This window comes from Myotis yumanensis, unplaced genomic scaffold (assembly GCF_028538775.1).
Source record: "Myotis yumanensis isolate MYYU_CA2020_CCGP unplaced genomic scaffold, mMyoYum1.0.hap1 SCAF_2, whole genome shotgun sequence".
Taxonomy (NCBI): Eukaryota; Metazoa; Chordata; class Mammalia; order Chiroptera; family Vespertilionidae; genus Myotis; species Myotis yumanensis.
This window is the reverse complement of record NW_027223753.1, coordinates 16,762,213-16,889,468: the sequence shown is the minus strand read 5'-3', so window position 1 is coordinate 16,889,468 and position 127,256 is coordinate 16,762,213. Positions and strand designations below refer to the sequence as shown.

General features: G+C 48.0%; 8 protein-coding genes, 1 non-coding gene and 1 pseudogene across 14 annotated transcripts; 6 read left to right on the top strand and 4 right to left on the bottom strand.

Annotated features, from left to right (window-relative positions):
* The first annotated feature begins 10,200 nt into the window (after positions 1 to 10,200).
* LOC139004737 (small nucleolar RNA SNORA48) lies at positions 10,201 to 10,345 on the top strand (annotated as a pseudogene).
* Positions 10,346 to 11,214: 869 nt separating this feature from the next.
* Positions 11,215 to 21,276, top strand: KDF1 (keratinocyte differentiation factor 1). Of its 2 annotated transcripts, none has more exons than XM_070403190.1 (4): positions 11,215 to 11,381; positions 18,274 to 19,344; positions 20,017 to 20,091; positions 20,664 to 21,276. In XM_070403190.1, the coding sequence occupies exons 2-4, from the start codon at positions 18,306 to 18,308 to the stop codon at positions 20,744 to 20,746; spliced, it is 1,197 nt and encodes a 398-aa protein (XP_070259291.1). In that variant the 5' UTR covers positions 11,215 to 11,381; positions 18,274 to 18,305; the 3' UTR covers positions 20,747 to 21,276. The 2 variants fall into 2 exon arrangements, with proteins under 2 accessions (XP_070259291.1, XP_070259290.1); XM_070403189.1 differs by lacking the exon at positions 11,215 to 11,381 and adding an exon at positions 11,407 to 11,454.
* Positions 21,277 to 23,290: 2,014 nt separating this feature from the next.
* On the bottom strand, positions 23,291 to 37,974 carry NUDC (nuclear distribution C, dynein complex regulator). Its single transcript, XM_070404464.1, has 9 exons — positions 37,770 to 37,974; positions 34,114 to 34,191; positions 27,439 to 27,642; positions 27,287 to 27,352; positions 26,120 to 26,236; positions 25,852 to 26,046; positions 24,207 to 24,290; positions 23,994 to 24,112; positions 23,291 to 23,557 (listed from the first exon to the last, which is right to left on the bottom strand). The coding sequence occupies exons 1-9, from the start codon at positions 37,848 to 37,850 to the stop codon at positions 23,506 to 23,508; spliced, it is 996 nt and encodes a 331-aa protein (XP_070260565.1). The 5' UTR covers positions 37,851 to 37,974; the 3' UTR covers positions 23,291 to 23,505.
* Positions 37,975 to 38,255: 281 nt separating this feature from the next.
* Positions 38,256 to 38,364, top strand: LOC139004540 (U6 spliceosomal RNA). Its single transcript, XR_011470418.1, has one exon. It is a non-coding gene; the product is annotated as a U6 spliceosomal RNA (small nuclear RNA).
* Positions 38,365 to 44,966: 6,602 nt separating this feature from the next.
* On the top strand, positions 44,967 to 51,308 carry NR0B2 (nuclear receptor subfamily 0 group B member 2). 2 transcript variants are annotated; one of them, XM_070404463.1, is made up of 2 exons: positions 44,967 to 45,531; positions 50,951 to 51,308. In XM_070404463.1, exons 1-2 carry the CDS (start codon positions 44,991 to 44,993, stop codon positions 51,097 to 51,099), a joined length of 690 nt encoding a protein of 229 aa, XP_070260564.1. In that variant the 5' UTR covers positions 44,967 to 44,990; the 3' UTR covers positions 51,100 to 51,308. The 2 variants fall into 2 exon arrangements, with proteins under 2 accessions (XP_070260564.1, XP_070260563.1); XM_070404462.1 differs by lacking the exon at positions 50,951 to 51,308 and adding an exon at positions 46,928 to 47,540.
* A 10,680-nt stretch (positions 51,309 to 61,988) lies between these two features.
* GPATCH3 (G-patch domain containing 3) lies at positions 61,989 to 69,241 on the top strand. Its single transcript, XM_070404459.1, has 7 exons — positions 61,989 to 62,694; positions 64,278 to 64,702; positions 66,546 to 66,720; positions 67,057 to 67,116; positions 67,677 to 67,798; positions 67,919 to 68,046; positions 68,492 to 69,241. The coding sequence occupies exons 1-7, from the start codon at positions 62,286 to 62,288 to the stop codon at positions 68,706 to 68,708; spliced, it is 1,536 nt and encodes a 511-aa protein (XP_070260560.1). The 5' UTR covers positions 61,989 to 62,285; the 3' UTR covers positions 68,709 to 69,241.
* A 191-nt stretch (positions 69,242 to 69,432) lies between these two features.
* GPN2 (GPN-loop GTPase 2) lies at positions 69,433 to 82,629 on the top strand. Its single transcript, XM_070404460.1, has 5 exons — positions 69,433 to 70,034; positions 70,599 to 70,755; positions 73,952 to 74,112; positions 75,857 to 75,987; positions 79,975 to 82,629. Exons 1-5 carry the CDS (start codon positions 69,624 to 69,626, stop codon positions 80,045 to 80,047), a joined length of 933 nt encoding a protein of 310 aa, XP_070260561.1. The 5' UTR covers positions 69,433 to 69,623; the 3' UTR covers positions 80,048 to 82,629.
* Positions 82,630 to 90,868: 8,239 nt separating this feature from the next.
* On the bottom strand, positions 90,869 to 92,244 carry SFN (stratifin). Its single transcript, XM_070404458.1, has one exon. The coding sequence runs from the start codon at positions 92,138 to 92,140 to the stop codon at positions 91,394 to 91,396; it is 747 nt and encodes a 248-aa protein (XP_070260559.1). The 5' UTR covers positions 92,141 to 92,244; the 3' UTR covers positions 90,869 to 91,393.
* Positions 92,245 to 96,542: 4,298 nt separating this feature from the next.
* ZDHHC18 (zinc finger DHHC-type palmitoyltransferase 18) lies at positions 96,543 to 126,592 on the bottom strand. Of its 4 annotated transcripts, XM_070404455.1 has the most exons (10): positions 126,267 to 126,592; positions 119,468 to 119,628; positions 105,489 to 105,638; positions 103,786 to 103,923; positions 103,619 to 103,667; positions 103,003 to 103,105; positions 101,393 to 101,505; positions 100,304 to 100,403; positions 97,843 to 97,920; positions 97,190 to 97,275 (listed from the first exon to the last, which is right to left on the bottom strand). In XM_070404455.1, exons 1-9 carry the CDS (start codon positions 126,575 to 126,577, stop codon positions 97,879 to 97,881), a joined length of 1,167 nt encoding a protein of 388 aa, XP_070260556.1. In that variant the 5' UTR covers positions 126,578 to 126,592; the 3' UTR covers positions 97,190 to 97,275; positions 97,843 to 97,878. The 4 variants fall into 4 exon arrangements, with proteins under 4 accessions (XP_070260555.1, XP_070260558.1, XP_070260556.1 ...); XM_070404454.1 differs by lacking the exon at positions 97,843 to 97,920 and having other exon boundaries at positions 96,543 to 97,275; XM_070404457.1 differs by lacking the exon at positions 97,843 to 97,920 and having other exon boundaries at positions 96,543 to 97,222.
* On the bottom strand, positions 114,064 to 115,021 carry LOC139001675 (large ribosomal subunit protein eL33-like). The gene is made up of 2 exons (XM_070403188.1): positions 114,904 to 115,021; positions 114,064 to 114,677 (listed from the first exon to the last, which is right to left on the bottom strand). The coding sequence occupies exons 1-2, from the start codon at positions 114,995 to 114,997 to the stop codon at positions 114,439 to 114,441; spliced, it is 333 nt and encodes a 110-aa protein (XP_070259289.1). The 5' UTR covers positions 114,998 to 115,021; the 3' UTR covers positions 114,064 to 114,438.
* Positions 126,593 to 127,256: the final 664 nt, after the last annotated feature.

The following is a 127,256-nucleotide window of genomic DNA, read 5'->3' as shown; positions in this document are numbered from 1 at the left end:
ATTACGCCCTCTGGGGGCTCAGATACCTGGGTTTCCTCCTGCCACTGGGGAGGAACACTGTCATCCTGCCCATTTCCCCCACAACAGAAATGACCCTGCCATACCCTCTCCAAACACTGGCCCAGAAGCCAGGGCCCTGCCTCCGTTTCCATCCCTTTAAAGGTGCCATCAGAGATGGGAAGTCCCTGTAATGGGTGGGGCGGAGGCTGGAGGGCTAGAAACCTGTTCATAGGGATTGGGAACTGCAGCTAACCCTGGGCTCAGGGGGACCCGCCAAAAGTGTGGCCAGTGTGATTATTGCCCAGGCTGAAGAGGAGGCAGATGGGGGAGCTGCACGGGCTTGATGTGGAAGAAAACAGGGAGCTGCCCCCTCCATGCTTTCAGGTGACTTAGGTGGACTGATTAGGACTGGTGGGCGAGACAGCCCGGCTCCTGAGAGGCAGCTCAGAAGGGGCTCAGAGAGGAGAGAGAGATCCATGAGGGGACCAGGCTCTGTGAAGGAAGAAAGACTTAGTAGGAGTGAGGGAGAAGGTGTTCAGTGTCTAGGAGTGGTGGAGACTCAGTGGAGGACAAGTAGAGGGGATCAGTGAGGGCAAGAAGAGGGGTTCAATGACTGATGGCCCAGGGAGGGGGGAGGAGTTTAGTGGGTGCATTGGTTCTAGAGGAGGGTCACAGAGGGAGGAGAAGGGAAGTTCAGTGAAGGAGATAGGGCCTCTGGGACTCACAGGGGTTCAATGCGGATAATGGAGGCTCAGGAGTTACCAGGTTGCCCCCAGTAAGACGAAATGTCCTGCTTAATGGTGTCATCCCTTTGAATGAGCTCCTTTGTGTCATCAAACCTTGTGTCTTTCTCTGTGCAGCACACACACATCATCATCATCATCACTCTGGGGAGATTGACAGGTGTTTTGTCTGAAGCAAGCAGATCACTGCTCCCAACTTCTGGGGGATGAATAAGGGGAACAAGACTAGGAATTACCCCATCACCAGCCAGATCCAGAGAACCAACCAGTTAAAATCCCACACAGGGCCCATCTGGGTGACCTTGGGAAAGTCCTTTCTCTAAGTAGGAAGAAATACTCAACCTATTTTTATTTAGTGGATGAATGTTCTCTATCTCATTAAGAAAGGAGCATCATACATAAGAAAGGAGCATAGGCCCTGACTGGTTTGGCTCAGTGGATAGAGCGTCGGCCTGTAGACTGAAGGGTCCCAGGTTCGATTCCGGTCAAGGGCATGTACCTTGGTTGCGGGCACATCCCCAGTAGGGAATGTGCAGGAAGCAGCTGAATCAATGTTTCTTTCTCATCGAAGTTTCTAACTCTCTATCTCTCTCCTTCTCCCTTCCTCTCTGTAAAAAAAAAAATCAATAAAATATATTTTTTTAAAAAAGAAAGAAAGAAAGGAGCATAGCCTGGCTGGCGTGGCTCAGTGGTTGAGTGTTGACCTATGAATCAGGAGGTCACAGTTTGATTCCGGTCAGGGCACATGGCCAGGTGTGGGCTCGATCCCCAGTGTGCGCCTTCAGGAGGCAGCTGATCAATAATTCTCTCTCATCATTGATGTTTCTGTATCTCTCTCCTTCTCTGAAATCAATATAAATATTTTTTTAAAAAAGAAAGCGAGCAAGAAAGGAGCATGAGCAACCTTTTCTTTCTGATGAGAAACCAAAGCCCCATGAAGTAGAGACTTGTTCAGGATCACACAGCAGATAAGTGGTCAAGCAAGAATTCAAACACAGATCTGACCCAACCCGAAGTCATAGCTCATCTCCCTGCTATTCTCTGATATGTCCTCTCTTCCTATCCTCTATGGCATTTCCCACAAGTTATAGATATATATGTACTTGTTTATTATTTACTTATTTAATAGTCTCTCACCCTAGACTGGTTTTGCTTATCAGTAGACTCTGCTGAAGTTAAGTAGGATGTTTGGCCCCAGAAAGCATCCAATAAACATTTGTTTGAATTGAAAAATAATACAAGGGTAGATAAAGCTTGTTGAGAATAGAAAAGTCCCCTTCGTCGTGCATTCATTTATTCATTCATTTGACACATTTGATCATTACCTCCTCTGTTTGGCTGGCTGCTGGAGTTTATAGCAATGATCAGATGGGGCGCTGCCCTTAGGGAGCAAACAGGCGAAGTGGCATACAGACATGTGATGGCAGTTCAGCGAGGTATCTACTGGGATGGGGAAACGCAGAGGCTCTGGGAACACAGAGCAGACATTAAGTCCAGTTGGGTGGGGAGGGAATCAAGGAGAGTTCTCTGCAGATAATATTTAAACCGAGACCTGAAGGATGAATCAAAGCCAGTGATGCAAACATGGTTGGGGGGTGGGGAGAAGGAGACAGATTGACAATGAGAATACTGCTTGCACAGGACACAAGATGAGAGCTTTGGCATTTGCCTGCTTTGTTCTTGGCTTCCTCAAGCCCTGGGCTCTGCACGCTCAGAGTGGACAGGAGCCGCAGCCAACCCCCTCTCAGTGCACAGCCAGCCTGACAAACACAACACTGGGAATTAGGAAGTACATTTTTAGACTGTACTAATCATTGCTTTATTCTGATCTTTTAAAAATGTTTTCATTGCTTTTAGAGAGAGGGAAAGGGAAATGGAGAGAGAGAAAAACATCGATCTGAGAGAGTAACATCGATTGGCTGCCTCCTGTATATCCCCCATTGGGGATCAAGCCCAACATCCAGGCATGTGCCCTGACTGAGAATCCAACCAGTGACCCTTTGGTACATGGGATGATGCTCAACCAACTGAGCCAGACTGGTTCAGGGCTGTTGTTGCTGTTTTTATCTTTATAAGTTACACAGTCCTCTTGTAGAAAAGATGGGAAATAGAGAAAACATTAAAAACTTAAGAATAGAGAAGAAAGGAATCTAGAATTAGAGAGACTTAAGTTTGAACTGCAGTTCAGTCCTAGCTGTGCAATCCTGAGAAAGGCATGTTTTCTCTGTGATCTTCAGGATCTGAGAAATGGAACTGCTAACACCTACGGCCTAAACAAAAGCATTGATAGATGCAAGGATTTGTCCAAAGTATCAGAAGCTGGACATATCTGTCCTTGGTCTGAGCAAGAGACCGTGATAAAGAAGGGGCATCTGTTGTAAATGTTTCCCTCCATGTCCCGTATGGTTCAGGCTTCAGGATCTGGAAGAGGAGCCGCACACAAATGAAAGAGAGGGGACAAGAGATAATTTGGAAATATTGGGGGGCCAGGCAGGTAAGTCCAACTCAAGAGGAAGGACTTCCACTGGTACTCAGGCCTCACCAAGTTTTTATTGATCTGAGATACACTCATAGCATAGCCCTTAGGCGGGCAATTTCCAGTAACAGGCAGACTAGCCCATCAGCAGGCAATTTCCAGTAATAGACAGACTATCTTATCAATAAGGATTTATGTGATTGTCTGGTGGAGAAGTTGCTTCAGCTACCATTGTCTGGATTAACAGTGGGTGCAGGGCTCTGACCTTTGCTAGGGCTTCAAGGGTCACCAGCCTGATGTAGTTCCTAGTCCACACCTCTCTGCTAGTGAAGACAAGAGGTGGTTTCCCACAGGCAGCCCTAGCTGGTTTGGCTCAGTAGATAGAGCATCAGCCTGCAGACCAAAGGGTCCAGGGTTCGATTCCAGTCAAGGGCATGTACCTTGGTTGCAGGCTCCTCTCTGGCCCAGACCCTGTCAGGGCCCCTGCAGGAGGCAACCAATCGATGTGTTTCTCTCACATCTAAGTTTCTCTCTGTCTCTCCGTCTTTCTTCCATTCTTTCTAAAAATCAATGGAAAAATATCCTCGGGTGAGGATATTAACAAAAACAAACAAATAAATAAAGACAATTAAGTGTTTAAAAAAAGAGAGAGAGAGAGAAAGGGCAGCTGAGAAGGACTTGAATCCAGAATCCTGTCCATTATATCCACACCTCTCCCAGGGCAACAGCCAGCAGAGACAGAGCTTTATGGTGGGAGAGTGTGCCTGTGGCCCAAATCAGGATCCCTTCCATCAGCTGAGAGTGGTGGGTGGGGCAGGCGGTCAAGGCCTAAGAAGTCTACTTCTATCCCAGCCTAGAAGATTCAAGACCTCTGCTAAGAGATCCAACCTCTCTCTTTCATTCTCTTCCCTGCAACCTGACCTGGCACCCTCTAGGATGTGATATCAGTTTAATAATTTAGCAGATGCAGATAAAGATAGCAACTCTGAAAATAAACCAGCTGGGCTCAGCCTCCATCTCCTCTTTCCCCAGCAGACTTCCTGCCCTCCCCCCAAGGTTTCTGGTTGCCCCCATACCTGTCAGTGCCCCTGCCCACTAATGGGCACCTGACTTGACGCCTCCTCCTTTGCCTTCTCCTAGCCCTTCTCCTTCTCCACCCTCCTCCTCACCTCTCCTTTCTCTCAATTCTCATATTTAAAGCTTTTATTTTAATTAGAGCTTAAAAGAATCTTGTGCTGGAAGTCAGAAGCTTCGATTTAATTCATTATGTGCACTGAGCAAGTATGTCCCTTCTCTCAAGTCTCTGTTCCCACATTTGTAAAATGAGGCCTCTGAATTCCTACGTGTAGCAGGAACAAAATGTCTGGGCAGTGGCAATTACCTGGACAGGGGACTAGATGTCTTTCCCATGAAGACACAGCTGCAACATCAGTGCCATCTCAGCCAGCAGCACTACAATCCATCTGCTGCTCCATCCAGAGAGCTCACAGGTTCTCTTTGTTTTTAACTTCTCTTGTGATGGAAATTTTGCCCTGGTTATTATTCCAAAAATAAAAGGCTGTACGTGACTTGTGTTCACAATGGATGTAGCAGGTTTCACGTGTTTTTGGTGCTTCATCATGTTTCTGACAACATGAGGGAAATTTTATTTCCCTCTGGGAAGTTGGGAAGAGCAATATCCCTTCCCCCTTGATGGGTCTTTGCTCAAATCACCCCACCTTTACAGGTCTCAGCTTTCCCATCTCTAAAGTGGCCAAGTGTTGAACAGTAAGCAGAACAAGGTAAGGAGGACTCCACCATCTTTAGATTGTAAGCTCTAAAAGGGATGAGATCACTTCTGTTTTCATGAATTCATTCAACAAGATAATTAGCACTTACTCTGAACCAGCCACTATGGAAGGTGCTAGGGGCACAGAAAATAAAAGAAGCATAGACCCGTCCTAGCAAGTTAGGCTCAGTGGATAGAGTGTTGGCCTGCGGACTGAAGGATCCCGGGTTCAATTCCAATCAAGGGCACATGCCCAGGTTTTGGGCTTGATCCCCAGTAGGGGGCATGCAGGAGGCAGCGGATCAGTGGTTTTCTCTTATCATTGATGTTTCTATTTCTCTCTCCCTCTCCCTTCCTCTCTGAAATCAATAAAAATATATTTTTAAAAAGCAGAGTCCCTGTTCCCTCAAAGCTTATATTTCAGAAATCAAAATAATTAAATCCCAAGGCATGTGCAATGAAGGAATAATAAAATGCCTGCTAATATTTACTGAGTGCTTACTCTATGCCAGGTTCTGATCCTATAAGGTGCTATGATTAACATACTTCACTTTATATATTAGGAAACTGAAGGACAGAGTGATCAGGTAAATGTGGCCAAGGTCACATGGTCAAGGAGTGGCCAAGCCCCATAGTATTCAACAGGCAGGCAGTCTGCTTCCAGAGCCTGTTTTCAACCACATAGCCATAGGGCTTCCTTAGAAATTATGAACAAGGAATACACTGGTGACACAATGGAAAGTGGAGTTACATGGTGATATTAAGCTGAGACCTGAAAGATGAGTAGGAGACAGTTATGTGGAATTGGGGAAACAGCTTTCCCAGCAGAAAAAAAAAATGGTATGTGCAAAGGTCCTGAGACCAAGGGATTGGCATGTTCAGTGTCTGGTAAGCTAACAGGAAAATGGCAAGAGCTGAGGTTAGAGGAGCAGGCTAGGCCAGGGTGAAGGTTTTGGATTTTACTATAAGAGCAGGGGAAATCTTTGAAAGGTTGAAGTGGGGTTCAACATGATCTGATTTTTAAAAAGATTGTGCTGTTGAAAAACACACACACAACATTGTGCTGTTTGCTGTGTTGATAATGAACTTAAAGGGAATAATGAGACCAGTTAGGAGATTACTGCAGTAATCCAGCAGACATAGGACAGTGCCGGGCCAGGAGTAATTTATTCTTCTGCTGATTCTCAGAGGCAGTGGTCTTGCCTCAGAGAGTCCTACCCCGAATGGCTGGGGAAGCTGGGATGGGGCAGGAAGAAGAGATCAAAATAAAACAGCTATCTATTTAGTATTTACCATGAGCCAGCCCCTGTTGTAATCACCATATGAAACTATTACTACATTCACTTTATAGACCAGGTACAGAGAAGTTCTGTAACTTGGCCAAAGTCACCCAGCTAATAAGTGGCAAATCTGGGGCACATATTTAGGCTTTCTGACTACAGAGTTCACACTCTGAACCACTGTACATCCTACTTCACATTAAGGGGTAGGATGAGAAATGCTGAGGTTCAGAGAGGTTAAGCTCACACTGCCGCTCAACAGGGAGGGGTGTACCTAGGACTTCAACTCTGATCTTGTGACTCTGAAGTTCTGGCATTTATGCTGTTGGGTGCTGCCCCCTAGTGTCCCCTATAGGAGAAGGGCACCAAAGGCAAGCAGCAGATAAGCAGAAACAAACTGGAACCAAAGCTGTAGGTTTTATCGATACCAAGTGTCACTCTAAATGTCTCCATATCTACAATCATGATATTTCTTGGCTATCTTACAAATCCTGCAATTCATCAGGTCTAACACCAACTTTGTACTTTTTCACCTCAAATTTTCCCTCCTCAGTCATTTCTTCTTTATTATTATTATCACTAGAGGCCCGGTGCATGAAATTCGTGCACTGGGGGGTGGGGGGTCCCTCAGCCCAGCCTGCCCCCTCTCACAGTCCAGGAGCCCTCAGTGGGTGTCCCACAGTCTGGCAGCAGAGGCTCAGAGCAGGTGCCCCGTGTGTGTGTGTGTGTGTGTGTGTGTGTGCGCGCGCGTGTGTGTGTCCATCCGCTGGGACCTGCCCCCAGCCACACCACGTAGGCTCGGAGCAGTTGCCCTGTGTGTGTGTGTGTGTGTGTGTGTGTGTATGTGTCCACTGGTGGCTGCCCCAAGCCACGCCATAGAGGCTCGGAGCAGGTGCCGTGTGTGTGTGTGTGTGTGTGTGTGTGTGTGTGTGTGTCCACTGGGGGCCTGCCCCCAGCCACACCTCAAAGGCTTGGAGCAGGCGCCCCTCTGTGTTGAACTCTCAGGCTCCTGGCCGCACCTGCATGTTGTTCTCTCCCTTGAGCGGCGGTCAGGGCGGCCTGAAAGCTTGGCTTCCTCCATCGCTGGGGACAACCCAAGCCTCCAGTTCCGTGGCCGAGCCAGCTTTGTTGGGTTAATTTGCATACTTGCCCTGATTGGCTGGTAGGTGTAGCGGAGTTACACCAATTTCCATGTTTCTCTTTTATTAGTGTAGCTTTTTTTTTTTTTTTTTAGATTTTCTTTGGGCTTATGAAATAGCTCTGTATCTTTTTTTAAAAAAATGATTTCAGAGAGGAAGAGAGAGGGAGAGAGAGATAAAAACATCAATGATGAGAGAGAATCACTGATAGGCTGCCTCCTGCATACCCCCTACTGAGGATCTAGCAACCTGGGCATGTGCCCTTGACTGGAATCGAATCTGGGACCCTTCAGTCTGCAGGCCGATGCTCCATCCACTGAGCCAAACTGGCTAGGGCTGTATCTTTTTAAAAAAATTTTTTTTATTGATTTCAGAAAGGAAGGGAGAGGAAGAGAGAGAGAAAGATCAATGATAAGAGAGAATCTTCAATCGGCTGCCTCCTGCACTCCCCACACTAGGGATCGAGCCTACAACCCTAGCATATGCCTTGACAGGGAATTGAACCGTGACTCTGATTCATAGGTTGACACTCAACCACTGAGCCATGCCAGCCAGGCCTCCTCAGTCATTTCCGTTCATCCAGTAGCACAAGCCAGAATCCTAGCCACCCGTGACACCTCCATCTCCCCACCATCATCTGTCTCCAGCTCAGGAGTCTGCATGGTAGCCAAGGAAGAAGACCAGAAAAGTAAACAGTGAAAACAGCAGAGTAACAGTGGTAGAAGCAGAGGATCAAGACAATGTCCCCCAATCATGGCACGAAGCAAAACTGAGCTTGGGTGGCTCCAGTTATAAAGGCAGGTCTTTCTGCTTAGAAAGAAGCCCAAATGCAGCTGAGACCGGTTTGGCTCAGTGGATAGAGTGTCGGCCTGCGGACTGAAGGGTCCCGGGTTCGATTCCGGTCAAGGGCATGTACCTGGGTTGCAGGCACATCCCCAGTGGGAGATGTGCAGGAGGCAGCTGATCGATGTTTCTCTCTCATTGATGTTTCTAACTCTCTATCCCTCTACCTTCCTCTCTGTGAAAAACCAATAAAATATATTTAAAAAAAAAAAAAAAAAAAAAAAAAAAGAAGCCCAAATGCAGCTTTATGGCTGGGAGGAGGATACTATGCTAGGAGCCAGAAGGGCTGGGTTCCCACCCAGCTCCACTACTCAGTCATAGTAGGGCCTCTGGACCTTGATGAGCCTCAGTTTTCACATCTGTAAAATGAATATGACAATGCCAATCTAGGGTTATTGAAAAGATCAAATTAAAAAGAGTCTGCTTTGCTCTGGCCCTGTGGATCAGTTGATTGGAGTGTCATCCTATACATCAAAAGGTTGTGGCTTAGATTCCCAGTCATGGCACGTACTTAGGTTGTAGGTTCGACCCCTGGTCGGGGCGCATACAGAAGGCAAGGAAGGCAACTGATTGATGTTTCTCTCTGACATCAATACTTCTTTGTCTCTCTTTCTCTTTCTCTCTCTCTCTCCCCGCCCCCCACCTCCCTCTTTTCCATTCTGTCTTAAAAATCAATGGAAAAAATATCCTCCATTGAGGATTAACAAAACAACAACAAAAAAATGAAGTCCTTGAATCTACCATCCAACCCAAGAACCAGAACATCACTAAAAATTAAATCTGCTAATGGGCTCTTTGCCATCTCTGACCCCTCCCCCACCTGACCCCAGGTAATCACTACTCTTAATTTTGTATTCCTCATTCTCTTGCTTTTTTATAAAAATATATTTTTTAATTGATTTCAGAGAGAAGGGGAGGAGAGAGAGATAGAAATATCAATCATGAGAGTGAATCATTGATGGGCTGCCTCCTGCAGACCCCATACTGGGGATCAAGGCTGCAACCCGGGCATGTGCCCTGACTGGGTATTGAACCTGGGACCTCCTGGTTCATAGGTTGATGCTCAACCACTGAGCTACGCCAGCAAGGCTCATTCTCTGGCTTAAAAAAAAAAATGTTTTTATTGATTTCTAAATTTTTATTCTGTTCCTTTTTGTTTTCTTTTTTTTAAAATTGAGTTTTTATACAGAGCAGGAAGGAGGGAAGCAGGGAGGGAGATGGAGAGGGAGGGAGGGAGGGGGAAAGAGAGAGAGAGAGAAACATCGATGTGAGAGAAACATCAATTAGCTGACTCCCATACACAGCCTGACCAGGGATCAAACCCAAAACTTGGGCATGTGCCCTGACCGGGAATCAAACTGGCAACCTTTCAGTGCATGAGACAACACTCAATCAACTGAGCCACACTGGTGGCCAGGCCTCTCTTGTTTTTCTTTAATAGTTTTTTTCATATATAAGTTACGCTTACCACCCTTATGAATTTGTCTTTTTTTTTTTAGGTCAAAACATATCAAAAACAGTAATTTCATATGATTCAACCCAAAATTATATCTAAACATAATAGTTTAGTTGTATTTGAACTTTATAAAAAGAATACCATTCTGGCCCTGACCGGTTTGGCTCAGTGGATAGAGCATCGGCCTGCGGACTGAAGGGTCCCAGGTTCGATTCCAGTCAAGGGCATGTACCTTGGTTGTGGGCACATCCCCAGTAGGGGGTGTGCAGGAGGCAGCTGATCGATGTTTCTCTCTCATTGATGTTTCTAGCTCTCTCTATCCCTCTCCCTTCCTCTCTGTAAAAAATCAATAAAATATATTAAAAAAAAAAAAAGAATACCATTCTGTATGCACTCTTTTGGGACTTGCATTTTTTTCACTCAATATTATATCACCATGATCCAGCCATATAGTTTTTTCATCATTTTTAGATCTTTTTAAAAAATATATTTTTTACCCCCTGGCAATGGGCAAGGAGACACCTGATTGGTGGTGTTGCTCTTATATCAGTCAGGGGCAAAGCAGGTGTACAGTCCTTAGTTCATCCTAGCTTGATGCCTGTGTCAGTGGCCAGAGCTGTTTCATGCCTGAGGCACATAAAATGATAATTGCTAGGTCTTGGAGGGGAAAAGATCAGAAACACTGGTCTCATAAGTAGATTATTAATATTAACAGGCTTAGGAGGGGTGTAGTTTTAAAGTTTGTGGAGCTGTGATTGCTCTAGTAACTTGTAGATTAACAGTAAGCAGGTAGTTCTAGCACAACTCCATTAAGAGTGAACATGCCACCTAACAGTTCTAGTGGCATAGATATATGTTATTCTGCACATAAAACTGGGTGCTATGAGAATAAGTGGGTCACTATTTGCTTCCAGAAAATTGGGTGGGGATCTAGTATGGTAATATTGGAATTATTTCAGAGGGCAGTTACTGTGAATCATGTATTCTCAGGAGCCAGAATGTTCAAATCCTGAGTCTCTGCCATTTAACTGTCAGTGTGATCTTAGATGCATTTAACCTGCCTGTTTCTCACCTGAAAAGTGAGTTTTAATAATAGTGCATATAAGTTGGAAAAAAATAAAACATGAGAAGCACTTAAAATGGAGCCTGGCACAGTTGTAGCTAATAATATATGAGCATCTGTCTTTTTCTGGGTTCAGGAAAAAAAGTATAAATATATATATATATGATTGGCTGTCTCCTGCACGTCCCCCACTCGGGGTCGAGCCTGCAACCCAGACATGTGCCCTGACCAGGAATCAACCCTGATCTCCTGGCTCATAGGTTCACACTCAACCACAGAGCCACTGGGCTGGACTGGGCTGGGCTGGGCTGAGCTTGTAAGGCCGGCAGGCCCTGCTGGGACTCAGAGATGCTAGGACCGCCTCCCACAGCAGAGGAGAATGGGCCCCAGCGTCTGTCCACTCTGCCCCTAGGCCTCACTTACCGGACTAGGCGGAGCACAGCTCTCAGAGTCCGCAGGCTCAGCGCCCAAGCCAGGCCTCGGTGCCAGCCTAGTGCCCGGGGCGGGGCCTTGGCCCAGGTGAGCAGCAGCGGCGGCGCTTCGCGGAGGCAGGAAGTGTGTCCCCAGCGGCGGCCCGTGCAGCGCTCCCGCGAGACGCTTACCTGCACCCCAGGTGAGCGGCAGGTGGGGGGGTGGAAGGGGGCGGGGGAAGGGGCCGAGCCGGAGGCGCTCACCTGGCGGGACAGGTAAGCCCCGCGCGGGCCCGAGGGGGCGCGAACCCGGGAGGCACCAGTGTGTAGGGACCTCGGAGGCTGCGCGCGGGCCGGGGAGGGTCCCGGGACAGGTTCTCGGGGACCACCCTCCCACTTCCGGGGTGCGCAGGCCGGGCCGGGGAGCGGCCTGAGCAAAACCCTGGGCCCGGATGGCTGAGTGGGGCCCGGGGGGCGTACTCGCCCTTAGGGCTGCGCTGGCTTGGGGCCGGGGCGTGCACACCCTGAGGAAGTGTCAGGGCGGAGGGAGGCTGGATCCGCCAGGTGGAGGCCTCTGCAGCTGGAGCGGGTGGTGCTCGCCCCCAGGGCACTGCTGATGTAGGGGCTGCGATAGTTCGATAGTTCCATAGTCGAGGGGCAGCCTCGGGGTCTGGTTCTCCCTCGCCCGGGACCAGGTGCTCGCGGATGCGGGAGTCGCCGGCTGAGCCTTTGGGGCGGGAGACCGAAGGTGCAGGGACGCCGGACGCGAGAACAGACGGCTGTTTCCTGAGTAGGACTGGGTGTCCCTCCCGGACTGGTGTGCAAGACTTGGCTGCACACGGGTCAGGGCAGAGGCCGGTGCAGTGGAGCCTGTCCTGGGACCTTGGGAGGAGGGAGTCGGTAGGGAGACAGACCCCGGAGTGTGTATGTTCCCAGGACTAAGGAGGTGGGGAAGCGCATCAATAAGAAGTGTGGGGAGGGTGGGTCTGGGAGCCTCTGACCCTGAGGAAATCTCTGCAGTGCCCTGGGGCTCCCAGGGACCCAGTCCCTCCCAGGTGCTAAAGCCCCTACATGCAGTATCTCATTTAAACCTCACCTGGTGCTTGAAGATACTCATCTTGCCCGTTAAAGATGAGGAAACTGCTGGCCAGTTGGTTAGAGTGTCCTCCGGATATGCCAAGGTTGCTGGGTTCGATCCCCAGTCATGGCACATACAAGCAACCAATGAATGCATAAGTAAATGCAACAACATCGATGTTTCTCAAATCGATTTTCCTCTCTCTCTCTACCCCCTTCCTCTCTCTAAAATCAATCAATAGCCCTGGCCGGTTTGGCTCAGTGGATAGAACGTGGGCCTGTGGACTGAAGGGTCGCGGGTTTGATTCCCGTCAAGGGCATGTAACTTGGTTGCGAGCACATCCCCAGTAGGGGGTGTGCAGGAGGCAGCTGATCGATGTTTCTCTCTCATGGATGTTTCTTTTTTTCTTTTTATTGATTTTAGAGAGGAAGAGAGAGAGATAGAGAGATAGAAACATCTATGATGAGAGAGAATCACTGATCAGCTGCCTCCTGCAGGCCCCCCACTGGGGATCGAGCCCGCAACCCAGGCATGTGCCCTTGGCCGGAATCGAACCTGGGACCCGTCAGTCCGCAGGCCGACACTCTATCCACTGAGCCAAACCAGCCACCAAACCAGCCAGGGCTCTCATCAATGTTTCTAATTCTCTATCCCTTTCCATCTCCCTTCCTCTCTGTAAAAAAATCAATAAAATACATTTAAATAAAATAAATAAAAATAAAATCAATCAATAAATAATCATAAAAAGATGAGGAAACAGCCTAGAGTCTTGTGCTAGACCTCAATAGAAGCAGGGGCTCTCCCCGCACAAAATCAAATGACAGGTGTTCCTAGGGTTTTGGAGGTGGGGGCAGCAGCATTGAGGGGAAGATAGAGCCTAGATGAAATGGGCTGAACTTGACTTCAGAAGGGTTCAGGGCCTAGAGTGGGAGGGGGGACCAGCCATTGTCCTTACCTCAGATTTAGCTCCCCTTCCCTCCATCCCACTCCCATCCAAGATGTGTGGCACAGAGCAAAGTGCAGGGGCTCTGGAGTCTGGCAGACCACAGTACAAATCCAGCTCTATCTTTCCCAGCTAGGTATCTCTCTGGACAAGTCACCTCAGCTCTCTGGGCTTCAGACTCCTCATCTGTAAAGTGGAAATACAATATTTACAGGGCAGTTGTGAATGTTAAATAAGGCTCATTTGTGATGTAATCCTCTTGGGCTGGAGCCTGTTTCTGGCCCATTCCCTGCTGTTTCCCCAGCATTTAGCACAGCGCTGGGCACATAGTAAGTGCTCAGTAAAAATTTGTTAGATGAATTTAATGATTAGTGGCAAATCCTAAAGCCTCGGAGGTGGAAGAGATAGTGACCCAGACTGTCATCAGTCACCTCTTGTTCTTATAAACCCCAGGTACCCCAGAGTTCAATGTGGTTGAAACAGTGCTCGTACATTCACCCTCTCCTCATCCAAGGTCTGAGCCTGAAAGAGTCAGGCTCCCTCTGTGGACCCTCCTCAGGCACAGGCTTGTCTATGGAGCTGGCAGCTGGACACTTGACTGCCCCCTTTCTCCCAAGTAATAGATGGGATGCGGTGGTGGATAAGAGTATGGATCAGGCAGGTTGTATACAAATAAATGGGTGGCTTTGGACAACTTATTTAGCCTCTCTGTGCCTCAGTATAGTAATAACAACAACAATACTATCTACAAGTAGGGTTGTGATACTTAATTGGTTTAATATAGTTAAACACTTAGAACAGTGGTTCTCAACCTTCCTAATGCCATGAACCTTTAATACAGTTCCTCATGTTGTGGTGACCCCCAACCATAAAATTATTTTTGTTGCTACTTCATAACTGTAATTTTGCTACTGTTATGAATCATAATGTAAATATCTGATATGCAGGATGTATTTTCATTGTTACAAATTGAATTAATTAAAGCATAGTGATTAATCACAAAAACAATATGTAATTATGTATGTGTTTTCCGATGGTCTTAGGCGACCCCTGTGAAAGGGTCGTTCAACCCCCAAAGGGGTCGTGACCCACAGGTTGAGAACCGCTGACTTAGAACAATGTAAGCCATCAATAATTAAATCACTAGAATGCAAACTCCTGAGGTAGGAAATTTTGTCTGTTTTATCACTGTGTCCACAGAATTTAGAACAGTGTCTGACACAGAGTAGGACCTCAGTTAATATTTGTTAATTGAGTGAATGAATTAATCCATTCCCACCCCCACATTGTTCAAACCAAGGCAAAGGTTTTAACCATTTGCCTTGCCTCTCTGGGCTGTGAGGGACTATTACAATTTCAGTTTGTACATTTTGGAGAGGGGATTTCACACACACACCCATCCAGACACTGCCACCTCCACTCTGATCAGTCTAGAGCCCAAGTCCTTTCGATTTGCACCCAGTGGTCCTTATTCTACCCTGAGGTCACACAAAATACACTTACTGTGCCCAAACCTGTTTCAGACACTGAGGCAGAAAGGAATTAGACATGGTCCCTGTCCCTCAGGTTCTTATAGGCTTATCTTCAAACAATGGGTTCAAGGCCAACTCAGCTGACAGCCCAGCAGAAGGCTGTGGGGAGAGAGACTTGGGGTTCTGGAGAGTTCTTGGAGGAGTGCTGAGTAGGGAAAGCAGAGTAGGTTGAAGAGTTGTAGGAATAGTTAAGGAACTCCTGTATCCTCCTCCCCAGTCACCATGGCTAACAATCCCTCCCTCCTTTTCTTTCTCTGTTTTTAGGGGAAACCTTTTGAGATGTTCCAGACATCATGCTCCTTTATCCCTAAATGCTTCCGTATATCTTTCCTAAGAATAAGAACATTATCTTCTATAACTATAGATTCAGGGAACCTGTTTAACACTGACATATCTTTTAACATTGACACAATACTATTAAATAATATACAGCCAAGTTTTAAATTTCACCAGTTACCCACATTATCCAAGTTCCAATTTTTCCTCTGGATCCAGGTTCCGATCCAGGATCACACATTGTGCTTAACTGTCATGTCCTTCAACTTGGGCTTGTCTGATGTTTCCTCATGATTATTTTTGGCAGGAATACTTCATAACTGATTCTGTACCCTTTTTAAAATATATATATATATATTATTGATTTTTTACAGAGAGGAAGGGAGAGGTATAGAGAGTTAGAAACATCGATGAGAGAGAAACATCGACCAACTGCCTCCTGCACACCCTCCACTGGAGATGTGCCCGCAACCAAGGTACATGCCCTTGACCGGAATCGAACCTGGGACCCTTGAGTCCGCAGGCCAACGCTCTATCCACTGAGCCAAACCGGTTAGGGCTGATTCTGTATCCTTAGTGTGTAATATCAAGAAGCACATGATATCAGTACATCCCATTATTGGTGATATTAACTTTGATCCTTTGATTAAAGTGATATTTGCCAAGTTTCTCCAGATTTGTGGGTTTTTAAGTTCTCACTAGCTGCAGTAAGTAGAAAGGAATGGAGGTGGCCAGAATGGGGGGTCTTGAAAGTATCTGGGTGAAAGATGATGGTAGTTTTGTTTAGGGAGATGGTATTGATTTGCCCAAAGCACATTGTTTATTAGAGTCAAAACTAGGACTAGAACACAGGTATCCAGATACCTAGTTCTTCTCCCACATCACCAGTTATAGAATCCCCAGTGCCATTAAATCAGGGTTAAAAAGATAAGGGACCAATATTTTAGAAAATCCAGGCTAAGGGAAATTACTGTCCTTCAAACCCCTACATGTGATCAAGGACTCTCCCAAATATATCAGTACATAATGTTTCCATGAATCCCTCCAGCAGAGTTATTTACTACCATAATGCCTCATCTAAACTACATACTCCACCCCCCCAAAAAAACAACAACCACACAATAATATGTTACAAAACCATGTGTAAATTACAAGAACAGGGTCTAAAGTTCATTCATCTTTGGTTCTACAGTTCCTAAAAGGGCCAGGCTCAGTATTTATGAAATGAGTGAATCAGCTCTGAGCTTGTCATAGCAACCAAGTCATAAAGGGAAAGATGTATTTTGTGGCTCAGCTTCCTTGTCTAATCAAAGGAAGCAAAACTGCTTGGTGTTAAATGTTTCTAGAAGAGCAAATCTGAGCCAGACTAAAATATTGATGGGGTACTTGTTATATTCCCACCTCTGATTTGAAGGAAGAGAGTAAGATTGAGAAGATGGTAATGTTCAGGTTCTGTAGCAAGTCACATGGAGAGGCATTTGTTGAGCAGCCTCAGAGGCTGTGCTGGGTGGGCTTACCAACAGTGGGAATAAACTGAGGAGATCATTCCCCAGACAGCAAGATCCCAGGAAATTTTTCTTTTTATCTGGTAAAATATCCATAACATAAAATTTACCTTTTTTTTTTATTGTGTGTGTGTGTTTTGTTTGTTTTCTTCTTTTTGTTTATGTTTTCCTTTTTGTTGTTGTTGTTCTGCATTTTAACATTTTAAAAAATCTTTATCATATACTAGAGGCCTGGTGCACAAAATTCATGCACTGGGGTAGAGAGGGGGGGTTCCCCTCAGCCCGGTCTGCACCCTCTCATAGTCCAGGAGCCCTTGGGGGATGTCCGGGACCCCTCGCTCCTCACTGCCCACCTGCTCGCTGCTCCTTAGTGCTGCCTCGGAGGTGGGAGAGGCTCCCGCCACCACCACTGCGCTCGCCAACTGTGAGCCTGGCTTCTGACTGAGCAGCACTCCCTTTGTGGGAGTGCACTGACCACCAGGGGGCAACTCCTGTGTTGAGCGTCTGCCCCCTGGTGGTCAGTGCACATCAACCTGTTGTTCTGGTCATTCTGCCATAACAGTCGCTTAGGCTTTTATTATATAGACTAGGGACCTGGTGCACAAAATTTGTGCATGGGCAAGGTCCCTAGGCCTGGCTGGCGATCAGGGCCGATCGGGACCTTTTGGCTGCGGGCCGGGGCCTCGCTTCCCTGGCTGCTGGCTGCCGGCTGCCGGCCAGGGCCTTCCTTCGTTCTGCGCCACTCCCTGGTGGTCAGCGCATGTCATAGCGAGCGATTGAACTATCGGTCTCCCGATCAAACTCCCAAGGGGACACTTTGCATATTAGCCTTTTATATATATAGATTCCTGTGGCATTAAACACAGTCATAATGTTGTGTAACCATCACCACCATCCATCTCCAGAACTTTTTCATCTTCCCAAACTGAAATGCTACCCATTAAACACTAACTCCCCATTTCCCATGCCCCCAGTCCCTGGCAGCCACCATTCTCCTTTCTGTCTCTATGTTACTATTCTAGGTATTTCATATTTGTTCTGTTATGTCAGGTTTATTTCACTTAGCACAATGTCTCAAGGTTCATTTGTATTGTAGCATGTATCAAAATTTCATTCCTTTTCAGAGCTGAACAATATTTCAGTGTGTGTACATCACGTTTTATTTTATTCATTCGTCCATCAAGGGACCTTTGGGTTGTTTCAACTTTTTGCTTATTGTGAACAATGCTGCTGTGAACATTTGTGTATACATATATGTTTAAGTCCCTGTTTTCAGTCCTTTTGTATATACCCAGAAGTGGAATTGCTGGATCATATCATAATTCTATGTTTACTTTTTTTAGGGACCACCAGACTTTTCCACAGCAGCTGCGTCATTCTGCATTCCCACCAGCAATGCACAGTATTTGTTAATTGAGTGAATGAATGAATCTAATTTCTCTACATTCTCTCCAATGCTTGTCACTTTCTGTTTTATTGTGTTTTGTGTGTGTGTGTGTGTGTGTGTGTGTGTGTGTGTTTTTCCCCCCAGTTGTAGTCATTCTAATGGATGTGAAGTCCCAGGAGATTTGGACATTTAGGTTAGACCATAGAGAGAACTTGCTCCTTGGGGAGGAAGGGAACACTAGAAGGTCTGTAGGCACACTTGGGTCTGTCCACATCACAGGCCTCTCAGAAACCAGGAATCTAAAGCTCCTCACGTCAGCGCAGGAGCTTGCCCCTCATCTCTGATCCTGACTCCTTCCTGGTCTCTCCCCATAGGTGTCTGGCTACAGCAAACCATGTAATGAGCCATGCCCCGCCCTGGACACCCCCGCCCATCATCTGGGCCCCCACGCTTGGGACCCTGGGAGCGGCCAACAGAGCTATGTTTGGAGACCTATGATGAGCCATCTCAGCCCCCACCAAGCCGCCGCACTCGGAGGCCAGACCCCAAGGATCCTGGCCACCATGGGCCCGAGAGCCTTACCTTCATCTCCGGCTCTGCTGAGCCTGCTGCCGAACCCCCAGCATGCTGCCTGCTTTGGCGACCTTGGGTGTGGGACTGGTGCCTGGCTGCCTTCTGCTTCCGCCGCTGCCGGGATTGCCTCCAGCGCTGTGGAGCCTGTGTACGGGGCTGCAGCCCTTGTTTGTCCACCGGAGACTCCCCTGATGGGGCTGCCGAAGCCAACTGGGCCAAGGAGCACAATGGAGTGCCCCCCAGTCCCGATCGTGCACCCCCCAGCCGGCGGGATGGCCAGCGGCTCAAGTCAACCATGGGTAGCAGCTTCAGCTACCCTGATGTCAAGCTCAAAGGCATCCCTGTATACCCCTATCGCAGTAACACTGCCCCGGCCCCTGATGCGGACTCCTGCTGCAAGGAGCCACTGACTGAGCCCCCACCCATGCGGCACAGCCTGCCGAGCACCCTTGCCAGCAGCCCCCGAGGCTCTGAGGAGTACTACTCTTTCCATGAGTCGGACCTGGACCTACCTGAGATAGGCAGTGGCTCCCTGTCGAGCCGAGAGATCGATGTGCTTATCTTCAAGAAGCTGACAGAGTTGTTCAGTGTACACCAGATCGACGAGCTGGCCAAGTGCACGTCAGACACTGTGTTCCTGGAGAAGACCAGTAAGATCTCAGACCTTATCAACAGCATCACCCAGGATTACCACCTGGATGAGCAGGATGCTGAGGGTCGCCTGGTACGCGGCATCATTCGCATCAGTACCCGAAAGAGCCGTACCCGCCCGCAGACCACAGAGGGGCGCTCAACCCGGGCTGCTGCCCCTGCTGCCATGGCCCCTGACAGTGGCCATGAGACCATGGTGGGCTCTGGGCTCAGCCAGGATGGTATGTGGGGCCCCCCAGGGCTGAAGGGCAGAATAGAGGAGGTTCTGGCCAAGGGAGGGCAACGCTGGGGTCTTTGGCCACTATGGGTCCACCCTTCAACCAATCCCTGCTCTTCCTCCTCCTCTTCCTCCTTTTTCTCAACTCGTCTGCATCCCCTAACAGGCTCCTTCTATCTCTTGCTACAAGCTGTCAGAGTAGCTTCCAGGTCTTGCGGGGTTAACAGGACTCAGGAACCCTTATGAATTTGGACCTCTGACCTGTCCAGGCCTAACCAATACACCCACCACTGTGCGTACCCATGAGCACATGCACAAATACACATTTTCTGTCTTTGTTTTAAACAGTTTCTCTAGTCTGGCTAGAGTAGCTCAGTGGTTGAGCATCAGCTTATGAACCAAGACATGGTTCGATTCCCGGTCAAAGCACATGCCCAGGTTGTGGGCTAGATCCCCATTGTGGGGCGTGCAGGAGGCAGCTGATCAAATATTCTCTCTCATCATTGATGTTTCTATCTCTTCCTCTCCCTTCCTCTCTGAAATCAATTTTTAAAAATTACACACACACACACACACACACGGGGTGAATTGGCCCCATTGTGCTGGGGGCAAAAGTGGGAACTGGAGTTGAAAAGTTGTGATAATGACCACTGCCCCCCTCATGTTCCCTTTCTAGAACTCACAGTGCAGATCTCCCAGGAGACGACTGCAGATGCCATCGCCAGGAAGCTGAGGCCTTTTGGAGCCCCAGGTTTGGTCCTGACCTGATGAGGAGTGTGTTGAGGAGAGGGGAGTGCTTTAGGAGCCCCCACATGCCCCTCTCCCAGCTTCCTCCTGGGGTGGGTGAGGATGGGATCAGAAAGGGACGAGAAGCCTGAGAAGCCACAGATGCCATCCCAGTCCTACAAGCTAGCTTAAAGGGTTCAGTTGGGAGAGATTCAGGAGCCTGCCCCTGAAGCAGCAGGAGGATGGTTCCCAGAACAGGCAAGCCGGAAGTGATGGGACCCCAGCCTCTAAGCCCCAGGCACTGGGGAAGAAAGTGGAGATCAGGAGGCCATCCAGCCTGGTGCTGAGGGCACTCGGTGTGATTTCTGCTGCTGTCTTCTAGGCCTTCACAAGCTCTTGGGAGCGGGGTGGTTACCCTTTTGCAGAGAGGAAGGTTGGGGCTCAAAGTTTAAGGAGCTGAGTGGGTCGCCCAGCCAGGATCAGACTAACCCAGGCTTAAGTCCCATTCTGCTGCTTCTCAGGGGGCTTCTCCCTGCCCCTGGGACCTGGATGAGCTTCCTCCCCTCTCAACCTGTTTCCTCCTCTCTTCATCCTCAGGATACCCAGCCAGCCACGACTCATCCTTCCAGGGCACCGACACAGACTCCTCAGGGGCACCCCTGCTCCAGGTGTACTGCTAACCCCCGCTGGGCCCAGTGGCCGCAACCCCTTCGGAGAGAAGCACAGCCTGCAGAATGAAGAGGGGGACCAGGACCCCCTTTGGGACAGGCAGAGTCCACTCTGGCTCCTCCAACCTTGGCTGACTGGTTCCTGGACCACGTGCATTTCACTGGGCCATGGTGCCCACATTCCCCTGGACCCCCAGCTGGCCTGACCTGTCCCTTTCTTCAGGGGGTCTAGGGGCCATGGAAAGCAGACTTAGGAATTACCTTCTGGGATTGAATCTCTGCTCTACCCCTATAACCTGCCATCCAAACCAATCATGCAGACTTCCCCCTCCCTGTGAGTGGGGAGAGGATGACAGCTAAAAGCAGTTTATCTTAAATGGATTGGGTTAGGGGGCAAGAGGGCCTCTGTTGAATTCTGTGGGCAGTGCCTACTCCATGTTTCATTCTGTTGAGCAGTTTGTTTCTTCATTGATGTTCTACATGCTAACATGACCAATAGTTACAAGGACCTAGAAAATAAACCTGTCTACCTTACTACCTTATCTTGGCTGTGATATTGCCCTTTCTGTGGTTCAGTTACCTTCTTGACATTCCCAACAATACTGGAGTGGGATCCTTTCAGAGAGAGGTCAAGAAATTTAATGGGTCACAGAGCTAGTAACTGGACCTGGACCTGGATTTCTGCCCTCAAGTTGGCAAACTGACCTGCTTGGGGCAGAAGCAGGGTCCTGGAGACCAGCTGGGTACAGAAGGATCCTACTTACCTACTCATACAGAATCTTTCAGCAGTGAGGCCAGAGCAGATCCACCAGGTCAGTTGACTGATGAACAAACTAGGTGTCTGTCCAGGACCTCTGCCCCCATCTCACCTACAGTCCACATAGCCCTTTTTATTGTCCTCATGGGCATCCATTGGAAAGTGACAACTAGACAAACTGTACTTATCTATCCAATTTCCTGTTGGACACACAGGATGGTCCCTTGGGGTTATCATCACTGGGCCCAGTATGTGATAAAACTGGCCCCGTAAGTTGTCTCATCCAGATCAAGGCCTCTCCAAGACTGAAAATGACCACAGGACACTGGAGCCCAGGGATATCACAGAACATAGGATTCAACAGTCCTTCCACCCTACCCTTCATTCTAGAGCACAATTTTCCAAACACAGCCTTGGGAACCACTACTGGCTTTCTCAAAAAAAAAGAAGGGGGTGGGGAGGGGCTAGCTGGTTTGGCTCAGTGGATAGAGCATCAGTCTACAGACTGAAGGGTTCCAGGTTCAATTCCAGTCAAGGGCACATGCCTAGCTAGGTTGTGAGCTCGAGCTCCAGTAGGGGACGTGCAGGAGGCAGCTGATCAACGATTCTCATCATTGATGTTTCTCTCCCCCTTCCTCTCTGAAATCAATTTCTAAAAAGGAGGGGATTGGCATGTTTGGGAAACAGACAAAGCTAGGTACTGCACAGCCTCTTGAAGTCTTCAACAAGCTATGCTGAAATGTCGAAAGGATATACTGTGTTCCAGAAATTCAGGGGTCCCCTTCACCCACAGAGCAAAGTACTCTGGGCGAGTCAACCCAGACATTCCTGCTGGAACCATAACCTCTGTGGCTACTATACTCAGTGACCTCCATTCTCTGGCCAAAGTCAGGTAGGGTGAACTCCAGGGACTGGATTTGGGCAGAGGCGAGCACCTCTCCAGCCCTGGCACTGCCCTGGAAGGTGACTGCGAAGTCCTGAAATCTGTAGAGGTCTGGGTCAGAGGCACAAACAGGGCCCCACTGGACTTTGCTCTGCCCTCCAGGTCAGGTGTCTGTACCACACTTAGAGCAGACTTGAGCCTGGCCGTGCCCCCAGCCTTTTGTGGCTCTCGGCCCCTGGGAAACAACAGTGTGTAGTTTCAGAAACACCTGATCCAGGCTGGAGGACCCACTGCAATCGGAAGTTGTCTTAAAAATGAAAATGGAATCAAGTCCCTGGTCTTAAACTCTGCTGAATCATGGGCCACTATGAGATCAGACATATGTTCTGGTCCTGTAGCCAGAAAAACTCACCTTTGCCCAGAATTATACACAAACTAAGTCTTATTTTATTCCTCCCTTTAAGCAATGAGAAACAGCCCCAAAGAGGGGCAAGGACTTGCCCTAGGTCAGTGGTCGGCAGACTGTGACTCACGAGCCACATGCGGCTCTTTGGCCCCTTGAGCGTGGCTCTTCCACAAAACACCACATGCGGGCGCGCACATATAGTGCGACTGAAACTTTGTGGCCCATGCGCAGAATTCGGTATTTTGTGGAAGAGCCACACTCAAGGGGCCAAAGAGCCGCATGTGGCTCGCAAGCCGCAGTTTGCCGACCACTGCTCTAGGTCACATGGCAGAATCACCTAGAAGACAAGCCCCCAGCTCCCTGCAGCAGCCATAGGCCTGACCCCCAGTAAAGACTACAGCAAGCATGTCAAACTCAAAGGCTAACACAGGCCAAATAAATGAGGCATGTGATCCCCAGGCCGTGAGTTTGACATGCTTGGACTAGAGGGAAGAGAGAACACAGGTGAAATTGGGTAAACAGTTTTAATGTGTAACAGTGTGTCAATAAGTGAAGACAAGACCCCCCAAAAGCCCCAGCCCTTCTCCCATGGTGCCTTGGAACATCTGTGCCTGGACCAGTCCCATGCCTGTCCCAGCTCTGAGGCCCTCAACTCCCAGGGAAGGGTGGAAAAGGAAGGTAGATGGCTGAAGGCTCAGCTCCAAGAGTTCAGGGAGACAAACAGGCTAGTTGAATTTGGCCTTTGAAAAATCCATCTCTGGATGCTGATCCATGAACCTGGGAAGGGAAATAGGAAGATAGTAAAACAGACTGTCCCTCTCCCCTAAAGTTAGTCCCTTACTCCTAGCCTCCCATGTGAGGTCTAATCTCTTTAGAACCCTGAGCAACCTGGAGCCAGGCCAGGCAGGGTCTCTGAGGCTCATTTGAGCCCGAGGCTGGAAGCTGAGGTGCCAATATTGGTACTTTCACCTGTAGATGGCAATGACCACCTATGTCCACCACTATTACCTTCCTTCTTTCCTATCTTCAGGTGGCTTTGGCCTCAAAATTACCTCAGCAAGTGATTAGGGTTGGCAAGCTAAGGCTATAAAGCCATAAACTTGGCAGCTCATTCTGGAAGGGGCAGGGCAGCTCCTGTGTCCTACTCAGTGACCCACTTGCAGTTGTCACCCAGATCCAAGCCCCCCCAAACTCCCATCTTTAAAGTGCTCACTTTTTCAGAATTTCCTGTTTCTTCTGCTCATCTGAGGTGGGCAGCCCCATGGACTTCTGTCTCTGGTCATACATCATCTTTTCCACCATGCTGCGCGTCTCACTGTCCAGGTCTGACAGCTGGGGGCAGGCAGCAGCAGGGACAGGTGAAGCTCTTGGGCCACCTGGGCCTCTCATCTCCCAGTTGAAGCTCCCCCAACCAACCAGGGCTCACCTTGGAGTTCTCGGGGTTGATCTTCTTGGTATTGATCTCAGGATCACTGGACACCAATCGGCTCCACCACTCCATCTTGTTGATCTGTGAGGAGACCCACCGGTCGCTCATTCTATAGTCTAGGAACCCCCCAGCAACCCTCTCCCACCCACATCCTACACTTAGGCCCAAAGCAGGGCTATGCTGGGACCTGAGGTATAGAGGAGCAAGACCTCTCCCCTCCACAGCGGCTGGCGTGGCTGGGAAGACTGACCCGAATACAGTCACAAATCAGAAGCAAAATAAAGCACAGAGGAGGATACCACCCAGGGTGAAGGGAGAGAAGTTACAGAGTGACACCTAGCTGGGACAGGCAGTTTACCAGACTAAAAATTCAGAGAAGAACATTCCAGTTGAAAGGAAGAGCAAGTGCAAGGGCATGGAGGGGTGACTGAGAGGCAGCCATGGTCCATCAGGTAGGCTGGGACAGGCCTTATGTGCCATGGGGAGCTCTCCTCGGATGTGAGGCAGCCATGGTCCGTCAGGTAGGCTGGGACAGGCCTTATGTGCCATGGGGAGCTCTCCTCGGATGTGAGGCAGCCATGGTCCATCAGGTAGGCTGGGACAGGCCTTATGTGCCATGGGGAGCTCTCCTCGGATGTTTGGCACTTTACAGAGACCATCTTCATTTACTGGTGTTTGTGTCCCATATCGCTTTTTGAGGGAAGGGGAGAACATAGGTGGCCCTGAGGGTTGTTTTCTACGTTTTGTTCATTGTTCTCTCTCCAGTATATAGAACAGTGCCTGGCACATAGTAGGTGTTCAAGTGTTTGTTAAATTGCGTGTCGACCTATGAACCAGGAGGTCGTGGTTCGATTCCCAGTTAGAGCACATGCCCAGGTTGTGGGCTCATTCCCTAGTATGGAGCATGCAGGAGGCAGCCAAACAATGATTCTCTCTCATCATTCATGTTTCTCTCTCTCCCTCTTCCTTCCTCTCTGAAATCAACAAAAAAAAAATATTTTTTTAAAATGGGACAGCCCTAGCCAATTTGGCTCAGTGGATAGAGCATCGGTCTGCAGACCAAAGGGTCCTGGGTTCAGTTCGGGTCAAGGACAAGTACCTTGGTTGCAGGCTCCTCCCCGGCCCAGGCTGGTGCAAGAGGCAACCAATCGATGTTTCTCTCACATCGATGTTTCTCTCACATCGATGTTTCTCTCTGTTTTTCCCTCTCTCTTCTACTCTCCCTAAAAAAATCAATGGAAAAATATCCTCAAGTAAGGATTAACAAAATAAAGAAATTTTTAAAAAGGGGGTTGGGGGGACGGGACAGACATACTTTAAGTCAGAGGTCCTCAAACTTTTTAAACAGGGGGCCAGCTCACTGTCCCTCAGACATTTCACACATGCGCACTGCGGGCCCGGGACGAGTCGGCTGCTAAGCAGGACAGGCAGCGGCAGCAAAAACACCCGGCAGACCGGATAAATGTTTTTGGCGGGCCACATGTGGCCTGCGGGCCGTAGTTTGAGGACCCCTGCTTTAAGTATTATGGGATTAAATAAAAAATGTCCACCAGGTCTTTAGCATGGTCCCCGACTGAATGAGCAGAAACCCTTCCCTCTTTCTTCATTAAGACGCAGGCCAGGAGCCTGGGTCTCTTCGCACCTTCTCTAGATGCACCGTCACCACCTTGCCATCCTCAATGAGCCAGGAACTCTCCTCCACCTTCACCTCGTTGTAGAGCTCCCCATCAATGATCGCAGGCTGCCCCTTGAGCCCCACCCGGAGGTGCTTCCGCTGGATGTCCACCACTACATCCTTCCCCTTCAGCCGGAAGTTCACACGGAAGGGCACTGCCAGCTGCATGGGACAGAGACAGTCAGGAGGGGCCCTCGGCTGGCTCCCTCACCTCTGCCCTGGCCCTGTCACTCACATCCAGCTCCGACAGGGTCTGGGTCCAGCGATAATTGGACAGGTCTGCCCCATTGCCGAGGTTGGGCTTCAGTTTCCCTTTGTCCTTCTCGTCCTCCTCCTCGTCTTCCTCAGTCTCCTGCTCACAGTCGGAGTGCACAGCTACTTACTTGACAGACACAGACTGAAACCTCTGGGCCAGGCCCAGGACTGGCACTGGACATACAACCACAAAATGAAACAGACCTGTTCCTGCCTACTCCATGGCCCACTGGGAGCCATAGGTGAAACGTGCTTCTGATCTCTGAGAGGAGCTCAGACTGTTATAAGCATGTGATAAAGGACACAGCTGGGGGGCCGTGACAGAGATAATAAACCCATAGGACCCAGCTAGGGTGTCAAGCCAAAGGACTTGGAAAGAAAGCCAAGCACAGGAAAACAAAAGGTCACAAAGTGACCATGAGCAGGATTTGTCCTAAAATAAAACCAGGCACGCCCAGCTGGTGTGGCTCTGTGGTCGTGCGTCGACCTATGAACCAGGAAGTCACAGTTCCATGCCTGATGAGGGCACATGCCCGGGTTGCAGGCTCCATCCCCAGTGGGGCATGGCGTGCAGGAGGCAGCCGATCAATGATTCTCATCATTGATGTTTCTCTCTCTCTCCCTTCCTCTCTGAAATCAATAAAAACATTTAAAACAAATTAAAAAAATAAAATGAAACCAGGATGCCTAATGATCAACATCCTTTTTCTGTGTCTGTAGGATTAAGACCCCTAGTCTCACCTCAGAACCTCTGAAAAGCCAAATGAATGTCCCCAAAATCGTTTGCGAATCTGGACCTGAGTAAGTGGGAGAAGCTCTGAGGGGCTTGTTCTGCAGATGTGTCAGAGTGGCCGACCACAAAGGCCCAGGCTGGACCCCAGGCCACCCGAATGGCACCTGCACAGGCACTGACTGCCCTCTCTTGCTTTGGGGCTTTCTTGCAAAGGCTTAAAGCCAGTGTGTTTGGGGTGTTTTAAACACAAACCCTTTGGTCCAATATCTCTGAGTGAGATCCTGAAGTATGGGGAGGGTCACAAAGCTGAGGGAAGGAGGGGAGGGGAGGGCATCCTGGAGACAAGGTAAGGCTGTAGAGTCCCTGGAAGTTCCCAATCCCTGGCTAGTCCCAAGCATCCCCAGTCCATCTCACCTGCTTCTCTGGTGAGCCAAGGCTGCCATTCTTGAGCTGGGCCTCATGATTCTCTGCATCCTTTTTCTATGGCAAAGGGCAAATCAGTTGGCAAGAGGGTCCCCTCTTCCAGTGCCAATGGCTGAGGGCAGGGGAGGGAAGCCTACTCTTACCTGGTCAATCTCCAGCTGCAGCCTCTCTGCCTCCTCATCAGTCAGCTCCTTGATCTGAGGCCCAGAGCTCTCTGACTTGGCCTCCTTGGCCAGCCTAGCTGCCCGCTCCGCCTTCTCCCGCCGCTCAGTCTCCTGCCGACTTCTCTTTTCCCGCCGGGCCTTCTGTGCCAGCTGGTTGTGGTGGTTGAAGGTCTGTGTGATGAGCTGGGGACAGAAGTGAAAGCAATGAGCTATCAAGATAGAGATAGTATCCCAAAAGCACAGTCCCATCTCTATCTGCTGGGTGCCTAAGCACGGCACTGCACTTAGAACCCGTTTCCTCATCTAGAAAATGGGAAAATACATATCTGATAGTTATAACAACAATATCTGCAAATGCCTGGCTCAATAGACAGTGGCTACTTTAAGAAAACAAAACAGACTTGGCCTGGCTGGTGTGGCTCAATTGGCTAAGCATTGTCCTGTGCACCAAAAGATCGCAGGTTTGATTCCTGATCAGGGCACATACCCAGGTTGTGGGTTCAATCACCGGTAGGGGTGCATATGGAAGGCAACCGATTGATGTTTCTCTCTCTCTCTCTCAAATCAATAAAAATGTATTTTTAAAAAACAACATTCTAACAACTAAGAGTATGGACACTAAAGTTGGACAACCTGGGTTCTAATCCTGGCTTTGACACACACTAACTATTGTATTTTTAGCAAATTATTTAACCTCTAAGAGCTTCAAAACCTTCATCAGTGAGGATGACTCCCACCTCACAGGGTTGTTGTGCAAACGAAATGATCAGTGCTCTGAAAGTCCTTCACTAGACAGTGAAGCTATTAGAACTCCAGACTCAACCCCTCTAAGAAGCCTTTCCTGAGCTCAGGCCCACTGACCCACTTGCTCTGACTGATCTCTCTTCCTCCTGCGTACCTGTCTCCAGGACTGCAGCCCCAGCTGTGCAGCACTCAGCACGATACCCAGGACTGCCACATTAGCAGAAGTCAGAGAGAGCTTTCTTTCTTTTTATACTTTTATTGACTTCAGAAAGGGAGAGGGAAACACCAATGATGAGAGAGAATCATTAATTGACTGCCTCTTGCACGCCCCCTACTAGGGATGGAGCCTGCAACCTGGCATGTGCCCTGTCTGGAATTGAACCTGGGACCCTTTAGTCCGAAGGCCGGTGCTCTATCCACTGAGCAAAACCAGCTAGGGCGAGAGAGCTTTCTTGAGGGAAAAGAAGCCTCTTCCTCTCCTCAGCCTGCAAGCTATCCATTTCAAATCCCTTCTCCCACTATTCCTTCCTAGGATGTTTCCAACCCATAGCCTGCTAGCTGGCCTCCCTGCTGCCCAAGAGCTACCCCAATACTACTGCCACCTGTCACTGCCTGTCAGTGTGGCCTTGGACAAGCGAACAACTTTGACATTTTCTAAGCCTGTTTCCTCACCTGTCATGAGGATCAAATATGACCGACATTTTCTAGAGCCTGGCACAGTCCTTGCCTGGATGAGGCTAACCCAATGTCAGCTTTGAGGGCCTGGGAAAAGTACTTTCTCTGCAATAAAAATACAATGGCTCCACCTCACTGTTATACTAGTAGCCCTCAAAGTATGGTTTCCTCAACCTGCAGCATCAGTATCACCCAGAATTTGTTAGAAAAGCTAAATCTTAGCCCCCCACTCCCCAAAAAATAATAATTTAAAAATAAATAAATCTTAGGCCCCACTCCAGACTTAATGAATCAGAAATTTTGGGAGGTTGGCCCAGCAGCCTATATTTTTAACCAGCCTTCCTGGCTAATTCTCATATACACTGGAGAGTCACATCTAGATTTGAGTTCCTGGTCTACTTCTTTTACCTGTGTGACCCTGGGGAGCATCTTTCTCTGTGCTTCTATTTTAGTCTAAAATTGGTTTTTAGGCTCTGGCCAGGTAGCTCAGCTGGTTACAGCATCGTCCCGATATGCCAAGGTTGTGGGTTTGATCTCTGGTCAGCACACATATAGGAATCAACCAACAAATACATAAATAAGTGGAACAACAAATTCATTCTCTCTCTCTCTCTCTCTCTCCCCCTTCCTCCCTCTCTAAAAATCAATAAATAAAAATTAAAAATAAACAAAATAAAAGTAGTCTTGCTCAGCTGTTCCTTGCCTAGAATGTCCTTGTTCCTACTCCCAGGTCACCTGGCAAACTCCTACTCATCCTCCAGGACCAGTTCAAATGTTTCCTGAGTTTCACCTCTTCATCTTCGGCAGGCCCAGAAACATACTCGACTCTATGTTGACCCACACACCTGGAGGCCTCACAGGCCACCCACCACATGATCAGTGGTCAATAAACTATCTTTCAAGAATCTCTGGGCCCGAGATGGAAGGATGAAGGGGTCTGCAAAAGCTGAGAGGACCTTGAAGTACTCCAGGTCACCAAAGTCACCCATGAGCTCCTGACCGAAGGCTCTGCCAAATGCTCTGTGACTCCTCATTCATTTGATGCCAATTCCTCTGGCCACCCCCAAATTCCCAGCCCCATGCCGTACTATAGTAGCTCTGTACTCTACAAAGTTAAAAGGGCACTGGACCCCCCAAACCAACTGGGTTAATAAAATGGGGTGTGTGAGAGAGAGAAATGAGCCACCTGAAGGCCATTTAATATAATTAGTCATGAGACAATTACACCAGCAGAGGCTGTTCCACCACAGGGCCTTGATCCCAAGTCCCTAATCGGGGAGACCTTGAACTCAAGCCATTTGCTAACCAGTAGCCAAGGGTAGGCGGGAACAGGGTCCTGCCCTCTCCCAGCCCCAGTGAATCATGTTACATCCCATCCGTCCTCTTCATTCCTAGCTGTGAGGTTAGGTGAGGGCAGAGCTGAACCACAGGGCAGAGTCAAGACCAATCACAGCAGCCTCTGAAGCTGCCTCCCGGTCTCCTCCCACCATCTTTACCAGTCCCAGCCCCAAGCAGAGACCCTAGGGGTGTGTAGCCAACTGACAGGCTGTCACTGTGTGTGTGTGGGGGGGGGGGGGGGGGGGGGGGTGTTCAGGGAGTGGGGTCAACACATCTGAAGATGACACACTCCTATTCTAGAACTTCATATAAATGGAATCTTACAATATGTGTTTCTTTTGTATGCTCATCTTCCTTTAAAAGGCTAATAATATTCCATTATACGTATATATGATGTTTTGTTTATCCATTCATCTATCAATGGATGGTTGGGTTGCTTCCACCTGGTGGCTATTATGAACAGTTCTGCTATAAACAAAACCTTCTCCAAAACCTTGCTTTCAATTCTTCTGGATATATTCCCAGAAGACTGCTGGATCATATAGTATAGTTCTAGTCTAATTTTTTGAGGAACTGACACACTGTTTTCCACAGCCGCACCATTTTACACTCCCACCTATAGTGCACAGGCTTCCATTTCTCCACATCCTCACCAACACTTGTTAGTTTGTGGTTTTTTTGACGTAAGACATCCAAATGGGTATGAGGTGGTGTCTTTTGGTTTTGATTTGCATTTCTCTGATAATTAGGAAAGTTGAGCATCTTTTATAAAAGTTTTTAAAGAGCTACAACAATTCACTTTTACCAGCAATGTCCAAAGAGCAGCCTTTTCCCACATCCTTACAAGCAATTTTTTAGGAAATTTTTGATAGGAAGAAAAGAGCATCTGTTTCTTTAACTTACATTTCCTTGACTACTGTGAATTTGAACATCTGTTCAAATGCTCTTTAGATTTGTTCTTCTTGTAATTGCCCATTTTTTGTTTATCCTTTTCTTGGCAATTTACAAGAGTTCCTGCATACTAAATCAGCTATTAAATTTTATCTGTCCTCTGCATTGCATTTTCCCAAATCTATTGTTTTCCAGTTGACTTTATATGTCAACATCTCCTTTGCCATACAAGTTTTCAATCTTTGAAGAGACAGACAGATACCTTTTCTTTCATAGCTTCTAGGTTTCTACTTGCAAGGCTTCCCCATACAAGATTATACATAGTTTCCCAGATTTCTTTACAAGACTCTGCTTGATCTGCACTTTATTATTACAGTTAAACAGATGGAAAATTTTGGTTTTTTACAAATAGCCACTTGTAGCAGTATGATCATCCTTTGCCTACAGAAATGAATTGCCCTATTAGACACATATTAAGCCCTCATATATGCTAGACTTTTCTAGGTTCTCTTTTCTGCTTCACTGGTATAGTTCTCTTTCTGTGCCCATACCATATTGATTTGATCATTATGGCTTTACTCAAATCTACAATCTCTTCTCCATAATTCCTAGCCCCCAAAGCTACAAAAACTAAAAGTGTTTCTGTACTTTTTGTAAGTTTGTGGCATGAAGGTATTTATAGTCTCTTATCTCCCACTTGGTATAAATATTGATAGACATTTCTCTGCAGAAATGTGAATGTGCCCTGGCTGGTGTGGCTCAGTTGGTTGAGTGTCATCCCATGCACCAAGAGGTCACAGGTTCAATTCCTGGTCAGGGCACATACCCTGGTTTCAGGCTCAATTCCCAGAAGGGGGCATGCAGGAGGCAGCTAATTAATGTTACTCTCTCCCTCTCCCTCCCTCTCTCTCTAAAATCAATAAAAACTTAAAAAAAAAAAAGAAGAAGAAATTTCAATGTGCTTGATTACAGGATGCTGCCCCTGACCTCTGGATTGGGGTATTGTAGAAAATGTAGAGTATACACTGTATTGCCTCCTAAAGTCCAAAGAATTCTAAATCCCCAAAGCATCTGGCCCCATACTTATTGAACAAATGAACGACTGCTGGTATTATAAGGTAGTTTGGCCCACAGAAAAAATGGGAGGTGCTAGTGCTAATACAAAAGAATATTTGAGATAGAACAGGTCCTATAGATCAGAGTCCACCTTTTCCCATTTTACAGATATGAAAATTTGACAAGACCAGAAAATTGGCGGGAAATCAACAAAACCACACAAGTAGGCCAAGAACCTGGGACTCCTAGCCCCAGGTCTGCAAGATACATTATAGTGCATTCTAGCCCCTGAGAGCCCTAAAGCTACAGAAAAGGGTTTGCAAAATGTCTTCTTCTTGTTACTATGTCTCTTAAGTGAAAACAAGTATGGTTATAAAAATCATGCCGAAACCGGTTTGGCTCAGTGGATAGAGCGTCGGCCTGCGGACTGAAAGGTCCCAGGTTCGATTCCGGTCGGGGGCATGTACCTGGGTTGCGGGCACATCCCCAGTGGGAGATGTGCAGGAGGCAGCTGATCAATGTTTCTCTCTCATCAATGTTTCTAACTCTCTATCTCTCTCCCTTCCTCTCTGTACAAAATCAATAAAATATATTTTAAAAAAAAAATCATAGTTCATTGAGGTGATACCATGATTTACCAATCTTCAAAAATGTAATTACAGTGTGGGCTCTCTCTGGAGCATGCCCACCTTTCCCCCTCTCCACCCCCCAGGCATGATCCTCTTACCTTTCTTTTTAAAAAATCCAACTGGAAAAAAAAACACAAAAAAGCCCTCACCTGAGAATATGTTTCTATTGGCTTTCTAGAGAGGAAGGGAAACGGAGAGAGAAACATCAATTGGTTGCCTCCTGCACATGCCCCAACTGGGGATCAAACCTGCAACTAGGTATGTGCCCTGATCAAGAATCGAAACTGCGCCCTAGCCAGTCTAGCTCAGTAGATAGAGCGTCAACCTACGAACTGAAAGGTCCCAGGTTCGATTCCGGTCAAGTGCAAATGCCAGGGTTGTAGGCTCGATCCCCAGTGGGGGACTTGCAGGAGGCAGCCAATCGATGATTCTCTCTCATCATTGTTGTTTCTATCTCTCTCTCCCTCCCTCTTCCTTCCTCTCTGAAATCAGTAAAAATATATTTTTTTAAAAAAAAGAAAGAAACTGCGACGTTCCGGTGCATGGGACGATGCTCCAATCTACTGAGCCACACCAGCCAGAGCTGCCTTTCTTTTCCCTAAACTATAAGGGCCCTTCTTTTGCCTCTGTAACTATTTCCTGAGCCCACGTAGCCTGGTTGGCTCACATCTTCCACAGCTCACTTCCTTTACCTCTGTGACTTTATAAACAAACTTTTGCTTGTAAAAAATAAATATAATTACAACCTAAGGAATCAGAAGGAAGTTCAAGGTCTTCGAACCTGTTACCACAAAAATACAATTACCAAATCCTTGAACTTTGTGTCACAATCACTAGGAAGACTGGGATTGGTTGGCTTTGAGTTTTCCTATATTTCTGTCTTCTAAGCTCAGTTTCTAACATTTGCCCACTCTCATCTCCCACCAAGGTAATTAGATAAAACCTACACAGTGGAAAAGGAATCAGGAGGCATGGTGTCAGGGGCAGAAGGCAGTTTTACAACTGTTTTGGTTCTCCCGCAACTCCGCTCAAGGCTTTGGATACCAAAGTGCCAAACACCCCAGAGCCAATTTCCTCATTTGTCAAGTGAGGATAGTAACACCTACCCCTTTGGAACTGCTAAAGGATCATGAGAAATAGGGGAGATTAAGCATCTGGCAGGAAGAAGGGCTTCAATAAATGAAGCTTGCTTCCCTTCCCTGACTCTTTGCTCTTGGCATTTTACTTCTGCTCAAGTTGTTATTATGCTGAAGAAAGGCCAGGTAAGCTTTTCTTCTGAATAAACAGAACTACCAAAGAAACAGCAGCGCCCAATACTCACCTTCTCTGCCATCCCCTCTTCTCCTCCAACGAAAAAGTCTGTTTTGCGTCGAAGGAAGCTGAAGAAAGTATTCACAAGCTGAAAGACAGAAGACTGGAGCTATGGAGATGTCCAACTGGGAGCGCGGCAACTGCACAGAAATCAACTTCCTTAGTCTACGAGGGAACTTAGAGCTTGACTATTTCATCCTTGAGCCTCTCAACTGAGAAATCCTCCCAAACAGGCCTAACCTTAGTCACTTCTGCCAGAAAGCCCAACTTAACCTTACCTATATCACGTGAAAGGCAGATTCTCACTTCTCGTGTGTATGTGTGTGCCTGTTTCACATTCCTATGGCCATAGAGGCAGCCTAAGGATAGGGAGGACTCCTCCTGCATACAGGGCTTAAAAAGCCTGGACACTTGACTTTGGGTGGTGAACACACAATACAATATACAGATGATGTATGATAGAACTGTACACTTGAAACCTATATAATTTTATTAACCAATGTCACCCCAATAATTTCAATAAGATGTAAAAATAAAAAATACAACTTAAAAAAAAGAAAAAATATCAGGAAGACAGACAATAAACAGGAATCAGACAAGGAAGCAAGGTAAATTCAGATGGGTATAAGTTTTAAGCAAGAAATAAAGTGGTCTTGCCCTAGCCAGTTTGGCTCAGAGGATAGAGTGTCGACCTGTGGACTGAAGGGTCTTAGGTTTGATTCCGGTCAAGGGCACATGTCCGGGTTGCAGGCTTGATCCCCAGTGTGGGGCGTGCAGAAGGCAGCCAATCAATGATTCTCTCTCATCATTGAAGTTTCTCTCTCTCCCTCTCTCTCTTCCTGATATCAATAATTTTTTTTTAAAGAAAGAAACTGGTCTTGTTATAGAGCAGTAATCCTCAAGATGTGGTCCAGAGATCTCAGGACCCAGAGAGACATTAATTTGTCTTTTTCATCTCATTTCCTCACAAGTGTATATACTGTGGAGTTTTCCAGAGGCTACATGACATGTGATATTGCAAGACTGAATGAAGAAGCAGACATGAGAATCCAGCAAAATCTGTTTTCAATTAAACTAAACATTAGAGCCCTAACCGGCTTGGCTCACTGGATAGAGCGTCGGCCTGCAGCCTGAAGGGTCCCAGGTTCGATTCCGGTCAAGGGCATGTACCTTGGTTGCGGGCACATCCTCAGTGGGGGGTGTGCAGGAGGCAGCTGATCAATGTTTCTAACTCTCTGTCCCTCTCCCTTCCTCTCTGTAAAAAATCAATAAAATATATTAAAAAAAAAAAAAAAAAAAAAAAAAACTAAACATTAGAGATTTAGCCCCCAAAAAGTAAAATAATGCTTCTCACTAAATTTGTTTTAGAAACAGTTGTTTTTCATAAATAATATGTTATTAACATTAGCATGCAATGAGTTTACTAGTATTGGTGTTATTGTTTTTTTTCCAATGAATTAATAAACAAGTTAAAAAAAAAGTCTGGGGCTAGCTTTTCTCTCCCAAGAGTAAAAAGCCCAAGTACAGTGGCAACAGCTGAGTTATTAGGGCAGAGCCAGAAGGAGGGGAGCAAATGAAGTCACTTCAAAGAAGGTTAAGACCAACAAACTCTGGTTGGGGCACCAGTGTAGCAAGTGAATAAGAGCATGGGTTTGAGTAGCAGATTGGCATACATTAGGTCTGTGACCTTGGGGAAGTTTCTTAAGTCTGAAACAGAAATAGCAGCAGGACCTATTTCTAGGTACCTTGTAAGGATCAAATGAGATGTTGGAGGTAAGGGCTTTAACAGTGCCTGGCCTGGAGCAAGAGCCCTGCTGCTACAGTAACTCACAAATAGGCACCACAAACCATGGCTTATTCTGTCTACATCCCCAATGCCAGGCACCAAATCTGGCTGAGTACATGCTTAGTAAAACTTCTGCTGAGTGAAAAATCGAGTGGTGACCTAGGGTAAGCACATATAAGCCCTTTTATTTGCCCAAATGAATGATTCCAAATCTGATGCTACAACTTATTTTAATGGTTTCAACTCCTGCTTCTAGACCAGGGGTCCTCAAACTGCGGCCCCCCGAAAACATTTACCCGGCCCACCGGGTGTTTTTGCCGCCGCTGCCTGTCCTGCTTAGCAGCCGACTCGTCCCAGGCCCGCAGTGCACATGTGTGGAATGTCTGAGGGACAGTGAACTGGCCCCCTGTTTAAAAAGTTTGAGGACCTCTGTTAGACACTTTAAATTCATTCAAAAATGAGTTCAGACCCGAATTCAGTTTTGTGTCAACAGCTTAGTGGGGAGGAGGGAGAGGATCTTTTCATACTTGCAAATTGGTAACTCTCTTCCCACCTCAGAGGGCTTAGGAGTCTTTGGTCACCATAGGCACCTGGGTGAAAGATGGGAATGGAAAGCTCAGTGAAAACTTGTCCCAGTGAGACAGAGAATCAGCAACGAACTGTAGAAAGCACATGGGCCTAAGGAGTCTGGTCCCTTTAGGTCAGGAATCTGTTGGATAATCTTGAGCAAGTTCTCTAGGTCTCTCTCTTTTTAAAAAAATATATTTTAATGATTTTTTTTACAGAGAGCAATGGAGAGGGATAGAGAATTAGAAACACCGATCAACTGCCTCCTGCACACTCCCTACTGGGTATGTGCCCGCAACCAAGGTACATGCTCTTGACCGGAATCGAACCTGGGACCCTTGAGTCCACAGGCCAATGCTCTATCCACTGAGCCAAACCGGTTAGGGCTCTTGGTCTCTTCAGAGAATGAGAGTTCTGGACTGATCTTAATGGGCTTTTCTACCGCTAACTTTCCATGTTTCTGGTCTAAAATATCCAACTCCAGAAGCAATACTAATTGGTCCATATTGTTCATACACTAAACAAAATAACTGTGTGCTATTTTGTGTGGTCACGAGGTATTGAATTATGCTTTTGAAAAGCTCTAGTAAGCTCCATCAGGCCAAGGAGAAGTTTTTGCTCGGGTCTGAATCCCCAGGTCCCAATCCAATGAGTGTCTGACACACATCCATCATTCAACAAATTTCACTTCAAGACACCACTCTCCTACAAAGATTCAGAAAATAGGGATTCACAACTCTTTTTACGAACACAAAGAAACTGAGGCTTGGAGATGTGTAAGGGTCCCAAGTAGCAGTGATGGAAATCAATTGTGAATCCAGGCCTTTAATTCCCCATTCAAGGCCTAAAAAAAAAACGTGTTAACATCACCCCGCCCCCCTAACCCTACCCCACACACACTCCTCGGCTCGCTCCAAGTCGGTAGCTACAAATCTCAATGTCTGGAATGGTTCTTGGGGTGTTCTTTGCAGGCAGCCATCAGAGAGGAAACGTGGCCCTAAGAATGTGTGAGACTTAGCGGAGGGGAATCGCCCGGCTCTGGGGGTTTTCCAGCGCCGCCGGAGTTGCTAAGATAGAAACTACTGAGCAGGGCCCGGGACTGATGCGAAGGGGACTACACATTAGGCGGGGAGACCAGACCGGAAGCTGGGGCGCGGGGAGAATGTGGGGAGGGGGGAGCCCTGAAGCCCGGAAGGCCACAGCGTGAATCTCGGCCCCTGAAGACGGAGAAAGGCTGAGGGAGCCTGGCTAGGGCCGCCGGGGTGGGCGGGCGCCGATAAAGCAGGCCCGGCCGATGCCGCGCGGGCCGTTACCTCCTGCACGCCGCCCTCGTGCTGCTGCGCCATGGCCAGCAACATGCCGTCGAACCGCTCTTCCTCCTGCTCTCCGCCCATCGTGCCGGCCGCTAGCCACGCTCCGAGATACGAGCTCCGCACTGGCGTCTAGCGTCCTCCCAGCTCCTACGTTTCGCGTCCGACCCAACGACTCCAGTCCTCCGCCTTCCGCAGCGGAGCCGGAAACACGCACGCGTCCCGCCGCTCCGGCCCGCCGGCTCGCCCTCTCTTCCCGCCTTCCTCTGGGCTAGCGACCATTGAGCGCGCGGCCAACAGCCCGCTTCGCCGACCATTGGCCGATTTGCTGAGCCAATCAACGAGAGCGTCCAGGAAGCGGAGGGCGGGACCGAGGGCCCGGGAGTTTGGAGTGCGTTGCTATGGTCACCAGACGCTTTGGAGCCTTCGAGAAATCCAAGAGCTAAAAGGGGGTGAGGGGAGTGTTGGAAGTTAAAAAGGGACTAACTTGTGCTCGCTTCGGCAGCACATATACTAAAAAATTGGAACAATACAGAGAAGATTAGCATAGCCCCTGCGCAAGGATGACACGCAAATTCGTGAAGCGTTCCATAAAAAATAAATAAATAAATAAATAAATAAATAGGACTAACTTTACTCGCCTATCTTGAGAGTGACCTCCCAGTTTGTAGAATGGTTCAGCTGAAAGTGTCAGTCACCTCTTCAGTCCTCCCTAGGAGAAGGGACCTGCCCGAAGAACCTACCTACCTCCGTCATTACAAACTCCACCAAAGGCATACACAAGGTTCAGAAGCACTGGCCCCTGGCTTAACAGGGCTCTGCTTAGTTTAATGTTCTTCTGTTGCAGTCCTGAAATTCTTAATACTTTTTAAACAAGAAACCTCACATTTTCATTTTGCACTAGGCCCTGCAAATTGAGTGTTGTATTCCACCTTCACTCCTGTCTTTCAGGAACTCTACCCTTATTATTATCCTTTCTTTAACTCCTGTCTCACAAATTTGTTTCTTCTGGATCATTCCCTTCAACTTACTAACATGCTTTAATGTCACTTAACTTTTTACTATTATGTGACCCACTTTCTACCACCCCAATTCACAGAAAAACTTGAAAAGATTGCTATATTTGTTTCTCTACTTCCTTACTTTCCATCTCACCTTAGTTTAATCAGTCTTTTCTTAAAAGCCACTGAACAATGTTATAATGATCTCCATCCATGCCAAGTCAATGGACCACTATAATTTTTCTCAGCTGCATTTGACACAGTTGACCCCTTCCTCCTTCCTTAAGAAAACACTTTTTTAATTTTTTAAAATGTATTTTTATTTATTTCAGAGAGGAAGGGAGAGGGAAAGAGAGATAGAAACATCAATGATGAGAATCACCTATTGACTGCCTCCTGCACACCCCGTACTGGGGATTAAGCCCGAAACCCTGGCATGTGCTCTGACCAGGAATGTGACCTCCTGGTTCATAGGTTGATGCTCAACCACTGAACCACATCGGCTGGGCAACACTTTTTTCCTTAGGCTTCTGTTATGGACAGAATTTTGTTGCCCCCAATTCATATGAAGCCCCAATGTGACTGTTTTTGGAGATAGGGCCCTTGAAAGAGGTAATTAAAGTTAAATGAGTTAATAAGGGTGGGGCCCTCATTCGATAAAACTAGTGTCCTTACAAAAGAGAAAGTGATCACAGAGGAAAGATCACATGAGGCAGTTGTCTGCAGGCAGAAGAGAGTGGACTCAGGAGAAAGCAAACACCTTGATCTTGGACTTCTAGCCTCTAGAACTGTGAGAAAATAAATTTCTGTTGTTTAAGTCACTCAGTCTGTGGTATTTTGTTATGGCAGCCCTAGCAAAGTAATAGAGTCTGTGTCACCACACTTACCTGGCTTCCTTCCAGCTCACTAACACTCTTTCTCAGTGCCCTGTCTTAACCAGACTTGTAAATGTTGGAGGCTCTGTCCTTTGCTGTCTCCTCTTTTTCTCTCCATACTTTCTCCATTGGTGATCTCACGATATCTCTGGCCTAGACCTCTCCTGCGCTCCAGATTCATCTGACTACCTCCTGGACAACTCCATTTGAATAATTAACAGGTATCACAAAACTCACCTGGCTCTGGCTGGTGTGGCTCAGTTGGTTGGAGTGTCGTCCCATGCATTGAAAGGTTGCCAATTCGATTCTCCGTCAGGGCACATACCCAGGTTTCGGGTTCAACCCCTAGTGGGGGTGCACAAGGGAGGCAACCTATATATGATGTTTCTCTCATATTTCCATGTTTCCCTCCCTCCCTACCCCTCTCTTTAAAATCAGTAAAACATATCCTCGGGTGAGGATTAAAAAAATATCACATGGCTTTGAGAAGATGAAAAAGTTCCAGTGATCTATGGTGGTGATGGTTGAACAATGTGAATGTTCTTAATACCAATGAACTGTACACTCAAAAAATGCTTAAAATAGTAATATAATGGTATGTATATTTTGCTGCAATAAAAATATAACTTTATGAAACAATTTGTAATTTTAACTCTGACAAGATATTTGATTTTATTCAAGAATTTTTTAAAATTAACATGGCCAACATCTTTACACCCGTACACACAAATTAATTCCTCCCAAAGTCTTTCCTAATGCCCCCTTCAAGCACACATTGGCCAAAGCCCAAATGTTCACTCATCCACTTATTTGCACAAGCCAAAAATCTAGTCTCATGTAATCCATTAGTAAGTCCTGTCAGCTCTTCTTCTAAAATATCATCTGATTCCACCCCCTCTCACCTGGCTGTCTAAATCATCATCATCTCTCGCTTAAATAATACTCCTACCGCTGCCTAACTGGTCTTACCTCCTTTCTTATCCCTTTATAGTCCATCCATTCCTCCCCCATCCCACCCCACCCCCTACTCCCCAGTGTCAGAGCAATCTTTTTAAAGGATAAGCCAGATCTGTCGCTTCCTTGCTTAAAATTAGCCCTTCATGGATTGCCATTGCATTCAGGATAAATTCCAAAGTACTGACCATTGCTTCCAAGGAGTAACATCATTAGGGCCTTGTCCCCCTCTTGATTCCCTGTCAAGGCATATGCCCGGGTTGCGGGCTCGATCCCCAGTCGGGATGTGCAGGAGGCAGTTGATCAATGATTCTGTCTCATCATTGATGTTTCTATCTCTCTTTCCCTCTCCCTTCCTCTCTGAAATCAAGAAAAATATATTTTTATAAAAGAAAGGCACTATTAGAGGCAGACTTTCTGTAAAGCTAGTGAAACTCGAACTTTAGGGCCTTGCACTTACCTGGGCCCATTCAAGGCACTAGGAGAGGCCCCAGCACTGTCTTCTTAAGAGTCATGTGTATATTTTTCTTTTTTCTTTTTAAATATATTTTTACTGATTTCAGAGAGGAAGGGAGAGAAAGATAGAAATATCAATGACAAGAGAGAATCATCGATCAGCTGCTTCCTGCATGCCACACACTAGGAATCAAACCATGACCTCCTGGTTCATAGGTCGACATTCAACCACTGAACCATACCAGCCAGGCTATGTTTTTCTTTTTAATTTGAAAAAATAAAATTGTAAAACTACAATTGGTTCAGACCACTGTGTCTTCCCACTCTAATCCTGCTTCCCAATATGAATGATTCTCAAGACACCTGGAAGTATGTGGGTAGTAGAGGAGCAACAAGGATATGTGTGGAACAAAAGCAAAGCTGTAAAAAATCCTATCAATTATCACATTTCATATTGAGATCAACTAAAAAAAATCTCTCCTAAAAGGAATATGCAGCATATACAATTATAACTGCAGCATGCTCTGTTTTTCTTTTTCTTTTCTTTTTTTGTAGGAATTACACAAAGTAGAATTTATCAAAATTCCTGCTACAAACCTATAAGCAGTATTACAAGTGGCATATTCATCTATGTGTGAAGTGGCATGTTTATGTATCCTGACTATTAAGAATGAAATATTTTTATCAAGCATGCAAGAGAAAAGAGAGATTCATCTATTCTCACTGGAGAAATTTATTTTTAAAAATCATTGACAGTTTGCCCTAACCAGTTTGGCTCAGTGGATGGAGCGTCGGCCTTCGGACTCAAGGGTCCCAAGTTCGATTCCGGTCAAGGGCATGTACCTTGGTTGTGGGCACATACCCAGTGGGGAGTGTGCAGGAGGCAACTGATCGATGTTTCTGACTCTCTCTATTCCTCTCCCTTCCTCTCTGTAAAAAATCAATAAAATATATTTAAAAAATTAAGATGAAATTGACAAAGCTAATCATTAAAAAAAAAAAATCATTGACAGTTTTACCTCCTCTTCTTAATTTCTCTTCCTGAAAATTTTAGTCCTAAAACTATTAGGTAGGGCAGAATAGGGTAGAGGTATGTGCCAGAGGCGGAGGGAGCCACAGTGGCCCCAAGTGGAAGTCAGAGCCCCAGCAGGGTGAGGAGGGCATCCACGAGGAGTGGTGACCTGGCATGGGGTGACAGAGACTCAGCAGGGTGAAGAAGGGGACCCTGAGTGGGAGGGGGCAGCCTGACCCAAGATATCAGAGCCCAAGTGGGGTAAGGTATTTCTCATGGGATGGGGTGGGGCAGAGATGAGAGATTGCTTACAAAGAGGGGCTTGATCCAACAAGTTAATAAATTAAAAATAATGGAGGCCGGATTTCTCAGTGTCAGAGAAGGGAGATGTAAATACAGAAAGGTGAAAACTGGAATAAATCCCATTATGGTGAATTAGCATTGCAGATAATAGTCTGACCTCATGTGTTTTTTTATTTTTTATTATTATTTTTTTATTTTTCTGATTAATCCTCACCCGAGGATATTTTTCCATTGATTTCTAGGGAGAGTGGAAGAGAAAGGGAAAGACAGAGAGAAACATCAATGTGAGAGAGAAACACATCAATTGGTTGCCTCTTGCATATGAGGAGCCTGCAACCAAAGTATGTGCCCTTGATCAGAATCGAACCCGGGACCCTTTGGGTTCGATTTTGTAGGAATTATACAAAGTAGAATTTATCATAATTCCTGCTACAAACCTATAAGCAGTATTACAAGTGGTCCGCAACCGACCACTATCCACTGAACCAACCCGACTAGGGCTCATGTTTTTTATTATATACATATAGGTATAGAACTAAATAGAAATGTGTGTGTGTGTGTGTGTGTGTGAGTGTGTGTGTGTGCGCGCGCGCACGCGAGCACATGCACCTACATTCCTTAGTTCTGGGAGGGTCTGGGAGCAGTGACACCATAATAGCAATGAGCAGATCTTGGTTTCTAAATATGACTCTAGTGCCCAGATCATGGTTTTTAAATACTATTCTCCACTAAAAGATTAAATTAGAGCTTCTTGGAATAGTGGTTGACTTCAGGGGCTGGAAAAACGACATCTTGTTATACCAGAAAATAAAGGGTGTTCAGAGAATGATGGGGAATGTCAAAAGGATATAGACTCCAGCTTGAATGGGACTCCCATTGGCCAAATCTGTGACAACCTGGCATCAAAATAAATAAGGATAATAACAGATTACAAGCCACTGAATAAAATAGGAGACCATGAGTTCATACCGAAATACATGCACTCATATGTCCATCTACCTGGGCCAGGGTCTACACAGGAGCATTGGGTCACCCCTGGGGACAACCTGGCCAAATCATTGCAGCCAGCTTCTGCCCAGGCTACAGCTGATCTCTGCTTGGGCTGGAGCAGGTCGGCTCAGCAAAAGCATGTCTTCGAGGAGTCCAGCGATGTCAACATCTCCAATGATAGGGCGAAAGAAGAGGTCCCCAAGCAAGCTGGGTGGAATGGACTTGAGGGTGGAGGCCATGAGGAGGACACGGGCCAAACGGCCTTGGCCTGCTGGGCGCCAGGGCTCCAGGACCTCACATAGTGCTCGATGAGCCTCCTGCTGCAGATGCCAGATGTGGGAGGAGGCATGGAGGCCTGGCATGTCTGTAGGCAGAGGGTAAAGAGGGGTGATGAGCTCCCCACTCTCTGCCACCACAGTGAGACTGGCCCCAGACCTGAGGCCACAGCTCAGCCTTTGAGGCCCATTACTACCTCCTCTATTTACTTAATTATCATTTTATTCATCCATCCATTTATGGAGAGGCAGTATAGAGTAATGGTGAAGAGCCAGGCTGCCTGTGGCTAGTGGCAGAACAACATTTCTGCCTAGATCATAGGTGGGCAACATCTTCAGACAAGGCAGTATCAAGGTGGGAGCCCAGGTAGCCACCAACTCTGAGGAACTCAGGCCACACAGCTCTGGCTGCACAATTGGGCCAATGGGTCCAGAAGATCAAGCAAGGACTTTGAAATCAGACAGATCTGGGCTCTCCCTCTTCTTAGTGGCATGACCTTGGGGAATTCACTTCACCTCTTTGAGTCTCAAAAAGTAAAAATCTTACTCGTAGGGAAGCCCTGAATATTCGAGTAGAAAGTTCCTGGCACATAGTAGGTATACAATAAACAGCAGCCATATTTTATTATCATTCTGCAAGGGCTTCTCAGCAAATACAGCCTCTCAGGAGCTCTAGGAATCCAGACTGGGGAAAGAGAGTTCTTAAGGATCTCATTTCTGCAGGGCCCCCAGAACTGGAGTCAGAGGAAGGGGCCTCCTAAACTGCACAGCAGGCAAAGTCCTCCCAGCCCCCCAGGGTCCTGGCTCCCTTCCCTGTAGCCTGTTCCTTACCAAAAAACAGGAGCTGAGCCCCAAGGTTAGGCAAACAAGCTAGTGATAAGGCACTTCCAGGTTGGGCCTTGTGTTCAAGGCTTGTCTAGCTCGGGAGCTGACATCACAGCTTAGCAAGGGTCCTGCAGGCACCAGCAGGGACACCTGCCATGGCCACCTGCTGAATGTGCACCTGAGGCCTTGGTGCCCTGGTACAGCTTGGGTTAATGACCCTGTTTATCCGCTTGAGTCATCCGATAAGGGACAGCCGGGACAGCGAACGGGCGGCCCTGTGCCCTGAACCATCCACTTCATTGACTAAAGTGATATCAGGGCCACGTGGAGCTTCCAAGTCCCCTCCCCCAGCACTTCCCCACCAGTCCTGCCAGGGTCAGTGTGTGGTTGTTTTTTTTTTTCAATGAACATGACTTTCTAGAGTCAAGGTTGTTGAACCATTCCCCCCTCCTACCGGTGGGGATATAAATAGCACCCACAGCACAGATCAGAGGGCGGGAGAGCTGGGAGGAAGGAGGAACAGATTCTCAGCCATGAACTCCAGCCAGCCGGGGACCTGTCCATGCCAGCATGCTGCAGGGCGCCCAGCCATTCTGTATGCACTTTTGAGCCCCAGCTTCGGGGCCAGGCCTGCTGTGCCCCCAGCCCGTAGGCATTGCCTCTGCAAGCAGCACCGGCCTGTCCAGCTGTGTGCTCCTCATCGCACCTGCCGGGAGGCCTTGGACGTTCTGGCCAAGACAGTGGTCTTCCTCAGGAACCTGCCATCCTTCTGCCAGCTGCCCTCCCAGGATCAGCAGCAGCTGTTGCGGGACTGCTGGAGCTCCCTCTTCCTGATTGGGTTGGCCCAAGACACTGTGACCTTCGAGGTGGTAGAGGCCCCGGTTCCCAGCATACTCAAGAAGATCTTGCTGGAGGAGCCCAGCAGCAGTGCAGGCAGTGGCCAGCAGCCGGATCTGCCTCGGCCCTCACTGGCTGCGGTGCAGTGGCTTCAGTGCTGCCTGGAGTCCTTCTGGAGCCTGGAGCTGAGCCCTAAGGAGTATGCCTACCTGAAAGGGACTATCCTCTTCAACCCTGGTGAGCTCCCGGACACTCCAAGATGAGGGCCAAGGCTGGAGGGGGGCAGGGCCCAGCCAGGGAAGGCACCTTCTAAGGGTTTGACATTCGTTATCGCTTTGTGTCCTTATTACAGCAGTCATCTCATGAAAGAGGCTCAGAGAGGCTAAGTGACTTGCTGAAGGTCACAGCCAGGTAGGGGCAGAAATCAGGTCTGTTCACACCAGAGACTGGCCCTTGCCATTCTGCCCCCCAAAATTTGCCCTGACCCACAAGGAGGGTAGGAGTAGGAGAGGGGGAGGGGGCAGATTCAGCTGTGCTTCAATCACAGGTAATCTGTGGGTTCAGAAAGATCATATAGAGTAGAGGAATGAAAGTGAGTGGATGTGGGGGAGGAGAGGTAGGAGCCTTTATAAAATTCGGCTAGGAGAGCAATGGATAGAGGTAGTGTCCTTTGTAATCTGGAGAGCATCTAGATGATAAGTCCTCACCACGTGCCACGAGGCCCTTAAGAAATGTGTAAATTATAGTAATTAATTACAATAATAGTAGGGAAATACTCATACTACACTTACCATATGTTAGACCCAATTCTATGGTTTTACATATACAGCTCATAACAAGCCTAAGAGACAGGTATTTATATCCATTTTATTTTATTTTATTTTATTTATTTATTTGTTTATTTATTTATTTATTATATATTTTATTGATTTTTTACAGAGAGGAAGGGAGAGGTATAGAGAGTTAGAAACATCGATGAGAGAGAAACATCGATCAGCTGCCACCTGCACACCCCCCACTGGGGATGTGCCCGCAACCAAGGTACATGCCCTTGACTGGAATCGAACCCGGGATCCTTCAGTCCGCAGGCTAACGCTCTATCCACTGAGCCAAACTGGTCAGGGCTTATTTTATTTTTAAAATATATTTTTTATTGATTTCAGAGAGGAAGGGAGAAGAGATAGAAACATCAATGATGAGAATCATTGATCGGCTGCCTCCTGCATGCCCCTTACAGGAGATTGAGCCGCAACCCCAGCATGTGCCCTTGACTGAGATCAATAACCCGGAGCCTTCAGTCTGCAGGCTGATGCTCTATCCACTGAGCCAAAACGGCTAGGCTATGCCCATTTTACAGATGAGGAAACCAAGTTACAGAGATGACATAATTTGCCCAAGGTCACACAGCTAATAAATGATAGCCTGGGATTCAAACTCAGGCAGCCTGGCTCTTCACCATTATTCTATACTGCCTCTCCATAAATGGATGGATGAATAAAATGATAATTAAGTAAATAGAGGAGGTAGTAATGGGCCTCAAAGGCTGAGCTGTGGCCTCAGGTCTGGGGCCAGTCTCACGCTGTGGTGGCAGGGAGTGGGGAGCTCATCACCCCTCTTTACCCTCTGCCTACAGACATGCCAGGCCTCCATGCCTCCTCCCACATCTGGCATCTGCAGCAGGAGGCTCATCGAGCACTATGTGAGGTCCTGGAGCCCTGGCGCCCAGCAGGCCAAGGCCGTTTGGCCCGTGTCCTCCTCATGGCCTCCACCCTCAAGTCCATTCCACCCAGCTTGCTTGGGGACCTCTTCTTTCGCCCTATCATTGGAGATGTTGACATCGCTGGACTCCTCGAAGACATGCTTTTGCTGAGCCGACCTGCTCCAGCCCAAGCAGAGATCAGCTGTAGCCTGGGCAGAAGCTGGCTGCAATGATTTGGCCAGGTTGTCCCCAGGGGTGACCCAATGCTCCCAGAGGAGGCAAGCCTGTACAGACCCTGGCCCAGCTATATGGACTGTATGAATCCTCACTCAGCCACACCCCATCTTGGCCTTCTTTGGTTTGGACATAGTGCTCCAGCTGTCTGGCTGGCCCTTGGTAGTCCCCAGATGCTCTGGACCAAGACTCCTATCCTCTCCTGGAATGGCAATGGAAGCTTAGACTGCCCATTGGGCAGACATCCTACTGACTTTGTACAAAACTGACTTAAGTTATTGGTTTTTGTAATAAAAGGTTTTACATCCATGGAGCTGACACTGTGGAAGGGACCTTTGTGCATGTGGAAGGGACCTTCTCATCTCAGCCCCCAACTCCCAGCCCCTATCAGAGGGAGCCCAAGAGGAAGGAACCATGAGGGATGCAGGAGCCAGGCCTCAGAGAACTGGGATATTAATTTCAGAGTAGATGATTTCATTTCTGGGGATATTTATTTTGCATGGGTCTGAATCCAGAGGATAGGATCAGTTTAGGACCCCATCACCTTCTTGTCTTTATCTTTGGGGGGAAGGGGTTTCTCTTTGTCCACAAACCCCTCACTGATCCCTCCCCTCCGTCAGCTCCTGCCTCCTACAGGCTCCCTCTCACCTCAGCAAGTGTCAGATCATAGCCAATAAAGAAAACTGAAACAGACAAGGTCACTGGAATTTCTGTAGTTTGGCATCATTCACTTCCCCCATGCCTGCAGACAACAGAAGAGGATGGTCTTTTGTTCTCCCAATGGGAGGGGTCAAGGACACTCAGGGCTGGCCTGGCAGCTGCTCAAAGGTCAAGGCAAGCAGAGATTTAGCTGCCACATTAGCTGTTAAAGTCTGAAACACTTCCATGACAGCTGGTTCACAGACACTGCCCAAGCTCCCCCAGCTCCCTTGCACTGCCCCTGTAACCCTCCCAGTCCTTCTCCTGGAATCCATTCCCATTGTCCAGCAACTAGAGAGACAATGGTTGGCATAGCATGGCATAGCATATGCTCCATAGCATGGGAGCATTGGGTCACCCCTGGGGACAACCTGGCCAAATCATTGCAGCCAGCTTCTGCCCAGGCTACAGCTGATCTCTGCTGACCTCCATTCAGGGCATGGCTTGTATCTGGACTGGTCAATCTCTATTCCTCACTGGTTGCTAAATATTTTGAATAGCATCCAGGAGAGGGTGACTGACCTGCAGGGTGGACAGGAGGGAATGATAACAACACACATGCTTATAGGACCCCCTTTCAGACCTCCTCCTTTCTCTGGCAATAAGGCCTGTCTCAAACAGGTCCCACCCCCTTCACCAACACAGTTTGAATTCTTCTCACGGGGGACAAGTTAATTATTGCCCAATGAGAGGTCATTCACTCAGGGACAACAGTCTAGGAGCCGAGCGGCTGAATTGGCCCTGTATGCATTATGGACAGCCAGTGGCAACAGCAAGGCCCCCCTGTCCCTTACCCTATCACCCACTCACGACTCAGAAACCCAGAATGAGACAGAAACACACAGTTCAGATCCCACACACAACTCAGACACACACGAAGACACATGCAACTCAGATCCATAGCTCTCTCTCTCTCACACACACACATGCACTAAGATGTACAACTCAGACACACCTACACAGATCCATAAAATAGACCCTCCATCTACCCACACACAGCATGGAAATACAGACACACTTACTCAGTGACATACAACAGACCCAACCAAACACATTCACACCACAGAGAAATGCACCCAGGCCAGACGATCACACATACACCCCTGTACCCAAGGGTGGGACACACAACATAGAGACACCCTCACACCAGGACGTGGTCTCCATCTTTTTTGTGTCACAGTAAAAGGAAAAGTGACCCCCAAAATAGGCAGACCTGCATCTGCACATCTACCAGGTCTGCTCAGAGGCTGCAAATCCAGGCCAAACTGCTCTGCCTGGCATGTGGGGCCTCCACTGACCAATCACCCCCTTTCCCTATGGTGACCCCAATATCCACTCTCCTCTCAACCAGATCATGCCCTGTTCAACAGCTCCTCCTAGCCCTGACTGGTTTGGCTCGGTGGATAGAGCGTCAGCCTACGGACACAAGGGTCCCAGGTTCGATTCCGGTCAAGGGCATGTACCCTGGTTGCAGGCACATCCCCAGTAGGAGGTGTGCAGAAGGCAGCTGACCGGTGTTTCTCTCTCATCGATGTTTCTAACTTTCTATCCCTCTCCCTTCCTCTCTGTAAAAAATCAATAAAATATCTTTAAAAAAACAAAACAAAACAAAAAAACAGCTCCTCCTAGCCAGGACCTAATCAAATCCCCAAATGGAAGCCTCCTTTAGAGCCCAGAACGAGTCCTGCATCTCCCCAACCCCTTATCCCCATCCAGACACCCCAGACCCAGACCTCAGGCCCTTCAAGCACTCCTCTCTGCCCTGCCCTTACCAACCTTTTGGCACACACCACCCCCTCTCACCTTGCAGATGCAGGAGGCCATTCTTTCCAGAGCAGATGCCTTGTCTCCCCATAGGAGGTTTAGGGATTTGGGGCCATTTTATTGTTTATGTCCCTTCACTAACTGATCCCATGAATTTACTGTTGCACCTCTTTGAACCCTCAGGCTGAGTCTTCGGCCTCTTCCTCTCCTCCAACCTTGAACAGCCATTAATTAGAAGGCACTCCTTTCCACTTCCCACCCCAGCCTTTCCCCCTCAACTTATGTTTCCATCATCCAAATAACTTCCCTTATTAACCCTACCTTGCCCCTTTTCAAATTTCTTCCCTACCCCTCCCTGTGATTTGGGAGCTACACTTAAGTCTGTTTCTTGTCTGTATCTCCAGTCACTTCTGACACCCTTCCCAAGCTACCTGGGAGAAACACAAAGACAAATATAGCAAAACTAAAGAGAGAATTGTAGGACAAGGCAGTAAGGAAAATAATGCTTCCTCTGTGAAACTGCAGGCTTTCCAAAGGTGGGGGACTGTCTCTCCACTATCAGCATCTTAGGAGTGGGACCTGTGTCTCATCAACCAGGGAGAGTAAGAAGGAAACAGGCTCAGACTGTTGAAAACTTATTCAAGCCCGGCTGATATGTCTCTGTGGTTGAGCAGTGATGGCGAACCTATTGAGCTCGGAGTGTCAAAATTTTGAAAAACCCTAACTTAACTCTGGTGCCATGTCACATATAGAAATATTCATAATTTTTTTTATATTTGCAACAATAGTAAAAAAAAGATTTATATTTTTGATATTTATTTTATATATTTAAATGCCATTTAACAAAGAAAAATCAACCAAAAAATATGTATAAAATGAACAAAAACAGAAAAACAATGTACATTTAGGAAAAAAAATAATAATAATAACAATGATAATCAAATAGTACTAAAACTAGAAATTAGTGACTTTTTTGGTGCTGAAGTTTGTCTAATCTTCGATTGCAGGTTCGTACTTGGTGCACTTCAAGGCCAAGCAAGCGCCACTAACTTCATCTGTTAGCCAGTTTCTTTTGTTCTTTTCAATATTATTTAATGCTGAGAACAAAGTCTCACAAAAATATGTTGATGAAAAAATTGTTAGCAAAGCCATCGCTAGATTTTTTATGTCTCTAAAAGTGTCAGGTACTCTGCTCCAAGCACTCAAAATTTCTTGTTCGTAGTTGCACTCTTCTTCATTATTCAAACGATTTCATTCCAGATTTTCAAGTTTCGAACTTAAGTCGACAAACACATGAGTCCAAATGCTACCTTGAAAATCTGCAAGTTGCATCTCTAAATCATCAATTTGCATCCATTGGAAATCCTTTAATTACAAAGTACTGTAAACAACTACATCCGGATACTTAATTATTTTAATGATCTGTTCTAGGCTTCTAAATTGGTCGAATCTTTCGCTGAACTGTTCAAATAACAAGTTTACTGTATTCTGGTACATAAGTATGGACTCCATTACACCTGTCGTAGTAGCCTTCTCGAAATACGTTTTTATATGAAGAAAATACTTATAAGTTTTAGTTTTAATATCTCACTTCAAAATTTTAAGTTTACTTTCAAAAGATTTGATGTATCCAAACATAACGTCAATACTTTTGCCAAAACCTTGTAATTTTAAGTTAAGTTCATTCATATGAACAGAGAGATCTGTAAAAAACATTAAATTTCTGACCCACTTATGATCATTGATCTGAGGAAAGTTTGCCAGATCCTTATTCTCAACAAATACCGTAATTTCTTCAAAGCACTCCACAAATCGCTCAAGTACTTTACCTCGACTCAGCCATCTCACATTATTGAACATCAGTAGTCCACTGTAGGTTGAATCAACTTCCTGTAAAAGTGCAGAAAATTCTCGCTTGTGAAGGGGTTGAGAAGCTATAAAATTCACAATTTTTGTTACAACTGACATTAAATCATTCAATTCTGAGAATCCCGATTTGGCACACAACACCTCCTGATGGATAATGCAATGAAAAGGTACAAGTGGATGTCTAATAGCTTCCATAAACAATTTCAAGAATCCCACATTTTTTTCCCACCATATTTGGTGCCCCATCTGTTGTGACTGACACAATTTTAGAGATATCAATGTTTAGGTCACTGAATGTTTTTATAACAACCTTACATATTTCATTTCCTGATGTACTTATTGGCACTGATTCTAACTTTATCAACTCTTCTCTTATTGTGAGACCATCAGAATATCTAGCAATAATGGCCAACCGAGCATTTGATGTGACATCAATTGTTTCATCAAGAGAAATCGAAAAATATTTACAACTATTTAAGTCTTTTTTTTAATTGATGTACGTTTTTGTTAAGATCTATTATTCTGTCTTTGATAGTATTTCTACTGAGTGGTAACTCAGAAATTCTTTTAATAATATCATCTTTATTTTTCATATCGTGAAATAGAGCTGGTGCACATCTTAGAAATGTTTCCTTAATAAATTCTCCGTCACTGAGGGCTTTTCCATGCTGAGTTATGGAGTGAGCAATACAGTAACTTGCTGATGTTAAATTTGTAGAGCATCTTACAAATTTAATGATGGAATTTGATTGACTTTTATAGAGGTGTAGCTGCCTAGAAATGTATTCCTTCCTTTCATCGATACTTTTTTTCAAGAGCTGACAATGATTAGTTTCAAAATGTCTCTTTACATTCCACGTTCTGCTTACTACCATTTCATTACACAGTATGCACAATGATCTGTTGTTTCTGTCGACAATCCCGTACATCTCGGTCCATATGTCTTGAAAGGGTCGGCTATTGCTACTTCCACTTCCTTTATCATTCAATCTTGCTTTTTTATTTTTTTGATTCTCCATTACAAGGCTGCAAAAATAAATAAATAAACATAAATCATGGCATTTGTTATAAAAGGTTGATAGGTTTCTTATCTATTAACTTTTTGCAGTGTTGTTGCACTGACTCCTGGTGCAAAACAATTCAAAGATAGTATGTATAACCAACAAATATATGGTGCTGTAATCAATTATCCGACACGCAGAATGTCTCGTCGAGCACTGTTGTACTGTATATCTTTTTCTTCTAACCCTCCCACTCCTGTCTCCTAACAAACATGGCGATCAAGTGCGTCCATTTGCCGAATGCACCCGAACGCATGGGAAGCTTACCCAAGGCACATGTTGACAATAACGAGGCCGTTTCCAGAATTGGGCATTTTGTCACTCGAGTAGAAATAAAATGTCATGAGTAAAGATTAATCTCTTTATAGTGCAATTCTTAACCTTTTTATATTAACGTCAATATTGGAACAATGTATCTTGGATGTTTTCACTATGTATCTTTGCTACGCAACACCGATGTACATGTTTACATCCGGTTTTAGAATTGCATTATTGATCATGAGTAACGTGAGTAATAATATTACTCGAGTGATGCCCAACTCTGGCCATTGCGAGCGAGAGACAAATATTTGAATTATGCAATTTTTTGTCTCTGTCGATGCATGTCACCCAAAATGAGTTTGCGTGTCACCTCTGACACGCGTGTCATAGGTTCGCCATCACTGTACTAGGAGGTCATGGTTCAATTTCCAGTTAGAGCACACGCCTGGGTTGCAGACTTGATCCCCAGTAGGGGGGATACAGGAGGCAGCTGATCAATGATTCTCTCTCATCATTGATGTTTCTATCTCTCTCCCCCTCTCACTTCCTCTCTCTGAAATCAATAAAAACATATTTTAAAAATTAAATTTAAAAAATGTTCTCAAGGTCTGGGTAGATCACTGTGCTGGGATTTGAACACAAGCCTGTGGAACTCTGGAGATCATGCTCTTGGAGTGAGTCATGGCCAGGGTCAGGCTGTCTGGAGCCAGCTCAGCCACTGTTCACTGACCATCTACCTTTCAGCCTTGATCTCTGTCCTCAAGTCCAGACAGAGATGACTCACTAGGAAGCAGGGTCAGCCTCAGGTACTATTTTATTATTATTATCACTACCTTCATTAGCCAAATCATTGACTGCTTATTAAGCAGTTAGCCAGTGACGTGAGCTGTGCCCTGCACTGACACACCCTGGCCTTGGAACAGTCACATATCCTAGAATCGATAATGCCACAAAAAGCCAACACGCACACACCATCCATCCATCATTCCATCATTCCACATTTCTCTTGACAACCACTTGTGCCAGACCCTGTGCTGGATGCCAAGTGACACAGAATAAATAAGATACAGTCCCTAATTTCATTGAACATCCTATCTATGGCAAAGAGACACACATAAGTAGTAATTGTAACACAGAATGATCTGAAGTGTAATAGAAGGAATACAACAGGCAGCAGGAGATAAGAAGAGGAAGTGATTAAATCTGCCTGGGGCGAGGGGGTGGGGGAGAAATCTGCCTGGAGGTGGGGAAAATGTTTCAGCCCAGTGGCGACTGCTCTGACCTAAAGCGAATGAATAGAAGTTTGCCAGGCAAATCAAGAGAAGAACATTCCAGACAGAGGGGATGGTAGGTGCAAGGGCATAGACGTATCAGAGAGCAAAGGTGCTTAGCTAACTACAAGTGGTCTGGGGCCGCTGGGGCCCAGGGCAGCAAGAGATGGTTGACAGAGACCATGTCACAGAACGAGGGAGCAGAGAAAGGCAATCCCAGTGAAACTGGTTGAGGTGACAAGGATAAACTCTGAGAGAAATCAAAATTAACAAAGGGGATCACCCATTCCTTTGCTGGTCATTCTGGGTATCTACGAAGCATTTATTGAAAGCTGTGCTTAAACACATTACATGGATTATGTTATTTAATTCTCATAACAACTCTGTGCTGGAATTACTATCATTACCTCATTTTATGGATGAAGAAACCAGGGCACAGAGATGTTAAGTAACTTGCTCAGGTTGCAGTTAATAAGTAATAGACTCAGGATATGAACTCAGGTGGTCTGGATTTACAGTGTATGCCCTTAAACAAGCGGTTCTCAACCTGTGGGTCGCGACCCCTTTGGCAGTTGAACGACCCTTTCACATGGGTCACCTAAGACCATCCTGCATATCAGATATTTACATTGTGATTCATAACAGTAGCAACATTACAGTTATGAAGTAGCAACGAAAATAATTTTATGGTTGGGTCACAACATGAGGAACTGTATTTAAAGGGCCAGAAGGTTGGGAACCACTGCCTTAAACACTATGCTATTATGTGTCATTTATTTTATTTTATTATTATTTTTTCGGTTAATCCTCACCTGAGGATATTTTTCCATTGATTTTTAGAGAGAGTGGAAGGGAGGAGGAGAGACACACAGAGAGAAACATCAATGTGAGAGAGACACATCAATTGGTTGCCTCCAGCATGTGCCCTGACCAGGGCCAGGGATTGAGCCTGCAACCGAGGTAGGTGCCCTTGATCGGAATCGAACGCAGGACCCTCACCCCATAGCTGAATGCTCTATCCACTGAGACAAACCGGCTAGGCATGCTATTTTGTGTCTTTAAAGGTCAGGGATGATGAATCCTATCTAATAATAGACAAAATGGTAATTGACCGTACCTTCGCTACACCTCCCAATGGCTAATCAGCATGATATGCAAATATAACCGCCAACAAAGATGGCGGCTAATTTGCATACTGCAGGAAGGGTGGGACAGTGCAAGCTGCCAGCACGAGCTGCCATCCAGGCCCCCGTGTGCGACCCCAGAAGCTGCCTGCCCGCCCGTGATTGGATTAACAAAAACAAAGTAAATGGATTAAGTAACATTAAAGAGATTATAAGAAAAATATATTCCAAATTTTGTTAGTTGTATAATGGTTATATTTAAATTATTAACACCTAAGAAATTGGGTGAAGGGTACATATAATATGCTGTAGTATTTTATAGGTTTCTTTTTACATGTATGAGATTATTTCAAATTAAAATATTAAAAAATTAAAAATTAATAAAATATTAATTAAAATATATCTGCATTACATGAAAAATCTCCTAATTGCTTCTAGCATAATTTATTAAACTGTGCTAAAATTTACAAGGGTTCAATTAAAAAATATCTTAATTCTAAATGATATAATAGAAAATATATAATAGTGCAGTTATAAGCACTTATCTGAAAATAAAATTTTTTTTTTTAATATATTTTATTGATTTTTTACAGAGAGGAAGGGAGAGAGATAGAGAGAAACATCGATCAGCTGCCTCCTGCACATCACCAACTGGGGACGTGCCCGCAACCAAGGTACATGCCCTTGACCGGAATCGAACCTGGGACCTTTCGGTCCGCAGGCCGACGCTCTATCCACTGAGCCAAACCGGTTCTGGCTGAAAATAAAAATTTAAGAAAGTGAATTTAAAGAAGGGATTAGCCGAAGAAAATATATACACAACCCATGGACACAGACAACAGTATGGTGATGGCCAGAGAGAAGTGGGGGGCAATAGCTGGGTAGAGGGGGCAAAAGGGGGGAAATAAGGACATCCTATATAATAATAATAAAAGGCTAATATGCAAATTGACTGAATGGCAGAATGACCGGTTGCTATGATGCGCACTGGCCACCAGAGGGGATGGTAGGTGCAAGGGCATAGACGTATCAGAGCAAAGGTGCTTAGCTAACTACAAGTGGTCTGTTAATGCAGGAGCTGCCCCCTAGTGGTCAGTGCACTTCCATATGGGGAATGCCACTCAGCCAGAAGCTGGCTCATGGCTGGCCAGCGCAGAGGTGGTGGCAGGAGCCTCTCCCACCTCCGTGGCAACACTAAAAATGTCCAACTAACGGTTTAGACCCGATCCCTTGGGGGCCTAAGCCTTTAGTTGGACATCCCCCGAGGGTTCCCTGGCTGCCAGAAGGATGTCTGACTGCAAGCTTAGGCCTGATCCCCAGGGGAGTGGGCCTAAGTTGACAGGTGGACATCCCCCAAGGGGTCCTGGACTGCAAATGGGTGCAGGCCGGGCTGAGGGACCCCCCCCCCCCCCAGTGCACAAATTTTTGTGCACCAGGCCTCTAGTTAGAAAATAAATACCAGCACCTAAACTCCTTCCCCTGCCCAAGGCAGAACGAGAGTGAAAATATAGTCTTGGTTACCTTTGGTTTTGCATTTGTTGTTTTTGTTTTAAATATATTTTCATTGATTTCAGAGAGGAAGGGAGAGGGAGAGAGAAATAGAAACATCAACAATGAGAGAGAATCATTGATCGGCTGCCTCCTGCAGGCCCTCTACTGGGGATTGAGCCCGAAACTTGGGCATATGCCCTGACTGGGAATGGAACTGGTTACCTTTTGGCTCCTGGGTTCAACTGCTGAGCCACACTAGGCTGGGCTGGATTTAAGTTTTGATGAGAAATCTGGCCTGTGTGTTCTCCCACGGAAATGGCCCCACATTTTCTAGAAAGAGTTCCCAGTCAACACCCAATGGCACATCCCCATGTCAGTGCCAGGAATATTCATTCATCAATGATGATTTACTGAAAGTCTTCTACATACCTAGCATCATGCGAGGTCCTGGTAATTTAGTCACACAAATGGCAATTGTGTGTAATAATAAGCGCATAACTTCTCAAGTCACCTAACAGCTTTTACAAAGCACACCATCTTTATTTTGGTCTACATTACTTTCTGTAAAGCATTTATTTTTCAATTTTCATACTTTAAAACTATAGTTTTAACTAAATCTTTTTGTAGAATATACAGAAAAGTACACAAATCAAACATGTATAGTTTGATGAATTATCACAAAATGAATACATCCCTGTAACAACCATTCAGCTCAAGAAATAGAAGAACAGCCTAACCAGTTTGGCTCAGTGGATAGAGCATCGGCCTACGAACTGAAAGGTCCCAGGTTCGATTCCAGTCAAGGGCATGTACCTGGGTTGCGGGCACATCCCCAGTGGGAGGTGTGTAGAAGGCAGCTGATCAATGTTTCTCTCTCATCAATGTTTCTAACTCTCTATCCCTCTCCCTTCCTCTCTGTAAAAAAGCAATAAAATATATTTAAAAAAAAAGAAATAGAAGAGCATTCAGAGACAGAGAAGCATCAATCAGACCATCAAACCTCAGAGAGAAGGTAGGGGAGGGTGGGGGTAAGGGGGAGAGATCAACCAAAGGACTTATATGCAAGCATATAGGCCTAACCAATGGACACAGACAACAGGGGGGTGAGGGCATGAATGGGGGGGGGGTGGGGGGTAATGTGGGGATAAGAAAACATATGTAATAACTTTTTAAAAAAAATTTATTTTATTGATTTTTTACAGCAAGAAAGGGAGAGGGATAGAGAGTTAGAAACATCGATGAGAGAGGAACATCGATCAGCCGCCTCCTGCACACCCCCTACTGGGGATATGCCTGCAACCCAAGTACATGCCCTTGACTGGAATCGAACCCAGGATCCTTCGGTCCACAGGCCGACGCTCTATCCACTGAGCCAAACCGGTTAGGGCTGTAAAAACTTAATCAATAAAAAAATTACACAAAAAAAAGAAATAGAAGAGCATTAACAACATCCCAGAAAATTTCCCATCACCACCCTCCCCGTCCCTGCAAAGGACATCACTACCCTTGATTTCATAAATGAGATTGCTTGTCTTTTTTTTTTTTTTAATATATTTTATTGATTTTTTACAAAGAGGAAGGGAGAGAGATAGAGAATTAGAAACATCGATGAGAGAGAAACATCGATCAGCTGCCTCCTGCACATCTCCTACTGGGGATGTGCCCGCAACCCAGGTACATGCCCTCGACTGAAATCGAACCTGGGACCTTTCAGTCCGCAGGCCGACGCTCTATCCACTGAGCCAAACCGGTTCCGGGAAGAGATTGCTTGTCTTAAACTTTATATAAATGAAATCATACAGAATGTACTCTGGTGTTTGTCATCTTTCACTCAATATTATGTCTGAGATTCATCTTCTGCTGTGCAGCAATCCATTCATGTTCATTGTACAATATCCCATTACACTACAATTAATTTACCCACATACTGCTGATGAACATTTGGTTCATCAAACAATATTGCTAGGATTATGCTTGTACATGTCTTTCGGTGCACAGATGTTTGCAGACCTGTTGCTATATAACAAGAACTGGAACTCGTAAGTCATAGAAAGTGTGCTCAACTTGAGTAGATCTTGCCAATTTTCCAAAATGGTTGTACCAATCTATACTTCCATAAGCAAATTTTAGAATCTAGATGTAACGGTTTTCCCATTCACAATTACCCAGATATTCATTAGAATTGTTATTGTTTTAATCTTTATTGTTGAAAGTATTCCATATGTCCCCTCTTCTCCCCATTAACCTCTGCTAGCCCACCCCTGCCTGTTTTTATTTTTATTTCTCAAATAGATATAAACTTGTGATCACCACAAAGTAACCACTTGCTTTATGTTTTTAAAATGAGTTATTTTCCCTTTTAAGATATTTTATTAAAATTGAATAAAACAAAATAATATTTACAAAATATATGTAAAGAATAAGAGTACAATGAACCTTCATCATTGTTCCATAGGTCATTATTACCATCAACTTTGAAGTTCCCAAAAGTAATGAATACCATGAATTTGGGGTTAATCATTTACTTTTCTTTATGATTTAAAGCTTACTTATTTATGTATCCCTAAAAAACATTCTTAGTTTGTATTTTTGAATCTTTATATAAATAGAATCTTTATCTTTATATAAATAGAATAACTTTTTGCCAGAAGCCGGTCCATCCTTGCTGCTTGACACAGTCGCTGCAGGAAAGAAACATTTGCACAGCATATGTTTCAAGGGACCTGGCATATATAGCATATTGTTCTTAATATGTTTGCTCTCCGTCAGCCTGCGGACTCAAGGTCCCAGGTTCGATTCTGGTCAAGGGCATGTACCTTGTGTGCAGGAGGCAGCTGATCGATGTTTCTCTCTCATCGATGTTTCTAACTCTCTATCCCTCTCCCTTCCTCTCTGTAAAAATTCAATAAAATATATTTTTAAAAAATATATGTTTGCTCTCCTTAGCGCCATGTGTTTTAACCAAGGTCACCTCTCCAAGAAAGGTTGTTTTCCCAGGTGGGGATTTTTCCCTGAGGTTAGGGAGGGGATACAACCCCTTAACTAAGTGCCAGGCAGGTAGTTAATCACTTTAACTACAAACAATCACGCTTAAGCTACATAATCTTTACTCCCTGGAATGGAGATAAGAAACGCCCTAACCTTTGCAATAGAAATTGACAGGATTAAAATCAACTGGTATAAATACAGATGTAACAAGACAATAAAAATCAGATCCTAACCAGAACTTTGGCTGGAGATCCTGGCTAGAGGTCCTGACTAGGCTGCTGATCAACTGAAGACTGTCTCCGTGTCATTCCTTCTTCCTTCACCGACTCTGTCCACACCTTTGGGGACCCCTGGACCTGCTGGGGTTGGACCCCAGCATGTTTTCTGACTTGCTTATTTCCACTCAACATTATATACCTGAGATTATTAGTACTAAATGCCAATATTTTTTTCTTATAAACAATGAAGCTATGAATATGCATGTACACTGTCAAATAAAAACAAATCTGGACTTAGTAAGGAGAGACTTTATTTGAAATGATTATTGAAAGGGATTATTGCAATAGAAAAAGGGAAGCTTTTGCAATGGGAGAACACTCTGATCATAAGATCTTCACGTGTTTCAAGGGTTAGGCAAAAAAGTTATTCTTTCATAGGGAGTAAACAAGGCTAGAAAGAACTGGGTGTGAGGATGTGGTATGACCATAAGTGGCATGATGGGTCAGTAGATCAGAGAATGTTTACCCTGAAGCCAGACTATTCTCTGGAGGGGCTGGTTAAGGAGGGGTTGTTTGCTGGCTCAAGCTGAGGGGGATCTGGGGGGTCACAAAGTTCAGGGACCTGGGGGGAGGAGCAAAGCTTAACCATAGTTTAGTTAACAAGCCTTTTATTTATTTTTTTTAAATGTATTTTATTGATTTTTTACAGAGAGGAAGAGAGAGGGACAGAGAGCCAGAAACATCAATGAGAGAGAAACATTGATCAGCTGCCTCCTGCACGCCCCCCACTGGGGATGTGCCAGCAACCAAGGCACATGCCCTTGACCGGAATCGAACCCGGGACCCTTGAGTCCACAGGCCACAGGCCGACGCTCTATCCACTGAGCCAAACCGGTTCTGGCTAACAAGCCTTTTAAAAAATTATTTATTTATATTTTTCCATTGATCTTTTAGAGAGACTGGAAGAGAGAAAGAAAGACAGAAATATCAATGTGAGAGAAATGCATTCTGCACCAGCCCCCACCAGGGCCAAGGGCCGGTTGGAGCCTGCAATCAAGGTAAGTGCCGTTGACCAGAATGCAACCCTTGACCCTTTGGTCCATAGACCCACACTCTATCCACTGAGCCAAACCCGCTAGGGCCTTAACAAGCCTTTTGTTGTGATTGATCAGTGAGGTCAAACAGTCCATCTAAGTGTTTATGAGGTGAGAATTGGAATTTGGAGTCTCTCCATTGCAGCGGTTCTCAACCTGTGGGTCGCGACCCTTTGGGGGTCGAATGACCCTTTCACAGAGGTAGCCTAAATACATCCTGCATATCAGATATTTACATTACGATTCATAACGGTAGCAAAATTACAGTTATGAAGTAGCAACAAAAATAACTTTATGGTTGGGGGTCACCAAACATGAGGAACTGTATTAAAGGGTCGAGGCATTAGGAAGGTTGAGAACCACTGCTCTATTGTCATAGGTAAACAAGGGGGCGCCCATAAGTTTTATCTGTCATAGAAGGGTGTTTCTTTGCAGTAACCTATGTTTCAGAACACAGAAGGGTGGGAGGGGTTTCATAACCCTCCCTATTTTCCAGGATCACAGGGTTGGTAAAGTGAAACAACGTCAGGATATCTCCTGATAAACATAAGCAAGAATTTCTTTAAAGTATATACTTATAAGTGGAATTGCTGGATCAAAAGATATGCGTAACTTCACTTTTACAGGGCAATGCCAAATTGTTTTCAAAGTGGTTGTACCAGTTCATACTTCCACCAACAGTGTATGGTATCTCCACGTGCTCCACATTATCACCAACGCGTAAGGATTAGAATATTTTTTGCCAGCCTGGTGGATATGACCTGGGTCTTATTGCCTTTCCTTGATTAATGAGATTGAACACTTCGGACCACTTTTCAACTGGATTATCTTTTCTTACTGATTTGTGTAGGTCCACTAATATGTCTTGGAAGATAAATGGATGAACGACCTTAAAGTCTCTGAAATAAAGAAATGAGATTAAGTTTGGAAGATCCCCAACAACTAAAAATCCTGAAAACTACGCCTCCCACAGGCTTCTAATTTGATTCTCAAGAGTTTATGAAAATCACCTCACTTCTCAGGTGATTTTCCCCATCATCGTCGGCTTCTCTCTGCAGAAAAAGTACCCGAACAACTTATCCGGCACCTCTTCAGTTCCAGGTTCCACATCCACAGCCTCGGAAGCCTGATCAGGATCACACAATTGTGACACGGACCCCTGCGTCACTCGTGGCGTTCTCGCGAGAATTGGTTCCGTGGATCACGTGACAGTCCAAGATGGCGGTGCCCGGCGAGGCGGAAGAAGATGCGGCCGTTTACTTAATAGTGAGTGGCATCCCCTCGGAGTTGCGCTCTGCCCAGCTGCGCAGCTACTTCAGCCAGTTCCGGGAGCAGAGCGACTGCGGCTTCCTTTGTTTCCATTACCGGCACCGTCCTGAGCGGGCCCCTCCTCAGGCTACTCCTACCGGCCAGAGTCTTGCCCAGACTTCAGTCACCGCCGGCCGCACGCGGGACTCTGTCCCCGTCCAGACCCGCACCTGCTGCTGTGTCGTCTCCGTACGAGGGTCCGCTCAAGCCCAGAAGTTTCTTCGCATGTATTCCGGCCGCCAGTGGCTAGATTCTCAGGGGACTTGGTTGCCCAGTCGTTGTTTCATCCGCAAACTTCGGCTACCTACTGAGGCAGCAGGTACGGTTGGGAAAGATAAGTACCTGGAACCAGGCACGTTTCTCTCTTTCTCTTTAAATATATTTTTGTTGATTTCAGAGGAAGGAAGAAGAGGGAGAGAGAGATAGAAACATCAATGATGAGAGAGAATCATTGATTAGCTGCCTCCTGCAAGTCCCCCTTTCTCTATGCAGTGGTTCTCAACCTGTGGGTCGCGACCCCTTTGGCGGTCAAACGACCTTTTCACAGGGGTCGCCTAAGACCATCCTGCATATCAGATATTTACATTATGATTCATAACAGTAGCAACATTACAATTATGAAGTAGCAATGAAAATAATTTTATGGTTGGGTCACAACATGAGGAACTGTATTTAAAGGGCCAGAAGGTTGAGAACCACTGGGGGGTTGATTTTCAACTGACACAGAAGGATAAAAAAAAAGTCAGGTTTCCAATCCTCTTATTATCTTTATCTCGATCTCCTCCTGCTCCCCACCCGTCCTCTCTTAGCAAGATACAAATAAAGAGACAGTTTCTTTTCTCAGGACAGCTCCCATTTTCATTGGAAATCACTTTGATGGGGAACAGGAAACAGTGCGGAACCTTTTAATTCATTCAACAAATCTAGCTTATATTGTTAGGCCTAGTGTTCCTCTAGTTCAGTGGTTCTCAACCTTGGCTGCACATTAGAATCACCTGGGAATCAAAGAAACAATTTCTGGAGGATGAGGCCCAGAAATCAGGATTTTAAAAAGATTCCCAGGTGATTCTAATGTACAGCCAAGGTTGAGAACCACTGCTCTAGCTGGTAGGAGAATTGGACACATTCTTGTGCACAGAGTCCAGAGATTTGTAAAAAGGTAATGTCAGAGATGCCATTCTCATTGTTAATATTTACTGAGCACTTCCTGTGTACTTACTATGCACTATTCTAAACCTTTTCATTTTTTTTAATTGATTCCTCACAACAATACTATAAGGTAGGATCTATTGTTACTTGTGTTTTATAGGTGAGGAAACTGAGGGGTGCAGAAGTTATGTTGCTTGCCTAAGGTTACAGAGCTAGTAAATGGCAGAATCACAATACAGACCCAAGCATTTTACTTCAGAGCCTATGCTGTTTGTCACCAAGTGCTATGAGAAGATAGAGGAGGGAGAAACCGATTTCTAATAGGGATCAGGCTTTTCCTCTGGATCTTGAGAAAGATAAGTTTGTGGGGAAGAATGGTGTTCAAAGTAAATGGTATTTGAAAAGACACAGACAGAGACTTGAAAGCTCATGAGACTTTCAGGGCATGTTAAATTGTTTCATGTGGCTGGAGCACATGATATGAAGGTGTGCAGGGGCTGACGGTTGGTGGTAGTTGGGGATCAAAAGATCAACAGGAACCAGATCTGGAAGAAACGTGTGCTCAGCTGAAGTGATGAGAAATGGCATGAAATTACTAGTTGGTTCTGGTCAGGGAATGGAGGAAGGGATTCTGGGATTGTGAAAGGGAGGAACAACATTGGACTAAAGGATTTAAACTTTGACCGACTTCTGGCTCAAGTGTTGCTGGAGGCTTCTAGGTTTCAAGAGCCATTCTTCTCTCTGCTTCCCAAGGTTTGGGCTCCTTTCCCTTCAAGACCCGGAAGGAACTGCAGAGTCGGAAGGCTAAGAGTGAAGCCTTCACCCTCGCTGACCTGAGACAACTGCCAGAGCTGAACCCACCAGTGCTAATGCCCAATGGGAATGTGGGGACGCCCCTGCAGGTCTTTTTGGAGTTGATCCGGGCCTGCCGCCTGCCCCCTCGCATCATCACCCAGCTGCAGCTCCAGTTCCCCAAGACAGGCTCCTCCCGACGCTACGGCAATGTACCATTCAGGTATGAGGATTCAGAGACTGTGGAGCAGGAAGAGCTTGTGTACACGGCTGAGGGTGAGGAAATACCCCAGGGAACCTGCCTGACAGACGTACCGGCCAGCCTCTGTGGAGGCCCCGAGGAGGAAGGGGAAAAGGAGGAGGAAGAAGAATCACACTCAGATGATGTGAGTACAATGAGCCACCCTTCCTTGCTGGCAGCTTAGAGAGGCCAAGGCATTAAGAATACCACTCTCGCCCTGACCGGTTTGGCTCAGTGGCTAGAGCGTCGGCCTGTGGACTGAATAGTCCCAGGTTCGATTCCGGTCAGGGGCATGTGCCTTGGTTGCAGGCACGTCCCCAGTGGGGGGTGTGCAGGAGGCAGCTGATGGATGTTTCTCTCTCATGGATGTTTCTGACTCTCTATCCCTCTCCCTTCCTCTCTGTGGAAAATCAATAAAATATATATTTAAAAAAAAAAAAGAATACCACTCTCACCCAGTGGGTGTGGCTAAGTGGTTGAGCATCAACCTATGAACTGGGAGGTCAAGGTTCGATTTCTGATCAGGGTATATGCCTGGGTTGCAGGCTCCATCCCCACCCAGTAGGGGTTGTGCAGTAGGCAGCCGATTGATGATTCTCTCTCATCATTAATGTTTCTATCCCTCTCTCCTTTCCTCTCTGAAATCAGTTTAAAAAATAATAACTCACCCATGTCCCTAAAGCTCCAAGCAGAGTTGCTAACACATCCGGACCACATCCTTGTGTGGTACTGTCTTGACTTTTCTCCAGCACCTGTTCTGCAGCAATGATTCCTGAGGTCTCTTGAAATTTTACCCAGAAAGGGCTCCCAAGATTTCAAACCATGAGTTATTTTATCATTCCATAAGTCCAGTCAAGCAATTGTAAACATAGTGACTATCATAGGATTCCAAAGATAGTCTAAGACCATTTCCTGTCTTCAAAAAGCCTTAAATCTCCCTGAAAAGAGAGAGGCAGCATCTGAAAAGGCTGTATGGTGTGGTGATTCCGGTCAGGTTCGATTCCGAAACTGGGTTTGAATGCTGGCTCTGCCACTCTCTTGGTGTATTTTGGGCAAATCACTTTACTCCTATGAACCCAAGTTTTCTCATCTGTAGACTGGGGATAGTGGTACTTACATCACAGGGTTGTTGGGGTGATTAAAGGAGCTAAGTTATGTGAAGGGCCTTACACACAGTAGACAGTAGGTATTACTTCTTGTCCCTTCTTTCTTTGTGATATCCTATATAATAAAAGGCTAACATGCAAACGCTATGATGCGCACTAACCACCAGAGGGCAGACGCTCAACCCAGGAGCTGCCCCCTGGTGGTCAGTGTGCTCCCACAGGGGGAACACCGTGCAGCCAGAAGCTGGGCTCATGGCTGGTGAGCGCAGCAGCAGCAGCAGCAGCGGTGGCAGGAGCCTCTCCCACCTCCCCAGCAGTGCTAAGGACCCCTTGGGGGATGTCCGACTACCAGCTTAGGCCTGTGGACATCCCCTGAGGGGTCCCGGACTGCGAGAGGGCACAGGCTGGGCTGAGAGACCCGCCCCCCCAGGGCACAAATGTTGTACACTGAGCCTCTAGTCATGTATAAAGACCTAAACAGGGGGTACCAGTTAAAACTGAGTTCAGAGACCAGTGAGACTGCTGTGGGCCAGTGTGGCCAGCTCCATGTAGGCTGTAGAACTTGAGGGATGAGGAGGATTTTACCAAGTAAAGAGAAGGTGGTGAGAGAGAAGAGCAGATATTTCAGGCAGGGGGAACAGTATGACCGAAAACAGAAGTAAGAGTGAATCAGGTTTGTCAGGGGAAAGAGCCATGTTGAGAAACGGATGGAGAGATGTGTTGGTCAAGACCTCAAGGGCCTAATATGTGTTGCATCTTGGAAAGATTTGGAGGAATGATGCTGAGGGCCCATCTCATGGGCCTCCTGTACCTTGAGCTGCCCTCCTTGTGGGCATAAGGTCAGGAAGCTAAACAGGCATGTCACCTCTCCCCTTTTTCCAGGATGATGACCGTTGTGAGGAGTGGGAACGGCATGAAGCACTGCATGAGGATGTGACTAGGCAGGAGCGTACCACTGAGCGGCTCTTTGAGGAGGAGATCGAGCTCAAGTGGGAGAAGGGCGGCTCTGGCCTGGTGTTCTACACAGATGCTCAGTTCTGGCAGGAGGAAGAAGGAGGTAATGCTGGCACCAGACAATGGCAGGAGTGTTCCCTGTTGCATTTGCTCTGGGCTTTATGTTCCACAGGGCATAAAGAGTGACAGTGGGCCCAATAAAAGGCTAGGAAAGTAGCTAACCTTGACTGTATATGAGACCAGTCATCCTTTTTAGGGGTGGGGGGATCAGTGGAGTGGAAAGTGCCCTCCCACAATTCTGAATGACCCTCCCAGACGAGAGATTTAAAACTACTATCAAAAGCCCCAAGTTCTAGAACATATGTCTAAGCCTAGATTTAACTCTCAACAGAACTGAGAGTCCTTAAGCTCACTCTTCTTGATGCTTTTATACCTGCAGACTTTGATGAACAGACAGCCGATGACTGGGATGTGGACATGAGCGTGTACTACGACAGAGGTACTGGGCCAGGGGTTTTGTTACTGGGAGGTGGAACTGGTGGTCTTGCAGTGACACTTTATCAGACCTGCTTAGCAAAGGCTAAGACAGAACATCAGTTCCTTGGGGTAGCTCACTGAGATGGTTCCTCTCAAGATATCTCTAGTTGAGTGCCTTAAGTGCTGGTTGTAGGCAGAGCCTTTTTCTTTCTTTGTGAAGCAAGGACAAGTAGGGATAGCCCTCAGGGAACTCTGCTTCTGGTGGGCAGACCCTGGAATTGTGGGCATTGGTAGCTCATGCTCTGGTGAAGAATTGATTCTGGAGTCAAAAATGACCTGGGTAGGGAGAGGAGGGGAAGACCTGGGCTCTAAATCTGTCTCTGTTGGCTCTATGACTTTTCTGCACCATAATTTTCTCATTTGTAAGATTGGAGAACCATGGTTCCTATTCTTGGTAAGCTCCCAGTCTAATGAGAAAGAATTATAAGGTAATAAAATCATCATAAAGATGAATATGTAAATCTTGTGAGGTCTTAGACACCTGATTTCCCTCCTTCTGCAAACTGGGCTCTGCTTCCTCAGATGGTGGAGACAAGGATGCCCGAGACTCTGTCCAAATGCGCCTGGAACGGAGACGCCGTGATGGCCAGGAGGACGGCTCCGTGACTGAATGCCAGGTGGGCACCTTTGAGCGCCACACCAAGGTGAGGATTATGCCCAATCCATTGACCTCTCTTTTCCTTCTCTACCCCATTCTTTCTCTTCCTCTCTGCCTCTGCCCTCCATAAGAGCTCTCTCTTGAGTCTTTTCCCTTCCCTCCGCAGGGCATTGGGCGGAAGGTGATGGAGCGACAGGGCTGGGCTGAAGGCCAGGGCCTGGGCAGCCAGTGCTCAGGGGTGCCTGAGGCCCTGGATAATGATGGCCAGCACCCCAGATGTAAGCGTGGACTGGGGTGAGTATGACAAGGATTTCCCTGGGGGTCCAAGCTAGCTTTTCAGCTGTACCCTGGTTCCCCCTTTCCTCTGGCTTTGGGGTGGCTTTGAGATTCCTAGAGAGTGAACTTTAAAGTAGAGTTAGAAGGAAAAAATAGGTCTGGATCTCCTGGTGGGCTCATTACTCCCAGTCTGAGAAGTTTGGACTTGATGATTGCCTTTGGGGAGTGATTGTAAGTTACGGAGTGGTGACAGTTGTTCTAAACTTTGTGCACTATTTAAAATGAAAGCATTGAGGCCCCTGGTTACTGGCACTGTCAATGAACGGATAAAGCAAAAGTCCAGATTTAAAGGCTCTGTCTTGGGGACAAACCAGATATGCAGTAGCTATTTCCCTGTCCTTTCCCAACCCCCTTAACTGGGGTTTGAGAGCAGCCCTCTCACTGAGAGCCTTTTTTAATCCAGGTACCACGGAGAGAAGCTACAGCCATTTGGGCAACTGAAGAGGCCCCGCAGAACTGGCTTGGGTCTCATCTCCACCATCTATGATGAACCCCTGCCCCAGGACCAAGGGGAGTTGCTGCTCCGACGCCAGCCACCCACCAGCATGAAGTTTCGGACAGATATGACCTTTGTGAGGGGTTCCAGCTTTGCCTTTGACAGCTTCTCAGAGCCTGAGTGACGAGTTCAGGGACTTCCTTCGTCAGGATCACTCATTACTGCCCTGGCCTTTTCTCCCACCGAAGCAGGAAGAAGTCTGGGAGCAGCAACTTGCCGAGCTCCTTCAGGGTGCTTTGTTCTGAACTTGCCTTCTGGCTCTCTACCTCAGGGGCATTTTTTCAAAAAAGCCCCCTATCCTCCCCTTTGATATTAGGGCTTAATGACCGCTCTTCGTTGATCTCCTAATCCTGGTCCGTTTGGGCTTACCGAGTCACCTCCCCCAGTACCTTGAAAAGCTGGATTGACTGAGGTTATTAACACAGCCTTCTTTGGGTGGTGTCACCTTGAAGGTCAGAAAGAATGAGAAAGGGACCTGGAAGAGAAGAAGATTTGTGGTGCTCGGAAGAGACGGTCTTGGGGCGGGCCTTCCACTGCCTCTCCCCGTGACCGGCTGGGACTAGACGGCAGAGAATCCGCGGGAGGTGGTCCGGATCTGCGATCGAATGGTAGAATAAAGAAGTTTATGACAGGATTTCTTTCTCTTCTAATTTGGGCCTAGAGAAAGGTTGGGTAAATCCCGAAAAAGTTTCCTTGCCCCATACCCCAACCCATCTCCTCGGTGCTGGTGAAATGCTGCGCGCCGCCACGACCTTCGGCGCTAAGCTGTGTCGTCACCGTGAGGGCGGGACTTCCTCTCCGGGACCCTGTCATTTCCGACGTCTTCCGGAAGTTGCTGGTGCGCTCAGTACCGGGCTGTTCACTCTGCGTTGCCCGGCTTCCTGCTGGTCCACCGTAGGCAACTCCGGGGCACCGCCACCGCGCCACCCCCCAAAGAGCACGTCGGGAATCCCGACGCCCTCGGCTCTTGTCTCTGGCGCGTCGCCCGCCTTGTTTCCCCGCCGAGCTTTCCTGCTGCGCACGGGGCCGAGTGCCACCCATGGCGGGGGCCGCTCGGACGCCGGCCTTTGGACAGGCTGTGATCGGCCCGCCGGGCTCGGGAAAGACCACATACTGCCTGGGCATGAGCGAGTTCCTGCGCGCGATGGGCCGGCGCGTGGCGGTAGTGAACTTGGACCCGGCCAACGAGGGGCTGCCGTACGAGTGCGCCGTGGACGTGAGCGAGCTGGTGGGTTTGAGCGACGTGATGGACGCCCTGCGGCTGGGGCCCAACGGCGGCCTGCTGTACTGCATGGAGTACCTGGAGGCCAATCTGGACTGGCTGCGCGCCAAGCTTGACCCCCTCCGCGGCCATTACTTCCTCTTCGACTGCCCAGGCCAAGTGGAGCTCTGCACGCACCATGGCTCCTTGCGCAGCATCTTCTCCCAGATGGCCCAGTGGGACCTCAGGGTGCGTCTTGGGTCGGGCCGGCCCATTTTGCAGATGAAGGAACTAAGACAGGGAGGGCATGCCACACACAGCGAGGCAAGGGCAGAGTTGCTTTGGACTATAACTGGTATAATTTCGAATTCTGGCTCTGCCACTGACTCACTGTGTGATCCTGGGCAAGTCAGTTTATCTTTCTGAATCTCAGTTTTCTCATCTGTAAGTGGATGTGTTAGCACCCAATTTGGAATTATTAGAAGTATGGAAGGAGTTATGTGGAAAACAGCATGGCGATTGTTATTGTGAGTTGGGGGCAAAAGTAAGTGAAAGATTGGAGTCAGATGTAGTGGGAATTGAACCAGTTGCCCACTGGGAGGCTCAGCCCAGGGCATCTTCTAGGAAAAAATGCCCATATCTCCTGGGAGAAGGAAATGAGTGCGGCATTAGAATGAAACAGAAGGAAAAGACTAATGGGGAAGACTGGCACTCTGTCCTCAGGCACCCCTGATCTGATGGGGGAGAGATATAGGCCCTGGTGTTCCCTGCCTCCTCAGGCCACTCTCATCCTGTCTCTCCCTCCCCTCCCAGCTGACTGCTGTCCACCTGGTAGATTCTCACTACTGCACAGACCCCGCCAAGTTCATTTCAGTACTGTGTACCTCCCTGGCCACCATGCTGCACGTAGAGCTGCCTCACGTCAACCTCCTCTCCAAGATGGACCTCATTGAGCACTATGGGAAGCTGGGTAAGTGCTCCTGTCTGGGCCAGGCAAGGTGTAGGCCAGTGGCTGGGCTGGAGTGAAGCAGAGATCTCAGGTGAAGGAAGTTTCCTCCAGGGACCATGCATGGCCTGGTGATCATAGCCACAGTCAGGTGCTGACCCCTACCCATTTATTTTGTTCCATTTACTGTTCTGGGTTTTGGGGACAAGAAAACTATAGATGGTAATGTGTATTATGAAGGAATTAAAACGAAATGATGGGACAGTGAGTGGTGGGGAGTGAGCAGTGCCATCTGAGCTGAGAACTGAATGGTGAGGAGCCAGCTAAGGGCGAACTGTTCCAAGCAGAGGGACTAGTAGTGAGTAAAGGCCCTCAGGTAGCAAAGAGTTTTTTGTTTCCAAGGAAGGTGGGGGCAGGGTAGTGTTTAGGGGAAGGGTGGTAGGAAATGAGGACAGAGGTTGGCAGGGGCCAAAACTTGTACTATTTAAACACAGAGGAAAGTCATTGATGAGTATTAAGCAAGGGAATAACACGAACTGAAAAGGTCGTTCTGGCTGCTTTGTGAATGAATTGAAAGGGGCAAGAATGAAGACAGCTCCTTTTGTATTTTTGTAGCAATCCAGGCAGTGTGCCGGAAGCCGGTCCACCCTTGCTGCTTGACACAGTCGCTGCAGGGAAGAAACATCTGCATAGCTTATGTTTCAAAGGACCTGGCGTATATGGCATATGTTTGTTCCCCCTCTTCACGCTATGTGTTTTAAACAGGACCACCTCCCCGAGAAAGGTTGTTTCCCAGGTGAGGATTTTTCCCTGGAGTTAGGGAGGGAATAAAACTGCTTAACTAAGTGCTAAGCAGGTAATCACTTTAACTACGAACAATCACGCTTAAGCTACATAATCTTTTTTTTTTTTTTTAAATATATTTTATTGATTTTTTACAGAGAGGAAGGGAGAGAGATAGAGAGTTAGAAACATCAATGAGAGAGAAACATTGATCAGCTGCCTCCTGCACATCTCCTACTAGGGATGTGCCCGCAACCAAGGTACATGCCCTTGACCGGAACCGAACCTGGGACCCTTCAGTCCGAAGGCCGATGCTCTATCTACTGAGCCAAACCGGTTTCGGCAAGCTACATAATCTTTACTTAGGATGATCTTCAGTTACTCCCTTGTAGCTTAATAGAACAATAGAGTAACCTTGGAATGGGGATAAGAAATGCCCTAACCTTTGGAATAGAATTGATAGGATTAAAATCAACTGGTATAACCCGTTGGAACAAGATCGTGCTGAAGAAGTGGTACACGATCTTTAAGGACCATGTTTCTCTGGGCGACTATGAAATCCATGATGGGATGAACCTGGAGCTTTATTACCAATAAAGCAGAACTCCTTCCTCATGCCCGGTCCCCCCGCCCCTCTCCTTCTGCTCTCAGCCCCAGCACTGGTATGGATGCTTGTTTTTAAAATGTCATGTTAATAAAAAAGTAGAACAGGAAAAAAAAGACAGAACTTGGCTGGAGATCCTGGAGAGTGAACCTCCCTATGATGATCAACTGAACGCTGCCTCCGTGTCCTTCCTTCTTCACCGACTCCGTCCACACCTATGGGAACCCCTGGACCTGCTGGGGATGGACCCAAACAGCAGTGGCGGTGGGAATGGAGAAAATGAGATTCAAAACTTGCTCAAGAAATAGGATTTGGCCCTAACCGGTTTGGCTCAATGGACAGAGCATCGGCCTGCGGACTGAAGGGTCCCAGGTTCGATTCCGGTCAAGGGCATGTACCTTGGTTGCGGGCGCATACCCAGTGGGGAGTGTGTAGGAGGCAGCTGATCTATGTTTCTAGCTCTCTATTCCTCTCCCTTCCTCTCTGTAAGAAATCAATAAAATATATTAAAAAAAAAAAAAAAAAAGTAGGGTTTGTTTGTGCATTGGACCTGGAGACAGAGAAATTAATGACACTCAGGTTTCTGACTGAGCCAGTGTACAAATGAGGGTGCCATTTGTCAAGGTGGAGAAGATTGAGGGGAAAGCAGGCTGCTGAGGCAGGGGAGTTGAATAAGGACCCTATGGCCAGCATTTCTTTCCTGCAGTATTAGTGCTCTGCTGAGCTGGGGCATCAGTTCCCTAAATAGCATCTCTAGCCACAAAGAACAGCTGAAGTGAGCAGTAAGGGAAGTCATTGGGAGAGTGATTGTAAGGGCCTTGTCCAGCGAAGGCAGGACATGGAGGGATGTCAGCACTTCCTGGTCAGAGTCCTGGTCCATCTCTTGGCAAGCCCAGAAGCCCCATTTTACCTATGTGCAAATTTGTAGTCATCCAAAGCTTCTCACCCCCTTCACAGCCTCCACCAGGTGGAGGAAACAGCTACATAGTGGTCTTTAACCTTCCTAGCTCTGACTCTTGATAGGCATCCTCACAAAAGGCTGGTTAGCAGATCAGATGAGGCCATTGAGTCCTTACATGAATCACACAGCTAGTATGTTAGCTGAGGTGAAATCTAAACCCAAGTGTACCTGGCTCCAGTTTCTTAATTCTCATTGAGAAACCTACCTGTCAAGCAACCCAAGAAGTTTGTTGGAATGCTCAGGACATTCTCCCTTGTAGTGGTGTCAGTTTCTAATTAGAGCTGATAAGAGCATGGAAGTCAGAGCACACACGTGAGTGTATCAATCTCTGACAGCCTGTTTCCTCGGCTCACCTGCCGAGTAGCCCAACCACTTGAGTTTTCCAGGCTGAAATGGACAGGGCAAGCCCACTTTACTTCTCTTAATGGGAAGTTTGTAGACATAGAACTGAGTCAGAAACCCCAGAGTCATCTAGTTTGGTTTGCTCGTTTTACATTAAGAAGGAACTGGTCCAGAAAGGGAAAGAGATTTACCCAGATGCCACCCTGCTAAAGTCCTTACAGTGTGTGCTGGGTCCTGGGGGTACTACCTGACTCTGAGCTTCATGAGGGCGGCACCAAGCACTGTACTTGGTACATGTTCGGTATCATTATTTGCTGCCACTGATCAAGCACTTCTTTGTACCAGGCACAAGGTTCATAGCATTTAATTCTCATAGCAGCCCCATGAGGTGGGTATCTGTCCATAGAGCTAGTAAATGACAGAACCAGCCAGTGAGAGAATGAAGGCAGAGGAAGGAAGAAAAAATAATGGTTTCTGTCCTTGGGGCTTTAGCCTCATGCCACCAGTTCCTGACTGGTTTCTCTCCTTAGCCTTCAACCTGGACTACTACACAGAGGTCCTGGACCTCTCCTACTTGCTTGACCACCTGGCTTCTGACCCTTTCTTCCGCCACTATCGTCAGCTCAATGAGAAATTGGTGCAGCTCATTGAAGACTACAGCCTGGTCTCCTTCATTCCTCTCAACATCCAGGTACCATGGACTAAGAGGCCTATTCCCTTGACTATAGGCTCTGACAGTGCCTTGGACCTCTCCAAGCCAAGAGTACAGGAGGCTTTGAGGGCTCAAACAGTGGTCTTTGTCCTAGGTCATGCTATCATTCGGTCCCCTTGGTTTTGGTACCAGGGGCTCTGATGGGCAGGATTCCACTAAAGAGGTTTGGCCTTATCTATTCTGTGTTGCTGGGTCCTCTCCACACGTTCCCTGAAAGTCACCAGCAAGGAACTTGATCAAGGTCAGGGATAAGTCTCTCAGGCTCCTTCAAGATGAGCAACTGCTTATTGACTTTGCAAAGTAGTACCCAATCCCTGTGCCTCTCACCTTCACCCTGCAAAGATAACCTGGGAGACTCCCGTGCATGTTTGAGTCCTTTCTGCAGTACGTGGACTTGAGCGAACTTGTCTCTTCCCTTTTTAATGCCACACTCTTCTCTAAAAATGAGGTTAAATCTATGATATTAATTCTAACTACCACTTACTGCAGATTTTCTTTTTTTTTTTTTAATATGTTTTTATTGATTTCAGAGAGGAAAGGAGAGAAACATCAATGATGAGAGAGAATCATTGATTGGCTGTCTTTTGCACACTCCATACTGGGATCGAGCCCGAAACCCAAGCATATGCCCTTGACCGGAATCGAACCCAGGACCCTTCAGTCCACAGGCCAATGATATATCCACTGAGCCAAACCAGCTAGGGTAGTTTTGTTTTTTTAAATAATTTTCTTTTTTTCTTTTATTTTTATTGATTTCAGAGAGAAAGGGAGAGGGAGAGAGAGATAGAAACATCAGTGATGAGAGAGAATAATTGATCAGCTGCCTCCTGCATGCCCCCCACTGGGGTTCAAGCGGCAACCTGGGCATGTGCCCTTGACCGGAATCAAACCAGGGACCCTTCGGTCTGCAGGCCGACGCTCTATCCACTGAGCCAAACCGGCTAGGGCCAGGTTTTCTAAAGTAGGCATTGTGGTAAGAACTGTAATACCTTGTTGTTATTAATCCTCACCCAAGGATATTTTTTCCATTGATTTTTAGAGTGTACGGGAGGGAGGGGGAGACAGAGAGAAACATCAGTATAAGAGAGACATATCAATTATTTGTCTCCCACACACCCCCTAACCGGGGTCAGGGATCAAACATGCAACACAGGTATGTGCTCTTGACCCACAATCGAACCTGTGACCCTTCAGTGCGAGGGCTGACTCTCTAACGAGAAACACCGGCCAGGGCTTTAATGCATTATGTTGATCTTTCCTCCCTATCATGTGATGTATGAATTGTTCTTATTACTTTTCTGTGGATGAATAAATAGGTTACATGCATATTTATTCGGTGCCTACTGCTAGCTAAGTACTGTGCCAGGCACTGGGAATACCTCAACCTTGCAGATGAGTCGAGTAGGGGAGGCAGATGAGTTAATAACTTGCAGTAGTTAGTAAGACAGTAGGATCAGAGCTACAATAGGGATAAATCCAGGGGACTATGGTTGTGCATAGAGGAGCTTACCTGTTCTAAATTAGGTGGGGTGGTAGTCAGAAAAATGGGATGTAGCCAGGCCTCTGGGAACAGGTAGAACTACTTCAGGCCAATGAAGCTGCATATACAGAGACTTCATGAGGCAAGACTGAGGTGGGGGTTGGGGGCTGCAAGCAGTTTGGTACAACTTCAGTTCCACACCCCTGTTTCAGTCTCAGAGCTGTTTCTCTCTTCCCTGCCCAGGACAAGGAGAGTGTCCAGCGAGTCCTGCAGGCTGTGGATAAAGCCAATGGCTACTGCTTCGGGGTCCAAGAGCAGCGAAGCCTGGAGGCCATGATGTCTGCTGCAATGGGAGCTGACTTCCATTTCTCCTCGTATCCTTGCTCACTAGCCTCAGCCACAGCCAGTGGGGGTGGGGGGTGGGGTAGTGTGTGGGACTCAGGAATAGCTACTTACACCTTTGTAGATGACTGATTCATTTTGACCAATTGGGCTCCCTGGTGACTGTCTTTCATGTTCAAAGGCTGGCCCCTTAGACAGCTTCAGGGTTGGTTGTACCTTAGGACAAGGGAAGATACTGATCAGAAGGAGCAAAAATACAGAGACTCGGGAATGAAAGGGCATTGGTTTTGAGAGAAGTAAAGGGTTCAGTTTGCCCGGTGTCTTGAGTGTGAAGGGGAAAGGAGGGGGTGCAGGCTGGCGATGGGGGTGCTTCAGTGCCCTGCTAAGGAATGTGGACTTCGGCTTTGGGCAAGCAGCAGGACCAGCATAGTGGTGTTGCTCAGAGTGTGGCATGAACAAATGTACATTTTTGAAAAGCCCCTCCAAGTGTGGAAAATGCATTTAAGGGATGTGATGGGAGGCAAAAGAGTGTTTACAATTTCTAGAAGAGAAGAGATGAAACATTAGTAGTGAGAATAGAAAGAAGTGTGTGAATTGGAAAAATATTAAGGTGATAGATGGTTATAAGGTAGAGGTAGAGCAGAATTCAGACTCCCGGTTTCTGGCTTAGATAGTGGTATGAGTGGTTGTGCTAGTCACTGAGGTAAGAAAAGAAAGGAAAGTTTGTCAGTTTGTCACGGAGATGGAAGGGATGGGAGCTAGCAGATGTGCCATGCTTGAGGGGGATCTGGGACAGTCCGCTGTCTGGGAGGCAGCTAGACCTTCCAAACTGGACCGGTGGGGGTAGAGCTGAAGTCATGTGTAGGTGTCTCTCATGTCACAGAGGCTACCTGTGAGGTAGGACAGGCTTTCTAGGCTGGTTTCGGAGATTGGGCATTTACACTGCTGGAGACAAGGCAGGGGTGGGGGCAGTGCACTCCAGAGTCCTTGTGTAGGGAGGAAAATAGTTCCAGCCAACACTTACTGATCTGTGTCAGGCCCTTTCACACGTGGGAAACAAAGTTCACAGGGAAGTAGACTAGTTACAGATGATGGCACTAGAGTGTGCAATAAGTACCTGAAGAAGGGATGAGGACCTGCCTCACACAACTTGCTGCTAATGGCAAATTCAACGGCATGTACTCAGCAAAAAAGAGGAGGGGTACTTTCAATAGAGCTGTGATATTTTGCACAATGGACATGACTTTATGCAGTCACATACTACTCATAAAACCATGTACACCAAGCATGTCAAACTCAAAAGGCTAACACAGGCCAAATAAACAAGGTTTAAGTTTATGTGGCCACAAGAAAAGCAGCTTTAATCTTCATAGAAACATAGGTTTATTTCAGTAGAGACATGCTGAATACAAAGGGCTGAAATAAATGAGTAATTATTAACATAATAGAACATTTTAATAAAAATTAATATTTTTTTCTTGATCATTAACTTACCAGACACTGATTAACTGCACAAATTAATAAGTGTAATGCAAATAAACCTATTTTCCTTGTTCTCCTAAAGCGAAATATTTCCTGTTGCGCACACCAAACAAGTCAGTACAGGACTAATGACGTGGCAATCGGCTGCTAAAATATTCGCTGCTGGTATTAGTGGATAGAAATGGTGCGCCTGCGCTGAGACCGGTTTGGCTCAGTGGATGGAGCGTCGGCCTGCGGACTGAGGGGTCCCAGGTTCGATTCCGGTCGGGGGCATGTGCCTGGGTTGCGGGCACGTCCCCAGTGGGAGATGTGCAGGAGGCAGCTGATCGATGTTTCTCTCTCATCGATGTTTCTAACTCTCTATCTGTCTCCCTTCCTCTCTGTAAAAAATCAATAAAATATATTTAAAAAAAAAAAAAAGAAATGGTGCGCCTGCACTTAAGGCACATAAGGGAAATGAATGCAACACAATTATAGTAATCAGTCATTAGCGAACGTTGTAGTTTGTTATTAATAATTATGTATAACAGGATATTGTAAAAATTAAGTTACGAAGTTTTTATTAAAACGTTTCTTACATACCGTTATGTTGGCTGGGCTGCAAAAATACTCGTTGTGAGCCTCATGCGGCCCATGGGCCGCAAGTTTGACATGCTTGATGTATACTGTATTTAAGAAGTGATTTAAGGGATTTTAAGGTTTTTTTGTTATTGTCCTGATTCCCTGAATTGTTTTCGTTTTTAATTTTTCAGTTACAGTTTACTTTCAATATTATTTTGTATTGGTTTCAGGTGTACAGCCTAGTGATTAGATAATCATATACTTTACAAAGGAATTTTAAAGGTATTTCTCACCATATACATTTATGCTGATTTTAGATTCTACCCTCCTCTACCACCCCAATTTTCTTAAGGTTCAACTTTATTCTCTGTATTAGGCAATTAAGGATTGGTATAAAGATGGGAAAGTCAGCTCTGCTGAGGAGTGAGTTGGTAAAGAAAGCTTCAAAGTGGTAGTGACATTTGATTTGCATCATCTCAAAGTGAGGGTTAGCCAAGTTGATTAAGAGGAAAAGGGAATTCAAGGCAAAGAGAACAATGTATACAAAGGCATCGGAGTTTAAGATTGAGACATGTCTTGGGTGGTTTGCAAGTAGAATGGTGACTTGTGGGCAGGACAGGACTTCTGGCTGGGGAGCTGTGATAGTGCCAGGAGGTAGGCAGGAGAACTCAGGGTTCATGTGCCCTGCTCAGGAATGTATGCTTCAGGCCAGAGATAAGACAGGTTTGATATTCCAAGTCAAGCAGATGATCCTCAGGACTGACTTGCACAGGAACAAGGCATTACCTCCTGAGGAAAAGTGAAGGGAAGTGCGCACAGATTCAGAGTCAGTTTGTGTCAGGTTGAGATAGATTTGATGGATGGATCCATGAGATGGTAAAGAAGGTCTAACCCAGCCGTGGGCAAACTACGGCCCGCGGGCCGGATCCAGCCCGTTTGAAATGAATAAAACTAAAAAAGAAAAAGACCGTACCCTTTTATGTAATGATGTTTACTTTGAATTTATATTAGTTCACACAAACACTCCATCCATGCTTTTGTTCCGGCCCTCCGGTCCAGTTTAAGAGCCCATTGTGGCCCTCGAGTCAAAAAGTTTGCCCACCCCTGGTCTAACCTGAACATCATTTGGTGGGCTACATACTCCATTTGCAGGATGTTATTTAATTTTTATTCAATCCCCTTTTATAGATGAAGCAGTTGGAGCTCTGAGAGTGATGACCCCAACGTCCCTCACTCAGCTTGTGTTAGAAGAACCGTTCAAATCTCGGTGTCCCTGGTTGTAGAATCTCAGTTGCTGACACTGGAGTCATCTAGTAGAGCAGCCATGGTGGCCAACATGGTCAACCCCTATCTCCCACTCAGACCCCAGACCCCGACCTCAGGCCAGCCAGTCTCACAGGGTTCCATCAGCAGTGTCATGGTCTTTGTCTTTGTGAATCTGATTTGTGTCCTTACTGCTGTCCCAGAGAGGTAGAAGGCACCCTATGGCCCAAGCAGAAATTTTTTGTTTTCTTTGTGTTCACTTGCGTTCTCTCCTCTGGCAGAAGAGAAGTGACAAACATTTCTTAAGCACCTACTGTCTGCCAGGTGCCATGCTAAGCACTCTATTCATTGTCTCATTTGATCCTCCTAACAACTCTTGTTTTACAGGTGAGAAAAAGGACACAGCAAAATCAGGATTTAAATCCCCATGGCCTGGCGCTGAGTGTGTGTCATAACAACAGAGTTGAAGGGTTAGCATTCTGGTCTTTTGATCCTCAGGAATGCGGGGAAGAGGAGCATTTGAGTCTCATTGCTTTGATAGGCTTCTCAGACCCAATTGGTCCCTGTTGCCTGAAGCTATAATTATGAGGAAGGGAGAAGGATGGAAGTACTCTGCCAGACATGGTTGGAAGGCGGGCATCAGTAGAGGTCAGGTCCTGCCCAGACCAGTTTCCCACCCTTGCCCATGCTGTCATCCTTGACATATCTCTCAGCACCCTGGGAATCCAGGAGAAGTACCTGGCACCCTCAGACCAGTCAGTGGAACAAGAAGCCATGGATCTGTAACAACAGGCTGGGCTCTGGAGAACAAGACATAACCCAGCACTGGAGAAAGCTGTAGCCCCAGCTCAGCAGCTTGCAGACCCAAGAAGAGTCCTCCCAGCCAGAGCTGGAAGGCTGATGAAGAGACACCCAGCCCTGCAAAGGACTTCTGGCCAAAAGTCAGACGTGCTGCAAGCAGAGCACCCACCACACCCTCGGTGCTCATGAGCTCTGGGCACTGCCACCAGGAATTCAGCACTGGCCCCACTCGAACTGTTGTGGAATGTGAATACAAGAGTTTATTTTCTCCTACATGTTGTGACTTTCAAACTTTCTTCAACCTTCCAGGGAGCTGGGGTAGAATGAGTGAATGTCACCTTCCCTCAGAAGAGTTCTATTTCTTCATTTAAGGCAGTATTTCCCCAAAGAACAGGATAATACCGGAGGTTTAACACTTACTCTCCAATGATGCACATAGGTTAATCTCCAGTTTTAACTGATTCTGAAGCTTGTGGTTTACAGGGGATACTTCTTAGCTAGATCTCAATGTTTCATTTTCATTATTCATTTTGCAGTTTTATTCTATTTTTGGCAAGTGCTAGCTAGTTTCCGTTTATAGTAGTGATTAAAAATTTACTTTAAAATGAAATTATTTATACAAAATGCATTGTTTAAAGAAAAATATTAAGTATATAATATGGCATGAGGGGCATGGCAAAAATTAAGGTGGTTTAAAGTTGGAAATACTGGTGATTGCTTTCTTTGCTCTTCTTGTAACTGGTTGGGTGCAATTTATATTGGAAACCAATAGGTGGCACCCCAGGTCTAGTTTTGCAGTTGTAGCTTGCAGCACAAGAGGGACAGATGGCTGTTGTACCGGAAATCTTATTTGCAGATACTTGGTCCTGTTAACACACCATGAAGGGCTTGACATTTTACAAAGTGCCTTCATACACATGGTCCTCATGTGGTTCACACAGCAACTTCTAGAGATACAAACAAGATTGGGACTATTACTAAGCCCCACTTTACATAAAGGAAACAGATGATTTTGAACTTCAGTCAGCCTAGCTCTCTCATAGTTCACTTTGCTGACTTCTTAATTGTGGATACTAATGGTGAAACATTATGGCCTGTATCCCACAGGATTTGAGGCCAGTTGGAAGAAAGAATTTAGACACCTGTAGAGTATTACTGAGTCACAAATCAAGTGGAAGATAGGTCACTGGTGGTCTGGGCAGTTTAGGAAGATCTATTCAGAAATAGCCTTGAGATGGCAATGACAGCTCTGCTTTCCAGCTTTGACAGCCAGAGCAGAGTGAAGGGCTCTGAGGCTCCTGTGGCTGGAACAAAATGAAAGGAGCCAACCTCCGCTCCCACGCCTAGCCTTATAGGGAATAATGATTGGGTGCTGCTTCCCCAGACTCTTTCATCTGCAGAGTTCAAAGCACTTCATTCCTATTAATACCCTGCACAGTAGGTAGAGAGTATCAACAAAGCAAGCCAGGGAAACTGAGGCCAGGAGTCACAGCCTGCGGCTGGCTGTGAGTCACCTATGGGGCCTGGAGCCCAGGAATCCTGATGCCCTGGCCACTGGACAAATCCCTCATCAGAGAGTAAGGATGGACGCTGTGTTTTTGAAAATAGTACCAATAGCTGTGGTCATGGGTTGTTTTTCTTTTCTTTTTTCTTTTTTAAAATATATTTTATTGATTTTTTACAGAGAGGAAGGGAGAGGGATAGAGAGAAACATTGATGAGAGAGAAACATCGATCAGCTGCCTCCTGCACACCCCCCACGGGATGTGCCCGCAACCAAGGTACATGCCCTTGACCGGAATCGAACCTGGGACCCTTGAGTCCGCAGGCTGACGATCTATCCACTGAGCCGAACCTGTTAGGGCTGTTATTCTTTTTTAATATATTTTTATTGATTTCAGAGAGGAAGGAAGAGAGAAACATTGATGAGAGAATCATTGATTGGCTGCCTCCCACACACCCCGACTGGGGATCGAGTGCGAAACCTGAGCATGTGCCCCTGACCAGAATCGAACCCAGGACCCTTCAGTCCATAGGCTGACACTCTATCCATTGTGCCAAACCAGCCAGGGCTGGTCATGGGTTTTGATGCTTACTCCATCATGGAGGCCACAGCCATCACCAAAACAAACCAGTTGGAGAGAGGTGTCATTAGAACTTTATGGGCTCGTATCCAAGCACCCTGAGCATTTATTCTCTGCAGTCATGGAGTAGACATGGATGGAATAATCCAAAACTTTATTTTCAGGCATTGGTATGACAGCAAGGGTGTTTTCTCTAATGTAGCTCTCTCCACCGCCCACTGATAGCAGAATGATTTTCATGTTGGGGAGGGATAGCACAGTGCTGAAAGGACTGTGGGTTCCAGGTGAGGTCTGTTCATCATGAAATGTATAGGGTAAGAGAAAAACCGTCCTCTAGTATGGCTGGGATAGGGCAACTGTTCTTAAGATTTCTTTTTTTAAAATTTAATTTCCTGATAAAAATAGCAAAGTGAAAAACTTGGAAAATAAAATTAGGCTCATAATCCCATAACAGAAATAAAAATATAATGTATAATAAATTTTATATTGAAATGTATATTTTATTTTATTTTTCTATACATACAGAGGGATAGTTATAGCATTTATGTAAGATACTGCTTTGTAACCTGCCTTTTTTAGTTGACACTATTTAATATAATTAAAAATATGAAGACCTTTTAATGTTTACATGATAATATTCTGTGGTATGGCTACAATATTGTTTACTTACTCAAATTCCCATGGTTAGTCTATAAGTCATTACCAATTTTTTGCTATTGTAAATAGTGCTGCCTGAATCTTTAACTTTTTTTAAAAAATTGATCTTAAAGTGGGAGAGAGAAAGAGAAACATAGATGTGAAAGAAATACATGGATTGGTGGCTTCCCGAATACGCCTGGACCAGGGATCAAACTTGCAATCTAGGTATATGCCCTGACCAGCAATCGAACCCACTGGACCTTCTGGTGCACTGGACGACACTCCAACCAACTGAGCCACACTGGCTAGGGCCGAGTCTTTGACTTTTAACTTATGATAAAATCCTGGAAATGAAAAAGCTGATGTTTTCCAGGTTCTGGATTCATATTGCCTTCCAGAAAAGTGCCACTTTACATCTCACAGACACTTCCTCAAAATGCCTCTCTCTCCTTCTAAGGTACCTTAGAAGGGATCTTCTTGATCATCTCTGCTTATCACTGACATGAGGACAAATGCATTTCCTGGCTCTGAATTGGAGCTCCAACAATTGGGAGATAGCATTTGGAACTTATCAGAGACCACAGTTAATTGGAAAGGCTTCTAGACCAAAGAGGCTTAGGAGTGAGGGTGACACCCTTGAGTCCCACAGACCTAAAGCACAGCCAGTCTGCTCTCCACTGTTCCTGAATTAGGAAAAAGCTCCCCTCCAGTCGGCTGAGATAGGAAGCCTGATCCCAGTAGGGGGTGGGGGAAGGTTGATCTTGGAGAGTCTCTGTCCTTTCTCAAGGCTCCTGAGAAGGGAAGAGGAGTGACTTCAGACCCATCCCAGCATTACCAAGGCCCACCCAGTTTTTTAAAGTAGTGGGGAGGCCCAACTGCCCCAGACATCTGGAAGGAAATTCTCTAGCAAGCTGAGTAGCCCCCTTCCTGTCCCGCCCCTTTTCTTCTTTCTTGCCCCTGTGCATTGAGCCTTTCTTTACCCAGCCTGATCTGGGCTGCCCACTCCCACTTCCTATCCCCTGAAGAAGGAAGAGTCCCAAATTAGCACATAGCTCAATGGCATTGGGCCTACTGAGGCCAGGGGAAGTCATAAGTCTCATTTACAACAGACTGTCCTTCATTTCCTGCCAGGAAGCCCCAGAAGTGCAGGTGTCCAGGGAGCTTAAGACTGAGGAGCTTTTCCTCAAAAAACTAAAAATGGAACTCCCATTTGATTGACCCTCTGATCCCACTTCTAGGAATATATCCCAAGAAACCAGAAACAGCAATCAGAAAGGATATGTGCACCCATATGTTCATAGTAGCACAATTCACCATAGCTAAGATCTGGAAACAGCCTAAGTGCCCATCAGTAGATGAATGGATTAGAAAACTGTGGTACATCTACACAATGGAATACTATGCTGCTGTAAAAAAGAAGGAACTCTTACCATTTGCAACAGCATGGATGGAACTGGAGAGCATTATGCTTAGTGAAATAAGCCAGTCAATGAAGGAAAAATACCACATGATCTCACTCATTCATGGATAATAAAGACCATTACAAACTTTTGAACAATAATAGATACAGAGGCAGAGCTGCCTCAAACTGATTGTCAAACTGCAGCGGGAACGCCAGGGAGGGTTGTGGGGGCAGGAGGGAGGGGGGTAAGAGATCAACCGAAGGACTTGTATCCATGCATATAAGCATAACCAATGGACATAAGACACTGGGGGGTAAGGGAGGCCAGGGGATTGTCAAGGGCGGGGGGAAAAAAAGGGACACATATGTAATACCCTTTGTAATACTTTTAGCAATAAAAAAAAAAAAAGACAAAAAAAAAAAAAAAAAAGACTGAGGAGCTGTGAAGGGATGGCCTGGGGATTTGGAGCCCAACTAAGATGAAAAAGAAAGATGAATATTGATAAAAATGTGCTGAACTAAAATACAGACAAAGCTGGAAATTTCTTTCCTCATCCAAAACCCTGAAGCAATGGTGGAGGAGGGAGATCTATCCCAAATGAATGCAAAATCTCAAGAAGTGTGCTTTCTGTGCATATACAGCTCTCTTCACACTGATTGGAGGCCTCTTCCTGTATATTCATCCTGGAACCTGCACATTGCTCTGTGGAATCATATTAACTGCACAGAAGGGATATTGGGACATGAGTAAGATTTCTCCCAACTCAAAGCATAATCTATTCTGACTTAAACATCTGTCCTCTGTACATTCAGAAAAGGAAATTTCAGGATGACTTTATTCTGGAGAAAGAAAGGGGGGGAAATGTGTCTTTCTCCTTCCCTCCATTCTTCCCTCCCACCTTCTCTTTCAACATATATTTCTTAAATGCCATAATCTGATGTATGAAGTACTGTATGTAGCCACAGATTGAAGACTCCATGAGTTCAGAGTCTGGGATCTCCCTCTTATCTCTAGACAAATAAAGAGTTAAATTTCCCAGAGAACAGTAAGGAGAAAATTGGGTGGAGATGAGAGATGAATCAGCCTTTGACATACCTGTCTACTGCCCCCACAGACATTCCTGGCCCCTGACTCACTGTGTAGGTGGGGCTGGGGGGTTCTGAGAGGAGGGGGACCTATTCTACAGAAACCTGCGTTTCCCTCTCCCTCCCCCCTGCCACACACACACAGCAAGGATTGGGGGATGAGTAGACCCTGTGAACAGGTGAAGAATTGAAAAGGAACAAAGAATGTAACCACATTAAGGAAACCTTAGCTTGGTAAAGATCAGGAAATTGGTCCACTACAGTTATTTTCTCAAGACAATTCCTTTCTGCTGGGCCCTGGGGTGGCATTAGATTGAGAGTAGAGTAAGTCTTTCTTGATTCTTAGAAGCAGGGCAGCATAGCATAATGTGGTTCTTTTCAAGCTTATTTTTAACTCACAATACAGACATATGTGTGGCTATTGTAGCCATATGTGGACACGGGAAACCCTGACCGCTGGGCTCTGGCCCTGTGGTAGTTTCTGGGGAACCCTCTGAACACAATTTGAAAACAGCTGTTGTAGTTTAAAAATCATTAACTTTGGAGTCAGATCCATTCCATTCCCCAGGTACATTATTAGGTTATTTAGCTGCACTGAGCCCCATTCTCTTCATCTGCAAAACAAAGATGATAATAGCAGTCATGTCTGTTGCTATTTTAAAAAATTTTATTTTGAGAGAGAGAGAGAGAGAGAGAGAGAGAGACATTGATTTGTTGTTGCACTTATTCATGCATTCATTGGTTGACTCTTTAAATGCCTGACCTTGGAATCTAGCCTTGGCGTGTCGGAACAATGCTCTAACCAACCGAGCTGCTCGGCCAGAGCCCACTGCTATTATTACAGAACTCTGTTCTCTAGGAAGAAGCAGGAGTGGGGCACTGTTGGTCAGAACAATCTTGGTGAAAGCATCTGAAATCAGGTTTTCCCCAAAAGGCACTGGACATTTGGGCCTTGGACGTGTGTGTATAGGAGTATCTTGCCTTTCTAGAAGGAGCCACGGTGGCCTGCCTAACCCTTGGCCTCCCTACGGTGCCTGGTTGGTTCTGGGAAGGCACTTTGAACCCAATGCCTTGCCCTCCATCACCTGTGGACCTACAGAGCCAATTAAGAGTGGGTATCCCCCCTAGAAAACCTTAAGTTGCAAATTTTCCCCATATCAATCAAATTCTTGAGAGCGAAAGATCTTTACAAGTCCTAAGCCTCCATTTCCTAGAGGATAGATACTCTGGCAGTGCAGAAAGGATAGGACTGGGATTATTTGAATCTCTGTGAGCCGGTCTCTGTCTAGATAGCCCTGCCTCCCCTCAGAACCAGCTATATTTCTATTTCCACAACTGAGGACCTGGCACTAAACCGGATTTCCAGGCATTTGGGAGGATGGTTTTAAAACTAAGTTCTGAGTAGCTTCCTGTACACAAAACCTTGAGACACAAGTTTCTGAGACACCTTGAGTGTACACAGTCTTGAGACACTGGGGGAAGAAAGGGACAAAGTTATTTTTGAATAATGGGACAAAGTTATTTTTTTAGAGAGCTTTCTGAGAAGACAATAAATAAACCCAGGACATACTTACAAACCCAGAGGTAGAATCAAGTCACTGTGAAATCATAACTGGATAAATGCACTTAATAAGTGTACCTATATAAATTAAAGGCGTTGATAAGAGAGCACAGATCCAAAGCTCTGTATATGTTGAAGGGAGAGGGAAGCTGGTTAGTCATATTTTGATCTGAAGCTGGGCTTTGAAATTTAGAGGTTTTAACAGGTGCTCAAGTGGAAAGGATAATGTGAAGGCGAGAATGGCCACCATGAAATTTCCAGGGGTACCTGCTTTGCCTTTTGGGACTGATTTTTTTTTTAGAGAGAGAGAGAGAGAAGAAGGGAGAGGGAGAGAGAGAAACATCATTGTGAGAGAGAAACATTGATCAGTTGCCTCCCATATGCACCCTGACTAAGGATTGAACCCACAATCTGGGTATGTGCCCTGGTGGGGAATCGAAACGGCGACCTTTCAGTGCATGGGACGACATTCAGCCAACTGAGCCACATTGACCAGGGCTTCTGGGACTGATTTTTAAAACAGATATAATTCACACACTATAAAATGTATCCCTCTAAAGTGTACAGTTCAGTGTCTTTTATATATTCATAAAATTGTACAAATATTACCCCAGTTTAAATCCAGAACATTTTGTCCTGGCTGGGTAGCTCAGTTGGTTAGAGTGTCATCCTGATACGTCAAGGTTGTGGGTTCGATCCCCAGCCAGGGCACATACAAGAATCAAGCAATGAATGCAAAAATAAGTGGAACTACAAATTGATGTTTCTCTCTCTAAAATCAACTTTAAAGCAAAATAAACAAACCTGGAACATTTCATCACTCCAAAAGAAACTCTGTACCCATTAGCAGTAGAACTAAAATTTCTAAAACAGCAATCTAGGCCAGGGAAAGATGGCAAGAAATACTCACGGAAACCCCACTCTGGGTAATAGTAAGAACATTTTACAGACCCCTGGCTCAGTTGGTTGGAACATTGTCCCATGCAATGTTTCTCTCCCTTCCTTCCTCCCTCTCTGAAATAAAAAAATTAAGTTTTACAGAGATTAAAACAAAAAACATAACAAAAATAAAAAGGTCTGGGACCCTCATGGTCTGGTGCCAAAGCCAGCTCACATTTAGCCATGTGATTTGATGATGTTCCAATCCACATCATATACTTAAAAAAAAAAAAAAAAAATCTTTATTGTTGAAAGTATTACATATGTCCCCTCCCCCCCATTGTCCCCCTCCAGTCCATCCCATCCCACCCCCACCCCAGGCCCTCACCTCCCCATTGTCTGCATCCATGGGTTATGCATATATGCATAAAGGTCTTTGGGCCGAAACCGGTTTGGCTCAGTGGATAGAGCATCGGCTTGCGGACTGAAAGGTCCCAGGTTCGATTCCGGTCAAGGGCATGTACCTGGGTTGCGGGCACATCCCCAGTAGGAGATGTGCAGGAGACAGATGATCGATGTTTCTCTCTCATCGATGTTTCTAACTCTCTATCTCTCTCCCTTCCTCTCTGTAAAAAATCAATAAAATCTATTTAAAAAAAATAAAAAATAAAGGTCTTTGGTTGATTACCTCCCCCCCTACCTTCCCCCGCCTTCCCTCCAAGATTCCACACTCTGTTCCATGCTTCCATGTCTCTAGATCCACTCTATTCATCACTTTATTTTGTTAATTAGATTCCACATCTGAGCAATCCACACCATATACTTTTAAAAATATATATTTTATTGATTTCAGAGAGGGAGAGGGAAAGAGAGATAGAAACATCAATAATGAGAGAGAATCATTGACCAGCTGCCTCCTGCACGCCCCCTACTGGGGATCCAGCCTGCAACGTGGGCAGGTGCCCTTGATGGGGATCGAACTTGAGACCCTTCAGTCGCAGGCTGACGCTCTATCCACTGAGCCAAACCAGCCAGGGCCACACCATGTACTTTTGAAATCCTTCAACACCAACATGCTCATTTCCTTCCCCATACAGGGCAACCATGAGTGGCGTAGGGAGGCTGAGAGAAAGGAAAGAAGTTCCTTTCCCAGGACCTACCCCTTTAAGAGAAAGTCACCAGACCTGTCTGGTGAGAGAAACCGGGTCACTTTCAGAGCTGAGGGGGAGTCATTGCCCCGGCCCAGAGTCTCTGCCACGGCTGGAAACCCAACACACTTCCAGGAAAGGAGGGGAGAACACAGGGGCGCAGGAGGCTCGCGGTGGTCCTGCCAACTCCCCCTGTAGAACTGCCACTCTGATAAGAGCCCTTCGGTTTTGAGTCTCATGGGTGTGGCCATACTTGGGCTCTGGGCACCCGATGGGGCTGGACTGAGTTTCCCCAGTCATGCCAGCGGAGGAGTGACCCCATGAAGCCAGGCCAGGTGGCCCAGTGAGCATGCAGATCAGCTGCTCCTCAGAACTGGGCCTGACGATTCTGCTTTAAAAAAAAAAAATACATGTTTTTATTGATTTCAGAGAGGCAGGGAGAGGGAGGGAGAGAGAAACATCAATGATTAGAGAGAATCATTGGTCGGCTGCCTCCTGCACGCCCCCTACTGGGGAGCGAGCCTGCAACCTGGGCTTGTGCCCTTGATCGGAATCGAACCCGGGACCCCTTCAGTCTGCAGGCCGACGCTCTATCCACTGAGCTAAGCCGGCCAGGGCGATCATTCTGCTTTTGGCACAGAAATGCTGGGTAAATCCTAGACTACTGATGCTAGAAGGATTGACAATAGCTAACATGCACTATGAACTACTTTAAGTGCATTTATTTTCGCAAACTTCACAGCAATTCTTAAGAGGAAGGCAGCTTGACTCCAGAACCCAGATTCGTCAGTGTTCGTTACAGAGCCTTTCGTTCAAGCCCCTTTGATACCGAAGGGGAAACTGAGGCGCAGGGAGGTGGACAAAGACTTTCCCAAGGTCGCACAGCCAAGTCTGGGGACACAACCCAAGTCTCCCGACCACCCGTTCAGGCTGCCTGGACTTTGTGTGGTGAGACGCCTCGGTGGCCTTTTCCCAGGCGTCCTGTCCGCCGGGAGCCGTCGGTGAAGCAGATGACTCAAAGGGAGGGACTGCCTTCTCCACGCCGCCCCGTCCCGCCGCTCTGCGCTCGGCGGATGCCTAGCACGCCGGCCCGGCGGGTAGCGACTTGTCTGAGTGAAACCCGAACGCGCCGCCCCTGGCGTTCGGGCGGGCGGGGGCGCCTCAGCCCCGCCGGGGCGTCTCGGAACCCTCCAGGCCCCGCGGGCGGCGGGAAGATGCGCGGCAGCGCGCGGCCGCCGCTCACGCTCTCATTGGCCGGTATCCGAGCATCTCCCGCCCGTGATTGGACGCTATCGGCCTCGGCCCGCCTCCAGCCCGGGCTTTTAGGGCGGGACCGAGAGAGGCGCCCACAGAGCCGGGAGTGTTGCTTCTGGGACTGAGGCGGCAGGTGGGCTGCCGGGCCGGCCTCCGCTGCACGCCCCCCCCCCCCCCCGGCCCCCTCTCCTCTCTCCCGGCCTCCGCTCCCCGCCACCGGCCTCCGCTCCCCAGCTCGCGCCTCCTCTCCGCCAGCGCGTTTCATTGGGTCCCGTCCGCGCACGCTGGGGGGCGTTCCCCTCTCTTCAGAGCTGGGCTTTTCCTGGCGGCGTCACGCCCCTGCTTCCGACCGTAATTCCCGTCTCAGATCTGCGTCTCTGAGGGGACTCCCCCCGCTTTCAGACCCCGTGCTCAGTGCCGCTCCCTGCAGCGTATCCCGGCGGCGCTGTCCTCGGACCTCAGGCCGGAAACTTCCCTGTTTCCTGTCCCCTCAGAGCTGAGGCGCGGAGGAGCCGCCTTTGCGCTACCCGACCCTCCCGAGGCTGGGCCGGCTTGTTTGGGGCCCGACGGGGAGAGCCTGTCCCCTGGCCGCTCGCCGGGAGTCACCGGCCCCAAAGTCTGGCCTGCGGGTCGCTGAGCCAGCCCCGTGGGAGAGGTTCGGGCCCTCAACCAGAGGTGCCAAGTCGGGCTTCCTGTAAATCATACCCCAGCCCAGCCCCAGCCCGCCGCCAATAACTGGAAAAGACAAGCGGGATTTGTCACAGGGGAGCTTTATTGAGAGGAAACATGGTCACACCCAGCAGACATGCTTTCCCTCTCATTCTGGTCTCTCTCTCTCTCTCTCTCTCTAACACACACACACACACACACACACACACACACACACCTCACTCTCATCTCCAGCCTCTGCCATACGGTCCAGTTCTCAGCCACTGGGTGGGACACTCAATTCCTAACATCCAGAGGCAGCAGGGGCAGGAGGGAGTCAAGAGGGGGGGGAAGAGGCAGAAGTGGCCGGTTCCCGGGTAGGGTTGGAGGGGCGCAGAGAGCAGGCTGGGTGGAATGACCAGTGGTGAGGAGAACCCGACAGCTGCAGGAGGAGTGGGCTCCAGGGGCTCCAGGGGCCTCCGCTCTGCTGGTCCCTCTCCATGGAGCCCCTCTGAGCTGCGGCAGAGCATTCGGGGAGAGGGTCGGGCCTCCCACCCCAGTCTAGTCCTCTCCGCTGGGGGTGGGTGGGGCTGGAGCGGGCAGGGCAGGGTGGGGCGGGTCGCAGCGTGGCTCAGCTCTGGGGCTCCTCGGGTGCCTCGCCCCCCTCTTCCCCAGCGTTGTCGGCCGTCCACAGAGTCAGGTTGTCTCGCAGCAGCTGCATGATGAGGGTGCTGTCTTTGTAGGAGTCCTCACTGAGCGTGTGCAGGTCAGCCATGGCCTCGTCGAAGGTGGTCTTGGCCAGTGAGATGGCCTCCTCGGGGCTGTTGGCGATCTCATAGTGGAAAACGGAAAAGTTCAGGGCCAGGCCCAGGCGGATGGGGTTGGTGGGCGGCATCTCCTTCTTGCTGATGTCCATGGCCTCCTGGTAGGCTGACCGGGCAGAGTCGATGATGCGCTTCTTGTCATCGCCGGCGGCCACCTCGGCCAGATAGCGGTAGTAGTCGCCCTTCATTTTCAGGTAGAAGACCCGGCTTTCGGCGTCGCCGGCCTCCTTGATGAGGTGGGAGTCCAGCAGGCCCAGCACGGTGTCGCACACGCCCCGGAGCTCGGTCTCCACCTTCTGCCGGTACTCTCCCACCTCTGGGCCCTTCTCCTCCGAGCCCTCCTCCTGGCCTTTCTGTTCGATGCTGGACAGGACCCTCCAGGCCGCCCTCTGGCCACCCACCACGTTCTTGTAGGCCACGGACAGCAGGTTTCGCTCTTCGCAGGAGAGCTCCTCGCCCTTCTCCACAGCACTCTTCATGAAGGCTGCCATGTCCTCATAGCGTTCGGCCTGCTCTGCCAGCTTGGCCTTCTGGATCAGACTTGCTCTCTCCATAGCTCAGCTGTGGGGACAGATAGGCAGGCAGGCAGGCGGCAGGCTAAACGGCTGCCTCGGGACCAAGCAGGATTCTGTGCCGTCCCAGATCCCTACCTGCCTTTTGGCTGGGTGGCCTGGCCCAGAGCGGGGTGGGGTGGGGAGGGGCCGAGGGTGGGGCTGCGGCTCTGGACCTACCGCCTCTCCTCCTCTCCCCACACCCTTTCCGGCTCTTCCTTAAAGGTAAAAGGGCTGGGGTGTGGGGTGAGTCATCCGGGCAGTCAGCAGGAGAAATTTGGGTGTTGGCTGCACCTGCCAGGCTCCAAGCTGCCCCCTCTTGTTCATGTCATGGGAGCCCACATGAGGTAGCTGCCCCCGTTTCTCAAATCGGATTCTCCTTCACGGAGTCCTTCCAGGGGCAAAGGATGGCTCGGCCACCTGGCTGCATCAGCCTAGGCAGACCCCACAGAGCCAAGTGCAGGAGGATGGGGTTCTTATTCCTGCCAGAGAGGTGACCCCCTTGGTTCAGGTGAGAGCACTCATGTGTAGCTAGAGCTCTACAGTTACCCAACCTTGGCTTCCAGTATCCAATCTAATCCCCACGATGTCTCTGTGAGGTGGGCAGGACTATGACTACGACCCCATTTTAGAGACAGGAATACAAAGGCTCAGAGAGGGATGAGATTTGCTCAAGGTCACACAGCCACTAAGTCCCCTGCATCCTACTTCCTTGACTTCTCTCCCATCAAGCCCTCTGGCTTGTGAGCTCCAGGATGTATTTAGAAGTGGGATCCAAGCTTCTTGAAATGGTTCCATCCCCCACCTTCCCTCTCCCTCAGGATCCTGTCCCCTCTGAACTCCCAGAATGCACAGGTGGCAGCTTTCAGGGTGCCACTTAATGAGGTGTTTAATGAGCAGCCTCTGACGCTCCAGCCCAGCCGTCGTAATTAGTCACTCAGTAGGTTTGTTGGACACCTTTCCCATCACAGCACAATTTTCCCTTTCAAGTTGGTGGCCTGTTGCCACTTGTTTGAGGACTTACCCTCTGGCTCTCCATGCCAGGTCACCTGCCCCCTCCAAGTCACCAGCCATCCTGTATGAGTGGGGCTCACGGAGGGTGGGGGCCCAGATGCTGGCTGGTCCACTTTTCTGCCTGACTCAGCTCACCCTCTGTCAGAGGCTGGGAAGCAGGCCACCTGGGTGCTCTGCCCAGTTTGGTTCCCCAGGGGGGACGCTAGCAACTGGGGAGAGAGACAGGGCTAAGAAAAAGGAGGTGACACATACCATTTTGTTTTATGGGGCAGTAGTCCCAGCTGAGGACTGCCTCCCAAAGCCGGACTCTCAGGGGTTTTCCTGCCCCTTCCCTTTGACTAAGGCCCCACCTCTGACCTCTGGCATGGATGGAGAGGTCTCTGTTGTCAACCTTCTGTCCCTGTTAGCGGGGTGGAAACTATTATTGTTAGCTGTCCTTGTGTCAGCCAAGGGTTCCTTTCATCTAAAGGTGTTGGCACTGCGCCCATGAAGGTGGGTTCCTGCTTATCTGCCCCACCTCTAGCTATAGCTCAGATGGGGCTCAGGGGTGGGGCTCCCCTCATTGGGATCTAGCCAGCTTAACCCTGGAGCCAGGACCATGTCACAGGCCTGTCCTTCCCTGGGTTGTTCTTGGTGTCTGAACATCCCTCCTCCCCTTCTGGAGGGAGGGAGGCCTAGGCCAGAACTCGGAGGCTCCAAGATGAGATCTGCCTCTTAGAAGGAAAAGTAGGGACATATCTGGGCTAATGCTATAGGTTTTCCAAAGAAGCAGAAGGGATTTTAGGCTTAATATCCTGAAGACTTTGCTCAATCCAGACAGAAAATGATGGAAAGGAAAATACTATTTTAGTACACTAAAATACAACTTACTGAGGGTATCTTTAGGGAGTGAAACTGACTTTTTTTCCTTTTCCTATTCTACTCAAATCATCTATCATGAATGTGTATTATTTTTCTGAGAGATAGAATAGCCAGTATATTTGGAATCAGACCAGCCAGGTTCAGTTCTTACAAACTGCTGTGGCCTTTGCCAAGTGACTTAACCTCTGTGAGCCTCAGTGTTCCTAAGTATACAATGGGTTTGTGAGGATTAGATGAGTTGATGGAAAGCACTTGCTTGAGTGGATGATAACTATTATTATCACGTAGAAAAAAATCCAACCCGTGGCTGACACAAGGACAGCTAACAATTTTTATATTTATTATAAAAATATACACTCACAGCATGAACATGGACCTGGGGCCTATGAAATGAGGACGGGCCCCTCACAAAGGCCTCAACCAAAGACCAGAGCCTGCCCAGCTGGGTGTCCACATGGGAAGGAAGATGGATGAATAGTCAGATACGCTCACTCAACACTGCCTCCTCCTTCTCCTTCTTGGATATTCCTCTGGCCTATGCAAACCCTGGGCCCTCAAGGACCTTCTTTTGACTCAGTCCAGGCTTTCCAAGTCGTGAGGGAAAGCTGGAGGTCCCAGAACAGCATAAACTTGGGACCTGGTGATTTTGGAGCTATTTCTGTCTTTAGGGAGGGAGGATTCTCTTTTCCAGCACTCAAACCTGGAGACCTGGTGGCGATTCACACCCTAAAGCTCCATGCCCTCAGCACAGACCCTGGCAAGAGAAAGGAAAGCCCCCTTTCCCTGCTGAATCTGGGAGCCAGGCTGCCTGACATCTCCTGCTGGCTCTGGCCTGTCTATCCTGACTCAGTTCCTGTCGGATGCACCTCCCTTTGCCTCCAGGCTTCCATTTCCCAAGTCCAGAAGCCCAGGCAGGCAGGAGGCAGCAGGCAGGAGGCAGCAGGCCCCAGCAGGGCACTGAGTTCCATAGTCAACCGCCTGAGTCAGCAGGACAGGAGCTGGGGCTGCAGCCCAAAGGGGCTTTCCTCATCCTGCCTACCTCCCACCCTTCTATATAACAATCATCCTACCAGCATGCTTAAGGCCTCTGGTCCCAGAGACTACCAGCTCTTCTAGCTGGTAAACAGGCTTTCGAGGGTTGTAGCACAGAGAGGAAGGCAGCAACTAGTTGTCTATCTCTACTGAGAAGAGAGGACAGGGCTCTGGTTGCAGCAGGAAGGACTCTGTTAAGATTCCAGGAAGAACTTCCTAGGACATTGTTCCGGTTTTAGAATGATCAAACTAAACAGGTGATCATCTTCTCCCCCTAATTATAAACTAGAGTTCAGTTATCCAGTCAAGAGCTCACTCTACTAGTTGCCTTTGGCAGGGGGATTAGATTACTTTTAAATGAGTCAGCTATCCTGAGACTTTTCCTCCTCAAGACACTGCTATTTAGAGTACCCCACATTTCCTAGACCAGTCCAGCCTAGAACACGGTGTGGAATTTTTGGAAAGAAAATGGAATGAGTTCAGGGTGTGGGACTGCATTCCAGCTCAGTTATAAAGCCTTGGGCAGGTTCCTTCCTCTGGGCCTGTTTCCCCATAGGTACAGGGAGGCCTCACAGATCTCCTCTAAGCCCCCTGCTGGCTATGCATGACATTCTCTAATTTTAGGGTTTCTCCTCTTGAGATTCCCTTCTCCTGAAGCGCAGTATTCACTCTTTGGGTAGTGCAGAAGGGTTAGAGGTCAGGGCAGAGATCAGGTTCAAATACTGAATTTGCTGCTTTATCATCTGGGAGACCCTGAGCAACTCTTATGCCTTCCTTGAGCCTCAGTTCCCTCATCTATAAAAAGGCTGACAGCACTTTCCTCATAGGTTTAGGTGAGAAAACAGACTTGGCAAGCCCTTGCTGACTATGGCCACTGTAATTATTATTACTATTATTTAGCTCCTAGCATACTGTGCATCTTGATGTAGGGAGGCATCTGGGAGAGGGAAGGCTCCATGAGAGTGTTACCCTGGGCTAAGCTCAGTTCAGGGGTGTGACAGTCCCAGACTGGAGTCAACCCCTCTGTCCCAGCCAAGGCTGGGACCTTTCAGAGTTCAGAGGTCAGCTAAGGCTTAAAGGTCTCTGGAGCTGAGACCAGGAGTTCTGGAGGGGCACAGTGAAGAGGATGCTGGTCATTCTTCCTGTGTCACTTCTCGCTTTGTTACGCCTTTTTTAAAAAAAAAATTATTTTTAGAGAGACGGGGAGAGAGAGCAAGAAACATTAATTTGTGCTCCACCCATCCATACATTCATTGGTTGACTCTTGTATGTGCCCCGACTGGGGATGGAACCTGCAACCTTGGCCTTATTCGGGACAACACTCCCACCAACTGAGCCACCCAGCCAGGGATGCCATGCCTTTTAAAAATCTCCAAACAGCACTGACCAGCTGGAACAAAGCTGGCAGCTGTAAGCAGTGGTTCTCCTGCACACTCATCACAGGCCCCACCCCCAGACCCCAAGAAAGAGTGGCACCAGACAGCCAAAGGTATGGCAAGAAGAGGGAAATCTTTATTTTGGTTTAAAAAAGGTACAGGATAGCAGACAAGCAGACCCCAGCCATGGGCTTAGCAGATTCCGGAGGCCCAGCCAGTTTCCTTTAATTTCTCTGAAGAACAAGGGGCTGCCAGAACTAGCTCAGTCCCTCGGTGCCTGGAGCAAAGGGTACAAGCATCTTCCTTGCAACCTTTCTACTCAAGTGCTGGGGGTGGAGGGGGCCGTGGGAACAGTGTCAAACCAGTTGTGCTTAAAACTGTTACCAAACTTGTTCAGCAGCGTCATCAACCATAACACCCCAGACAGCTCCTGAAGAAACCTGCTCAGCTCGACTACGGCTGTGCCTGATTCTGGGGGGCAGGCTGTAAGGCAAGATTCCTAAAGAGTCTTGACACCTTACAAATCTGGGGAAGGGGAAGTAAGGTGGAAGAGGGGAGGGTGAGTTTCAGCATAGTCTTACATCATTGTGCTGACAGCTGCGTTATGGCTTTTCTACACTCTGGCCAGCATGGAGTGGGGATGGGGGCAAAGAGGTCAGTCCCCTGGCCCCTATGGGGGGACCCTAGAGAGCACACATGTGGGGCAGGCGTGGGGGTAGACCCTGTAGGCACAGATGGTGGCAGATGGGCCACAGGTTAGGCAGGTGGAGGTGCCAGGTGCTTGGCTTCCCCCAGGTCACTCCTGGAGAGGAAGAGAGCAGCAGTCCTCAGGAGGTCCTTAAGCCCCCGCACACACTGGAGATCCCGGGCAAGACAGCAAAGAAGGAGAAGAGAGAGGGTTAGTGGGATGGGGAGGAAAGAGGAAGCCTAGAGGGGTTCCACAGCACCTGCCTCTTCCCCACAGAAGGGCCTCTTCCCCACAGACGGCCAAGGCTTGGCAGCAGGCAACGAAGCAGGAGAGAAGACGGGCAGGTGAGAGAAAGCTCAGCAGGGACAGAAAGCCAGGACACAGTGTTAGTGATCAAAGGCCCCTGGACACCAGGACACCACCAGAATAGACCCAGGCATCTGAGAGCAGGTACCCCATCCTTTCCCCACCCTCACCCTTCACCTCCTGCGTCAGTCGGAGAGCTGCTGTGTGAGAAACTACTTCCTCATCCGGAGGGGGGCTGGGCTCTTCGCCCTGACCCCATCCTTCTGCTCAGGGGGGAGCCCTGGGGACCCTACCACCACCAGCATACACACCACACCACACACCAGACAGATGAATGGGCTCCATGGGGTTGCGAGGCATGCGATGAGGATGAGATGGTGTGTGAGGGGAGCGGGCAGTGCTGGCTGACAGGGGAGAGATGGTCTTACCAGCTAACCCTCTGCAAAGAGGACTGTTAGCTCCCCTCAGGCTGTGCAGGAGATGGCAAAATCCTGACAGGTGTCCTCCTGGAGGAGATACCAGAGAGGTGGGCCAGTGTTATGAGGTGTCTGGCTGGGCTCTGCTGCCCAGACGGAGGTGAGGGCCAAGAAGGCTCCAGCTCTCAAACTGGAATATAGTGTCTCATAAACATTTTCTTAGCTGAGCAGTCACTGGGGGTCAGAGTAGAAAGAGAGCAAGGAACTTGGGGGCCTCCAAGCCCCTGTGGCAGGGGAAGGTGGAGGGGACAGTGGCCTCTTCTTACACGCCAATGCCTAGCCGCAGTCCTCTCTGTTCTGCCTCCAGCAGACAGACTCCAGCCAGGAGAGGAGAACTTTAGCCAGGTCGGTGGGCTGCCTGCCTTCTCTCTGTATCCCCAGGAAAGACCAAGTTTGACTGACAGAATAGATGGCTGCCATTTGGGGCCTCAGCAAAGAAGAGCAAACAAAAACCAAACCAAAGCAAATCAACTCTTAAAAACAAAAGTTTTATTACAAGCAGGAACAAAGAACACTAGCTTAAATAAAAGTCAGATGGGAGTCGACCTCCTCTACCCGGCGTCCTGCCCCCCTCCCAGTGCCGCTGCAGCCTGGCGCGGGGCACTAAGGCTGGGCGAAGGGAAGCTGTTTTCCCAGAGGAGACCTTCTGTGGCTGCCACTTCTCAACTGCCTGTGACCCACTAGCCTCTGGAGCAAGGAAGGGCAAGATAAGGGGACTTCCTATGTCATTTTCCAAGGACTTCGGCCCATTTGAAGGGCCAAGGAGGGGGAGAGAGGAACAATTTCCTATCTATTTCTTTTGACAAGAAACTATAGTTCCCAGCAGAGGAGGGACATCCTCTGATTTTCTGGCCTAGATTCAGGCCAAACTTCATTCGCCTTGGCCCACCTTGCTCCTTCCTTCCTTCCTTCCTTTTCTCTGGACGGAGGCCTCCAGTTGGCAGAGATGCCCTGTTCTCTAGCCCTTGGCACTGGGTCCCATACTCGGGGCTTAGAGGAGGGGGTGTGGCTTCTAGGGTGGCAGCCGCTCCTCACAGCCATTACCCCATGCACCACACCCAGCCTCAGCCTGTCTAGGCAGATCCCAGCTGGAAGCCTGACCTGGGGGCTGGGTGGCAGGGGTGGGGTTGGGGGTGGCTGAGTCCCCAGCCACTGGCTGTCGGAAGTCCCTGGAGGAGGGAAAGGTAGGAGGATGTGGGCTGAGCCACAGAAGGAGCCCAGGGGTCTCTTGTAACCACTGCACACATTCCTTGTCCCCATGGCTCAGGCCGGTACTGCTGTTGCTGGCTGACACTGGAGGGGGATGGTGAGGAGGAGGGCAGCCCAGGGGATGTGGGGAAGTGGGAGCCAGCCACATTTGTACAAGGGCAAGCATACATACACACACACACACACACACACACACACTCACAGTCAAAAGGTCTCTTGTAATAAACTTATTAAAATCAATTTGCCTTCTGATAACCTGGCACTACACAGACAGCAAAATGGCTGACTTTTTAAGAATTCTTCTTCCATTTAAAAAATGTAGAAAAGAGGTCTATAAAATTGTGCAAAATACCCAGCATTAATAAACCCGTTTCAAGTATTACCAGCATGAGTATTACCTACCCATCCCAGACCTGACTTGGGAAAGAGATAGGGGGGCCAGGCTGGGATCCCATAGAGAACCCTCTATGGGCGGAGAAATGGCAAGGCCCCACTTCCTAGTGTGCTTCCCAGGAATCATGCTGGAGCTGAGGTCTTGGGTGCCTGGCCGGCTGGTTTGGCTTCCTCTGACACAGGCTACCCCACCCCTCCGCCCCCATCCACCTCCAACTCTGCCTTCTCTACCTAGAACCCAGCTCTATTCTATTGGCCAACTCCATATAAAAAAATAAAAAAACAAAGAAAAACAATGATCATCACAAAAAGAATGAAGGAGCTTGCAAACCAAAGTAGCCCATGGAAACATCCTGTCCCATAGCCCGCTGTCCAAGGCCACTGCTCCTAGGTCTTGTTTCACCCCAGAACCCCAGCTCAGCAGCTTCCCCAACTGGGAGGCATTACACTCAGTCCGCACCCTCACTCACACAGGGCTCGCCCTGGCACAGAGTCTTGGCGTGGTCCTCTGGGAACCTGGCCCTGGCCTCTCTATCCTGTCACTCCTGCGACTGATCAGCTGGGGGGAATCTCACTCCTAAGGCCGTGGGAACCTGGGTTTGGGGAGCAGAGGGTACAGCCATGGAACGGTGTGGGGACAGCACGCAGGGTGGGAAATAAATACGAAAAGACTTGAGTCTTTGGTGGCTCTGCTTCCCTTGGGTGGAATGGGGAGGGTCTCGGCAGGTGTGGAGTGCGGCAGGTGAGTGCGGAAGGGCAAACAGGCCAGCAGGTGGCGAGTACTGAGCCAGGTTCAGGGGTGGCCTCCTACCATGTTGGCATCAGCCTTGGCTCCACAGGCTGGCTCGTCGCTTCTGATGGGTGAGGGCAACAGGGTGTCAGGCTGCACAAATCCCCTCCGGTCAATCAGGCTTCAAAAACACAAGATGGACATGTGAGGGCTCTGCCTGACACCAGGACTCCAGACTGGGGGCTGGATGGCAGAGACTTGGTGTGGTCCTCTGGGTACTCGGCCCGGGCCTCTCTATCCTGTCACTCCTGCCACTGATCAGCTGGGGGGATCTCATGCCTAAGGCCGTGGGAACCTCGGTTTGGGGAGCAGAGGGTACAGCCATGGAACACTGTGGGGACAGCACGCAGGGTGGGAAATAAATGCCCCACCAAGGGAAGTCTTGGAAAATCTGAGGAAAAGGGAGCTGTCTTCCCGCTGGGAGCTCAAGACTCCTCCCTTCCAGAAGGGCCCTCTCTCCACACTCTGGACACCTGGCTTTTGGCCACAGAATTTACTCACTATTAATTCAAACTAGTTCACCTTTCTGTGTGGCTGCCAAGAAGCCAGGCTGCAGGCAAGGGGAACAGTAAGGATGAAAGGGCATTTGGAGATAGTGCGACTCCTACTGTCCCTTTTCTGGCAGAATTGGTGGGAGGAGAAGGGGACAGCGTGGGAAGTTTTGTTCCCAGTGTCCACTGCCATTTAGCTCCCATCTGGCGCCCTCTGCTGTCAGGATGGACGGGGTGCTTCCTAGCAGGGCTGAACCACCAGGGCTTTTTTCTCCTTCTAGGAGGGAGAATGGAGGCCCCCCCAGTTTGGCCAACAGCACCAGCAGCAACATTAGGGCAGCGTTGCGCAAGTGTGGCCAAAACATTAATTGTGGTTATCCCTGGGGAGTAAGATTACATGTGAGACCTAACACTCTTCTTTTTCATATTTTGTACTTATTTTTTATCTACAATGAGCACATGACTTAAAATTACAACTCTCCATAGAACTCCTTTATGTGACAAATGCCCTGAGAGCATTCAGCAGGGGATGGGGACAGAGGGGTGTAATGTGGGGAGAGGTCTGCTGATTCCAGAACCTCTTTGACAGATGTGGACTCACAAGGTCACCCCGTCTCACCTGGGAGGTAGGGGGCCGCAGAGCACAGCACAGCAGTTGGTGATAACACTTTTATGGCTGTAGGGATTGACAGAGGCCTCGCCACCTCTCTTGCTGGACCACGAGCCTTTGATCTGCAAGTAGAAGGAGGTCTGGGTCAGATACCTAACTCCCTTTGCTTCGCCTTTCTAAGGTGGGGCGGGGGGGGGGGGGGCGCGGTGGTCTAGAGGCATGGGAAAACTGGCAAATTCTGAAACCAGTTCCAACTAGACTACTGGAGAGGACATGTCTTTAACAGGGGCCATTCAGAGAGAATGTGGGGGACTTCTGGATGGTGGGGGGCACCTAGCAGAGAGGAGGAGGCCCCAAACAGGACAGAAGACAAAGGAGAGCCACAGAGAAGCCTCCAGAGAAACTTTTTGGATGCATCCTCTCTTCTCTGGCCAGCCTCCTAAGGTGGAGGGCAGGACAAGGGCACAGGGGTCAGGCTGCCTTCCTTGCCACTGACTCGCTGCGTAACCCCGAATAGATCACTACTTCTCTGAATCCTCATTTGAAAAATAGGGAACTCTCTGATACCAACTTTCTGATAGCACTGTTGGAGCATCAGACGAAACCTTGTCCATCTCTAGCTCTGTGAAGCCTACTAACAAAGGCACTGAGGAGTTTAGCAGTGAAGGACACCTGCTTAACTTTAACCCAGAGATTCCCAAATTTATTTGGCTATATCAGTCCTCTTTACTTAATCCCCTAGTAATATCCTACAGAACCAGCACCCAGGAAACCACCTTAGGAGAGTCTGCTCTGTACCAATCACCCAGCACATGATACCCTATCATGCGTGTTAAGTTTTGTTTCACTAAATAAGAAGCTGAGGTCACAGAAGGTATTTTCTGTTAGTCGATGGGCCCCTTAGTATCAGATAGTGAACCTGGAATGGACGCTCTTGTTTGCTTTTTTATTGTTTGGGAGAACGCGAAGGGGAGGTCAGGTCCCTGGCCCAGGGTTGGGCACACAGTGAGTGCTCAAACAATGCTTGTTGGTGAGGGTCTGTAAGGCAGCAGGTAGGGAGGATTAATGGAACCTCAGGGTCCTGTCCTGGCTGTTCCTATCAATAAGGAAGCCCCAGGGAGCATCAAGGACACCTCAGAACAGTCACATCTCTGCTGCCTACAATTGTAGCGGGGGACAGTGAGCATGGCAATGGCGCCTGGGTGAAATCCTGACTCTATCCCTTCCCAGCTGCATAATCTTGGGGCAAGTCACTCAGCCATCAAATGGAGAAAAAGCACCCCTCAGAGTTGGCAAAAGGACCCGAAGAGATGATGGGAACTGAAAGAACTCTGGAAACAACAATGTGCTGCCAAATGCAATGACTGTTAGGGTGCGAGTGCTGCTTTTCTGGGGTTAGGGAGAAAGCATCTTGGGGGCCCTGGGAGCCTGCACCGAGCGCCAACACGTGGGGGCCTCAGAAGCTGTGCTGGGTCTCAGGGCCAAGCCATGAGCACTGCAGGAGCTGGCTGCCTATCATCTGCACCCACGTTTCCCCAGCAGGCTGAGAGTCAGGGCTGCACTGCTGCCACTCCAGCTCCTTCAGCCCCGCCTCTTGCCAAGGGTCCAGGCTTACTCACATCTTCGTTAGTTGTCAGGTTGGAGGCGACGAGGTAAGTGTGAAACCCTGAGAGGCCCAGGATGGACCAGATGGAGAAGAAGCAGATCACCAACTCCAGCACAGTGAGCAGACAGTCAAGGACCCACAACCAGGATCAGGGCTGGGAGCCTCCCCTGCACCTGGGATCTTGCCACACCCAGCCTTTCTCCCCTCTCCTTCCCCAGAAAGGAAATAAGTGTGTAACCTTCCTATGGCCCAGTCACCATCTCTTAGCAGGATCACCTCCTGGGCCTCAAGAAGGGTTGAAGAGCTCCCCTCAAGAGCAGGACGAGCCCAGGTGATGGGCAGTAGTGGGAACTGAGGGTTCCAAGCACCAAGAGCTGTGGCCGTGGTCCAGGGAGTTTGGTGCCTTAAGGGAAGACAGGGACTGTGGCTCCTGAGAGTTCTCGGCCACCCCGTCCCACAAGAGCCCATTGAAGATCAGCTCAAGCCTGGGTGCATATTGGATTCTAGAGGACAAACACCTGCTCTCTATCATTGCCCTCTGTTTATAGGATGAGGTGTGGGAACCCATCCCAGTGACGGGGCCTCAGTTCCCACCAGGCTGCCCACTAGCAGACAGAGGCAAAGGATATCTTGCTGGTGTCTCCTTCAGAGTGGAGAGGAAGTTGCTTCCCTGAGAGCCTGGAAGAAACAGGAGAGAACACGGCTCAGAGGGACAGTGACCACAGCTCCTCAGCCTGGCTGAGCTGGCTGGCCCGCCCTCTGCTTGTCCCCGCTCCCATTGCCACCGCCAACTCACGGAGCGTCAGGTGGGTGACCACGCAGGCGAAGATGAAGGCCGTCAGGAATGAGAGGGAGAGAATAAACGCGTAGAAGAAGCGGTAGTTCCGTCTCCCCACACAGTTGCCCACCCAGGGGCAGTGATGGTCAAACCGTTCTGGAAAAGGGCCGAGGGAGAGGGGTTAGTGCAGGCCTGGCTGGCAACCAACCAGCACAGGTGTTCAGAGGCCTCACACCTTGGCTGGCTTTCCCACCCCCTCACTCTCCGCACCAGCAGCTCTCAGACACTCCCTGCTTCTGGTCCTGTGGGAACTGGTTGCCACGGCTCACACATTCTTCCCCGTCTTTCCCGGTGAAGGGAAATTCCTCTTTCATGTCTTGGCTGCAAAGCCACTTCCTTAAGAAAGTGTCCTCTGACCCCAGGCAAGGTAAGGGTCCCTGTTACCTGCTCTGTTGCTCTGGCACTTATCTTTTGCAGCACTTTGTCCATGGTGTTCACATATTTATTTACAATTAGTGGACAGGCCAGTGTCCCCTGCTCAATTAGAAGCTCCATAAAGGGGGGCCTGTGTTGGCCTCATAATGAGCTGAATCCCAGGGCCCAGCCATGTCTGGTACAAGGAAGATCCACAAAAAGTACTTGTTGCCCAGCCTACGACCCCTGCCACACACCAAAAACCAATGACCCTTGTCCCTCAAGCTAGAACTAGAGGCCCAGGGAGGGGCTAGACCGCTATGTAACTAGTGGAGAACTGGCACCAGAGGCCCGGTCAGAGGGCTGATCTCACACCAGCACCATGTCCCCGGGGGTAGGGGAAAGTCCCCTGTGGGAATATGGGTCACAAGCCCATTGCAGGCCTCGCACCAAGGCCAGCACCCTTTGCAGGGGGTGGGTGGGGCTGATTCTCTTGGGTGAATGACGCCCACTGAGTCACCCACTTCACTGCCTGTCGTCATGGGGTGTTCCCCACTAGTCTCTTGCTCAGGGAATGCTGAGCCAGCTTGATGAGCTCACTGCCCTGGGGACTGTGCACAGTCACAGTGGCACAGCTCACCGGGCCCTCTTGCATAGCATTTACCTTACGATACCTCCCAGGGGCACACCCTTGGTCCCCATCAGAGCTGCCCAGCCTCTGGAAAGCAGGGAGAAGGGACAACACAGTCTCTGGTTCCCCAGCAACCACTGCAGTTGTGGGTCAGCAGCTCAGCTTCCAATCCTGGCTACCCCCTCTCCACCTCACCAGCTTAAACCCCTCTGTTCCCAGACTCTTGTCCCTCCCAAACCCTGAGAGTCGGATCAAAGTATTTCAGCATAGCTGGTCCCGGGCACCGGGTGGTAAATCATTTCCTTCCTGGCCCAAACGCATCTAGGATGTTATTGGTCCAAGTCTCTGGTTCTGGGACCTTGAACCTCTGAGGACCAGGCTGAGGCCTAAAAGAAGAGTTCAGGGCCTCTCTGTGTCTGCCCCACTTCGGAGCTGCGGGGAAGGAATCCACTGATCCTGGGCTGAAGCCAAGACACCAGTGGTCACACTCAGAGCCCATTGGTCGTTCTCAGGTTCCTTCTTGGTCAGAGCAAATCTGAGTGACCCAGACTTCCTGCCCAGCCCTGGATCTTTCCAACACGCCACCCCCCTCCAGCCCCACACGAATGACTCCCTTTCCTCCAGTCTTCAATTCTCTCAGGGTTCCCCATACCCCTCCCTGTGGTCCCTCACTTACCCACACAATTGTCGCAGACACTGCAGTGTGAGGTCCGGGGTGGTCGAAACATCTTGCAGGTGAAACAATACTTCAACTTCACCATCTGCCCATTGATCATCACCTCCTGGGTCCGAGGAGGTGGCCGGTAGGTGGAACTGCCTGTGTTGTCTGAGGGTGGGAGAGAAAGATGGGGGTTGTCCAAGCCTGGATCCAGGAGCCCCAACCAGGGAGAAGACACTGCTTCCTGGCTGGGACAAGAGAAGCCTTGGGGAAACTTCCCAGGGAACAAACGTTAGAGTAAAATGCCAGCCTAAGGTGGGGACAAATACTAAGAACTGCTACCAGTTACTAGGACTGGGAAGTGTTAAAACTTTACACACCTGCTCACACACGGAGGCCCTTACACAACTCTGAGAAAGGCTATCAGAGAAGGCCCTAGAAAGGCGTGGTGAGGTTTATCTGCATCTATTCAAGCCTAGATCCAATTTCCAAATTCAGGAGGTTCAGGACGTGGAGGGACAAAGTAAACAATGCTACGAGAAACAGATCCAGAATGTGGGGCACCTACAAGACCACTGGCCTGATCACCAACAAAAGTCAGTCACTTACAAAAAGAGAGGGGGGATGGCTTTAAGTTAAAAAGGATTTAGGAGCCCTGACCGGTTTGGCTCAGTGGATAGAGCGTCGGCCTGCAGACTGAAGGGTCCCAGGTTCGATTCCGGTTAAGGGCATGTACCTCAGTTGCAGGCACAACCCCAAAAGGGGGTGTGCAGAAGGCAGCTGATCGATGTTTCTAACTCTCTATTCCTCTCTGTAAAAAATCAATAAAATATATTTTAAAAAAAAGATTTAGGAGACTTAAGCAATGCATGATCCTAACTTGGATCCCGTTTTGAAAGACAAAATAAAACACAGCAACAAAAGACAGTTGGCAAAAAATGACTATAGATTAGAAATTTGGGAACTATTAATTTTCCTAGATGTGGTCATGGAATTACGTTTATGTTGGAGGCTGCCCTTAAATTTTGAAGATACAGCCTGTGTAGCTCAGTGGTTGAGTGCCGACCTATGAACCAGGAGATCACGGTTTGATTCCCAGTCAGGGCACATGCCCAGGTTGTGGGCTTGATTCCTAGTGGGAGGCGTGCAGGAGGCAGCTGATGAATGATTCTCTCTCATCATTATGTTTCTATCTTTCTCCCTCTCCCTTCTTCTCTAAAATCAATAAAAATATATTTTTAAAAAATGGGAGAACGACTTCATGGACTTCATGACTGTGAAGTAGACAAAAATATTTTTTAAACAAGACACAAAGGGGCTTGCCTGGCTGGGTAATTCAGTTGGTTAGAGTGTCATCCCAATATGCTAAGGTTGCAGGGTCGATCCCCAGTCAGGGCACATACAAGAATCAACCAATGAATGCATAAATAAGTGGAACAACAAATCGATGTTTCTCTCTCCCTCTAAAAATCAATAAAAAAAATTTTTAAAGATACAAAAGGGATAATCATAAAAGAGAAGTTGCTAAACTGCATATATCACAAGAATTTCTGTTCGTCTAAAGATATCATTTAAAGAATGAAGAGGTGACCTTCAGAGTAGAAGATGATGTTTACAATATCTGACAAAAGACAAAGGATTTATATCCAGAATATATAAAGAAGTCTTATAAAATCAATAAGAAAAAGTCAGACAACTGAATTCAAAGTGGACAAAAGATTCAAACAGACATTTAATAAAAGAAGCTGTCCAAATGACTAATAAGCACATGAAAGGGTCCTCATACTCCTTAGTCATCAGGGAAATGCAAATTAAGACCACAATATGCTACCACTACACATGCACCAGAATGGCTATAAAAAAACAACAACTTAAATCCAGTGTTGGCAAAAATGTAAAGCAATTAGAAATCTCATATGAGCACTTTGGAAAACTGGTACTAACTATGAAAGTTCAACATAGGCACCCCAGCAATCCCACTCCTAGGTGTCTTCCCAACAGAAATGTGCATGATGTGATGTGAGCCAAAAAACATACACAGAATGTTCACAACAATTCTCCTAATAGCCAAAAGCTGGACCTACCCAAATGTCCATCAATAGTAGAATAGATTAAAAAATATAGTATAGCCACACAATGGAGTTCTAATACAGCAAAGAGAATGAACGATCCACAACTACACACAGCAATACAAATGAATCTCATCAACATTGTGTAAAATGAAGAAATCACACATGTAAGAACACAAAATGTTCAAAAATAGGTAAAAGTAATCTATGGTGTTAGAAGTCAGATCGTGGTTACCCTTGGAGGGGTGACAGTGACCAGAAGGGGGGAAAAGGGGACTCCTGAGACACTGCTCATACACTGTTTCTTTATATGCTGACAACATTCTATATTAGCAATATAGACACTTATGATTTGTACACTTTTGCTAGGCCTGTTACACTTTAGTAAAAAGCTAAGAAAAAGAAAGGACTAAGGTCTCGTCTGAGATCATGAAGCTGGAATGCTGGCAAAACAGGAATCTGAAACCAGGTCTGCCAATGCAAAGCCCACAGTTCTACCCACTGAGCCTCTTGGTACCCAGGCCACAGAGGACCAAGTCCCCAGAGCAGAGGCTCCTTCCTGGATAGATTTCATGGGGCTGCCTGTGATCCCCAGCACTCAGCCACCACTTCCACTGGATCGACTCCCCAGATATCTCCAATTTGATGACTTGCCTCCAATGATTCTTCACTGAGTATGTACCATGTGCAGGCACTATTCTAAGCACATGGCAGGCATTAGTGAAGCAAACAGACATCTCTCACTTCCAGTTACCAGAAGGCTGTTTCACCATCACCTCGGTGTGCTTGAAATGGAACTAAGTATCTGAGCATCCATTTCTTTCTTAAAACCCAGCAGCGTGGTAAAGGGCAGGGGGATTGAGGCCAATGGATACACTCTGAAACCTGGTTTTGCCACTGACTGGTTGTGTGTGAGGTTGAAGTCAAACTTCTCTGAGCCTCAGTTTTCTCATTTGTAAAATGGGAGTAATAGGTAGACTGGAGCATGAATCCTGGCTCCCTCTCTTACTAGCAGGGTTTCTCCTGATGATACCATTGGCTACCTGTGTGGCAGGGCAAATCATTTTACCTCTCTGTGCTTCTGTTTCCTCAGTCACTGAAATGGGGATAATGGTGCCCTCCTCATCAGGTTATTGTGAGGATTAAATGAGTTAAATATGTGAAGTAGCACAAAGTAAATGCTTAAGAAATGTGCCTGTTATTACTGGCTCATAGAATAACTGAGAGAAAGAAGGGAAAAGATGCCCTAGCTAGTTTGGCTCAGTGGACAGAACCTTGGCCTGCGGACTGAAGGGTCCCGGGTTCGATTCCAGTCAAGGGCACATGCCCAGGTTGCGGGTTCGATTCCCCAGTAGGGGATGTGCAGGAGGCAGCCAATCAATGATTCTCTCTCATCATTGATGTTTCTCTTTCACCCTTCCTCTATGAAATCAATAAAAATATGTTTTAAAAAAAAATGAAGGGAAAAGGCAAGGGAAAGAGAACACTTCACTGAGGGTCTACTGTATGCTGAGCACTCTGCATACAGTTATCTTCTTTAACCCTGATAACGTCCCAAGAAGTCAGGTTATCATTATCGTCAGGTTTCGGAGACTTTAAAGTGAGCTTAAGTTACTTGTCCAATGTCACACAGCTAGTAAGTGGCAGAACCAGGATGTGAAACAAAGTTTCCAAAGCTTGGGGTTGAGGTTTTTTTGTGTGTAAAATTTAAAGTGTCATAATGAGTGTTATTTATCTCTGCCTGGTTCCTTATTTCTGCTGGTGGCACAATCTAAGAGCTAGCAGGAACCTCAAAGAACAGAATACGCAGCCCCAGCACATAGCAGATAATTGATAAATGTCCCTTTGCTCACTGCCTCTGTTCTAACCCATTCAGTTTACAAATAAGAAAGAGGCCCAGAGAGGTTTGGGGATTTGCCCAAGGTCACACAGGCAGAGACAGGGGAACCCACTCTGGAGTCTCTTTTTATTTTTTTTTATTTTTAAAAAAATATATTTTATTGATTTGTTTACAGAGAGGAAGGGAGAGGGATAGAGAGTTAGAAACATCGATCAGCTGCCTCCTGCACACTCCCTACTGGGGTTGTGCCCGCAACCAAGGTACATGCCCTTGACTGGAATCGAACATGGGACCCTTGAGTCCGCAGGCTGACGCTCTATCCACTGAGCCAAACCGGTTAGGGCTGGAGTCTCTTTTAAAAAAAAAATAATTTTTATTGATTTCAGAGAGGAAGGGAGAGGGAGAGAGAGCTAAAACATCAATGATGAGAGAGAATCATTGATCGGCTGCCTCCTGCACGTCCCACACTGGGGATCGAGCCTGCAACCCGGGCATGTACCCTGACCGGAATTGAACTGTAACCTCCTGGTTGTATACAACTGGCACATTCCTCTAAATAGCCCCTTTTGAGTCACCTCTCAGCTCAAAACCCTTCATTCGCCTCCCCTCAAAAACAAGATAGAAGAAAAACTTCTTGTCCTGATATAAGGGCCCTTCACAATCGGGCCCAACCTCTGTTCCCGGCTTCTCTCCCACATCTTTTCCCTCACGAGTCACTGGAGCTTAGGTCTTCCTGCCCTTATTCCTACCAAGTCCCAGCTCCTCCCTCCTCGTTGCTCACCAGGATTTGCTGGAGGCCTGTCTAATCTCTAACAGCTTCTTTGACCACTTCGGCCTCAGGGCTCTCATGCCCTGCCCACAGCACCTAATCCTGCTCACCGCTGTGTTGAGGTGTGACAGGACTGTTGTGTGTGCACACTGTCTTTCCAAATAGACTGCACACCCCTCGAGAGCAGGGAGAGTGGAATAAACAGGCAGTCCCAGGCCTAGGAGCTGTGAGACAGCAGGCAAAGAGGAAAGAAAATATGCTTTGGACTCAGGCAGGCCTGAAGTTCAAATTTTGACCCTTCCATTTATGAGCTGGTGTCTTTAGGGAAGTTACTCAACCTTTGTGAGCCTGTTGTGCATCTGTAAAAGCAGACAAATAAGAACAACTACCTGGAAGGGTTGTAAGGACCAGACTAGTACACATAAAGGAACGGGCACCTGTGAGTACCTATTAGAAGCTGTTTGCAAAAGGGGCAGCAAGGGGCAGGCTCTGGAGTCTGAAACCCTGAGTTCAAACCCTGGTTTTGCTTAACCTCTTGCTACGTAAGGAATTCCCTTCACCTCTCTGAGACTCAACCACTTACTAGCTGTGTGATGTGGGTCAAGTTGCTTAACTTCTCTGTGCCTGCATATGAAAATGGGACATAATGAACTCCACCTGTTCTTTAGTGTTGTCAGGAGTATTAGGTGAGAATTCATTAAGTGGGTTTAGTCAAGTGTCTAGCACCGGGCAAGAGCTTAAGAAATATTAGCAACCCTGGTCAGAGGGTCGTCCTGATACGCCAAGGTTGTGAGTTCGATCCTTGATTAGGGCACATACAAGAATCAAACAGTGAATGAATAAATAAGTAGAACAACAAATCAATGTTTCTCTTCTCTCTTTCTTCCTCTCTCTCTAATATCAATTTTTTAAAAAAGAGCCGTGGCAGATGTGGCTCAGTTGGGCAATGTCCCATGCACCAAAAGGTTGCTGGTTTGATTCCCAGTCAGGGCACATGCCCAGGTTGCAGTACAGGGCGTGTAGGAGGCAGCTGACAGATGTATCGCTCTCACATCAATGTTTCTCTCTCTCCCTCTCTCTCCCTTCCTCTCTAAAAAAATAAAAAATAGCCCTGCTGGCATGGCTCACTGGTCGAGTGTGGGCCTATGAACTAGGACAGTGATGGCGAACCTTTTGAGCTCGGCGTGTCAGCATTTTGAAAAACCCTAACTTAACTCTGGTGCCATGTCACATATAGAAATGTTTTGATATTTGCAACCATAGTAAAACAAAGATTTATATTTTTGATATCTATTTTATATATTTAAATGCCATTTAACAAATAAAAATCAACCAAAAAAATGAGTTTGCGTGTCACCTCTGACACGCGTGTCATAGGTTCGCCATCACTGAACTAGGAGGTCACTGTTCAATTCCCGGTCAGGGCATATGCCGGGGTTGCAGGCTTGATCCCCAGTAGGGGGCATGCAGGAGGCAGCTGATCAGTGATTCTCATCATTGATGTTTCTATCTCTCTCCTTCTCCCTTCCTTTCTGAAATCAATAAAAATATATTTTTTAAAAATATATAAATCTTTTAAAAAATAAACATTATATAAAAAGCACAAAATGAAAACCAAACAAAAATACAAAAGAGAATTTTAAAAAGAAATATTAGCATTATTGCTTTTTCTATGTAACACTATATTCCAAACAACTGATTTACCAAAAAACTTCAGAACACAGCCCATCATGAGTGAAGGACAGCCACAGACCCTCTTCAGGACTAAAAGTACGGGTGTCCTTGCAGGGTTCCCACAGCCCTCCCCAGAGCAGGGAAGAGCCCAAGCCTCTCCTCCAAGACAGGGAGGGAACTCCTACCAGTATATTCTGGCCTCAGGGCCAGGATTCCTCCTCTCTAGAACTCAGAGAAAGTAAAGCTCTGCACACCCAACTTCCTTAGGCTGCCAAGAGCCAGAGGCAAAGGAGAGACATGTCACACTGGAGCAAGGAGGCCACCCAGATGCTGAATGAAAGTCACCAACTGCAGGACCCTAAGTAAGTTGGATCAAAGGAGGCTCTGTGGGGATGCTCCTACAGAGGCTGAACCCCATGCGGGGGTGACGGGGTGGGGAGGAGGCAAGCAGTGGTTCCACTACTTTTTCTCAGGCCAAATAGTCCTGGCCAGTCACCACCCTGGATTTGGCCTCAGAATTCTCCTCAACCCACTCCTCCCAGCAGCCACTACCAATGGTAGCTTGTTAGTGCCCGGAGCACGTCCACTTGCCATTCTTACTACAAGGCTCAAGTCTCTTAGGTTTCAATAGAGGAAAACAATTTTCAAAGTGTACTGACATTCCCTGTCTCACCTGATGCACAAAAAATTCTCTGGGCTGGGTAAGGGGATATGTGCCCACATTTTATAGATGGGAAAACTGACTTCACTCCAACAGTATAAGATGGGGCTGAAATAAGAATCTGTCTTCTGAGGCATTCATTTGTTCATTCTTACAAACATTAACATCTACTATGCCAAGCTACTGTACAAGGCCTGAGGTGACAGGTGAGGGGAGAAGGAGCAAGTACATAGAGATGAGCCAAATATGTTTTCTTTGGTCACCAGTTCAGAAAATATTTATTGAAGAAATGAAGACAGCCTGGCCGGTGCGGCTCAGCAGTTGAGCATCGACCTATGAACCAGGAGGTCATACTTCGATCCCTAGTCAGGGCACATGCCCAGATTGTGGGCTTGATCCTCTGTGTGGGCAAGCGGGAGGCAGCCGATCAATGATTCTCTCTCATCATTGATGTTTCTATCTCTCTCTCCCTCTCCCTTCCTCTCTGAAAGAAATAAAAATATATTTTTTTAAAAAAGCAATGAAGGGACTGATAAAAGAGATGCTATCCCTACCTAAAGGGAATCTAAGATCACTCCAGGGCTCTTTCTACTTTAGGTTCTTCTCCAAGAAGTCAAAAGGCACCCTCCTGAAGTGAGGCCTTCCTGCTGCCTTCCTAGTGGGACACCAAGCCCCTGGGGAAGTGGCAATGGGGGGAAGACTCCTTCCCACTGAATGGCCATGAGAAACCAATGGGTCTCCAGACATCTTTCTCCTGACCAAGGGAAAGGGCCTGCTACACCCCAACCACAACCCACAGAGAAGAGCAGGTAGGTGTCCTGCAGTTAGAACCTAAATGGTTGGGCCTGTGAATGAAGCCCAGTGGCTGGCCTGGAAGCCCCCTGGGGCTGGTCATGACCTTCTCAGAAGGCTTTAGGGAGGGAAAGCGGGGATTTCTACCCGCTCTGCAGGGCCCTGTTGCCCTTCTGTTGTTCCCACCTATGGAGGAAACAGCTGTAAGGTTGCGGTCTCCCCAACTTCTGGTTCAGTTAAAGGTCAGTCACAGTGCCCAGGCTAACCCACCTGACCATTTCTGTTCATTCCAGAAGTTTCTGGAGCCCCTACCACATACAGGCTTAGTGGTAGCCTGGGAATGCAGGAAGAGCTCAACCTGAGGGCAGCATGAGCCAAAGAGGATAATTACAGAGTCAGTGTAAGAGGCTCTGTGAGTCAAGCGTGGTGACTCTGGGGCCAGCCTGATCTCATTTTGAAACATACCCTGGCCACTTGTTAGCTTGTGACTTTGAGGAAGTTGCTCAACCTCTTTGAGCCTCAGTTTCCTCACTGGGTATTAACCTTGTAAGATGATGATGCAAATTAGAGATGACATATGGAAAGTCTAACCCATAGCTAATCAATTCATGGTATTACTGGTGTCTAGATTCAATACTGTGAGAATACAGAGGGGAATATGTGGTGTGGGGTAGGAAGCAGCATTCAAGAAAGCAACAAAAGATGAAGCATGAAGCGGTAATTAAGTTGGATTCCTCGGGCTTGCCAGGGAAGGAGGGCATGGCAGTGAACAAAGGCTCTGAGGCATTAATTGCACCTCGTGGCTGGGGGCACAGGAGAGTGGCAGGAGATGGGAGGAAGAGGGGGCTGGAGCTTGCCTTGATCCTGCAGGCAAGTGCGCCTCTACGGACAGGCGAGTTTTCAGGAAAGTGGAAGATAGCTTGTTTACTGGCCATGACACTAAGCAACCTTGAATCATGTGATGAGAAAGTTAATTCCCTTTTTATTTATTTATTTTAATTTTTTAAACCTGGGCATGTGCCCTGACCGAGAATTGAACCGTGACCTCTTGGTTTGTAAGTTGATGTTCAACCACTGAGCAACCTTGGCCAGGCTACTCCCTTTTCTTTTCTTTTTAAAAAAAAAAAAACAAATCAATTTTTTTTCTTTACTTTTCAATAAGTTTAAATTCTTGAGGGGTGCAGTATTACATGGATTCTGTGTCCAATGGCCTTAGTGGGAAGGTTGCTTTGGAATTTAGCACGAACCATGCCACTGTTTCCGTGAGCACAAGTTTCCTTTCCCCAGATTACTCTGGTTTTGCTCCTTTTGCCACCAGGAGTCACTGTCTTGTTCTTTGCTTTGTACACATAAGCACATCTCTTGCCTAGATAGACTTCAGTTTCATGTTGGGCATACGCACCTTTAAATTTTTTAAAATATATTTTTATTGATTTCAGAGAGGAAGGGAGAGGGAGAGAGAGATAGAAACATCAATGATGACAGAGAATCATTGTTTGGCTGCCTCCGGCACGTCCCCTACTGGGGCCCACAACCCAGGCATGTGCCCTTGACTGGAATGGGACCTGGGACCCTTCAGTCTGCAGGCCAATGCTCTATCCACTGAACCAAACCGGCTAGGGCAGCACCTTTAATTTTAAGAAGAGCTGTGTGTTCCCTCTGGTTCTGGAGACCCTGCTTAGAGCCCACAAAAGTGGCCTTGGACCACAGCCTTCCAGACATATGTGTTGTTACAGAAGCCCTGCTCCCATCAGGCCTCCACAGGCTCCGAGATGTCGCAAAGAAGAAGGCAATGTTATTCCCTTTTCAATTCTCCTTCAAGCTTTTCATCCCATCAAGGCAAAGTCTCCACTTTTAATACCTAACACCTATGATCCTCATAGGCCTCAAAGCGACTGCTCTCAGCAGGCACTGCAACCACCAAAAATTCCGTTACATTATGTTTTGGTTTTATGATTATCTTCTATGCAGAACAATTGGCTTTCTGCTTACAGAGGTGATATAAAGTTTCCTTGTAAACTACATTTAAGAGCAAGCCATTTGAAGGAAAACACTAAGAAATGAAGGTACAAGGCACGATGCAGAAAAGGCAAAAGTCACAAAGGTTGTCCTCCAGTGACTGAACTTCAGGAAATGCTGCTGAGGGCGCTAGGAAGTCACCCAAATTCTGAGCCTGGGAGGGCCAGGGCCACATGTGAGTCTTGGAGAGACAACCATGACCGAAGGGAGAGGCCAGGTGTCCAGTCTGGTCAGCAGAGCCAATCGGGATGGAGTCGGTCCTGGGACTGTGGAAGGACCTGAGAGGAGACATCCTGGGGACAGCATGGGGTTGGTGACCTGCTATGTGCTGGCAGAGGAAGAGGCCTTCGTGTCTGTCCTGTGAGTTGTGATTCTAGATGAGTGTCTGTCCATGGAATTTAGATGTTTCTATCGTCTCCCATCACAGCAAGAGGTTATGGGCCAATGTTGCAATTTCCTACCCCTTTTCCAACTGCCCAGTCACCTGAGTTCTGGGTGGCCCTGCAGGGTGATCCCACTGCATGGCCTGCCAGCTGACAAGTTAGAATCTCAGACCAGGGTGACCAAGGGCCCGGTGTGCCTGCAGCTGAGGGGTTTCCCAAGACAGGAGACTTTCAGTGCTAAACAAGGGACAGGGACAGTCCTGAAAAACTGGGAGGCCCTGGTCATCCAACCTCAGACAGTGCTTGTGGGGTGGGAGCCCTGGGCCAGATCCTGTTGGGCTGGGGCTGCTGGTCTAAGGGCCAAAGTAAGACGCCCACAGCCTGCATGGACCCAGGCCTAGTAATCAGTTCACGTTTATATGAACAGCACGACCACCCAGAGCCAGCCCCCAACCTTTTCAAAAACGCGCAGTGAGCCCTCGCTGGTTTGGCTCAGTGGATAGAGTGTCGGCCGCCTGACTGAAGGGTCCCAGGTTCCATTCTGGTCAAGGGCACATGCTCGGGTTGTGGGCTCGGTCCCCAGTAAGGGGCGTGCAGGCGGAGCCAATCAATGATTCTCTCTCATCATTGATATTTCTCTCTCTCTCCCTTCCTCTCTGAAATAGAAAAACAAACAAACAAAAAAACACAAAATGCTCAGTGACCTTAGTCCTTTTCAAGAAAATGTTTCAACCTGATTGGAAGCCTCCTGTTCAAGTTTGAGAATTCAGAGCCCTCAAAGATGTCACTTTCTAGGAGTGACAACTGTTCTCAAAGGAAAGTCTCAAACCCTGACATGAGGGCCCCACTAGACTGCCGCCACCCCATCCTCCAAAGAGAATTTCCCAAATTTTCTGAAGTACTCCCTGTGTTACAGTCAACATGGCCTGATCAGGAGAGTAACAACAGTACTTACCTCCTCCCACTCTGTCCTCTCCCCCTTCTGTTCCAGCCTGGAGGGCTCCCCTCACACATCTTCCTGTGCTTGAACTCGACCCAAACTTTACAGTTTGGCTCAATGCACCCCTCCATGAGGCCTCCCCATATCCTCTGGAGAGAAGGTACTCCTGGTTTCCCTGATCCTCTTCCAAAGCCTGATCTCACCAGTGGCAGGCAGTCAGGCCTACCTTTGCCCACCGCCCCCCACCCCTGCCCCAAAACACACACAGTTAGTAGTCAGCATATAGAACAGTGATGGCGAACCTATGACACGCGTGTCAGAGGTGACACACGAACTCATTTTTTTGGTTGATTTTTCTTTGTTAAATGGCATTTAAATATATAAAATAAATATCAAAAATATACATCTTTGTTTTACTATGGTTGCAGATATCAAAAAATTTCTATATGTGACACGGCACCAGAGTTAAGTTAGGGTTTTCAAAATGCTGACACGCCGAGCTCAAAAGGTTCGCCATCACTGATATAGAATCAACACATGAATGGTCAAACCCGTAATGCCTAATTGGGAGAAGTTCCACTGTCTCTCCACCGTCACATGGGGACAGCAAGGAGGCTCATACATTGAGCCCAAGTCACTCAGCTGTCCAGGTGGCTGACAGGTGAAGAAGAGACTCTGGGAAAGGCTATTGGGCCTGACAATTCCATAATGATCACCAAGCAGCACAGAGCCAAGACGGCAGGAAAAGGTGTTTTGGGAATGTGTCATGGGAGGTGTGGCCCACCCGGGGTCACAAAGGCTTCCCAGAGTACAGGACACTTGAGCTGAGACATTAGGATAAGGGGTTTGGGAATCAAGGCACACACTCAATCTCTGCATGGGCATGGCCGGCTGCTGTGAGGATTTGTGGGGATAATGGACAGGAAGCCCTTAGCACACAGTCAAGCTCTCCCCAAACATGGGGGATTACTGTCGTCAGCATTACCCTGACAGCTCACAGGAAGCAGAGGACTCCAGGCAGCCAGGCCTCTGAGCTCAGGTTGCGCTGGATAATAATCCTGCCTCTTGATTAGCCCGACCAGGAGGGAGGAGAAATGGGGCTGCAGCTGAGCCTCCCCGCTGCCGGGTGGACTGGCCCAGGTCAGACCTTGGGGTTCTGACAGAGCAGAAACCAGGCCGAGTGGCTCAGATGTGTAAGAGGGAAGGAAGCTGGATGCAGGCAGAGAAAGACAGCAACCAAGGGCGTGACTGAGGACGGGCCTGGGCGGAGGGAGAGACAAGGAGCAGACAGAGAGCGAGAGAACATCCTCTCCCCTCCTACCACCCTCCCGAGCTGCTGCAGAAAATTAGTGGAATGACTTCCTGTGATGGGTGCAGCAGCCTCTGCATTTATAGGCCACGAGGTCTTTTCAGGGCCAACTGGGTGATTAAAAGCTTGACTGAAAGCCACCCTGTTAGGGGAAGGAGCCAACCAGGAACCGGAAACCTGTGAGGTGTACAAATACTGACGTCACTTCTCAGCAGGAAGGAACTGGGGTGGAGCAAGCTGAGATTAAGGCCCTGCCCCCCTCCCTGCACCCCCTGCTGCCCAGCCACCAGGGGGACCCACACTGGGAGGAGTCAAGGGCCATGTGAGGTGCCTGGGAGCACAGGTCCTTCTGCCATACTGGCCTTCCTGCCATTCCTCAAACACACCAATTTATCTGCAACTCCAGGGTTTTGTTTTTATTGTTTCCAAACCACATATTACTGGCTCCATTGCACCATTCAGGGCTCATCTCAAGTGCCACCTCCTCCTAGAGGCCTCCCCTGACCACCTAATCTAAATTAGTCCACTCCCCAACCTACTGTGCTCTCCCCTCAGATCCTCACAACTCAAACCCTCATCTCTGCAGGTTTTTGTTTCTTTTTGTGAATCAGATGTCATCTCATTCACAAAGCCTTCCCCAACCACCCTGTTTAAAATCAAACACTCTCCCCCAACTCTCATCTGACCTCCCTGGTTTCCTCTTCTCTGTCTCACATTCTAGACCAGGGGTCCTCAAACTTTTTAAACAGGGGGCCAGTTCACTGTCCCTCAGACCGTTGGAGGGCCGGACTATAGTTTAAAAAAAACTATGAACAAATTCCTATGCACACTGCACATATCTTATTTTGAAGTAAAAAAACAAAACGGGAACAAATACAATATTTGTATTTGCATGTGGCCCGCGGGCCGTAGTTCGAGGACCCCTGTTCTAGATCTTTCTTTCATTGCTGTTTAATTCTTTCCGCTGGAATGTCAGCTCCAAGAGGCAGAGATTATTGTCAGATTTGTTTACTGCTGTATTACCAGCATCTAGAAAAGTACCTGGCACATAGTAGGGACTCAATAAATGTTTGATGAGTAAATGGATAAGTGTATTTAAATGTTTAAGAGCAGGGGCTCTGGCCAGACTGCCTGGGGTCTCATCTCAGCTCTCCCACTTACTGTGTGATCTTGGACCATTTACTTAACCTCTTTGAGACTCCATTTAATTAGTAAAAGGAGAGTAACAACAGTACTTACCTCAGAGGATTACTGGGTGATTAAATAAGATCATGCATATAAAGAGGTGGAAGCAGTGCCTGGCACCCAGGAAGCTCTCGGTACTATACTGGCTGCCATGACAGCTTTCACTTGCTAGCACTTCTTGATTATCGCTCCCTTATTTATCATCTGTCTCTTCCATTCTAGTGTCAGCTCCCACTTGCCTTCCTCACTATTGACCCCTAGTTCCCAGCACAGTGTGGGGAGAGAAAACCAAGCCTCCTATCAAATCGGGGAATGTGGACCTGGGGGACATAGCTTCCACTGAAGTAGGAGCTCACCGATCTGTTTCTCCAGGGCAGCTGCTTCACAGACGGTGGCCCGGGGCAGGATCCCAGGGTCAGTGAAACTCGTCTGTAGCAGGCAGCTCATGACGAAGAAGAAGAGGATAGCAGCGATGATGGGGATGGCAAGGGTCAGTTGGCGGGCCAAGAAGGGACAGCTAGAAAGAGAGGGAGAAAAAGATATGTAGTTACCCCACAGGCCCCCTGGGGCACAGGGCTACAATGCTAGGCAGGTACTGCCATCCCAGCAAACACCCCCGCATTCTCGAATAGAGCCTCTCCCAGAGGCAGCAGCCACTTCCCCATGAGTGCCTGACATCACTAATTAATCCCACACTTTCGCCCTGAGCCATGGCAGATGTGATCAGTAGATCCCAGCACTGTACACTTAGCTGCAGCCTCAGAATCCTTCTAAACCCAGAGCTTCAGGCAGCTACTACCAATTAATTGGAATGTCACTTGAGATGAACCATTCATGACAATGTTCACTCATTCATCCAGTCAGTCAGTCACTCACTCCACAAATATTTACGGAGGCCTTCTACGTGCCAGGCAACACCTTCAATAAGAAGCAGGGCCCTGGCCGGTTTGGCTCAGTGGATAGAGCGTCGGCCTGCGGACTCGGGGGTCCCGGGTTCGATTCCGGTCGGGGGCGTGTGCCTTGGTTGCGCGCACATCCCCAGTGGGGAGTGTGCAGGAGGCGGCTGATCGATGTTTCTCTCTCGTTGGTGTTTCTGGCTCTCTGTCCCTCTCCCTTCCTCTCTGTGGAGGATCAATAAAATATATTTAAAAAAAAAAAAAAAAAGAAGCAGGAATACTTGGCAGTGAATAAGACAAGAGTCCCCTGTTCCCTCAATGAGGCTTATGGTCTAGTGAGGAGAACAGACATGTAAACAGAGAATTGCCACATGGCCCTGCATACTATAATGGGGAAGGGAAAGGCAGTGGAACAGTCAGGCAAACAGACTGGCTGACGGAGACGCCTAAGCTAAAACCTGAAGAATGAGGAGGATTAGCCCTGGTGGTGTGGCTCAAAACCGAGCCTCGTCCTATGCACTTCGAGGTCACTGGTTTGATTATGGGTCAGGGCATGTGCCCAGGTTTGCGGGCTCCACCCCCAGTAGGGAGCGTGCACTGCTGGTGGCAGCCAATCGATGTTTCTCTCTCTCCCTCTCCCTTCTCTCTCTCTTAAACCAATAAAAAGCATATTAAAAAGGAAAAACAGCCTGACTGGTGTGGCTCAGTGGTTGAACATAGGCCTATGAATGAGGAGGTCACGGTCTGATTCCCAGTCAGGGCACATGCACGGGTTGCAGGCTCGATCCCCAGTAGGGGGCATACAGGAGGCAGCCGATTAATGATTTTCTCATCAATGATGTTTCTCTCTTTCTTCTTTCTTCTCTGAAATGAATGAAAATATATTTAAAAAATAAAAACAGGAGTCGACCAAGATGGCGGCGTAGGTAAACACCGGAGACCGCTGCCGCAAACAACCATTTCAAAAATACAACTAAAAGACTGAACGGACATCACCCAGAACCACAGGAAGGCTGGCTGAAGAGAGACTCTACAACTAGAAGGAAAGAGAACAGCAAATCGAGGCTCAGAGGCGGCGCAGTGTGGAAAATTCAAAGGTACCGAGGTGCGCGCAAAAGCGGGCTGGTGGCTGAGGGCGCGGTTGTCGTTTTCTGTCGGGAGTGAGTCTCAGACTCTGGGCTCCAGATCCGGGCGAGTCTCTAGGGACCCAGACTCAAACGGGAGAAGCGGGATTACCCGGCATCAGTTGGAACCTGAGGGCAGCTTTCTCTCCGAGGTTTGCAGCGGCTGCCGGGGTTCTGAGAAGCAGAGCCTCTGGGAACGGGACTGAGCGTGGCCATAACTGCTCCCTCCGCCCGCCCTGTTGATCCCGCCCCGCCCAAAGCCTGCGCACAGCCATTTGCCAATCGCCTCAGGCAAAGGCTGGATTAGCGCCTCCCCAGAAGGCAGACGTTTTCCGCACAGCTGATTCCTATAGCCAGTCGGCCTGAGGGTCAAATCCCCCTAGTGTTAACTACAACAATTAAGGCTTGGCTAGAACAAGACTGCGCACAGAGACCACAAGGGGGTGCACCAAGAAAGCATAAAAGATGCGGAGACAAAAAAACATGACAGAAATGGAGGATATGGAGCTAAGAATCGCAATTTTGAGGGCTTGCCATAAATTTGTGCAGAACCTCACGAAAACTAATGAGACCCTCGATGCTACGATAAAGAAATTAGAAAGTAAGCATACACGGACTGAAATAAAGAATATTATACCCAATAGCAGACCAGAGGAGTACAATAATCAAACCAAAGATTCGACAAAAAACACCCAATTGGAAAAGCAAAATGAAAAAAGAATCCGAAAGTGTGAAGATAGTGTAAGGAGCCTCTGGGACAGCTTTAAGCGGTCTAATATCAGAGTCATTGGAGTGCCAGAAGATGAGAGACAGCAAGATATTGAAAACCTATTTCAAGAAATAATGGCAGAAAACTTCCCCCACCTGGTGAAAGAAATGGACTTACAGGTCCAAGAAGCGCAGAGAACCCCAAACAAAAGGAATCCAAAGAGGACCACACCAAGACACATCATCATTAAAATGCCAAGAGCAAAAGACAAAGAGAAAATCTTAAAAGCAGCAAGAGAAAGAGGCTCAATTACCTACAAGGGAATACCCATACGACTGTCAGCTGATTTCTCAACAGAAACTTTGCAGGCCAGAAGGGAATGGCAAGAAATATTCAAAGTGCTGAATACCAAGAACCTACAACCAAGATTACTTTATCCAGCAAAGCTATCATTCAGAATTGAAGGTCAGATAAAGAGCTTCACAGATAAGGAAAAGCTAAAGGAGTTCATCACCGCCAAACCAGTATTATATGAAATGCTGAAAGGTATCCTTTAAGAAGAGGAAGAAGAAGAAAAAGGTAAAGATACAAATTATGAACAACAAACATGCATCTATCAACAAATGAATCTAAGAATCAAGTGAATAAATAACCTGATGTACAGAATGAACTGGTGATTATAATAGAATCAGGGACATAGAAAGGGAATAGACTGACTATTCTTGGGGGAAAAAGGGGTGTGGGAGATGCGGGAAGTGACTGGACAAAAATCATGCACCTATGGATGAACACAGTGGGTGGGGAGTGAGGGTGGAGGGTGGGGTGGGAGCTGGAAGGAGGGGAGTTATGGGGGGAAAAAAGAGGAACAAATGTAATAATCTGAACAATAAAGATTTAATTTAAAAAAAAAAAATAAAAAAAAAAAAAAATAAAAACAGCCCTAGCCGGTTTGGCTCAGTGGATAGAGCGTCGGCCTGTGGACTGAAGGGTTCCAGGTTCGATTCTGGCCAAGGGCATGTACCTTGGTTGCGGGCACATCCCCAGTGGGGAGTGTGCAGGAGGCAGCTGATTGATGTTTCTCTCTCATCGATGTTTCTAACTCTCTATCCCTCTCCCTTCCTCTCTGTAAAAAAATCAATAAAAGATATTTAAAAATAAAAATAAAAAAATAAAAACAAAGAATGAGTAGGATTAGCCAGGTGAAGGGGGTCGGGAGAAGAGCATGGTCCAGCCACTAATACTGTTACCCAAAGACTGGTGTCCCAAGTCTGTTCTGTCAGGCCCCTGACCCCAGCTGGCTTGGAGGACACCCTGCGCACAGGTCTGATTTTACCACTGTCCTCTGCTGCCTTCCCTCCCTGAGCCATAGTGAGTGAGGAGCTGCTATTTGGGAGATGTCTGGCCACTGGGAGGCCCAAATCAGCCAAGATTCCAGGAGCTGGCATAACAGCAGGAAGCAAACCTGTGGGCACCTACATGCTATTTCTGGAGCCTCCATCATTTGAGGTTCTGGCCTCCAGAGAGGCCCATCCCTCGAGGAGCAGAGACTGCCAAGGCCAAGGACTCTAGTGGGACACATTCTGCTTCAAACATCTCAGTGCTCCCCAGGTCCGAACCTCAGAGCTGAGCCCTCCATGTCACCTACATGACAACTCCACCAGTTCGTGTCCAACCAGACTTCTTGGAGGATAGAGAAGACTTGAGGTCTGAGAGTTATAGAACCCTCAAAAACAGCAAGTCCCAGCCCCCAGATTTTATAAAAGGGGACTCCGAAACCCAAAGCCATATCCAAGGTCACCCAGTCAGTAACAGGACTGAGTCTCTGGGGGCTCCCAGCAAATGCTCTGTCCATTCATATTCAACAAATATTAGTTGTATTGAGTGGCCACTACACACCAGGCTCTGTTCAAACACTAAGACTACAATAGTGAGGAGAATACAAAATGCACAGACCTGGGGCAGGAGTGTGCAAGGAGGCCGATGTGCCTGGAGGGAAATACACAGGGGTAGCGGGAGGAGACGGGTAGAGGAAGAAAGTCCTTTCTCAGGGCTCTGGCCCTAATCCAGACAGCCAGGGAGGACTTACAATTAATGATACACCATCTGGGGTGGGAAGCAGGGCAGAAGCTGGGAGCCTTGCTTGGAGGCCTGTGCAATAATCCACCAAACCAAACAACAAAGCAAAACCATTCTCAGCAGGAAGGCCCTAGAGAGCCACCTCTGCCTTTCCCCAGAGCAACAGGCGAGCACGAGCACCTCTCATCCTCCACACCCTCACCAACAGCATTCCCGTCATGCCAGCTCCCTACTGAGTTCCCACCCCAGTCCAGACTGAGGTGAGCTCTTGGCCCAAACCCCAGCCCCCTGCCGACTCCAGTACCCCAATGGGGAGGAGCAGAAATAGACGCGATGTTTCACAAGCTCCCCGCAATCCCAGAAGTCCTCGCTTCCTCCCACTCTGGGGACAACTCTGTCACCAGTGAAGACACCCATTCAAAGGCCCAGAGAAAGTCCTGTTTCTGAACTGACCAAATCCCACACTGCAGGTCATGGGGCCAACCACGGCAAGCACTGCTTCCTCCTGCCCTCGCTGCAGCCCTGGTGGGAAGAGCCGGGCAGGACGCTGGAAAAGGAACTTTCGGAACATCCCCGTGGGCAGGCCCGATGACATGAATCTGAAACTCAGCCAGGGGCCATGGAGGGGGCCCTGGGGGCTCCCCAGAGCTTCTGCTTGCTAAACTGTCCCAGAACTTTGTATCCACCCTGACTCAGAAGGGAAGGCTGAAAGGGAGAAGCTAAGCTAAGCGGTAGGAAGTCCTCACCTTGCTTCAAGGGGAAAGCCAAGATTGCAGATACATGATCTGGCAGCCCGAAAGGTGACCTGGGGCTAGTGTCTTTGTGGCAGCCTCAGTCATCATGGCCCCAGGCCCCAGGGAAGAGTTTTTGACCAAGACAACAGTAAGAGCAGCAGCAAGCATTAAGTTCTTGTTATAGGCTAAAAGCTACATGAGTGATTTCATGCCACCCTCATATCACCCTCATGACAGCCTGAGGGAGTGGGTACTGTTATAAACCCCATTTTATAGATGAGGAAACTGAGGATCTGAGAGGTGAAGTGACTGCCCCGAAGTCCCACAGTTAGTGTGTGGTGGGTCCGGAATTTGAACCAGGTCTCTTGGCTCCAGAGGTGGCATTCTTAACTACACTGTATAATGAAGTGAGACCACAAAAGATGGGGAGAACCAGGAGGGGAAGCAGAGCTCATACAGCATGAAGTGGGTGTGTGCATGTGTGCGTGCAAGGAATCATGTAGCAGGTAGCTGAAGCTAGAGACCAAGGGTAAGGTGGAAAACGTCTGATACAAATATGTGACCCTAGTAAAATGACAGGCGTCCCCTCCTCATCCATAAACCGGAGTTACCATGTGGGCCAAACCTGGGGACATGAAGACGTTAAAACTCACAGGAGCAAACATGACCTGTCATACAAAAGTACTCTGGACTCTCCTGAAAAATAGAGGCACCGCAGCTGTTCCTGCCATGGAACAGGCCAGAGGGATGCTCCAAATGTTGACAGGAGGTTAGGAGGGCAAGGGGCTTGGGAGATGTCTGGGGGAAACAGGAGGAGACTCAGGAAGGAAAGGAAGCTCTGAAGAAGCTAAGGAAAGTGCTGGAGAAGGAAAGGGAGGTCTGAGAGGCCCAAACATGTTTGAGGGAAGATTGCCCGAGGACCCAGGCGATGGGGGAGAAGCAAGGAGAGAGGGTCTGAGGGTAGAGAGATGACCAAGGGGGCCTAGAAGGACCCTGAAGGTAATGGGAAGACGCTAGGAAACCTGTGGTGGGGAGCATATAGCCAAAGGCCATGGAAGAAACTCAGATGTTATCTGGAAGGGATATGAGAAAGGATGCCTCAAGGAGTCAGAGAGAACCTGGGGGGGGGGGGGGGGGGCCAAGCCCAATCCTGAGGACAGGTGAGGAGAGAGGAGATCTGTCCAAGGAGGAGGGGAGGCAGAGTCTGAGATGGCAGAGGCAGGGGGGTAGGGGGGTCAGGGGCCAAGGGACATGGGAGGGCGGTTCCTGGCGAGGCTGGCAAAGGCAGGGTGCCAGGGAAGGATGGGGGTGCTAGGAAGGGACCACAGAGAATGGCGTGGCTAGGAGGGCGGATGGGGACCAGGGAGGAAGGATAAGCGGCAAGGAGGAGGGGCCTGAAGGCAGGCTCTAAGGCACAGGGAGGATGCAGGCCCCAGAGGCAGGGATCCGAAGGTGCCTGCAGGTGCTGCGAAGGGTGGAGTGAGAGAGGACGGGTGCCCAGCGGGGACCGGAGGGGCTGGAATGCCTATCAAAGGCTGGCGAAGGGGGGGAGGGAAGGGTGTGCAGGGCTCGGAGGAGACCGGAGGGGATGGGGATGGGGGCGCCGCCGAACTCACTCGAAGACGAAGAAGAGGACGGTGGTGGTGAGGATGAGCAGCAGCGTGAGCGCGAAGACCCCGCCGTGGCCGGCCAGCATGAGGCGGCCCCCGCAGTAGAAGCGGTTGCGGCCCGGGAACACCTCCCACTTGCGCCGCGGGCGGTGGCCGATGCTGTCGCTGCCGCTGCTGCCCCAGCGCGGTGCAGCGGCGGGCGGTGGGGGCCCGGGGCCCGGACCCGGGGGCGCGGCGGGGCCGGGGCGGCGCGCCCCTGGGGAGGCAGGCGGCGGGGCGGCCCCGGGGCTGATCTGCTGGTACTCACAGTCCTTCATGCGGCCGCCGCGGGCCTCGCCTCCGCGCCCCGCGGGCCGGCCGCGCCGCACCGGGACCCGGGCGAGCAGCGGAGCTGGCGGCGGCGCGCGGCGCTCGCTCACTAGCCGGGGGCGGCCCCACCCCTCCCGCCCCCGCCCGCGCGGCCTCCCGCCGCAGCGCCCCCTCCGCCTGGGCCGGGGATGGCGCTTGGGCCCGCACCCGGTCCTGCCCGGCTGCCGGCGCCCGCCAGCCTCTCCGCCCCGAGCCGGCCCGGCCCTTTCTGCACAATGACTGGGCAGCAGATGCGCACTCGAGCGCTTTCCGTTCCTTTTCAAGCAAACCATTTGTTGGGCGGCCCCTGGGTGCCGCGCACAGTGCCAAGCGCCGAGATTCGGTGGACTTCTCAGCTGTAATTGCAGGGCCAGGCTTGAGGACTGACTGCAAAGGCATTTTGCGGGGCAAGCGGGGGTGGAAGTGGGGACACAATCTTATTTGAAAGCCAGGGGCCTGTTAACCACTGTTTTGCAGTTCAAAGTGCCCAAGAGTTGTGTGTGGCACATGCTCTGGCCTTCCTTACCCAGCTCTGTGATCTGGACCCAGACCCAGGCTTTCCAAGTGTCACCTCATGTCACAGATCCCACTTTAACACGAGAGGAAGATTCATGCTTCAGGGACCCAGTGTCTTTCAGGAATTCTGGG

Bases quoted from the DNA above. Each gene is read 5' to 3' on its own strand.
- GPN2 (XM_070404460.1), top strand. From the start codon at position 69,624: ATGGCGGGGGCCGCTCGGACGCCGGCCTTTGGACAGGCTGTGATCGGC. The intron at 70,035-70,598 runs GTGCGTCTTGGG...CTCCCCTCCCAG, and splicing joins TGGCCCAGTGGGACCTCAGG to CTGACTGCTGTCCACCTGGT. The intron at 74,113-75,856 runs GTACCATGGACT...TTCCCTGCCCAG, and splicing joins TCATTCCTCTCAACATCCAG to GACAAGGAGAGTGTCCAGCG.
- GPATCH3 (XM_070404459.1), top strand. From the start codon at position 62,286: ATGGCGGTGCCCGGCGAGGCGGAAGAAGATGCGGCCGTTTACTTAATA. The intron at 62,695-64,277 runs GTACGGTTGGGA...CTGCTTCCCAAG, and splicing joins GCTACCTACTGAGGCAGCAG to GTTTGGGCTCCTTTCCCTTC. The intron at 68,047-68,491 runs GTGAGTATGACA...TTTTTAATCCAG, and splicing joins AGATGTAAGCGTGGACTGGG to GTACCACGGAGAGAAGCTAC.
- NR0B2 (XM_070404462.1), top strand. From the start codon at position 44,991: ATGAACTCCAGCCAGCCGGGGACCTGTCCATGCCAGCATGCTGCAGGG. The intron at 45,532-46,927 runs GTGAGCTCCCGG...CTCTGCCTACAG, and splicing joins GACTATCCTCTTCAACCCTG to ACATGCCAGGCCTCCATGCC.
- NUDC (XM_070404464.1), bottom strand. From the start codon at position 37,850: ATGGGCGGAGAGCAGGAGGAAGAGCGGTTCGACGGCATGTTGCTGGCC. The intron at 27,643-34,113 runs GTGAGTATTGGG...TTCTGTCCCCAG, and splicing joins AAGAGGGGATGGCAGAGAAG to CTCATCACACAGACCTTCAA. The intron at 27,353-27,438 runs GTAAGAGTAGGC...CCTTTGCCATAG, and splicing joins TGCAGCTGGAGATTGACCAG to AAAAAGGATGCAGAGAATCA.
- KDF1 (XM_070403190.1), top strand. From the start codon at position 18,306: ATGCCCCGCCCTGGACACCCCCGCCCATCATCTGGGCCCCCACGCTTG. The intron at 19,345-20,016 runs GTATGTGGGGCC...TTCCCTTTCTAG, and splicing joins CTCTGGGCTCAGCCAGGATG to AACTCACAGTGCAGATCTCC. The intron at 20,092-20,663 runs GTTTGGTCCTGA...CTTCATCCTCAG, and splicing joins GAGGCCTTTTGGAGCCCCAG to GATACCCAGCCAGCCACGAC.
- LOC139001675 (XM_070403188.1), bottom strand. From the start codon at position 114,997: ATGTCTGGAAGGCTGTGGTCCAAGGCCACTTTTGTGGGCTCTAAGCAG. The intron at 114,678-114,903 runs GTGCTGCCCTAG...AAAAATTTAAAG, and splicing joins AGCTCTTCTTAAAATTAAAG to GTGCGTATGCCCAACATGAA.
- ZDHHC18 (XM_070404454.1), bottom strand. From the start codon at position 126,577: ATGAAGGACTGTGAGTACCAGCAGATCAGCCCCGGGGCCGCCCCGCCG. The intron at 119,629-126,266 runs GTGAGTTCGGCG...CTCTCTTTCTAG, and splicing joins GTCCTCTTCTTCGTCTTCGA to CTGTCCCTTCTTGGCCCGCC. The intron at 97,276-100,303 runs GTAGGAGGCCAC...CGGGATCTCCAG, and splicing joins CCAAGGCTGATGCCAACATG to TGTGTGCGGGGGCTTAAGGA.
- SFN (XM_070404458.1), bottom strand. From the start codon at position 92,140: ATGGAGAGAGCAAGTCTGATCCAGAAGGCCAAGCTGGCAGAGCAGGCC.